Genomic DNA, 141,851 nt, shown 5'->3' with positions numbered 1-141,851 from the left:
CCCGGCTCAGGGATTTTCTCCTCCTCCTGGTATTGTTTTAAAGCGTTGTTACCTTTCACATTCGCTGCTTTCAGATGGATTTTTCTATTTCCATTACATAACAGCATACATGGAAGGTAAACAGAAGGAAACAGCAAAAGCAGATTTTGCTACCAAAGCTCAGCTATTTCCATTCAAAGCTTCTCCCCTCATACACCTCAATGAGCTCTGAATTAGACCTCGGGATGAAGTTTTTCACTGGTGAAGATGTTTTACTTACTTTGAAATAACTTTCCTTTTACTCTGGAGCCACTGAAAGTGGTGGGATCGAACATCTCCCACTCGCCGTGGAGAAACCGGGAGCTCTTGGTCTCAGCTGAGCCCCGTAAGTGGAGTTGGTGAGCACTCGAAGTAATTTTTGCACTTCAGCTGTGTTGGAGAGGTTTCCAAAGAACCCTTTATTAGTGGTGAGAGTGTCCCTGTGCCCTCTTCAGACACCGAGGATGGTGCTTCACACGCCAGCGCCGGCCCTCGGCGCGTGCGGCTCTCTGGAGACGTTCAGGGTGCAGCCTCTTCCTTCCCTGAAGGACAGGAAAAAACCTCAGCACAAAAGAGTAAAGGCCACAACATCTCTTTACTTAGTCTGGCAAAGGTCCTGAGGAGCAGAAATCAGTTTTTATACAAGACAACGGGGCAGGTCTGGATATATTTCTGAAAACAATCTTTTTTTTTGGTGATAAGGTTCATTCTGTCTCCAGCCACTTTTTGTTTCCATATGTGATTTGTGTGTAACTGTATACAGGGCTGAGATTTCAAACCTAAACAGCAAATGTTATAAATAAAGACCTTCACAGAAGAAAGAAATGCAGCAGCAAAGCGCTTTAATTTGTATTTGCCAGTTCTGGGAACAGTTATTGTGGGATGAATGCCTGGCTCTTTCTGTCAGGGAAACTTTGCTATTAATTCCTCAGCCTGAGAACAATTCTCCACTTAGCAAAGAGCTTTGGGGTACTAAAGCTGGGACAGCAGTTCTACAGCAAGCATCCACAAGGACGGACCAGCAGAATTGCTGGATGTTTGCTTGGAGGATGGAAACCCATCCCAGAGCCAAGCCCAGTCACGGCAAACGTGGTAAACGTCACCTGAAATCATTTACATCTTACTGCATGATATTATTTTCATTTTTTACTTTCATTTCGATTTCCCTTGCCCAGCCCTTCTCTCCCCTTTTCCCTTCACATCACCAGCTGCTTCCACCCCAACATTTGGGTCCCACACCAGGTGAGTGTTTGAACCCCTCAGACAAATGGGTTAATTGTGTTTTAATTCCACAGTGACAGCAGACCGCAAAGACAAACTCTAGAAACCATCGAGAGCTCTTGGGATAAAAATGGGGTGGTCCTTATTTTAATGCTAAATTCACTTTCAGAGCAGCAATATGGAGGGGAAGTATTTAATTAAATGACAAGGCTTCTCTAGACATTAAACATTTGGCTTTGAGCAAATTACCTGGATAAACTCAGACCCGGTGTGGGAGAACTGGACTGGCACATAAACCCACCGTGCAGTTTAGGAAACAACCTGGAAAATCAAGAGTTCAATAGTAAATGTACAGGGTTGTCCAGCACTGAAGATTTAAACACAAATCACGTGGAACATTTATGACTGCATGGACCAAGCTCTGGGAGGATTTCTTATCTCTGACTCCGTTTCAGCAGCACTAAATGAGGGAATATTTAGTGATGAATTAAACATTTATAAAAAGGAAGGACTTGAAAATGCTATGCATTAAGAACTTAAGTTGGCCATTCCCTTTTCTTGCCCTCTGACTTATGAGCTCTCTCATTGGAAAAACAGATTTCCATTAATAAAATAAATTTATTTCAATCCGCCTGTTGAGCAAGAAAAAAGCTTTGTGCAACTCCCAGCTGCGGCTTTGAGATACTGCTGCTCCTCGGTGCTTGGCAACTTCTCCCTTATTAACATGCCGATTTTCATACTATTTGTATGATATTTGTATAATGTTTTTATGGTGTCTCAGTGTCACGGTGCACAGGGGGTGCCCTGCAGAGGTTTGGTGAGCACTGTTGCATTCGTAGCTCCTTTTCTCACGTCTTTGATCCCCAGAGCTGCTCGAGGTCATCCCTGAGCACAGAAAACTGAGCTCGGTGCTGAGATTGTTTGCCAGAAATAAATATCAGCAAGAGCTGAAGGGACACCCGTGGATCTCAGGGCTCCAGGGAAAGGGAAGATCTGGTTATTTGCTGTACAGCCCACGGGGGCAAAGGTGGACACACATCAGCCAACCCATGTCCTCGCCAACCCTTCCCTTCCCCAGCTGTCACAGAATCTTTTTCCAGGCAAATCCCAGCAAAAAATATGGAAATTGCTTCTCCTAGCACAGAGCGAGGAAAATGCAAAGCCTGTGTTGTCCCATCCAACTGGTAGTGACAACTTTAGCACCCAAAAATAAGTTGTGAAAAAGGAGGGAAAGGAAGAACCATCTGAGCTGACTTACGTGAGCGCTTTTTTTGGCTTGGAACAGGAACTGTCGCCAACAAACCCCCACACTCTGACAGCCAAGGCCACAACAACCTGCAAAACAAAGCACAGTGACACAGATTGAAGCTGCCTAAAAACATCTGAAGGAAAAAAATCGCGGCACATCCAATGGCCCGGATGGAATTTTGCTCCTGTCCTCTGCCCAGCAGTCAGGTCAGCGTCCCCTCAGAACTGTGAGCACACACTGTGAGAGGCAAAGCCCAATAAAACCGATTTCCCATCTTTATCTGGAGCTCTTTGTGACTCTTTTTGCTGGGTTTGAAAGCAGACACCGAGCTGTGCTTGTCCATCCTCACCACCCTGTCACCTCCACTGTCACATCCAGTCACTCCTGACAGATGTGGGACAGCCACCTCTCCCAGGAATCCTCTCACAAGCAGAGATCAGAAGCACTCCGAGTGGTTGATTTGCCTTTTTGTGGCAGTGCATCGCTGCTTTTCCCCTCCTTTAAACCAGCAGTTTTCTCCCCCCGGTGTCTGTGCTTTGACAGCCGAGCCCCCCTTGCATCCCTGTGATCTGCAACTTAACAATACATATGCAAATGAAATTAGCGCTGGCAAAAATAATTATAGTTGCTCATGGGAGGATTAATAACTGAAGCCTGCCCTGCTTAAGCAGGGTTTAATTCTCTTATAGGCACTGAAAGAAGTTAATTCTGCGTTCAGTGCTGTGTGTGGCAGTTCAGAGGTGTTGAGTGAACGTGGAGGTAATTAGGTGGAGGGGAGGGTGGGAATACATCCCTGAGTTTTGTACAGAGAAAATCACAGAAAGGACTGGATTGGAAGGCACCTTAAAGGCCATCTAGTTCCAACCCCATTCCACGCTCAGGAAATGTTCCACTATATCAGGTAAATCAGAGCCCCATCCAGTATAGAACAACAACAAAAATTGCATATATACACATACATATATAGATAAATATATTAAAATCCGCTAGTGATCATGAGCTGGTGGATGCATGAACATCTCAACCCTTATCTCCTGGACGCACCCCCCTGCCATCCGCCCTCCGAAAGGGAACAGCATTGACTCATTCCTACCAGGTGTAATGATGTTGTGTAAACCGTGCCCTCAGGCTGGGAGCATTTAATAAAAGAACAAGCTCCTTTTCATACAACGTTTGTGGGAACAAATCAAATTTAGAGCGGGCTGTAAATCCCTCCCTCGTTACAGCATCGCTCAGCTCTGGCTGGGGAGAGAGGGACAGCAAGGAGTCACAGAAGAGCAGGAATCCAGCAGCAATGCCAGGGAACACGAAGGACAGGCTGCTGCCCTCCATCCCACGGGAATTCCACTCCTTGGGAAGAGCCGGGGTGGGAAAGCTCTCCCGTCCTTTCTCCCCATGCTCCATCAGCTCCGGGACAGCGAGCAGAGCCGCAGCCCAGCCAGTGGTGCAAATCCCTGCCCAGGTGAGGAGCAGGGAAAGCCCCCGGATTGCAGGGATTAAAAGCACTTTACAGGCTGAAATCCCCTCGCTCTATCTGCCTGTTTACAGCCCTGATGAGCTGGATTAGCCCAGTGCAAGCCGTGCCTACAACAGCTGCTTTTCACCTAGGATTAGCATCAAAATCAATCAGCGCCCCCCTCCCGGAGCCAGCAAACTCAAACTGGGAGAGCTCCAATAAAAACAACAGCCAGGTGGAAAATATGAAAGTTTTATGGAGCCAAAGAACCAGGTTGGACATTACCTGCTGCAGACGTGTGCTCGCATTTGCTTCAAATCCACAGTTTAGGGCTTGTTCCAGGACTGAAATGAGGCAAAGCCGATGTTATTTGATTAATTTGTAACTTGATTTTAAATTGCTGCACGCTTTTAAATGCATTAAGCTTTCCAGTGCTTCACCAGAGATGATATTTACCACACCAAGCTGCTTTTTTGGCTGTGATATCTTCTGGAAAAACACACTTCATTAGTGGTTAGGATGTCTCATTAAAGCCCACAGAGAGGGTCTCAGAAACAGCCTCACAAACACTCTACAGGCAGTTCAGAGTCACTTCAAATCATTGATCTGGGCTTTTCTTTATGGTCAGTATCAGGGTTGAAATAAAGGGAAGAACATCATCAATAATCCAGTAATAACTAAATTTACTGCAATGTAAAGCAGCCACGTGGATGATAACCTACATGAGACATTAATTCCAGTGTCAAAATACTCCTTTCAAAATATCCTATTCTTACATGCAGCCAGACAATATTACAGAATCACCAGGTCTCCAAATGGCCGTGATATCGTCTGAGTGCATTTGTGCTGATTTACTGTAAAGCTGCAGAAATCAGAGCGTTTCCTTTGAGGTGGAGGCAAAACCTGCAGGTGAAGGTCACAAACTCACAGCCAACCTGACACTTCTCCAAAACCGTATCCAACTTCATCCTGCAGAGAGCTCCGAGCCACCCAAGGCTTCAGCTCCCACAGCTTGGGCTCTTGTACTGCCCAAGGTGTATCCTATAAGGCTTTTTAATAAAATCCCATTTTATTCCTTTAACGCTGTCCAGCCTGTGTTCCAGGCCAGGCTCTCACCTTCTGTCCAGGGCTGCTGGCAGGGATGAGCATCCCCTGGTGCTGCCCACACCGCCGAGAGGCTTTGTGCCTGCGAGAGGAAAACGTCCTCAGGGTGGGTGGGGAGCCCCTTCCAGACCTGTGCTGCCCCTGAGAGATGTGCCTCACACCACGGGGATGCCAGCAGCGAGCAGGGAAACCTCTTCCCATCTCCCACTTCTGTCAGCCCCGTCCTCGGATTTCCTGAGAACGGCTTCCCAGTGCCAGAGGGCAGGGCTGGATGGGAGACGGGGCAGGAATTGTTCCCTGGGAGGGTGGGCAGCCCTGGCACAGGGTGCCCAGAGCAGCTGTGGCTGCCCCTGGATCCCTGGCAGTGCCCAGGGCCAGGTTGGACACTGGGGACAGTGGGAGGTGTCCCACCATGGTGGCACTGGATGGAATTTAAGCTCCCTTCTCAGGCAGCCCAGTCTGGGAGCGTTTCCTCCTTTCTCACAGCCAGAGAAACGCCAGCCTCCTCCCCTGGGGCCAGCAGACAGTCACAATTCCCTCTCACCTCCCTCACTCAGCCCGGGCCCTTCCAGGCGGAGCAGAGGCTCTGCCAGGTCGCTCTGCCAGCGGGACCGTGCCCAACTCCCAAGGCAGGAGGCCAGTCCCTGCCTTTGGAGTCGCTCCCCTCCGAGCCACTTCATCCTGCCAGCGCAGGAGACTCCTCTCATAGCTAATTGAGCTGGAGGCGCTTCATTTACTCTGCCTTTAGCAGTGATAGAAAACTGCTGCAGGTTTTGCCAATATCCATTAATGAGCGTAACTTCAGAGCTCGTTTTTGTCTCAGCTATCCAGATTGATTCCTGAACACAAACCCACCAGCTATCTGACAGCACTTAATAGCTCTCGCTTCTTCCTTTTCCTCCCCGCCACCAATATAAAAAAAATATTTTCCTCACTTTATTTTAAAGCTGGAACTTTAAGGAATCTCAGAGCATTTCAAGATCATTTCACTGTCCACCATCAGTAGCTACTACATTCCGTTTATTTATTCATCACCTCCCCATCAAACAAATGCACCTTCACAATTTCCTGCATTTATGAGGACAAACTTAAAATTATTTCCTCAGTTTTCCACGTGGCTTTTCTCATGGTTAATTTGTTCAGACTTTCAGACACAAACACCTGCATTTATCTCCTCTGGCCAGGTGGAAGGTACTTATCCAACTATGAATAAAATAAACAAACATACCCATCGCTGCCTGAGGAAAAAAAATGTTCTTTATAACACAGCTTCCAAATTGCTGAAGATGCTTGAAAAAAGTGCCATCTCCAGGCATTCCTTGGACACCCCCAGTTTGGGAGACACTTGCTCCACACCACCCTCATCCTGAATTTCCTCCTTCCCCTGGATAAATCCAGGTGTCAGAGGTGCTGAACACAGAGCAGTGTGTCCCTGTCACTGCACTTCTCACTGGGAGAGGGGGTAAAACCAAAATTCCCCGATGATTTAATGTCGCCATGTAATTGCATTAAGATCATTGCTCAGAACCTTAACAAAATAGATTGAATACAGACGTTAAATCAAACTGCAGCAGGGATGTAATTGAGGGCTGTTACCCAGAGAAGCTTCAGCAGCACAGGGTTATGGTGGGTTTTAGTGCCTTATTAAAACAGCACAGATATGAACATTTTCAGGGACATCTTGTCACATAAATAATTGGACCATTACTTTCATACACTGTACACTACATAAAATGTTAATAAACCTTCTAAAACAGCTCGACGTTACAGAAACGTATTTTATATTCCATAAAATATTTGGAAGGTCAGGGGAAGCACCTGGGGACCAGGGATGCTGCTGGAGCCAGGAGAGGACATCACAGCTGGGAGCAGCTTCAGCTCCATAAAGCAAATCAAAACATGACCCTACAGAGAGCAGGGGCTCAGGGTGGGCTCAGCCCAGAGTTTTCAGCCATTATTGAATCAGAACATCATTTCTCACCAGATAATATCTCTCAGATAAGATACAAGAGCCCCAGACAGGTCCAAGACACGTGCTGTGGTTTTCTGGAGCAGCCAAAGAGCAAAACAATTCCAAGTTTGGGCTGTTTCTTGTTTGACTCAGCATGTGAAAGTCATTGGCCTCACTGTGCTCTCCTGAGCAGGGCCATAAATCAGGGATAAAAACCCACAGCCAGAGTTTGCTCCCAGTGCTGCTGTAATTCACAGAACCCTTGCAAGGCTGTGAGAGTGGCTGGGGTTTGATTTAAGAGCTCCCATAACCTGTTGGAGCCACAGAAAAACTCGGTGTGAACTCAGCCCTGTCTGCAAGAAGCCCTTCCACACCGTCTCAAATCCAGCTGGGGATTCCAACACCACCGGCAGCAAAACCCAAAAACCATTGAATTCACCAGAGGCTTTCTCATGGGATCAAAGGATGAGTATTTGAGGTTGGGCAGCCGCCAAAACCCCACACTGCTCCAGCCAGGAGTTACTGGGCATTCCTCTGTCAGCCAGGGCACCTCCTGAAGGCCAGCACTGATGTGCCAAGGGCTTGGCAACCACCCAGGGACTGGGCAGAAAGATCAAACCACGCACAGCTGGGAATTGGTACTGCAGCTCACTGGGGTTTGTATCGGTCTCCCTTGACGGGCAGGGACCAATATAAATATAACAACACTCACATTTCCTGTGGACCAGCAATCCCTGCTCCCACCCCTCTGGAGAAGCAGGATCTGCTCCGACGTGAAATCACCACGCAAAGGAACGGTTTGGAAAGGCACAAAATCCACGGGTTGGGTTTTTCCCCCCTTGAAAACTGAAGATTGACACAGCCAACCCCAAGCCAAGAAAGGGGAGGGATTTCTTGTTTTAAATTCTCCTGTTCTCTACCTGTAAAAGAATAAATATTTATATTAATTAATTAGGCAAAACCAGGAGGACAACAGCGCTCTCTACTCTGATTTGTGAAGCACCATCTCAGCAAAACCCTCTCTCTCAGTGGCTGAAACAAAGGTCAGGCTTTAAGGGGAGAAGAGCACCAGGACCAAGCCCAAATGTTGCTCCAAAAAGAGGAAAGTTCTTTTCATTAGTTTTGAGCACATTTCTTTTCCAGCAAACATCTGATGGAGACAATTGTTCATGGCTGATGTCAGTGGATTTAAGCTGCAAGTGCTTGGGTGTCCTGTGTAGGGCCAGGAGTGGGAATTGGATGATCCCTGTGGGTCCCTTCCAACTCAGGATATTCCATGATATTTAAATATGATATTTAAATCCCTGGATTGCCCAGCTGGGTGCAGAACTCAGGCATTTCACTCCTGCTTGCCCCAGCCAGGAACCCTCAGCAGAGCTGGAGGAATTTGTATTCCATAGAGACAGCGAACTCTTCACTCCCACTTTCAGAACGCCTAAAGGAGTTTTGTATTTTCTTTAAAATAATAACAAAAAAATATTTAAAAATCCTTTTTCCGACTTCCCTTTTTATGGTGTTTAAAGCTCTCCATCAGCCCCACAGACACACCGAGCACGGATCCAGGAGCACACCCAGGGGACAGGCAGGGATGTAATTCCTGCTGCTGTTATGGACTCGCTGACTCACTGGTGCAAGTTGCTGGGGAAGGTAATAAACACCAAACAGATAATGGCTGCACTGTAGAGAAAATGTTCAGCAATTAAATTAAAATGGGAGATCTTTTGTATGTGCCACATTTGCATCTTCTCACCAGGCAACTCAAAAAAAAAAAAAAAAAAAAAAAACAAACAAACAAACAAAAAAAAAAACAAAAAAACAAAACAACATAAAGAACTAAAGAAAAATATTTAAAGTTTACTTCACAAAGCACTGAGAAAAGACCCCTCCACTTTTTCTGTTTAACAGGGAAAAGTCACCAGCTCTCAGTGAGACAGAAAAGACAACAAAATCCAAATCCACGCCTCCATCAGCTTCAGACCATTCCCCTTTGTCCTGTCTCTACAGGACCTTGTGAAAAGGCACATCACATATATACACATAAATATCTATATCGCAAAAGTGTCTTTTTCATAACACAGAAATTCCCAAGTGCCCAGAAGCCAGCTCATAAAACAAGGACATCATTCATTTGTAATATCCTGGAATTTAACGTGATTAGAACATTCCTCTCTTCACTGTGGGCGTTGCTCAGAAGCGGGGCTGGGCAGTGGACACCCCAGCCCTGAGCCCTGTCCTCCCCTCGGGAAGTGCTCAGGGGATTTTATTGAGCAGACCTTGGAAACCCCAGAGCTCTGTGACCCAGCACAGCCCCCAGCCCTCCCAGCAGGGTTTGCCAGGGAAATGGAGCAGACAGGATTACAGGACAGGCGGTGAGGCTGAGCCCCTCAAGCCGCTCCTTCAGCCAGGGCACTGCTGAGGAATCCCTGACCTGATCCTTGGGAATGGGCAGCAGCTCCCCAGGAATCACTCAGCACAGAGGGGCCCAAGAGTTTTGGAACACAGACTCTGAACCGACAGCTACACACGCGAGTACGGCACTGTGAAGTGCAACTAGAGTTTGCCTCTGCAATTCCAAACGGAGTGTGCCTCATGTGAAGGCTACACATAAATTTTTAACAACTGTGGCAATGGGTATATTTTCTTTTTCAAAGGGATTTGTGCAGTGCTGGGAGAAATTCCATGTGATTCCACAGGCACTTGGGCAGTGTTGGAGCTCTGCTGTTGAATCATCATTGATCTCAGCCCTGCACCGTGACATAAAACCTGATCTTGGACGTGAATAGCTCTGAGAAATAACAGCAGATCTGAGATTGTGCACATTATATTTAATATTAAATAAAGCTCAACATTTCCCTCTTTCTTCCTCCGCAGCTTTATAGATCCAATAACCTTTATCTGCGTTCCAGATGTCGGGAGAAGAGGAACCGATGTTTGCAAAGCATTTGCAAATGAAAAACGTTATATAAATGTAAGGTAAGCTATTATTCCTATAGTTCCTTGAAGCTGATAATACCATTACACCCCCAGGGATGCTGGGCAGCCTCTCACAATGAAGTATAATTCAGCTCAGTGAATAACAGAATTATGCAGAAGCAACAGTTTCCTCTTCTCCTTGGACTAACTGCACTCAAAGAGGGTTTCACTGTTCTCCTCAGACACCCGTGCTGCTTCCAGTGGGACATTGTGTTCTGGGAAAACAAGCGCTCCCACAAATACTCAAAATGCAAATGGAAAACCTTTGCTGCTTTAGTTTATGCTTTGAAACATGGCAACAGAAAGGAAAAAAAAAATAAAAGAAAAAAAGATAAAAGAAAAGGGGCTTATTGCTTGAAACTGAAAGAGAGTAAGTTTAGATTGGATTCTATGAACGAATTGTGCCCAGTAAGGGTGGGCAGCCCTGGCACAGGGTGCCCAGAGCAGCTGTGGCTGCCCCTGGATCCCTGGCAGTGCCCAAGGCCAGGCTGGAGCAGCCTGGGACAGTGGGAGGTGTCCCATGGCAGGGGATAGAAGGAACTTTAATGTCCCTTCCCACCCAAAGCAGCGGGAGGCTCTGGCAGTATTTGTGGTGAGCTGTCCCCAGCCATCAGCGCAGGGCTGACACCCAGAGCCTGTGTCAGCCACAGGCACACCGGGGTGCTGCCGACAGCTTCTGAAACATAAATTAATAAGGGGAAATAAATAAGAATCCACGAGAAACCAAAACCACTGGATTGCAACTAAAGAGCATCAGTCTGATCTAAATATCCTCGAAGCCAAGCAAACTTGGCCAAGTCTTCCAGCTGATTTTGGGAACCACCAGCTGCATATAAAGAACAGCCCCCGAGGGCCCATCAGTAACATGAAAATTTAATGAGCTGGCTTTGGGCATTCCTGGAATCACCTTCTGGAAGGAGAACTGCAAACTTCTGCTTCCAGATTACCTCTGTCCAAGTGGCTTCTCCCTAGAAACCGTCTAAGCTAAGAGTACTTAACAGAGGTTGATGAGAACTCAAGTGCTGCAGCTCTGGCAGCTGCCCCGGGCCCAGGCAGGCTGAGGAGAGCCCAGCGGCTGGACAGCCTCGGCACCCCCAGCTACTCTGAACGACGCTGCCTTGGGCTGGGAGGACGGACAAGGGCTTCACACAGCTCTCAGAGACCGCCACAGGCCTCACCCTGCTGAGGAAGGGATCAGGGGAACACCGGGATCAGGATTCATCCCCACGCACACAGTCCTGGCTCTGCTCGAGGACACTGCTGGGACAGACCTGTGCCGACGCTGAGTTACAGCAGGTAAAACCTCTGAACTCAGCCTCCTGCCGATCCACAGAGCAGCCTCAAAGGCAGTGCTGGGATGTGTTTTTCTCCCCAGGGCTGTCACCAGGTGTTGCCCTGAGATTTTCAGCCTTCTGAACATTTGCATTTTTGTAGTGGAGTTTCTCACGGACTGTAACACAAAGTGACTGTTTTCGGATTCCTTTCCTGAGGAGGGACAATCGATGGACTTCCAGTGTGACCAGTGGGGTCAGAGAGGCGGAAACCTCATTCCCCAATCCCTGGTCATTGTCCAGAATCCATATACATCGAGGTCGAGAAAGAAACGTTCTTTTTACACTGGTAACTTGACTGTGCGAGTATAGTTCTTCTCACGTCCATCTAGCAGCAACCAGGGATATTCCAGCTGCGATGAAAATGTTCCATCCTGTGCTTTGACTCCTGAACCAGAGGTGCTCAGGTGCGGCTCACCTGCAGCAGACAGGACCTGCCCTCACTTCCCCGGAGCATCACGGCTGCCAGGTTTCCCTTTCCACATCCCAGCAGACCCCAGTGGTGCCGAGCAGCGTTTCCCCACCAGAGCCGGCGGCGATGAGAAATTCGAGCGGAGGCGCCGTGATGAATTCCCAGCCGCGGCAGGTGAGTCCCTCTGCTCCCCGCTGTCGCTCCCACTGATGCCCTGCATCCGCTCCCACACGGCCCTGCTGCGCCTCTCCCCAGCTGCAGGGAAGGGATTTTCGGATTTAGGGCGCCTCTGCAGAGATTTAGGGCCGCTCTTCCCCACGGGGCTCAGCCAGGCGCGCTCCACGCGCAGAGCGGCGCTGGCACGGGCGAGGGACGGCGACAAGGATTTCACAGCGCCAGGTGATGCCTCCAGGAGACACAAATTAGACATTTAGGAGCCTAAATCTCTAATTTTGGGCCATATTTCTGTCAGGCCATCCCTCTGGCCAGCCTTCCAAGGGACAAGGACACGATTTAGCATCTCTGGCTCCAGACAGAGGAGCACAAGGGCTGAGTTATTTCTTTTCGGAGCATCCTCGCTGTGAGGAGAGGCTGAGGTTGATTTGTTTTTCCATTTTACTTCTGCTTACGCAACCTGTATTTAACTTTGCCCTAAACAAACATTGCAAGGGACAAAAACTTTCCCTCAGTGCCCTGAGAGCTAAAAAGGAAAAAAAAGGAAGCCAAGCATGCCTGTAAAGATATTTGTGTCAGGCACACAAGTTTTCCAACAACATGAAATTTTGGACTTTTTAAATAGTGCCAAGCTCAGAGGCAGAAGGTTACATAGGATTAAAACCACCAGTAAATTCTTTTCCTACCTTAAGGTCATTGAAACTTGTGCCTGTAGATACATTTCTCAAGGATTTCTGTAGTAAATGCTCCACTACCTTTGTCTCTAACTTGTTTTTCTTTTAGTGCATGAAATAATTTTCAAATCATTAGATACAATAAATTCTTCTAGATGTTTACCACATCCTTGGAGGTCTGCATCCCTATCTTCCTCTACAATTTTCAATCTGAAATCTAAATCATAAAAATAATAACCAGGAAAGGACATTAAAATCTCATTGTATTCTCTGCAAAATCCATGATATTTAACTCAGTTCTCTGTGACCACCTGCTGCTGTACATTTTCCCCGCAGAGAAATGACTAGAAGTTATTTTATGAGGATTTTTGGTTTCATAAGAGAAGAACTGCAGAGTAAAAGATCTCTAGGAAGCATTTCCCCCCAAGATCAGCCCAGGCCCTGCAGCAGCTCAGCTCTGAGTTGTGCCATCGTTGTACCTGCCCTGCTCCTCCCAGAAACACAGGGTGGGAATTGTCCCCACATGGACACGGTGCCACGGTGGCTTTCAGCATGGCAAACCTCAGCGAAAACAGCCACAAGATTCAGAGCTCCCCTGTACAAAATATATTTCTAAAACCTACGATGTTACCTCGAGGGAGTAAAAGTTAAACTGGATTTTCAGCCATCGCAGAGAGCAGATTCCTGATCATTTACCTCACAGAATAAAACACCAAGGGTGGCAGGAAGGAAAACACAAAGGAATTCTTTTACAACTCACCAAGCCAGTTTGAGAGCAGGGCAGTGAGCACCTGGCACGTGTGGCCAGCAGCAGCCCCTGGTGCAGGGTCCAGCAGGGAGGATCAAGGATCACCCCGTCCTTGGGCAGCCCAGGGAGCACAGAGCTGTTTCTCTCAGCGTTTTGCTCAGCTGAGATTGAGAGCCATGGAAAAGAGGAGCTGCCTGGCTTGGGCAGCCTCCTGACACTCCTCCGTGATGAGGGGCAAAGCATTCACTGCCAACAGCCATAAACCACAGCTCTCCAAAGCGCCCAGGCACACAAAGCGCTGGGCCCCCTCTGTACATCTCGGGGTATCCTCCCAAGGGGCACGCACACAAGGACAGAACGGAAAGGGCTGCGGCAAGAAGAGAGATTTCAGATACATTAAAGAATACCTGAAAAACCCTGAATATGACACCTGTCCACAGCTGTTATAATTGATAGGCAATGCCAATTAGGATTTAAATTATGAGAAGTTAAAACCAGACATCACCAGCCCTAGTCTTTACTGAGGTCAGTGTCCATTGGCCTCCATGCACCCATGGCTGCAGCAAACAGGAATTTGGGCTATAAAGGAGTGCATTCTGTTTTTTCAACATGAGTTTCCCATTCCATGACCGTTCTGTTCTCTGTTACAGAATTATTCCCACAACCACAGAGATCTACCACATCTGAAAGCACAGCATGCAATCAAATTAATTTTTGAATGTGGAGGAAATCAGGGACTCTTCACCGCAAATTTCAGAGCCGAGCTCGGTTCTGAGGTGCATAATAAGATTCACAGCACTCCTCTAACAGCACAGATCAAACATTTACTGCAGATGCTCTGGAGGCCACGAAGAGACCCAACTGCAGCAGCACCACGTGCCCCTGCACTCCCTCCTCCCTCCAGCACCTTCCCATTTCACTGCTGCTGGAGAAAGAGACCTCGTTTATCTGAAATATGTTTACTCTCCCTTGCTGCAGGCCAGCTCCCTTCAGGATTTCCTTTCTCCTCGTGGCACCCTGGCTGGATTTTAGAGGTGACCTCTCCAAACTCCCCTCTCCGGATGCTGCGCAGGAGCTCAGCACAGCTCTCCCGTGCCAGCGTTACAGATGTCACCTGCCAGCGGAACACACTGTGCCAGCCCCTCCCGCTGCTTGCAGATGTTCTGTAGGAGCTCACCAGTGATGAGAACCTGGAAAAATCCAGCAGCAACTTCTTGGGCTAACGGGTGGCTGCGGTTTGCAAACTGCCATCCAAGGTGGATAATGGACTTGGCAAAGCACGGGCTGGAAGGGAGAACAGTCTTCACACAAAACAGACTGGAGGCCGCTCAACCATCCAAAAAATGCTGGCATTGGCATCCAACCTCCTCTGCAGCCAGACAGCCCCAGGGGAGCATCACACGGGCACCTTGAAGGACAAGTTCACAGCTTCGAGTGAGACCAACTCCAGCTCTAAAGGTTTTAACAGCAGCTCGTGGCTTAGTGCAGAGCTGGGGAGAAGGCCAGCACTCAGCTCCCCCAGGGGCAGCAGCACAGCCTGGCACAGCACCCAACAGGGCTGGGGATCCAACTCCAGCTGCACTCCACCGAGGGCATCTCCCATCCTGTCTGTCCCACTCACAGCACCACAGTCTGACCATCACAGGAGCAATCCTGCATCACCCCTCTGCTGCTCCACTGCAGCTGCCCCCACTGCTCAGACAGGTTCGTGCTAACTTAGGAACGTGGAATCACACACTGGCTTGGGTTGGAAGGGACCTTAAATCCCACCCAGTGCCACCCCAGCCATGGCAGGGACACCTCCCACTGTCCCAGGCTGCTCCAACCTCTCCTTGGACACTGCCAGGGATCCAGGGGCCTCCGCACCCTCCCAGGGAAGAAATTCTTCCCAATATCCCATCTAAATCTACCCTCATTCAGCTCAAAGCCATTATTTGTTAATTCATAAGAAACTTTTTCTACGCAAACACCTCCTTCCCATTCTGCCTCAGTGCAGGGAGTCACAGCGCTGTGGTCACCCCTGGAACAGCCATTCCTTCGCCTTGCTCCAGCCTCTCCTGCAAAGCAATTTTTCTATCTCTGTTATTTAGCACTTACAGCACCAGATATTGTTTTCCAACACAGAAGAAGAAGAAAACCAGTGAAACAGGAAGGAGAGGCAGAAAGAGAATTCCAGGTCTGGATTATTACATGCCAAATTTTCTACCCAGAATAAATTTTCACAATGGATCACATTGCAAATGCTGACAGACTCTTAATTGGAGTTCCACAGAGCTCACGCACAGCTACAGAGCAACCATTTGGAAATGTCTTGTTTAAAATACATTGAGGTTATTCAAAGCAGATATTGATATTCTCGTGTAGTACGAGATGCCAACAACGCCTCGCAGGCATCTCGGAGCAGCAGAATCCTTTCCAGCAGCAGGTGGGATGAAATGCTGACAAATGGGGTGGAAGCAGCACGCAGGAATAAACTCTATAATATCCTATTTGTTTCCCCAGCCTGGCTGCTCGTGTTGTTATTTTTCAGGAGCTGGCAGCTGAGAGCAGCCGGGGCACAGCCCATTCCCGCAGCTCCGTCCCACGGGAGCACGGCTGCAATTTGGGCTCTCCCCAGGAAAGCACAAAGTGTCCCTGGGGACGTGGAGCTGCCTGGGGCAGTAACTGTGATGAACAGAGCTCTGCTCTTCCTCCGGAGAGGGTTTGCAGAGCTTTATTATCAACAGCCCCACTGCCACCCCCGAGAGGGAAAAGCTGCCAGCTCCCACCCCACCGCTCCTGGAGCTCGAGGGACAAAGAGCTCCTGACGTGCCCAGCCTCACAGGGCAGCAAAATTCCTCCTCTAGGGACCGCTTCAGACTGTACCGGGTGCACTGACGTCTAGGAAGATCCGAGATGTAAAACCCTTACTGGAGCAGAATGAAGTAACAAAGGAAAACAAAAAATCGACAGCAGGTTCTCAAAGCCTGTAAATTGCAAGAAAATAGTTATTTTGTTCTACAAATCTTGTTCGGGACCCATGCAGGGAGGACTTAAAACACCTCTTGAAGAGAACAAGCTCTTTGCAGAGCTCTGATTCTGCACAGTTCGGGCTCAGTGGGAGCCGTGCCAGGTCCTAGGCTCGGCCGGATTTTGGCCGGGCACCACGGCAGGTCTGCTCATCGTTTATCATTATGCTGTCTCGGCTCGTGTTGCCTTGGCCATGAAATGAGACAATAAATATTTGCCTCCCTCCCGCAGCCGGGGGGAGGTTTAATAAGCTGAAGCCTGCTCGCTGTCTGTGGGAATGCCAAGTGTGGAATTGCCTCGGAGGGGAGGAGCAGCACAGCAGCGAATGCAAAGGTCGGGTAAACCGTGCTCCAAATGACCTCTGAGAGCTCCCCTAATCCATGGCTGTTAAATCATGGAAAAGGGCTTCTGTGTCGTCCTCACACAGAGGAAACAAAGGTGAATTTTCCAAGGACACACTGCCCTGAGTGCCAAACGTCCTTTAATGGAAGCTAAGCTCTGTATTGGGATTTCTTTTTCATTTAGAAATCACAGCATCCCACAATTATTGAGGCTGGAAAAGCCCTCCAAGATCAGCGAGTCCCAGCTGTGCCCATCCCCACCCTGTCCCCAGCCCAGAGCTCTGAGTGCCACCTCCAGGAATTCCTGGGACACCTCCAGGGATGGGCACTCCAAACCTCCCTGGGCACTCCCAATCCCTGACCACCCTTTCCATGAAGAGGTTCTTCCTGATGTCCAACCTGAGTCTCCCCTGAAGCCATTTTCTCTTGCTCCTGGTGGCAGGAATGCTGCTCCCTGCCAACACAGGAAGGTTAAATCAGATCAGAATCCTTATAAACAGCATTCTGCCTTCTTGAATAAAATATCTTCCGTTTTTTCTCTAACCTGACCATCTAAGCCTTCCAGGCACCCCATTTCTCCACTGCAGCACTTCCTCACAACTGCTGTCCATGGACAGAAACCTGGATTTGCTCAGTCTGAGTTAACAAACAGCATTTATCACAGATCCCAGAGGGAATGTTTCTCCTCCCAGGTTTGGGGAGGGGTGGGAGCGACAGGACACAGTGGACATTGAGCACCCTCACTCTTCCCAGACATACAGCAAAATAAATTAAGCTGAGGAGAAAACAAAGCAATTTTTGGTGAATTTCCAGAAGGGAGTTATGAATAATGCCCTTTGAATTCCAGGATGAATAGTGACTGAGCACAAGAATCAGGATTCTTCTGTCAAGCTGTTTCTTTCAGGAAAGGAAGCAGAGACCATTCATCCTCTCTGTGCTGGATGCCCTGAAAAACTCATCTTTAGGGAAAACATGGGTACATTTTCACCTTGGCAGAGAAATATTGAAGAGAAAATGCTCTCACTGTCCTCTGTAGTCCTCAAAACCCATGAGCTGCCACAGCTCAGAAAATCTGCCAGGTACCCACAGGTTCTGCCCTCCTGGGACCACTTCACTCTCAAGTGCTTCTCCATCATTTCCACAGCAATTAAATTGAGATTCCTGGCTCAAACATCCAGAAAAAGCTGTTTCACAAGTGATTTAAACCCAGGTTTAAGCACAAACATTCAGAACATTCCCAGAGCCCTTGTATTGAGCGAGACACAGTCTAACCAACACAAAACCCAGAACAGTGCAGTCAAATCCATTTAATGGATTGAGATTCTCCCTTTGTGGGTTGAAGGGTTAAAATGTCTTCAGCCTTTGCTTTACTCAAGCACAGAATTTTAATGCTGCCTCAGAGCAAACATCACTTTCCTTGTCTTTTGCTATTGCAGTTTTTAAGTCTCACAATCATTTGATTACATTACAAGATGTGCATTTAATGCTCAGTATTACCTGTGGGTTCCTGAAACAAAATCACATTTTATGCGTTTTTACATCTATAAATTGCTCCTTTTTTTTGTTGCTGTGGTAGAAATCCTTCTCACTCAGAAGCAGTTTGCCTTTGAGGGGAGCAAGGACAGATCATTCCCCAATGCTGGTGTGCCCTTGCACTGAATTCAGCCCAAAAGTTGCCCAGATATTCGGGGTCAGCTTCAGAGAATTGTTTTCTACTTTGCAGGATAATAAAGTCCTTAACAGTAACAACCATGGGACTAAGTGACAAATACAACTTAATCAAGGGAAAATCTATTTCAAACAGAAGGCAAATTGCCTCAGGCCTTGGTAATTATCTCTCCGGGATTAATAATCAACCCTAATTTAATAATTGGCTTAATATTTTCTTTTTGAAAACTTCAATAATTAACCTGCAGTCTCTCAAAAACAAGATTCCCAGGCACTTCACAGGATCGTGTTATTTGATGAAAACAAAGCTCGATAAGCCGTCACTAGATTAAAAAACCAAAGGGTAAACGAAAATCCTTCCAAGGCTTCCACAACACACAGACCTGCAGGGAGCAGGTACCAGGAGTGCTGGATTCCACGAGGAGGTGCTGGAATGCCCAAAGCCAGGCTTTAGAAGAACGGCAGATGAACCCCCAGGAGCAGGGAGGGGAAGGAGCAGTGCCACACCCCAAACCCCACAAAGCGCAGCCCCAGCACGTCCTGCACGTATTTTTGGAAGTTTGTTTTCCATGAGAGTCCACTCAGGGTTCTCTCCTGGCCAGCTAAGGCAGCACATTATGAAAAGCTGAATCTATAAAATGTTCTCGTACCAGAGCAATGCAGGGGCTGGCAAAGGTTAGGAAATAATCAGATGATGCTGGAAAGTGCTGGTCTGTCTGCAGCGGGGTCTGGCCACTTTAAATACATCTGTGGTTGAACTGCTGAAGGTCGTCCCTGGATACTTCAGTATTTTCTCTTCTTATACAGGAGCTTCAAGCCACACAATATCCTCTACGTGGAACAAAATTTGATAAAGCATTTAAAGCTCCTTAGCTCAAGGCACAGCCTGAGCAGAGGCAGTCGGGGCACAGACCCTCAGCCTGTGGGGACTGATTGACTGCAAGGCCTGGGGGTTTTCTCCAGCACTTTCTGCACCTGCCTGATGGCTCCTGACTCTTGTGGAGGTGCCCATCTGAAGGGCCTTTAGAAACAGCTTTGACATCTGCTGGGGTTCACTAGAAAATCTCATTCTGAGAGCAAATTGCAACGCAGAACTTCACCGTGGCTTTTCTGGTGTCACACATTAGCTCTAATTCTGCTGAGAAACAGGTTTTCCTTTCATAAAACACCAATCCTCTCCACCAGCACCACATGAAGGGCTCTGATTTCATGATTTCACGTGGCTCTGCCAAAGCCTTCCATTCCTGGAGCAGGGAGAGCTGCACGCTGCTCTGAGGAGATGGGGAGCTGCAGCTGAGCATCCCGGGTGTGGCACAGGGGCACAGAAGAGTCAGGGGCTGCTCACTTGCAATAAATGTGCCTCCCACACTGGCAGCAAGTAATCACAAATCTGAAAAGCTGAGGCAGAAATAACAGGCTGAAACCACGCCGAGATCTCTGACCAAGCTCACCCCCAGGATGGAATTATTCCCTCCTCCGGCTTTGTGAAATCAGCCCAGATGAGGTGTTCTGGATGAGATTGGCTGGATCCTGTTAGCTTTGTGCCATGGCTTATTTCAGGGAAGTTGGGTCTCAAGTCGGCCTAAATTTGGAACCTTGGCAGTACCTGCAAAATTGAAATGCACTGGGCAGAGAAAGTCTGTTCATTTATTTTCTAATATCATTAAGAATCCAGAAATCAGATACCACCAGTTTTATAAACAGAGAAAAGTAACAAAAGTAATTTTAAAATCAGTCTGCTAGCCTCTCAGGATTTCTAGGCATCTTTTAAACCCGTTTTCTTTTCACAATCCTCTATCACCAAAACACAGCACTTCCTTTGAAGGAAGCAGAGCGGGAGCTGCTCTCACACTGCTCCAAAGTCACCTTGCTCCTTCTTTTTGCCTGTTTACTACTTTATTACTCTTCTTCCTCAAAGTTTCCTCCTTTGTTATTACTGATTTCAAACAGAGCTAATCCAGAGCTGCAAAATCTGATTCAGCTGACGTGGGGGCAGCTGCACCAATTCCTTAAAAATCACACACCCATCCCAGTGACCACCTTACCCGGTCCCACAACAGAAGGGTCCATCCAGGAGCCGCCTCTGTCCTCCCCACCACCAGAGGACACCACAGACTCGTTCCCTGGAGTGTTTCCTAGCACAGCCTTGCTTTTATTTCCCTTTTTCAGCCACTTTGCTTTCCTCCAGCGTTAACGTTTCCTTCCCCTTCTGTTTAAGGATGGGGAGCACAGCGTGTAACCTCCCTCAGCCGCTCCTTTGAACCTCCCAGCCCCACACACCAGCTCTGTCCCCATTCTCCTTGCTGTGACTCACCAGCCTCCCCTCGGGTTTCTCCAGGTCACCCCCACTCTGATTTAGGAGAGACAAGAGCGGAGAGCAAATCCATTGCCCAGGTTAAGGGAAGAGTTTCTGGGGGAAGGACACATGAGCAGCTCAAACCTGAAGGAGGATCCCTGCTGGGATGGTCCTGGGAGCTGGATAAACCTCAGATCCCCTGTCCTGGCAGCAGCAGGAAAGGTTTGCTTTGGTCTTTTTCATGGAGCCACATCTCCTGTGCAGCTCTGGGGTTTAAATTCCCACTTCTACACATCCCTACAGCAGCCCCTGGCACCCCACAGAAACCAGCCCAGTTTTTCCCAGTGTATACATCCCAGCACACAAGAATCAAGGAAAGGGAAGATTTCAACCCATTACTAACCCAAATAACTCCTGTGTCCATCAGTCATTGCTTCATCTGCTTTAAACTCCACTTCCCCTCTGAGCTGTTCCTATCACACCGTGCTGCCTTTGCCCAAACAGAGCTGGTATTTCAGGATTCCTCACAGAAATAAGTTGTTTTTCCTTTTTTTTTTTTTTTTTTTACATGTTAATGTAAATGAACAGGTAAAATGTTAATTTTCCCCTTCACATGCATTTGCAGCCTCTGAAGGGAAAAAGCAGGCAGAAGAAAGGTGAAAATGTTTTTAAGACCTCTGGCAATCAATAAAGGCAAGGCTCCAGAAGGCAGAGTGCTCCCTCCTGCACTGCCTGTCCTGGAAATATTGATAGTGTTGTGGGAGAGCTTTTTTTCCCTTCCTGTTGCCTTTTGAAAACACTGATAATATGAATGTTCCCATTAGCAAGAAATATGTCACATCAGAATTAATGGTATTCATCCAGTAACAATGCGACTCTGGCTGTCAAGCTAACTCAATTGCAGGGCAGCAGAGCAATTCCACCACCCAAACCTTCTCCAGAGACAGAGATGAATGCAGCTGATTCTCCCTGCAGGCTGCAGAGCCTCGAGGAGAGTGCCCGAGATCCCAGAGATTAACTGGAGCCTTCCACAGAACCCTTTTGTCCCAGCCCTGATCCCAAGCCGGCAGCAGCTGCAGGGGAAAGGAGGGAAATGGGAATGCTGTTACCTCCTCACTGGTTAGCAAGGGTCAGGATCTGCTCTGGGGGTTTTTCCTGTCTTGCTTCACTCAGTTTTAGGTCTCAAAAGCAGACCAGTGTCCTCCACATAAGATCTGACTCCTTTTGATTGAAATATGCAGCAGCAAGTTCAACACTTGTTAAGGCAACCGAGATAAAAGATTCTTTTGCTTGCCTCTCTTACTAACAAAGATAAAAATGTGTTAACAGCTTAGCTAAACTGCAGCAAGACCCAGGCTGGAGGTATCTGCTACAGCCGCCGAGACTGACATGAAATCTTTATTCTAAAAAAGGTTATGGGCAGATCAATGCTCCTGGGTGATTAAGTGACTAAATCATTTCATATGAGCAGCAGATGTTCCACTGGCGGGCAGTGGACAAAGGGAATCCGAAATGAGGCTGCAAACTGAGGTGCCCACAACGACACTGACACAAACCTTAAATATTCTGGGTCCAACAGCAATGTGACACTGTGACAAATCAGCAATGCCAGCAGCTCCTGTGGTATGAATTCAATATTAATGACCGTGAAAACGCAGCTATCCATGCTCCAGACACTTGAAATGTTTCCTGAAATTTCCAGCAGTATTTTGAGAAGTGCCCAAGCATTTATCCTGTTAATATGATTAGATAAACTTTCCAAAAAATATATTTGGTGCCTTTAAGAAATGCTGGAGCTGGTTTGATTAATGCAGTAACTTTTAGTTCAGTTTAAATCTCCTCCCAGACTAAACTGCTCCTCACCAGGACTAACCTGGTTTCAATACTACAGTTTAAATTCAGAATTTATATCTGGAAAAAAAAAAAAAAAAAATCCTCGGTGCTCAGGTTCTCTTCTAGCTCCAACTCTTGTGGCATCCCAGCCCAACTGTGGCCAGAGCTTCCCACTGATCTCACTGCACTGGGAATTGTTGAGGATTTCCCCTAAATTTCCATCAGCAACGTTAGGTACAGACTGGGCCGTGTCAGAACAGATGTTTTCTGAGTCTCACTCCCAGCGACCACCAGTGGTTCCCATTCTCCACCCAGGCAGAATTCCCAGCCAAACACAGCAGTTCAAACCCCAGGGAGGCACAGCAAACGTGGCTAAAATCACGTCTGGCTGAAGATTATTGGAGCTTTGGTGGGTGTCAGTCAGGAACCCCTGAGTGTCATTTGGAGGGGACGGAGCGCTGACCCCCCCAAACCGACAGCAAACACAACAGGAGCCGCTTCAGGATCCATCACCTCCCAATAAACACCTTGCACCCGCCTTCCCAGAAAGATCCTGTTATTCATAAGTAATAGAACGAATCAATAAAACGAAACCTGAGAGCAATGGCTTCAAAGCCAAGGCTGAGCATCTCCTTGATGTTCTGTGAGCCTGCTCCCCCCGGGAGAGCTCCGGGTGCCAGATCCCTCCCCAGGAGCTGAGCCCAGCCAGCAGAGCTCGCTCCGGAGATCAAACCCTCCCCTGGAGCTCTCCTTCCCTTGGACACGCACCTCAGTCCCACCGTTCTGGAAGGGAAAATTGCTCCCCTGAGCCCTGCGAGTCAGACTGGAAATACGGGGAAAACAAACAGTAAATTGTTATGAGGAAAACACAGAATTAGATGTAAAATTGCTGTGGACTCGCTGCACTTTCAAAAACCTATTTGGCTGCTACCACTAGAGAGTGATCTTCCAATATTTCCCTTGCTTTAGAACAAGCAGAGTTGTTTTGCAGTATTTCTGCAAAAAGAAAATTACTCCTGATTATACTCTCTGCAGGAATCTATTTTTGAATCCATTTCTTCTTCCCCCCCTTGACTCTTTTTTTTTGAAGTTCAGATATGCTCTTTTCAGGCTGACAGTAAAATCAGGAACTGACTGGAGCCGTTCTGAATAACAAAATCATCTCAGAAGGCAAGAGAACATGAGAGGTCTGAATGTAAACTAAAGAACTCCTAGTTTTACACCTGTAGTACAGCACAAAACGTCCAAAAGAATCAAAGTATAATTTAGTTCTTGTGTGATCAGTGAATATATTTATTTTTATACCAAGTGTTTGCAGTTTTTTGAGCCACATTTGTTTCATGAGCCATAAAGAATAACTGTTTTCTGAGAACCTAGATTAAAACAACCAGATATTTAATTGTTATATTTAACCATGAGTATTTCTTGAGTAATTGTTCACTATTTAGGATCTGCTTGATTGCCCTTTGACCCTACACTCAGATATAAATTAACTTCATTCACAGATGCCACTGGGGGTGTTAGAACTGACTGAAGGGATCAGGGCAATGCTTTGGAAGTTGTCCTAAATCATGGAATTATTAAGATTGGAAAAGACCTTTAAGATGATGAGTTCAACCGTCTCCAGAACAATGGAGTAGGCACTAAAACAACATCAAAGTTGTAATATGGAAGAACTAACTGCTGCTGTTGCTTCATGAATATTTGATGGCAATATTAAAATATTATAATCACCTCCTCTAGACCCAGCTCTGCTGAAATGCCAATGAGATCAAGGTGATTAAAGACACCACAATATTCATTAAGGCTCAAATACCAGCACCAAAATGATTTCTTTTCCATCACAATTACACTGAATTATTCAAATATATTTTCCATATGTTGTACATTAAAGTTTTACCTGCAGAGACTTCGCTGGCATAAAAACACAGATTTTAATTTTGGTTAGGGGTGCAGCTCTGAGCTCACACTCGGGGTCACTCAGCTCTCTGCACACAGCAGCCACACAAAACAAATCCTGCTCCTGCTGCACACCAAGGACAACTTTCAGCACCAAAGCACAAACAAGGGTGGCTGGAGGGAGGAACAAGAAGGATGGGAGCTCACAGCCTGCAGCTGGAATGGGACAATTCAACCCCAAAATGTGCAAATGGACCAAAACTGATCCAAGTGTGAGACCTCGTGACCCTTGGTCCATTTTGGGACCATTTTGGTTCCACCTTGGGTGTAGCCCTGGCCAGGCTCTTGTCCCGCCCAAGGTGAATCCTGGAGGCCTTTCAATAAATCTCTCCTTTATTCTCCAGCTCTGCCCAGTCTCTGCTCCAGCTCAGCCTCTCGAGGCATCAGTGGCATTGGCTCACCCTCCCCAGGTGTCCCAGGACACGGAGGTGAGTGGGCTGGAGGGAAGGGGTGCATCCAGAGGGATCTGGGCAGCCTGGGCTCACTGCCTGCTTTGTCTGCTTGGAAATAACTCGGCAGAGACAGAGATATCCTGGCTGGATTGTCACACACACCGACGTGCCACAACCCCACCCATTCCCACCGGGATCGCTCTTCCTCCTGCTCCTCTGTTGAACTCTAAGGTAGAAAAAGTGAAGGCCATTCATAATTCAGAGCTGCAGAAACAAAAACATCCCGAGGGCTGCAAAGTCTAGACAGACAACAAACCAAGTTTGGGCAGATCATCTTTTCTCAGGGCTCTCTTTAAGGGACTCAAACATCCCGCTTTTCCACAAAAATCCTTTTGACCTTAGTTTTGTACGTCTTTAGCTCCGTTTCTGGAGACTTTTCTACAACTGTGTCTTTCTCAGGAACAAGACAAGTCCCAGAATTGTGCTGGGATGGGCCTGGAGAAATTTTAAGTGGAAAAATTCAAAGGGAGAAGTGTGGTCAGTCTAAGGAGCAGCAGGGCTGAACATTCCAAAGGGCCTTGGGGACTTCAGACCTGACAGACAGGAAAATCAGCCAATTACACCCCTAGATCAGAAAAAACCCAGGCACAGCTAAAAAAAAAATAACTTTAACCTGCACTGTGGGCACTCACATAGAATTTTAGGGTGTCCTTTTTTAATTGCCTTTAGAAACATCCCCCAAAACCCGACCCCTAAAATGAGCTTTTTACTCCAAGAAAGTTGCCAGAGAATGGGGTATTTCTATAACTGCATCAGCTGCAACTTGCGTTTTAAGGCAAAAATACTTTCTGAACAAAAAAATCAAGAGTTTAGTGCAGTACATAAATGGGTGAAATACAGCAGCTATTACGGGAATGGAAAGAGGACTACAATGCCTACATAAATTGATAGATCCATTTCTCAGTGAGATACACAAGCTGGTAAAATAAACCATGTATTACAGTAATGGCAGAGCAGAGGAGCACCTGGAGAGGTCTCTCTGCATAGCAAATGCGTCTGAACATGTCTCTGCCACTTCCCAACACACAATCACTGATGCACCGTGGAGTTTCCAGAGACACCCTCACAGGTGGGGAAGGCTCCGCTGTTCATTCAGTTTTTATTTGTTCCCGACGCTGGGAAGGGCTCAGCTCCTCCCTCAAACCCAGGGCTGGCAGCAAACCCTGAGCAGCTCCTGCTCCTCTCACGCAGGTAATCATCGTTACCGTGGCCAGCTACCAAAGGAGAACATTGCCCTCCAATGTGCTGGGCCATCCATTAAATGGACACGTTTCACACTCTCCTCTCCTCGGGCTCTTTTCCCCTCACACAGTTTTTATTTTTTTTCAAATAGCATTAGCTACACAAGGTAAAAATGGGATAATTAACACATCAGCCAGTGCTTTCCCTGCAGAAAGCAGCCAGCTGCACTGACAGGCCTCTAGCTCATTTCCCTGCTCGTTCCTGACTCAAACCCACCCGTGGGCCGGCGCATTTGGGAACTGGCAGCATCCCTCACCCGCGGCTCGGCACACAGAGCTCACCAGCCAGCCTGGCAATGAGGACCTGCTCCTGCACTGTTCAGGAACCCGAACTGGGACCAGGGAGCTGCCTCAGCTCCCATTGTAACCCAGAGCAGCTGCACTGCTGGGCGATTGGGTACGGACCATTTACAGCGCAAAATGCGAGGGGACGGGGACGGAGGGCATGGCTGGGGCAGCCTGCGAGGGCCAGCCCTCACCCTGCCTGGCCAGAGCCCTTTGGGCAGCACGGGAAGGGACCAGGAGCTCTGCAAGGCTCCGCTGCCCTGACCTTTGAGCTAATGCTGGCTGGGGCAGAGCCCAGCTGAGCCCCGGGTCAGGGACGTGGCACCACTCTGGAGGTGTGTAGGTCACTCAGTGGAGGTGAGGGTCACTCAGCAGGGCGTGACCCCCACCAGCCCTGCAGCACAGCTCCTCACTCCCAAAAACCCCGCCACAGCACTCCCAAAACCCCCGCCACAGCACGGAAACGGGACCAGCCCCGAGTGTGTGAGGACAGATTCGGATCTGTTCCCACACCAGAGCTGGGAACATCAGGTTTGACTCACCCTGGGCTGGGCTGCCCAGCAGGACCAAGGCTGTGCCTCTCAATCCCGCCCATCCTGCCGGATCCAGCTCGGTTTGATCGTCCCCAGGTCCCCGAGGGTTTGGCAGGAACGGGGCCAGTTCTTGTTCCATCCAAGCTGATTTACCCTGCAAAAACACGGGGAGAACTGCAATGAGGCAAGGCACAGGGCGTTCCATCGTGCAGGAGTACATAGAAAGGTGAATTCCTGGGGTTTTCCTTTTGCTCCGTTAAAAATGAATGTGAAAACCACAAACAGTTCTATTTGAATACAATATTTTTTAAATTTGAGCGTTGTTTTCTCTCTACCCCCAAGAGCCTGCTGTTCTGCAGGATATTTTCATGGCTCCAGACTATTTCTGTAGAAATGGTCTGCGTTTCTTGGCAGTGAGGAGCAGAGCTCCACAGGACAGAAAGGCAGCAGCACAGAGGCTCTGCTGGCTCCGGCAGATCTACCAGCAACCACAGGCAGACCTGCTCCCATCAGCTGCTGAATTGTGTCCCCAGGGCTCAGCACATCCCCCAGCACAGCTTCACCCCGGGTTTGCCCCTCTCAGGTGTGCCAGGGACAAGGAGCTGGCCTGGCTGAAGGAAAACAAGGGAGGCTCAATCTCCTCAGGGTCCCCAGCACGAATTTGGGTAAATAACCACGCACAGTCCTTGGGGTCTGTCCTTTTTTCAGCCAGCTTTGCTGCTGTTCAGGATGTTCCAATGAGTCAGAAGTGGCTGGAAGCACAGGAAAATTAAGCTGGAGCCTGCCACGGGAGTGGAGTGCCAAATCCCTGCCTGTCAGGAGACAGTGGTGGGCTGGGAGCCAGCCCTGCACACTCCAGCAGGGACAGGAACACCTGGGACAGGGCTGTGTCCCCCTCCCCAGGGGAGAGGGAAAGGTGCAGCAGCCCTTGGAGTGCAGCAGAGGGGCAGAACCACCTCCCTCCATCTATGCGTATGTAAAAAATGAAGATATTTAGAGACAGCTGGTTTTGAACGTCTCATGAAGCCGTTTAGATATTTCTATTCAGGACACACTTTTAACCTCAGGTCTGAGTGGTTCCATGCCTTCCTTCCACACCCTAAACCGAGCCCAGCTCCAGCCCCAGCATCCCACACAACCACACACTTCATCTTCTGCACCAGGTGCTCCCAAATGTGCAGGAAAAGAGGGAAGACAACAAAAAAAGTGACCTGAGGGGGCACTTCAGACAGTGACAAGGAAGCCCAAGTCCCATAATCATTTGTTTCTGAGACAAAAACTGAAGCAGGAGAGGAAGAAAGCAGCAAATGGGCTTCTTAAAATATAAACTTCTTAAAATAAAATATAATCCTGTCAACTGTTGTCTCACTGTGAACTCAAGTGCTATGCTAAAGCTGCAAGGTATATTAAGAGTTGAGGAACCCATAAACTCGACCATAACTCTCTTTAATTTATGGCAGCCTGACAGTTTCCTTCTCCTGAGCCATTTACTTGATGTATACCTGACGTCACCCCCGGCGCACATTGAAATAGAAATACAATGGGATGGGATAAACAAGTTTGCTTGGGAGACTTTCCAAAGCTGGCCTGGAAAACACACCTGGCTGAGGAACCTTCTCACTCCTCCCCATCCACACATGGCCCTTCCCACATGCCAGAGCCCGGGCCAAAATGCAAATTCTGGATCTCCCCTGCTGTCACCCTCTTCAATAGTGCCATAAATTCTAAATATACATTTGTTTGTTTCCCTGCCAGGGAAGATTTGAGAGATTTTCAGCCAGGTGCTCTTTGAAAGCTGATAAAAGCCACTTAAAAAGGTGCTGGGAACAGGGAACCTTCTCCCCATCGAGGGCCCTTTGCCTCAGTCCAGCTGAGCACTGCAGCACACAGATAATTTCCAGCACACAAACAACGCCACTGTAAACAGTGCTCAAAAGCAGTTTATGAGATCAAGGCTAGAGCATCCACAAACCTTTCCTTCTGAAGCCTCAGAAATTACAAGGGAGCCTATTAAAGCAGCTCCCAAATAGAACATCTCCCTGAAGAGCTGATCCTGACCCTTCTCCTGCTGCAGAACAAATGTTTATCGAAATATTCAACAATTAGCCCTGGCAAGGAGGAAAATCTAAGTCACACCACGCTACAGAGAGAAAGAAAGCCCTCGTGGTAACGAGCTGCTACTCAACACTCCCGAAATGTTCTGCCTTGTAATTACCCTGCCCAAGGCTCCTCAGCTCCAGCCCAGCGGGGAGGTTGGATTTATTTCGGCAGCATTTCCTGCTCCTCAGCGCCCTGGGAAGGATGCACCTATAAAGCAGTCCGTGTCCAGGCAGGAGCAGTGACAAAGGCAATTCCTAACGCTGCCACTGCAAAGTCCTTGTCACCGAGAGCGCAGCAGCCCATTATTAGCTTGTCAGGAATCTTTGATTTAAAGGCCATAAATGCCCTATTTTTCCTGGATTTTTGCTATACCAAGGAGTTTCTAGCCCGTAGGATGAAATTGCTTAAGAGTGAGAGATCTCCAGTCCTACCTGCTGCTCTTGGCACGTGGCTCCAGGGGCTGTGCAATCCCAGGATGAGGGAATGAGGTGCGCATCCTGAAGGGAACGGGAGCAGCTCTGGGTCACACCGGGGGCCACCGGCACAGCCCAGGGACAGGAGTGAGGCACAGCCACCCACCCTGAGAGACAGGACTTGCTGCTGCACTAGGGACAGGGTCTGCAGCCTGTCTGCTACAAGATTTGGGGATATTTAGTGTGACTGGGATAGGCAAAGCAATCACACGAGAGACAAAAGATTTCGCAGGGCAGAGAGTTCCTCCGAGAGAGCTCAAGGCTGAGCCAAGGCAGAGAACAAGGTGGAGAGCCCTCTGCCTGTTTATTTCTTACTTTTTATACATTTGTGGGTCTGGCTGAAGGTTGGCTTTTGGAGTTTTCACCTCTCAAGCCAACTGGCCAGACCAGCCGTCAATTACAATTGTTTTTAGGTTAGAAATATGCAAACAAAGGATGGAGAATGAAAAACAAAGGATTTGTTTATGTTACGTGTGTGAGAAAAAGGTAGAAACTGCTCCTAATATTGCACAGTAGCTAAAAAGTCTGACTCCATTTTATGAACAATCAAAAGGCTTTAAAAAACTCAGAAAAACCAGGATGACAATTTAAGGGGAAAAAAACCCCACAAATCACCTCACCTAGAATCGGTGCAGCGCTTTACACTTTCCTGTAGGAGATTACTAATGGAGGGAGAGCTGGAAAAGGTTTGGAATCACAGAATGTCCTGAGCTGGAAGGGATGCACAGGGATCATCCAGTCCAAGCCCTGGCCCTGCACAGACACCCCAACAATCCCAATTGTCCAAAGGCTCCTGGAGCTCTGGCAGCCTCGGGGTTGTGCCCATGCCCTGGGCAGTGCCCAGCTCCCTCTAAATTCCACCTCAGGAATGTGGCTCAGAAGATGGTGATCTCTGAGGATCCAGAGGCACAAAGAGAAGCTGAAATGCTTCATTTCAAAGCACCTCTCACCCAGACCCTCCTCCTGCCTACACACTCCCTCCAGCCCAAGACAAGGTACTCCAAGAAGCCCCTGAAGGCAGACAACACATTTCCTGTAAGTTCTGAAAATGGGATTAAAGGTGTCTGTCCCTTGTCATGGGCAGTTTTTCCCGATGAGCTGTTTGTAGCAGATTTTGCAATACTGCTTTCCCATAACGTGCAGGCATCTGCATCCTGTTCTCACTTTAAAATCCAACACCAGAACTCTCATTTTCCGTGTGGTGCGAGAATGACTGCCCAGCTTCTCTTCCAGGAGAGCAGAGATGTCTGGGAGGGAAGGAATCTCACCAATTTGGACAGTGCTGCTTCCACCAGGGAAGAAAAGGGTTATTTCCCTTCTGTCAAAACAACCTGTCCTGAAATGTGCTTCAATTTTCTCACAAAATGGACCAGAAGGGGATGGAAAAAAAAACAAAACCACCTACCTAAAAAGCCCCAGCATATCAGAAAGACTGCTGAAAAAGAGAAAAATGTTCTCTGCTGAAGAATGCTGATATAAGGCAGAAATATTGGGAAATGTTTCAGGGAAAGGAGAGGCCTTGGGGAGCTGCCTGGCACAGGTACAACCTTGGAGAACTTTGAATCGTAGGACAGAAGCTTAAAGCTCACCCAGTGCCATGGCAGGGACACCTCCCACTGTCCCCCATGTCCAGCCTGGCCTTGGGCACTGCCAGGGATCCAGGGGCAGCCACAGCTGCTCTGGGCACCCTGTGCCAGGGCCTCACATAACACAAAACACCCCGAGCTGACCAGTAATTCCCCTGAACCCAAATTTCCTTGTTGGAAACCGCCAAAATTGTTCCTGGAACCAAGACTGATCAACAGGAGGAAACATTCCTTGCTCCTGTTTGCTTGGCAGCGCTGGGTCCCTATGGGTGACAGCCCTGGGGTGTCCCTCAGGGTGCTGGCAAATCCCGAGCGCTCCACGCTGAGTTCTCACATCGGCAAGGTCAAAGGCAGAGGTGCTGCACTCCTGTGAGAGCTGAAACCACCCAGGGGAAGGGCCAGGCGGTTCTGGGGAGCGCTGCAGCCTGGCAGGAGCAGCCGTGACCCCAAGGAGCTCCCAGAACAGCCCGGAGAGGCGTGAAAGATCCTCCCAGGTACAAACATGTGCTGCTTGTGCTCTCAGTCAGGCTCTTTTAAAAATTCATGAGGCCTTGAGCACCGCAAAGATCCAGCCAGTGTTGAGCTATTAAAAAAAAATAACAGTACATAAAGTACTTGGGTTTTTTCCTCCATAAAAAAAACAGTGCAATCAAGTGGAAAAAAACTGGGATATGAGCTGCTGCCTTATAGAGGTTCCTGCAGAGCCTGAACCATCCGTGCTCCTTCCATCCATGTCCTCCTTCCCCTCTGCAGGACGGGTTCTTCCATGCCCTGGACCTTGACCTGCCCTCTGGCTTGGATGCCTTGGAAGATGCTGGAGTTTGTCCCAGGGAGCACCCAGAGACTGGAACGAGGCACTGAGACAAACAGATTTAAAATCCCATTAAGCTGTGAGTCAGCAGAGACAAATCAAACTATTTGAACAAACATTTCTGGTTGGAAAGGCAGAGCGATGGCATCCAAGGCTGGGCAGGAGGGGATAGCCCCCTGCCCCCAGAGCTCTGTTTGTGTGGAAGCTCAGGAGTTCCACCAAATGCTTTGAGATACCGAGTGAATTTCCTGCAGAAGAGTGAGGAATTTTCGTAAATATAGATAGGAACTCAGCACATTTGGGACACCATTTGATTTGCCATCTGTCCCTCTGGGGGGCTCCTGGGAGCAGCCCCCACATCCTGCCCCCTTTTTTCCCCCCCATCCCTCTTCCCTGTCCCCATGCCCAGCCCTGGAATGCACTGAGGAGGAATTCCCAGAGGGGGAATGGAAGAGCCTCGTCTGTCTGAGGCAGCAGCTCCTGCTCACCACACTCAGCTGGAGCTTTGCATTTCTTATGGGCAGGACAGTCCCACCGTTCTTTACGTGCTTGGTGAATATTTCCCTGACAGAAATCCACTGAAAACACCTTAAAAAGACATATAAAATCAACAAGAGCACACTGAGCAAAACAAGGAGAGCGGAGCTGGAAAAGCTGAACAGCACTGCTGCAATGCTCTCTGCTGGAAGGAGAGGAGAAATCCTGGAGACACCAGGCGAGGTGATGCCAGGGGAGCAACTCCTCCTCACCTGAGCCACAGGCAGCACCAGGAGCCCTGCTGGGGCAGCAAAGCTCCTCATCCTTTCAGCTCCAAGCGCTGCCTGCCTCAAGCACTCACCTAAAACCTGGAGCAGGACACACCTTAACCAACACACAGAGAGGGGCAGGAGCTGACCAAACACCTCCTGAGTGATAAAAACCAGAAAAGAGGCGCAAAAGGACAAAAAAAAAAAAAAAGCTTCATCCCCTCCGCATTTCAGCTTCCTCCTCCCTCCGGCAGCCTTTAAAAGCCATTTCTTCCCTGCAGGACCAGGGACAGCTCCGGGAGCTCACACGCGGTTCCGGGCCACGCCGAGCCTTCAGCAGCTCTCCGGAATCCAAGGGGCAACTCTCCGACCTCCCAGCAGTGGCTCGGAGGAAATTCCCAGGAAATTCCACTCCCCAGAAGTTCCCGGGGTCGAAGTCAGGCTTCTCTCCCGGCTTGCAGCTCAGTAACCTCTGGGTGTCTTTGCAGGACAGTCATGCAGGCACCGAGGGAAAGTGGGACAGCGTCAACATCCCGGAACTGCTGCTGGAAATGGGGATGATGAGCATGACCAAAGCACCGGAACAGCCATTAATAAATAATAGTGATGATAATGGGGGAATAATAACTTATTAACAGCCAGGAATAAAGAAAATTTCCATGCTCTAGGGTGCTACTCAATATGAGGAGCCACTCCAGACAGCAGCTCATTAACAAATTGTCTCAGTTGCTCCCTGAAATGATTTGGAGGACGTGTTTTGGGTTTGAAAACGCTGCACTCTAGGTGATGACAATCACAAACCTCAGTTATGTCTCCAGGAGGAATGAGCAAGTTTAAAACAAAAGAGAGAAAACCTTCAGGGGTTTTCACATCAGTAAATGAATCCAACATTTGGGATTTTTGGAGGGGCTCCCCACTGCCCATGGCAACGGCATAAGGCCCTTTCACTCCAGAGAAGGGACATCTGAATAAACCATAAATAAGATGAAACATGGGAATAGAAGCAAGAAATGTCTCCAAACTCCACAAACAAGGAGCTCTGTTTCTCAAATAAACTGTTTCCTGGTCATTACGGCTAATAATTATTTTGCCAAATTTAGGAATTTTCAACCTGCCCATAAGAAAAAACACATTTTTACCTGATATATCCACACTATTTATATTACATTGACACTCACTATAAAAAAAAAATCAACCCCTTTGGTGGCTGGGCATGCTTATTTGCTGCTTAATAAATAGCATTTATATTTGTCACTATTTTTCTTCTAAATATTAAATCACCGGCTGATTTTGTTAAATATACAGTGTGATGAAAAATTATATGCAATACTTAATCAGATCAAAATAAATTCAAGCTAGCACTGACATCTCCACGAGATAGAAGCGTTCTTTTATTTTTATTTTCCAGTTCATTTGAGCTCTATTTATGTCTGTGGAGTAAATACCAGTAAAATTAGGCACTATTTATAATTTCAAATTATAGCTGTGCATATACAGCAGGATAATATTTGCGTTCCCAACAGCTGCTGGGAAGGAGGGGAAAACTGTGAGGATGAGGTTTGCTTTGCCCTTATTTCCATGTAAAACAACCCCATAATCCCAGATCCTGTGGGATGTGATGTTCTGCAGGAAGAAAAACCAAATTATTCTAAAATCTCCACTTATCCAGACTCCCACATAGGAACCTTTCCTTCAAACCCTGGCTCGAGTTGCTTTGAACCCATGGCTGGAGTTACTTCCAACTGGAAATGAGCTTTAGCTAGGGTTTTCAGGCAAGTGTTCCCCAAGTAATCCTCCCTGGGCACTGGAAAAGATTGAAGGAACTAATATGGCTCTCCCCTCTGGAACTCCAAACGTGTATCTATTAACAGGACGTAATAAATCATCAGAGTCTGGCACAGCCGGAGACAACGGGATGAGTTGGAAAGCAAGGATTAAATAAAGTTTAATAAAAAAGTATTATGAAGCAGTGATAAATGGGAAGCAATACTTATTGTGTAATTCTACCATATTTCTTTGACATGAAATACCCCAAAATGTCCAAGCTACTCGCAGTATTATCTGGTTTTCAGCTCAGAAAGCATTCCAGGGAGAGGCAGAGACTCTTACTGGGGATCCCAGTAAATGCTGGTTATTAAATAACTGGGAAGGGACAGGTCATCCCTCAGCTTGTCTGGGAATGGCTGCAGCAGCCTCTGGAGAAATTGTATTTACTGCAATCGAGAGCAAAGCAGCAGACGGATTCTCAGGGAATAAAACAGCCGGGAAAGAGGATCCCATCCCAGGGGAAGGTACCTGGGGGAACCACGGTCACTCACAGGAGGCCTTCAGGTCAACATCCCTCCTTGGGCACCTCCAGGGCTGCTCCTCAGCTCCTCTCCCAAGGCTCTGTTCCCAGGGAAAGCAGAAGGATCTGTTTAAAGGCTTAAACCTGGAATTTGACACAGCTGACATTCTTCTTTCTCCACCGGCTCCAGTCTAATGAGAGAGAACACAATATATTAAACACAATCCATTAAAATTCAAACACAAAATATTTTGGGCAATTCTTGTTCGGCTTAAAGGTCTTTCCTAACATAAATTATTTCAAGTGCTGCCAGGAGGTCCCATACACTGAGTTCCCACTGGAAAACCAGCAGCTCTTAATTTCAGAGAAGATAAACAAATAGGAATCTGTTAATTTAGAGGAGATAAACAGGGGAGGAGTCCATGTAACTGCTGGTAGCACCTCCCAGTTTTACAGCTCCATCCTGCTGGAAAAGCAAAGGCAGTGGCCTGGGTTTATTCCCTGCACATGGACGTGGCAGACTGGGAATGAGCAGGAGGAGAATTGAGAAGAACACGCTTTTGAGGAGTGTTTTGTTGGGATGGATGGCTCGTGTTTAAAGCTTAATAGAGCTCAGGCAATTTCACCTCGCTGCCCGTCCAGATGAGGAAGAGCTCATAAATGGGTGAACTCCGAGACAAAATGAGACCTTTTCCTCCATCCAGGGAGATTGCTGCACCTCAAGTGTGGGAGCCAGGGATATTTCCTGTTTGCGAGGAGCTATTCCCAGTGATCACCGCTGCATTCCGGAGAAAAATGCCTTCAATTTCCACGGCCAGAATGCACCAAGTGATTTTGCCAGCTCAGATCCTTCTTTGTTAAACATTCCATTGCTCTTGCTGTTGGCAGAGCAGCGAGAGCCAGGCCTGCTGCTCCCTGGAACCGTGACCGCCTGGATTTGGGCACAGGTGAGATTTCCCCTTGGGAATGACCCCGGAGAGGCAGGTCGGTGCAGAGCCCCAGCAGCACCACAATTGTTTCCCCCCTGCTCTGAGACCAAGCACAAGGGGATGAGCCCGTTCCCATTCATCCCACGCTGCCACACTCCCTCTGCAGCTCTGCTGCTCCCCAGAGCCGTGACTGCCTGGATTCAGGTGAGATTTCCCCTTGGGAATGACCCAGGTGAGTGCAGACCCCCAGCAGCATCACAATTTCTTCCCCCTGACCTGATGCTGAACACCAGAGGAGCCCATTCCTGTGGCAACTGAGGCAGCTGTGACGGATAGTAGCTTAGCCCAGGCAGCCTATGCAGAAACCATAAACCTGAGACCATGGGATATGAAATCAGATGCTGGTGGCACCATTCCAGAAGAGGACATGTCTTCAGCTCTGGCTCTCTGTTGGCTCAGGACCTATGACATATAAAGTCATGTCCCTATCCCCTGTTTGGGACTGGACCCCTGCCCCCAGATAACCTTAAATATTGTTAATTTATCCATGCCCCTGGGTCTTTGGACGGCCTCCCAAACCATGTGGTCACCACATTTGTGATCACACCACCATTATAGCTCCATTTTCGGGCACTCCAGCCTTCCCATCCCGTTTATTTTGCCACACTCCACCCGGCCGGACCTGGAATCTCAGAGTGCCGGCTGTGAGACATTCCCACCCCCATTCCCCATCCCTCCACACCACATTCCCAACTCCAGCTCCACCTCTCCTCCCCCAGAAAAGCCATTAAAGCTCCCCCATGGAGCCTGATGTCTCTCCAAGGGTTGGCTGGCCAGCCCAAGCATGTAGTGGGGATAACTCAGCCTTCCTCTGCTCACGGCAGATTAGAGACTGTGGTCAGTGAGTCTGAACAGAAGAAATGCACAACTCATCTGCATTAATGCCTTCAATTTGCTCGGAATGTTTTCTCTTTTAATTATTAGCCCACAGTAAACTACTTATCAATTAATTGCTAGAAAATGGAAGTGAGCGTGCGTTATTGCTTAAATCTCTAATTGGCTAGACTGTTGCTTTCTTGTTAAGTGCTAATTAAAGTTTTGAAACAGGCAAACATTACTTAACTTTAAATGGCTTAACGAGATCCACCATAAACATTTACATTACACATTGTTTTAATGCCAGATCATGGGAAACCCAAAGCAAATATGACAAGGGTTGTTTTTCACTAATAAATTCCACAATTTATATGGATTTTAATTAAATTAAAAAGGTCTTTTTCTTAATCTCATTTGTCAATTATCCAGTAAATACTGCAAATAACACTTTTCCCATCAGTGTTTAGATATATTTTTTTCTTCTCAGAACCACAGAATGGCTTGGGATGGAAGGGACCCTAAAGAGCCTCTGGTTCCACACTCGACCCTGGTGACCTCATTGCCGTGAGGAGAAATTGGGGTTTATGGCCAAGTTTATCATATCACCATAATCACCTCAGCAAGAACTTCATTTATGATTTCCACACACTTTGTAGACCTATGGAACAACTGAAAAACATCAAACGAGACACTGACGTTAAATTAAGTTTGTGGAACTCGGCCAAAGTTAAAACTACAGGCAAGAGAAGAGCTGTAGCAGCCCCAAATGATATTCTTAGCGTGGCATTTCAAGGCTCAGATTGAGTTCAGCTACTGGAGCCAGAAATGTGAGAGATTAAAGCTCAGCCACTCCTCCAGGCACTGCTCTCTCTGAAAAAGGTTCAGTCAAAAAAGGAAAGTCTCACACGGGCAACGTCATCTCCTCAGAGCAGTTTCTGACCAAAGAGGGAAGGTGTTGGCAGAAAAAAATGAGATGCAAACACAAGCAGTTTACAGCAAGCACGAACACTGGGACTTCTTCTAACACTTCTAATATTTGGAAGTAATAAATGATTTCATTATAGCCCCAGATGTCAATGAAAATATATCAAGTATTCACTGTTCAGTTCAAGCATATCTACAATCTCTGTATTTAATTAGACATCGGGCGAGGCAGGCAAACACGCTGATTTATTCAGATGCTGGAAATCAAAGAGGGAACTGAGGCCTTGACAAAGAGGGATGAGAGAATAATACAAAGCTTCATCTCTACTCTCTAGGTTCTTATCAAGTGTTTTAAAAAAGGAATTTAACCCACGCAAAGGTGTGCCCTAAGCAGAGCCGCCAGAACCCTCCTCACCTTTGAGGGAGCAGAGTTAAAAAGGCCCAGGTAAAAGTGAGGAGCTGTAAAACCCAGACAGGCACCGAGTACTTCTGAAAATGAGGGAGTCATTTAGAGCCCTGAAGAGGGGATTTCTGAGGGTGTTTCAGTCATTAGAAGTGTAAAATCCCATTGATTTTCAGTGGGACTTGATCTCCCGGGGCAGGTGAAAATCCCACTCTGAATGCCAAATAAAGAGGCCAACAAGGAGCAATTCTCGGCTCACATTTAAATGCCACAATTACACCTGGCTGTGCCCTCCAGCACCTGCAGGGCCTTTAACCATCCAAGCTCCTGGAGTAATTCAAACCTGCTCTCTGAAGCAGGGATCTCTGCCAGTGGGGTTTATTAACCTGAGAAGGGATAACCAAGGAGCTGCTCCAGAGTAATCCCAGCCTGTGTTCCACACCCAGACAGGTCAGAAAGCAAACACTGCCTGCTTACAGCCAATTATTGTCATTGCTGAGCACATTCTGCCTTTTCTGAAACCAGCAGAAATAGAAAACGCCTCTTTCTTTTTAATCCCAAACTGCTCTGCAGACTGACTGTGCCATTAACAGGTCCTGGATATCCCTCTCCCTGCCTGATAACGAGCATTTTTCCCGGGTTCGTTTCAAAAGTCAGCCCTGGAGGCTCAGTTTTCCAGGAATTCGGGCACTGTGCGAGAACAGCTCCTCCCGAAGCAGCTGGAGCTGCACTCACTCACTGTGGGGGACGCCAGGGAATTCAGGTTCATTTAGAACTGCTTTCATTAACCTGATACACGGTAACAAATTAAAACTTCAATTACCTGCGAGTCAAAATGGAGAAGCTGCAGAGACCGAAAAGATACCGAAAAGCATTTAGTCTGCTAAAGTGATAGCTCTTTTTTTTCTCCCAGCTTTAATTGATTTCCTAATTTCTGGCTGTTTCCATGGCAGCCACACAGTGGCCTTGTCCCTGTGCCCACCAGCCTGTTCTGGGGATGCACCAGCACCTTTGGATCAGGAGGAGCAGACTGATGGAACGGGCAGGGATGCGGGATAAAACTCAAATCTCGGGCAAAAATCACACCCTGCTTTTGAGACTGAACTTCAGCTGGCCGTGGTAAAGCTGCACAGGTACAAAGCACAGGTTTGGAGACCTCTGGGAGGTGGAAAGGCTTTGCACCTCCAGGATACCCAGGAGAGGCAGCAGGGGCAGAGCTGCTGCAGGCTGAGCTACAGGATGGGTTCAAATTCCTCCTCTGGCACAGCTGCTCCCCCAGCTCCCCATTTAACATCACTGTAAAAAAAAAAAACAAAACACCTCTCCAGGTTTAAGGTCCTGCAGGGAGAAAGAAAGTTTATGAGAAAACTGCCTGATAAGAGGTGAGAGAAAAAAAACCCCAAAGATTTAAGAAAAAGCTGCCATCCAGGGATATTAGACTGAGCTTGAGAATAGATTGTATCTGATCAAAAGCTGGTTCCACCACAGCCTCTCCTGGAATTTTAATAAGTCTGAGGCTTGTCTGGCTCTTTTGCATGCCCACTAGCACACCTTTCCCTGGCAGAGGGGAGCTGGGGCTCTCAGCTCCTGGCTGGGGAGAGAGAAAGGCAAATCTGGAGCCCAGGTTCCTTGGGGAGGGAGCCCCTGCTGCTGCTCAACAGCAAATAACCATCCATGAAACAAACTGCTGCTGAAGGGGAAGAAAAAAAACCTCCTGGAGGCTCTTTTCAGCTGCACTTTGTGCTGGGCAGTGATGACAAAAGCTCTGAGAGGAGAGGACAGCTCCTCAGAGGGACGTGTCCTGCTGGAGGCCACACTGGGGTTGGGGTCCAGCCCCCAGCAAAGCCCATTTGTCACCCCCGTGCAGCCACACCAAGAGGAGGAGCTGGAGAAGCTGCCAGGAGATGTTTGAGGAGGATAATGTGAGACAGGAGAACAGGAATTTCTCACACTTCAGCTGGTTAAGACGCAGCTCAAGGCTACCAGTCTCCTCAAATACAGAGCGACAAACAAAGCAAGCAAATAAATAAGTTATTGCTATTGAAAATAAGCTCCCCAGTACATTTTGGGACAAGCACCCACACCTCCAGCAATATCCCCCTCGAATGCAATTGCCAAAAAGAGCCACTTGTGAGCTGACAACGTTTGTTGGCATTGTTGTATCAATGTAAATCTGCCCAGGAAATAAGTCCTCGACAGCAGAACAATTCTTTTTCTCCTCATGGCACAAGCAAACACGGAAACCAAGTGTCCCACACAGCTGCTTGTTTATAAAATACAACACAAGTAGCTCTGGTCACACCTTAAAAGCTCCCAGGAGAACTGTTTGGGAAGATAACTGTTCACATCCAGATGTTTTGGGTCACTGTTCTGTCACTGAGGCTGAGGAAAGTAAATATACCTGCTAAAAAGCAGGAACCCACAGAGATTATTCCAGCAAGGTAGACTATAAGCAAATGGAATTTTGCTGAGATGCTGTTAACAGAACAATTCTTTCAGCCTGCATTACTTCTTATAAAAAAATAATTCCATTGCTTGCTTTGCTCTCTAATTCCTCCAGCAGTGCTGATTCCAAAGGAAGCACTCCTAGTACTGCCAGCGTGAGAGCTCCAGCTCTGATGCCAACATCTGCAACCCCTTAGGGATTGCTGGGCATCCTCTGCACCACGCTCCCAGCCAGAAAGCACCTACAGCATCACTGCCGTCATTCCAGGGGATGTTTCGGGAACAGGAACATAATTGTGGATGGCTGCTGGACAAATCCCACCCCAGGCAGCCCTGTTTGCATTCCCCAGCTTCACCCAGATGTGTGGACTCCACCACACAGCAACATCCCAGCTCCCTGCCTCCGGCCAAGCCCAGTTCCTGCCCGGCCAGGAGCACACAAAGGCCTCAGGGGCTTTGAAGCATTTCATTCCCCACTCGTGGAGCCCAGCAGAGGGTGAGGGGTTTAGTGACTGCCAGGATCCCCCTGCACTCCTGACACCCAGCAAAGGGGAGGCAGGAGGAGAGGGGACCCATGGCCCAGCCCTGTCTGGGGAGGAGAGATGGCACCTGAGAGGAAGGCTGACAATTCCCCACCTGCCTGAAGAGGTGAAAAACTGAGCTGGAGCAGAGATTGTTCATTTGATTTGATGTCAGTGGACTGTTAAAAACCGGCCCTGTCATTGGTAAAAATAATATTTCACTATTAACTTTGTTATTTAGATGAAGTGTCTGTAACAGCGTTACCCTCACAACTGTATGGGTGATACATGGATGCACTACACATGCTGGCTGAAGGAAAAAAAATAGTTACGATATTTTTAATAAAAACCTCATTTTCCTGTTCATTTCTGTACACAGCAAACAGATTTCACCGTAGGTGGTTGGATCTAATTCATTAGCTCCATCATGCACTGCTATCACAGAATAATCTCCCCATCAGCCCAGCTGCCTCCTTGCAGCTCTCCTGAAGGTGCTTGGGAATCCAATTTCCACGCTGAATATCAATCAGTCACTTCTGACTCGGCCAGTGATGCACAAAAAGGAATTTTGGAACATCTCCCTGTGCCCCAGGCTGGGAGGGGACAAACCCCATGGTGCTCCCTCTCCTGTGGGCTGGGGCATCCTTGGCTCTGCCCTGGCCTCCAAAAAACAAACCCTGGGAAACAAAACTGCCACAGCCCTGAGCGGGATTGCTCCTGGCCATGGAATGACCACGGAGGCTGGAAAAGCCCTCCAAGGCCAGGAGAACAGGAATTTCTCCGAGTTCAGCTGGTTACAAGGCAGCTCAGGGGTAACAATCTCCTGAAATAGAGTGATAAGCAGACTAAAGTGCATAAATAAGATATTATTAAAAACAAGCTCCCCATCAATTCCAGCCAGCCCCAGCACCGCCCATGTCCCCTCATCCACAAGGATTTTCACCCTCTGCAGAGGAATCCTGCAGGAGACCCTACAGGGATCATTGTTGTCTGTTCAACATCAGCCACCTCAGGTTTTGCTCTCCTGATTCTCCAGCGTGCAGACATCAGCATCTAAACAAACTCCCAGATCCAAGGATTTGCAGGGAGCAGGCAGAGGGGTCCTTACCCCACCTGCCCCCTTCTCCTGGAGGAATACCTCACCAGGGCACCTGGGTCTCTGTCCTTTCACCTCACTCTTAAATAATTTAAATGGGGGAAAAGAACTCAACAAGAACACAACTTCTACAAGTGTATCCTCAGCCAAAAAAAAAAAAAAAAATCTTTCATAACCTTGAGGAGATTAACTTCCCCTAGCAGTGATTTCAATGCATATTGCTACAATCAAAAGACAATTTTGTTCTCTGACAGTTATGATATTTCTCAGTGAAAATACGGCCTATCGCTTCCATTGCCGCTGATTCATAAATCAGATGGTTGTGTTTTGCAACTCTTTCCAAAACATTTTCATGCACTTTGGCTCTACCCTGAGGACCCTTCCAGAAGGGCCTCTCAGCACCCGTGGCACCATCATGTTGTACACAACACTGTGGTAGGGATTCTTCAGCAGAGGGAGTTCAAAGGTTTCATTTTTAAGGATGTTTGGCCTCAGCCCACTCTTCCCACCAGTGTAACCCACCCACCCTGGCACTGATCCACTCTGAACGCTCTTAACCTCACAAAAACCAGGTCTGGTCAGTAGAAAGGTCATTAAACAATAACAGGAGCTTCACCTCTGAGACAAGCGGCACGGGAAAAGGCGAGTCCTGGATCTGGGGAGATGAGCAGGGCACAGAGTTCTCAGAGGAGGAGGAGAAGCCCTGGGGACACAGCAGGGAGAAGGCTGGGCCTGAAGGACTCAAGAGCAAACCAAACCACGTTATTGGAGCCAATGTCCCATGAAAATCTGCTGGCTGATAAAGCATTCCTCCCTGGAATTGCTGCAGCTCACAAGCAAGAACTGAAACAAGGAGAGAGCAACGGCATTTCAAATAAAACAAAAATAAATGTCAGGTTCTAAACCAGTTCAGAAAACAGCAAACACACATCCACGTTATCAGAGTTGAATTAAGGGAATTTCCACCACCAGCCTCATCTGGATGGTGCAAAGTGCCACTGGAACAAGGGTTTGCCAAACGTTTTCCATCACCCTGTTTCAAGGGATGAGCTCCAGTGGTGGATGTGCAGGTCCAGCCCCTGCTGAGCCTCACATTCCAGGGCAGCTTTGTGGGAGGGGATTTATTTGCTATCCAGAGCACCACAATTCCTGAATCCACATGGATCCAGCTTTGGAAGTCACTGAGCTGGAAGTGGTGGGAGGCAGAGGTTGGAGGAGGAGATTTCTTCCTCTGCTCTCTCAGTTCCCACAGTGGCACTGCCACACCAAACCACAGGGCAGGACCCCTGTGGGCACCTCACCTCTTCCACAAGGAACATAATCCATCAACCCCTGGAGCCTCATTCCCTGTGAGCACCTCACAACTGCTACAAGGAACACGATCCAGCTTTCCATCACCCTCTGGAGCCTCATTCCCTGTGAGCACCTCAGAACTTCCATAAGGAACATAATCCATCCTTCCATCACCCCCTGGAGCCTCATTCCCTGTGAGCCCTCTGTGGACACCTCAGAACTTCCATAAGGAACATAATCCATCCTTCCATCACCCCCTGGAGCCTCATTCCCTGTGAGCCCTCTGTGGGCACCTCAGAACTTCCACAAGGAACATAATCCATCACCCCCTGGAGCCTCATTCCCTTTGGGCACCTCGCTACTTCCACAAGGAACATGCTCCATGCTCCCATGACCCGTGAGCTGTCCATGGTGCTCACAGAACGCCACCGAGGGGCTGAGGGCCTGGCTGAGGGGAGCCTGCCAGGCACAAGGCGGGCTCATTAAGAGCTCTGCCGGTGATTTATCTGTGCCTGGGAGAGATCGCAGCTCCATCCCCACGGCGCTGCCTGGCCGCTCCACCTGCCGATTCCTCACCGATGATGGATTATCGCTTCAGGAGGGATTCATTAAGAGATCCCTTCGCACAGACCCCTCCCAAAGAGCGCCGCAGCTCCTTTAATAACACACAAAGAAAAGGTTTTAGCAGCTTGTATCAATATTCCAGCAATGAGCGTAAATTCAGCCCATCTCCACTGTTCAGATGAGCGTGAAGCAGAACAAGGAACGAGGCACTTTGTGCTGTTATTGCCCAATCTGCCAGCACCCGTGGATTGGCTCTATTACGGCCACGGGCTGCTCTGCAATCCGTATTCATTTGGGGAGCTGTGGCAGCAGGATAACGCGTCCTGTGCTTCCCTCTCCTCACCCAGCCCTGCCCAGTGCTCCCAGTAAATGCACTGCACTCCAGAGGAATCGCTTCCAGCCCGCTGCAGAGCGCCTCTAACACAGCCAATCTGTGTTAGAGCTGCTGAACTGAAGAGCAAACAGGGATTTATTTACTCCTGGAGCTCCTGGTATGTACTGCTAATGCCGGAGCTCTGCATCCTTCAGCAGCACAGTCCACGTCACCCCAGCACTCTCCCGACCCAAATATAACTTTTTTTTTCCCAGTTTACACGTTCAGTTGATCTCAAAACCCAATCAAGCGTTGAACATCTCCCGTGTGTGTTCTGCAGGTTAAATGAGCTGCACTCTAAATTACATTATGTACAAAATATAAGTCCAAGAGTACAGAAATAATGCTGAATTTCGGATTTGCCTCTTTGGAGGATTGTTCCTGTTATTTCTGTCCCCATCTAGAAGCGCAATTTAGGATGAAGTTGCTGGTTCAAAGCCGTGTCTGGGGTTTATCCTCAGGAACTGAAGGAAAAGCCTCGATAAAAAGGGTTGGAATCAGCTTCATCCAAGCATTTAAAATGATGAAAAGATGAAGACAGAGGGAGGCAATTTTCTGTCAGTTATCTAATAATGGAACAACGGGACAGAAATAGCAACAACCCCAAACAATCAGCAACGGGCTCCCAATGGCAGAAGAGAGGAATCCGCCTGCGCATGCACAGAGCTGTGTCTGCCTCCTCCCAAAGTTTCAGTCTTTTGTTAGAGTTAGGATTCCTTAGCAACTCTGGATTGTTCTACTTGTGGTTTTACTGCTGGTTTCAGTACAATTTTTATATTAAATAAAACATCTGAATTTAAAACTGCTCTGTCAACTCCAGCCCTGCCAATAACAGTCGTGTACAAACCCTGCTGGTAAAGTTTGGACTTTGGGGTTTCCTTTGCTCCCATGTTGGGAATCCAAGGGTTTGGACTGCTCTCCAATGGCAGCACAGCAGAGTATCAGATGTTATGGACTAAGATAAGGATATAAGAAAGTGTAAGAGAAAATAGTCCCTAAGCAATTTAATACTAAATTAAAAATTGAATCCTAAACCAATTCCCCAGTAATGGACTATTTCTAATTAATTACCTTGTGTGTCTATAAAGATTTTTGTGGACCTCCCAGGCACGGCTCATTTTAGCAGGGCTGTTTTTATAGGAACTCATTTATCTCGGTGAATGAGTCTCAAACCATTTGGAAACCATGCTGAGCTTCACTTCACAGCCACAGGGGCAGGTAAACGTGCTGGAGGAAACTGAGGCACGGGAGGGTTTGGAGGGATTTGTGATCCAGGATTTGGGCTCTCCAGACAGGCAGGACTTTGTGGACTTCTGGGATTTACCATGAATTTATTTACACAGCAAAACTGTGCCTGTCTCTGCAGGGCTGGGATTAAAACCTGCTGTTCAGGAGAGAGGAACTCATCCAAGGCAACAAAACAAGTTCCTAAATTTCAGTTTGACTCCAGCTTACAGACAGAAAAGGCTGGAGAATCTCACGTGTATCAGAGTGACCCTGTGCAGTCAGAAACAGCAGAGATCAAATATCTAAGCACAATTCTGTAGGAATTATTTGTCCATTTTACCACTGCAGAAGGGCAGGGATGCAACAAAGCCTGAAGATCAGCCAAAATCCTGATGAAAGCACCACCAACCCCCAGGAGAGCTCAACCCCGGGCTGTTCGTGTGATAATATCTGTTCAGCAGAAGGGGAAAAGCTCAGCTGGCAGAAATTCTGGCTGGTTGTTCTCTGAACCCATCCCACAGCTCCAGGGATGGGGTCATTCTCACTTCCACCCTTCTAAATTGCTTTGCTAAAAGTCAGCTTGGGCCAGGCTATGAAATCCAGCATCTCAGCACCAGTGTGAGGCATCAAAATCAGAATTTGATTTCTCATCCAGCTGCTCCCAGAGCTGGGCAGGAGTTAATCCAGCACTAAGGGGCTGGTGATGGGACATCTCTGAAATTCCTGAGGGATCCCTTCTGCACTGCTCATTCCACCCATCACATTCCCTGTCACCTCCACCTGGAAAGGGCCCCCATCCCTACATTCTACATCCTTTCTGCTGTATTTCCTTCTGCAGGCCCAGCACACTCCCTCCAGACAGAATTCCTGGGAGATTCTCAGGCCCAGGGAAGCAGCAAGAGCAGTCTGCCCCACTGATAACTTCCTGATGGAAAAAATAAAAAAGTTCTAGGAACTCTTTTGTGAGGCATCTGTTAACCAGTGATGGCAGGGCTCTTTTCTCTCTCCTAATGTGCAGGTTTTTCAGGAAAACACCAAATCACCAGAAATAAATTCCCTGTGATTTCCCTGAAGGGAGAGCAGGTGCTGATCCACCAGCACTCATCCCACTGAACCAGGAGAATTCCCACCCAACTCAGGAATCAGCATAGGATAACTGGGAGTACTGGTGGGTAACAAGAAGAAAATCTGTTTCTAAAAGGACAATTTAAAGGGCTCAAATGTTGTCTCAGTGGGTGAGAGCCTCATCCATCCTGCAGCAAAGCCGATTTGAGCAACGTGAGCAGCATCGAGCTCTACCTTGTAATTAGGGGCAAGCTGAATTTCTAATTGTGTTTGTTTGCCAGCTCCCTGCACATCAGTGCAGAGCTAAATAGCAGGCAGTCATTGTTGATGCTGCTGCTCTTGACCTCTCTCAGCTGCTCCTTCCATGGCTCCATCCAGCTCAGGATATTCCACATTCCACAATCCTTGGCTCAGCTCCACCCCTGGAAGGGCCTGGCTCCCCATTCCCCCCTCCATCCAAGGCACAGGTGACACTGCTTTGTGCAGGGGAACCAGGGAATTAAAGAGTTCCACAACAACAGGAGTGATGTATCCTCAGACTCCTGTAACACAGCAGGGTTTTATGGACATGTGTCTCTGACAGTCCAGGGAGGAAATCCATAAAATGCCAAGTTCAGCTCCACTGACACATCACATAAGGCACAGAGGGGAATAAACAATTCAGAGTAAGCTCCTTTATGATCCTACAGACTCTTCCCTTTCCCTTCAATTACTTTTTCTCTTCTAAAAGATATAACTACAGGGTTTTTTTTTTTTTTTTTTTTGCTTCTGAGGGATTTTCCATTCTTCAACTTATTTACAATTAAAAGGTGTGTGCAATGCCAAGAGATTATTTGCCCTTACACGAGGGATTTAAAGAACCATCACAATAAATCAATGAAAGGTTCACTATAAAGGGAGGGAGAGAAGGATACTGTCAATATGAAACAGCAGTGAACTGTAAAAATAAGAATTAGGGCGTTGAGCTGTTTGTCAAACAGGTGAAAGCACTGCCAAGGAAAGCAGAAATTCTATTTAGAATCATAAATAGCTTAGGTTGGAAGGGAACTTAAAGCCTATCCATCGCCATGGCAGGGACACCTTCCACTGTCCCAGGCTGCTCCAAACCCCATCCAACCTGGCCTGGGACACTGCCAGGGATCCAGGGGCCTCCCCACCTCCCCAGGTTTCATATGTAACCTCAATTTCCTCTTTCAGTTGCTCTCCAGGCAGCCTTGGAGCACAGTCTCTCTCACATCCCAAGTCCCAGAAAATACCTCCCCTACTCGCTTCAAACCAGGCAGCAGCCAGAATTCCTGCTTCCAGAATTCCAACCCGGTGTCCCTGAGGAATCCATCATTTACAGTGGGATCCGAGCTCTGCCGATCCAGCGTTCCCATGAGAGGAGAAATGAGGAGTAACACCCATGGCCTCAGAAGAGTCCCCAGGTTGTGTTTCTGCCAAAGGAGAACATCTCCATCGCCTCAGCCAGCTCACAAATCACACTGGAGCAGATCCCAGCATCTCAAGGCACGAAAATTCACTCAGTGAGCACCAGAACCATTCACCAGAGAGCTTCAGCACTGGAGCCACAATTAACTCCTTCATTAGCCCCTCCTGGAGGGTTTGCTCATCATTCCAATAAAAGCCAACTCTATTCCCTCATTCCCTAAGTCAATCCAGAGGCTGCTGCGCTCCTCTCCTTAGATCTGCTGGCACCGGAGGCTGGAAGAGCTGTAACACTTTATTACTTTGGAACGCCATGCAAATGAGCCCATTCATATGCGCACATCCAGTATTTAAATTATCCTCGCTGCATTTGAACAGGTACCGATTTATCGGGGTTCCTCCCCAAGATTTCAGATCTGTTCTCTGAACAGAGCACTCCTCTCATGTGACAGCAACCCCACATCGGGCTCCTGGCATCCAGCGCCTTCCACACCTGGATAAAAGTGAGAAGTGAGAACGACAGAGGTTCAGAGAAACTGCTGCTGTCAGAAAAGAGTGGTTTTATGGGCACAGAGCCCGCCAGCCCCAAATCCTGGAGATCTAGGGGATGGCAAACGGCTTTGTGCTGTCCCAGCCTCTGCTTGGAATTCCAGCTGGAAGGCACTCAGAAGAAAGAGGAGATTCAGGAAGAGGCTTTATTCAAATTTTGCCTTTTCCAAGGCCCGTAAGACAAATGTGAATCACTCCACACACTCTCACTCCATCCCTCCACAGTTCACAGTTTATCTCAGATGATTTTTTCCACAGTTCTTGAGGGAAAGTGCCACACGCTACTTAAATCTGCACAATTCAACAACAGCTCTGATGCTGAACAGAATCTTTCATTTCATTCTTCATTCATTTCATTCTTCTTCACAATTAGACTCCACACTAATTCCTGTAGCCCTCAATTATGAGCGCAGTTTAACGACGTACCTGACAGAATCTGAGAGACATTTTATCTCCCGATGCAGCCCCTGAAAAAAGGGGCCATAATTGCTTGTCATTTCAAAGAAAATTCAAAATCATTTCGGGAATGATGTGAATGGAATTTGCAATTAACCTCGGGGTTTTTTCCCCTCTCCAGGAGGAGCCCTGTGCCTTGGAGGGCTCCTTAGCAGACAGGGGAAGGACAACAACTGCTCTGGGTGGGAATTTTACCATGCCAAGGATCCCTTACATCAATTTAGCTTTATTTTTTTACCCTCAGATGACCTGTGCCTAATCATGCTGCAATTCCCCCTCCCTTCCATCGAAATGAAGCTGTCAGCTGCTTCTGGAAGCCCCAGCAGCCAATAAAAGGCAGGAATTAACACATGGTAGCCACTCATCCCATCACCTCCCAGCTGCTGGAATCCTCAGAGCACCGAACAACATTTCCCTGATGTCACCGGCACAAAAACCACGGCCAAATTAACTCATCCTGAAGCAGGTGGGTGTTCAGGCACAGCAGGGGATGTTCTCATATTAATAAAAAGAAAACTCAATCCAAACCCCCAGGTTCAGTGCCTGCCTACATTTGTTTTTCCTTTAAAGGTTCAATTGAGAATAAACTATATATTGTTTTCCTATGGAGCATCTGGCCCTGTAAAACCCACAACACATTTCCCTATTGCCCACAAATAACAAGAAAATAGAGGGAGTTTCACACGGAAATATTTTTTTCTAATTGAAGTTTAAGTGGTTAATTTTTTTTAATAAGAGTGTTTGTGTTTTTACTGATTTTAGTACAAGCTCAGGACAAAACCAGCCAGAACATCTCATTTAAGGCCCTCAATAATTGCAGTAATTAGTGACATGGAGTAACTTTGTCTTTCCATCCTCAGTCCCACCTGCCTGTGCATCACCTTCATTTACAAGTCTTTAATTACATCATCAGCCCTTCCCCACGTGTGTCTGCTCCCTGAGCACACTGAGTTCAATCCTTCCTCCTAAATGAGCCTGGATTTAATATTTTGGGGTTGCCTCATTTTTCAGTGTGTGTCTGAGCCTTATCTCCTGCCGACTGTCCAAGCATCGCTCCCAAGAAAGAATTTTTCATTTCCTTTGGGCTTTTCTCGGCTGTTTGTCGCTATCTGAATGCTCCACAACATTAATTAAACTGACAAGGTAAGGCAGCAGAATTATCTCCACTTCACACACAGGGGGCTGAGGCAGAGAGTTCAAGTTAAAACTGAAAATAAACTCCACAGAAATATTGGAGCTGGAACCAGCTCCAAAAGGCAGCGTTGCCTTTCCACGAGGACACAGGAGGAGGACCTGGACAAGCACAGATGTCAGGTGAGTGCAGAAAAAAACAATCCAAAAATTTCCATTTGGTCTTTGGAGTGACAGTTTGAGCCTGAACACTCAGTTTGGTTCAGAGCAGTCCAAACCAGCCACACATCGCCTGTTCCACACTGGGCTTCCTGTACTAACGCGTGGATGGAATTTAAAGGGAAGCAGCCCCAAAAAAGCAACATGAAGGGATCTGAACTAAAGGTTCCAGTGCTGCCAAAGAAGCAAACCTCCCTCTCCAAGTTCAGGTGATTCAGGGATCCATTCAGCACCTGCTGCATCCCTGAGGAGGCTCCATTGCTTTGCTGGGATCATCACTCAGCTTTTTCCCAGATTTTCCATCCCCAGAAGAAAGGAGCTGCTTGAACCTCCCCAGCCCTGGTGCAGTCACGAGGATGGCAGAGGTGCCATCTGACTGACCCCACCGTTACTGGTGAGAATTCTACGTGCAAAGTGCACATTTTCAGGAGCTTGACTCTTTGCCCAGCGTGGGCAAGAGCTGCTCCAAGGATAACCTGGAGGAGCTGGAAAAATGGAGCCAAACATCTCTCCTGAGGTGGGGCTGCACTTCTTTCCATCCCCTGGGTGTCATAACAAATCACCAGATGCGATTCTGTTCCTTCTTCATGCCCTGAGAGCCTGCTCACAGCCAAACCCATTGGAACAAGTGAATTTCATCAGAGCCACCCAAACAAGAGCTAAAAGGAGGTGACAGACAAGGAACAGATAATTCTGGATGCTCCAATGAGTCTGCTCTCCTCCTGGCAAGGCAGAACTTCGTGAAGGCCCCAATGTGTCAGACTCAGTCCCCAAAAATACAGCCCTCAAGGTAATTAACAGACTTCCAAAGCCAATATTTTCAAAAATAAATGACAAATATAGAGACAAAATCATCAAAACCGCTTGCAGAAAGCAAGGGTTTAAACTGCCAAAGAAATGTCACAACATTTTCTCTGAAAATTATTCATAGCCTTCCAATCAGTTCCAGAATCTTCTGTTTCTTTCCCTCCCTACAATCTGCTATTAAATGCAGCAAGGTACTGATTGCAAGGCTTTGCCTCTGCTAAATCCCTTCCCAGCATGTCAAGTGTATCAATATTTGAACAGGCAACGGCAAATTCCACAGCCACACAGATATATTTATTAATTTCAATCATCCAGGCCAGGGAGGTGTGAATGAGGGCACTGTCATTTAGGGCTGTAATTAATCATCCTGGACACCTCCCTGTCAGGGCCCATAAATCAAGAAGCAAAGTGTTTCTCCTCCGGAGTGATACGGAACCAGCATTAACGGGGTGACAAAAATCTAATGCTGTCAGTGAGTGGGAGATATTTTATCTGCCTCTGACACGGGGCTGTTCCACACAGGTGCCCTCCACCTCGGGATTTATTTTCTGCCTGTAGAGCACACGTTTTAAAAATACGAACAGAGCAGAACAACAAGGCTGAAGTACGAAGTTGCCAAATGCCAAGATAGAGAAAAGTTTCTGAAGGAAAGGAAAACAGCCCTGACACATCAATCCAAGGCGGAACCAACAGGTGCTAGAAATAAGAAGGGACAAATCCCTGTTTGCAGGGCAGTGCAAGGCAGTTCCTGGGTTGTAGAACAGCTCTCAACCAGCCCCTGCTCAGCTCCACATCCAACAGCCACAGGGTCATTAAGGAAAACACAAGGAAAAACGAGGCTTAAAGCAGTGATTAAAAAAAGGAAGAAAATATAAAGAACTAAAACTCCTTCTCAAGGAAAAAAAAAAAAAAAGAGAGCCTGAGTCCACAGGACATGTCCATGGTGAAGAGATCGGCAGGCTGCTGCTCCTTAGCTCATGGCAGAATCCTTCCCTGCCATGGCATTGCCTGCTCGTATTTCACAGGAGAAATGTGAAATATGAACCATTAAGCCTTCAAATTTTCACTTCTTTAAAAGGCTGTTTTAAACTGTAGCTATACAGGAGCATTTATTACCTTTAATACTTGGATGGAGCTGCTGCAAGCCAAACCCAAACCAGCCAGGCTTGTGAGAGACCTGCATTTGAAGAGATCCAAGCCCTGCACTAAGGGCTTGTCTGAAATGCATTTAAACACATGAAATACCTTAAAAAAACCTTGTTAGGTTCTGGGAATAACAGTCAGTGTCATTTTATTTGATGTTTCTTCCATCTCCAGCTACCCCACGTGCTCCTGGGATTATTCACAGCATCTCCTAGCAGTCATTCTGACATTTTTCACAACACAAATTACCTACGGGTTGCTCTGATCTCCAGGCAGGAGCTGGAGCAGTTTTAGGGCTGTTTGCTGGTACCTAAAGCACCTGAGAGGGATCTCAGGCAGCTGCCATGAGTAACACTGAATTTTCTGGAAGGGTCAAGCTGAGCAGAGCCCAGCTCTGAGATGATGGAACACAGCCATGAACACACCTCATCACCTGGCACTAAACACAGTTCAAGGCTTCCCTTGAGACCTTTCATCTTTAAATATTTGAGATCTCAGCACTCCAATTCTGCCAGTAACAATTCAACCTGCAACTTCTTATCCCGCTTATTCGCGGGCTACAAATTTTATAGCCAAAAATCAAACCTAAATATACCGATTGCAATCTACTATGGGAAAAGAAATCATAAAACTTCTTATTTAATCACACAATTCTATCACCAATCTGCTGAAAAACAGATGCACAAGTGTATTACTGCCTGTGCTCTAAGTGCTAAGGTGGAATTCTGCCCACAGGCAATAACTATAAAGCCAGGTCTGAGATAATCCAGTTGTAAAACACTAAGCATAAACCACATGCTTTTAGCCCCTGATGGAAGCATTCTTCTCCAAAGCACAATTTACATTTAAATTGATATTGTAGGGAATCAAATACTCAAAATAAGTGTCAAGGTTTTCCTCTTCACCAAGTTGTTTCCTAATTGGATTCAAGTGTTTTGCCGAACCATTTCATAGTCTTATTTTGTTCTGGAAATTAAAAATAAAATCTTTCATTATTCATGATCCCCAACTTCTGGGAAGTGCCTCGAATTGTTTTTGTTAAGAAAATAAGAACAGGCTGTTTACATTTAACTGCTGAGAGCCAGCAAACAAAAGGGAAGCGATTCCCCCTGGTGCAGCAACAGCAGAGAGTTTGGACAGAAGCCAGCAAAAATATTCACATCCCAAATCCCACTCCTGCCCTTGCCACTCCAGAGGGAACAGAGCACCCGGGACCCTCCTCACTGGGAATTCCTCATGGGAATGTGATGCTGGAGTCATCCAGACATTTCTTGCCTTTCCCTGGGTCTGCTTCTCTTCAACACCAACCCAAATATTTCAAGCGAATTGCAAACCCAGACTCTGGATTCCCTACAGAAGGACATCTACAATACTTTAAAGATCTCTGGCCATCTAAACAAACAAATGCCTTTTCAGCAATAAAGCAGCACGTCCCTAATGGAGAACTTTCTAAATGAACTCTACAACTAACGAAGCTGAAGAACATCCATAACCGGGGTAAATCTGGTGGCTGCAAAGAGCAGCGAAGTGCCCATCACACTTTGCATTTCTGGCATAGGTGGTAGGGAACAGAATCTATCCAATTCTTCCTTTCCTGCTACAAGGACAAAACACAGGCGCTGCCATGGGTTGTTAGACACAAATAAAATTCATCAAGTGGTAAAAGAACCCCATTGAGTGCTTCCCTACCAAGTTTTGTTGTGTTTTTTTGTTGTTGCTGTTGTTCTGGCAAAAGACATTGTGAGAACAAAGTTCAGTGAGAAACTTCTCAGCAGATAATATAGAAAAAACAATCAAGCGTAGAGGCCTGTGGGCTCACTAGGGGATTTCTTGGAAGAACGTCCCCTAGACCTTAACCTCCCATGTGCACCCCAGGGTAACTGCCAGGCTGTCAATCAACCCCAGCACCACACCCCCAGCTGGCCCATTGGCTGTTACACCCCCTTATATGGGCAGGTTTCTAGCAGTTTCTCTGGTCTTTGTAACCCCATTGGTTCGCACACCTGTCCGTTTACCCTCCTGTTTTTCTATTGGTCATTGTACACATTTCTCCCACCCCACTGCTCAATGATTGGTTGTTAGTTAGCTCCACCCTCTTCTAACCTATATAAGCCTGGGCCCTCGGCACGTTGGTGCTTTTTGCCTTTGGACCCCTTCAGTGCAGACGTGATAAAAACCCGCTGGATTGCTACACAAAGGCACTTCCCATCCTCAGCTGTCAGTGAGGTACCTGTGGGGTGTGATTGCTGTGCGCCTGCCCAAACCCCTTCCTCTGGGAAACGCTTTCACTTTTGGGAGGTTGCAGCGAGTCACCTCTGACCCACACTGCAACAATCGAGTACCAAACAAGGCCCCTGATGGCGGCACTTGCAAATTGTTTGAGTTAAAAAAAACCACTTCACATGTCCTAAATTCCAATTTCTGTCCCGAGTGCCGCAAAAAGCATCACAGACATTTCCAAACTATTCCACAGCTAGATGTGCTAAGATCTCCCAGACTGAGAGGGTTCATTTTTAATTCACAAAATCTCTTCCTGCACCTGGTTTTTCTATTCTGCTTCTACAAGAACTTCAGGCTGAACTTCTGCCAGTTTCCTCTGCCAAGTGCTGCTTCCAGCCGATAACATCACACAGGGAAATTTCACTCAACATCTCTCCTTGGAGCTAAATGTGCTGCTAATTTGTGAAATATTTCACCTGACCCATCAAATCAACTGAACACTTCCATGTCCTTTCTTTTCTTAGCGTGATAACCGATTCAAAGCCATTTATTCCACTTCATTAAAATCAAAACTTGATCTGAAAAACAACAGCTGGCCTTGAATCAAGCTACACATCATCAAGGCAGCAGGACAACAGCAAAAAAATCAGAATACTGATTATCTCTAAATAATCCTCACCTTCACAGGGATTTATTTTTTGCACAGATCTTTTGCTGGTTTATACTGGGTTTAAAATGCCCATCTCAGCAGCCCAGGGCAATGGCAGCAGTGTCCCCAAGCAGGGGAGGGAACATCCCATCCCATGGAGCAGAGAAGCAGCCCCATCTCCAGGGTCCCCAGATGGGAATGGATAAATGGGGTCAAATTTAGCCCACCCTAAAAGCAACCAGACATTGCACAACCTCATTCAGCCACTCCAGGCCAAAAGCACAAAGCTTTCTTCCCAAAAATTCCAACTCTCCCAAAGAAAAAGGAACAATGAACTAACGACTTCAAGAGAACTCAACAAACTGCTAAATACAGTTTCTAAATTAAGGAGAGTAAAGGTGAAAGGAATGAAGAGAATTTACTTTTGTTGGCACAAGAAAAACTTTCCCCCTAACCAAAAGGCAGTGGCTGGGTGTAGTTCAGGTTTTTAAACACGTTTATTAAAACTTTCATTTAGGAGACACCAATATTTTCAGCCCAAATGCCCACCTAATAAATTTGTATCAGATTGTTAAAATGCCATCAAGAAAGAAGAACGTTTTCAGACCTCTTTCCTTAGAAGGTGCCCCACACCAGAGAGCTGCTCGCAGGGTGGCAGAGCAGGAAAACCTGAGGCTATAAAAATGGATTTAGAGAGCACAGAAATTAAACATTGTTCAGTTTGGGCTAAATAAATCCACCCCGGGCACTTGGCTTGGCTCACACAACCCAAGACCTAGAAAATTACCTCTGGAAGAAGCTAGGCGAGGTCCTTGGCTGGAGGGAAGGAGCAGAAAGGTCCCAGTTCAGAGAAGATAACAGTGGGAGGAAATTGGGAGCCTTAAATTGGCTCTGCCCCCGCCCCGGGGAGGGACCATCCCATGAGGACCATCCCATGGGCAACACCTGGGAGTGCTTGGGATGTCCCGTAGGATCTGCCAGAGGCCAGGCAGGAACTTTTCCCCATTTCCAGCTCCTTCAGAGCCTGTCGTTAACCTGCCTTCACCTCGCCCTCATTAGCGTTAATGATGCTTGATTAGCAAGCCCTGCCTCTCTCTTTTTGGAGGTGTGGAATTCCACTGGCCCTGGAGCAAAATGTTCTGTTTCAGCTGCCTGGAAGTGCAATAAGTGCCACAAATGGGTAAAGATTTTTCTTTGATCAGGTGATACAGATTTATTTCCTTTCAAGTGGAAGCTCCTTACATTATTCCTCTGGGAAGCGTAAAGTCAGAGAGACCCCAGACAGTACTAAATTACTCTGCAGTGGTTAAGATTTACCAAATGTTACTATGTGTCAGTTAAAGGAGAGGCCACCATCATAATAAAAACCGCACAGCATGCACGCATCGCAAAGATTTTTATTCCATTTTATTGGAAATCACAGTCACACCTCTCAAACGTTGAAGTGACAGATTTCTCTGCCAGCACTGTCTCAGAGACTGTGCAGAAACCTCTGCTGTTGTTCATCAACTTGTGCAAAATAATTGGCACTATAATTTTATACCTGTCAGAAATGCAATGTGCAGCATTGACTAATTGCTATTTTGTGTGCTCAGAAAGGTATAAAATCAATGGAACCACTCTGGGAATCAACAAATCCTTTTGTGAAGCTGCAGAACACTACACATAATTATGTTTACTACCCCCAGTCTTTGGGGACACCAGATTTGCTTCTATCACACATAATCTACTAACAACTTTGAGAGCAATCTTGTAAAGCACTTAAACCACCCTCCCACCGGTGAGAGGCCTCAAAACCTGTCAGATCCTCCATGAGTTTATGGTTTGCATGACTGTGGAAATAATGGAAGCTCTCTAATCCCCAGTGATTCACTTTTTCCTCTCCCGGCCTTTGTAACTTTGCCTAAATCAATGAACATCAAAAAATCTGTGAAGCTTTTTAGGTTTTGAATGTGTGAGTACGTGGCGAAGCTCATGAGTTGTAAAAATCCTGCAAAATGCGTCCTGTTTCTTGTGCCTGACATGAGAGAGCTTCACCCATTGCCTGTGAGTGAAATAATGTTATTCTCTTCTTGCTGCGCCCCCTGCTCCCACTGAAACGAGCAACAGAACTTCTCCTCCAAAAGCCTTTTCCGTGAATGCCTCTTCTACCAGACCCTGGAAAGAGCTTAATGAAGCTGGAAGTGCTGCCATCAAATTTCATGTCTGTGTGTTTCAGAAAACAATGCCTGTGTCCCAGTTTTACAGCATGTTTGGGCAGAGCGTTCTCTTCTGTGCAAACAACCTTTCAGTCCTACCAACAGGGGTTTATTGGCAGCTGCGCTGGATCCTTGCAGATGCAATAAAGGCAGAGGGAAAAAAAAAAAAAAAAAAGCCGAAATAAAAGGGTTTTAGCAACAGGTAACTGCAGAGAAAGGTTGTGCCAACACCGATTTCCTCAGCTTGCAATAATTGATGCGCAATAAAAGAAACAAGCAGAGGCTCTAATGAGCAGATGGCTGAGGAGGAGAAATGCTATATGCAGTCTTAAATAAATGTCTTTAGTTTTAAATGCATTTGTTCATTCCTGCACAGGTTTGTTTAACATTGGTGAGGTCCCACATGTCCTGCAGGAGTTTGGGTTGGAGGGCAATAGCCCAAATGGTTAATAACCCAAATAACCCCCCAAACCCAGCCAGATCATCGGGTCCACGTCCCCAAGTGCCACATCCACGTGGCTTTTAAATCCCTCCAGGGATGGGAACTTGGATGCAAGGGCATAAAAGCATGGAGGCCAACTAACACAAAATAAAATTGCTTTTGCCCAGACCCCCGTCAGGCGTGGCCCTGCTTTTTAGCAGCCATCACCTCTTCCAGCAGGAAACCACAAACTTCTGCTAAAACCCACCGCGATCTCTTCTCTTTGCATTTGCTGTCTTAATGCATTCAATTAATCCATAACATGACGGAGGCAGCACGAGAACAGACTGGAGGCTTAGCTTTAATGAGCATTAATGCACTTAGGCTGGGTTTGGCACAGCAGCCCCCTCCTAATTTCTTCTCTTCCCAGATTACGGCCCTGGAAATGAATGAGCTGTCACTGGACTTGCCTGGCTTCTAATGAAATAGTTAGTCAAGTACAAGTAAAGTCAGGTGGAGGAAGCTGCCTGTTCCCGTTTGTATTAAAGCCTTCCCCCCTCTTTGGCTAACAAATTAAATTAGTTGAGAGGAAATATTTAATTACTGTCATGCACCATCTTCGTATTTGTGATGAAAGAAGTGCCTCTCTGTGAGCTTTGCAGCCTCCTGCTCTGCTGAAATGGGGGAGGAGGAAGAGAAGCTTGGCTGAGTATCAGGGTAGATTTAGAATTCTTGTTTTCTCCAAGAAAAAAAAAAAAAATCTTGGGGGGAAAAAAGAGTTTTATTTCTTTCATTTAAATAAAAAAGTTTCTTTGAGCAGTGTGAGAGCAGCGCTGCTGTCATGTCTAAATGAGAGGAACACGATTTTATCTCATGTCCTGTCCTTGAGCCAAACAGGGACAAACCCCTTCCACCTCCTGCTTCTAAAGATAGCTTCTTGTTTAATGACAGAAATACAAATGTTCTAAACTTCTCACCAGCTCTGCTACCCTCTTACACAATTCCAGACTGCATGTGGCTGGCACTCCAGGGTAACATGATCACATCAGAAAGTCAGAATTGTCTGAATGTGCTCCATTACTGCACCTTAAAACACATTTTCCTTTTCTTCATAAGAAAGCCAGGATTTTGCACTCTTTTGTGCCGTTTTCTTTGCAAGCTCTCATTAAAATAAAGCCCAAGCATTTCTAAACCCTTCAATTTCTTGGCCTGTAATCCTGTGGCAATATTTCCCTTAAATCTGATTTTCACTCATATCTCCTGTACGGTCCCTGAGATCTCAGTCAAGACTTGTTCCCTGCTCTGTCAGGATGTGGATGTAACACAAATGTTCCTGTGCCTCGAAGAGCTCGGGGTTTAAGCAGGTGTGATGGTTTATTCTTGCCTTCCCTGCAAGTGAAATGGGAGCTGCTGGGCTGTGCTGGAGCTCAGAGCGGCCACAAATCCGCTCCTCCCTCCTGGTCACCTCTGGGTGATGACACAGAGCAATTATCCCAGGTGATCCAGGAGCCAGGAGGTTTCCTGGAAAATGTCAGCCCTGAGCCTCAGGGCCATGCTGAGCTAAACTGACACCCTTCAAATCCTTGGGACACCCCTCAAATCCTTGGGACACCCCTCAAATCTTCGTGGCCACTCTTGTCCCAGACCAGGTGACAAATTCAGCTTGGCTGATTTTGATAAACAGTTTTTCCGTCAATAACATGGCAGCAGATCTTCCCAGCAAATCTTCCCAGATGCTGCCAATGCTTTGCTGTAAATGAGCACAAATTGCAGGGAAAGCAGGGAAACTCAAAGGGTCGTTGCATGGCAGCGCTGACAGCTGATCCTGGGGCTGCCAGGGTGCCACACCTCAATCCAGTCCGTGGGTTTGCCTCCTCTGGCCATCAGCAGGAGCTCTCCAGCCCCGTGGCGCAGGGAGGATGCCGAGTTGGGGTCACAGCCAGCCGGGTGACGGGGGGGGGTCAGCAGAGTCCTGCAGAGCTCCCCCAGCCCCAGAGGGAGGATGGCCTGAGCAGCGCAGCTCCAAGCCTGGGAACAAAACCTCCAACACACCCAGGGATCCCGTCACAGCCCCCTCCTGCAACTTCCCAACTCCCATGAGGGTTAAACTCCTCCCGAATTATTGGGCTGTGCTCTACTGCCCTGGAAATCTGTCCGTGCTGCTCCCAGTCACATCATACATCAAATAAATCCCCAGGGACAATCCAAACCCCATCAACCACCAGGAAGCTCTCTTCTTTTTTTCATCTGTAAGCTGGGAGAAGTTAGGCAGTTCTGGGCACTTTCCCCTGCTCTGCTGTTAACGATTTCTCTCTCTTTTTTCCCCAGAACTGATGTTCTGCATCCCTCAGCCCCTCTCTGCAGGAGGAGGAGCTGCTTTGTCTGGCAGAGCAGAACTAAAGTACAGCAGAGTAAAGAGACACTTGCAGTGTCCTCTGCTGAAGCCTGAAATTTTATTTCTTTGATCCCTTCTTTGTTGGTACTGGCAGTGGAGAGGGTGGGCTGGGGTTTGTGGGCTCCTCGTGTCACCAAATCACCTCTGTGTGCCCTGCTCATTAAAACAAACAGGGGGGGCTTTGCCCTCCTCTTCCCTTGGAAAGGGATTTTTCCTCAAACCACGGATATTTCCAATCCTTTGCTATAACTGAGTTAACAAAGGACCTTTTTGTTCCTAATCTCACAGGTGGATTTACCTCTGGAAAACTCCTAAACGCTCAGGGTAGGGGATGCACAGCAGCAGCAGAGCTCCGAGGGTTCTGCTGCCAGCTCTGGTCAGTCAAACGCTGAGTTTTGGGCACTAAACTTTCAAATGAGCTCTTTCCTCCTGGGCTGCAGCCTGGGCAACGCTGCTGCTGGTTCCACCTGTGGTGCTCATCTCTCCTGGAGCCTGGAAATCAAAGGCAGCCGAGGCAGAGGAGCCAAGTCCTGCTGCAGAGCTTTCCTCGTGTTCTGGCCGTGCTCTGAATGAGGAATTTCCCTGTGGGCCTTTTTCTGTGGCATCAATCAGGGCGTTACCTGCGTGCTTCATCTGCCTTTACTGCAGTTACCTGCACACCCACCCTCTGTGCTAAGGCAGTATTATTCTCCCCAGCAAAGCCCGGGATAAAAGATCAAAAATCCCCCCAAAGCTGGCTGTTGTGTCTGAGGTGTGAGCGTATTTCCAGAGTGTTTCTCGTTCTCTAGAGCCCCACAAGCAGAGTGCAGCAGGCAGGAGTTGCAGCTGAGGCAGGGGAGCTGGAGAGGACAGAGGTAAATGCAGACTCTCAGCATCTCCTTAGAGCCAGCAGCAAAAATTACAGAGAGCAATTCTAAATGAGCTTCCATTCCTCCAGTTCCTGGGGGAGACAAACAGTCCAAATCCATCTGTTTTCTAAAAACACCTCTCCCACCTTAAACAAACACCAGTTAATCCCAACAGCACAACAAACACTCGGTGTTTACACAGCGGCAGAAGTGAAGCAGTGGGGAAAAAATGGAATTTGTAATATGCTCCTCTATCTCCAGCAGCAAGAGCACAGCAGTGTATTTTTCAAACCTGCTTCTTTGTGAATATGCATGAAACACGTGTAGTGGTGTGGAACAGGCTCTTCTTTCAACGGGCAACTCATTTTTCACACACAAAAGGGAAAAAAAAAAAAAAAAAAAAGAGCTTTCTATTTTTTTTGGAGTAGCCACAGAGCCTGGTGCTTTTCTTTTAAATTCAGGCAGAGCACAGTGCCAGACAGGAAACCCTGAAATCCTAAAATTCTGAGAGCCTTAGGAAAGCTCACGGAATTCCAGAGTGGGTCAGGCTGGAAGGGGCCACAGGGGGTCACCTAGTGCCACCCCCTGCTCATCCCAGGGCACAGGACTGTGCTCTGCAATATTCCCGGTGAGGAGCAGCGGTGGGATATTCCCCAGCTGCCCTGGGCAGTGGTCAGGCTCAGTCACTGCTCAGGGAACTCCCCACTCACCCTCCGCCCCCTGTGCATGGCTTGGCTCCCCAGAGCCTCGCAGCAAGGCAGGAACCCAGTCCAGAGCTGAGAAGGGCAGAAAATGCTCAGCTTGGGGAGCCTGGCTGCACTTTTGCTCCAGAACCTCCATCTTCAGGTCTCCCTCACGCCCTCCCGCTGCAGCCCATGGGGGCAGGCTCTGGATCCCTCACTCCTGAGGAATGGGAGCCCAGCCAAAGCGCTGGGAGGGAGAAGCCAGCTCCAGTCACCCCTCCCCTGTCCTGGTGGGCGCTCAGGAGGTCACAGGTTAGGGGATGGAATTTGCTGGGTGAGGTCATAGGGTTCCTTAACTTTTTGGTGTCTGTGACAGGGACGTGCAGCTGCTCCAAGGTGTCCTAAACGCCGCCCTGCAGGAGCTGTCACCGTGTCACCAGGTGAGTGACAATGGGAGCAGCCCCTGTTCCTCCAGGGGATCTGCTCCATTAGCTGGAAGCATCAGCAGCTCTGTCCCAGGCTGGCTGTGCGGTGAGAGCCTTCACCCTGTGATTTATGGCAGTCATTACAGCTAAAGCAAACACTTGCCTGGATACATGCACAAAAAAAATCCCATATCCATCGCAGTTCAATCATCTCCTTTGCCTAAAGCCTCTTCCCTTCTGGTATTTTTCTTGCCCCTTCTCAGGACTCCTCCATTTAGAATTCCACAAATTGCTTATTCCTTGTCCACTGTCATCCTGAACCAAACCTGGGCTTGTCCTTTCTCTTGTTCCTGCTGCTGCAAAATACCAGCTTGGGGTTTTTTGTAAGTTAAAACAGAAGTTCACAATAAATTGCAGGCTAGCGTAACTCAGAAACTCAGACCTGAAACCTTTCACCTGTCACAGCGCTGGACTCCACAAAACTTCCTCCCTCCCCTGCATCTGGGATTCCAAACCAAACCTAACCCCAAAGGCTCCCAAATCCTCACCCCTGAAGTCTCGTGGCATCCTAAGTTTTAGTGTCTTTAACTTTGGCTTTTTAAGCCCCAAAGAAATCCCACAGCTGTGCCACAGAGCAGTTCCAACCATCCAGAACTTCCTGGCTTCCTTCCAGGGTCCTCCCTCCTCACCCTCACCATCATCACCCCCGACTACAAGGAGGACAGCTCCCCAAAAGATAAAGGATTTCTCCTTATCACAGGAATTCGAGGGCTTAAGAGAACAAATACTGATCCCATGAGTGGAGGAGCTGCTTTCCTGAAAACGCCTTCATTTTGCCACGTGCCTGAGAGAACACAAAGAAAACCAAACAAGCAGGGCAGGAGTTTCAATGACCATGCCTTGAAACATTCTCATTTCAAGCAGGTGGTTTAGCAGGAACTTGCACAGTGGAAAGTTTAAATATTTCACTTCCCATTCCTCCATGGGAGTGCACGGCCCTGATTTTCAGCTGGAGTCAGACTAATGAGGGCAATGAATGGTGGCTCTCCAGAAATCCTCACAGAAACTCTGGGAAATTCCTTCCTGGGAACAATTTAACATTGTATTTTATCATATGAGGGGCCATCCGTGGTTTTGGACTCCATTTCATTTAACCAGTAGCCACTGAGAGATGACAAATCCCTCCCAGATCGCAGAATCCCAGAATGGTTTGGGTTGGAAGGGACCTTCAAGACATCTCATCCCAGACCCCTGCCATGGGGAGAACCTTCCACACCTGCAGAAATCAAACCAGCCCTTTGGGCTCCCAAGAACCAGATCCTCAGCAGGAAAACTAAACGCTAAAGCGCTGAACGACAGCCATTAGCCAGGCAAAGGGAAAATTTCCAAAAGGGTATTTTGACACTGTTGTTTAAACTGAATTATTCACTTGTTAAGGAAGATGTTCCGTGGCTTTGTGTTTTGTGGGGAGCAAATATTCCACGGCGGCTTCTGTTCCTCAGCTGGGGAAGTGACACGTGGCAGTGGTAAGGATTAATTTGTGCTACGTGGCACCGCTGCTGGCTGCTCCTCGGGGAGCAGGGATGGGGGGGAAACATCCTGAAACATTCCAGTAAATTAATTAACAACGGAATGCTCCAATCTAATTAAGAAGCCATCGGCTCGTTAGTGCTGCGGCGCACACGGAGCGTGTGGAGAGATCTCCAGCGAGGGGTGGCTGCGGGATCACACCGGGAGTGTCCTCAGGTTTTTGGGATGCCCAGCCTCCAGGCTCAGCGGGGGTGGGTGCAGGAAAAGCAGGGATGAGGTGCAGGAAAAATAAAACTTAATTCTTGTTGAGCTGGGGCGGGATAATTCTCAGGCTGAGATGATTCTGAGGCCGTTCTCAGAGCGCAGCCAAGCTTTTGGGGAGATTTGCAGCAGAATCAGGAACAGGAGCGAAGTTCAGGGATACACATTCCAACCGGGCTCTGGAGGGATTCAAGGAACAGGCACCCGCTTTAGCCAGGCTCAGCAAATCCACAAAACCCCGTGCAAAGCCACAGAAAAGCCTTTCCCTGCCTCCTCCGCCTCCCGGAGCTGCTCTGCATCCCTCCCTCAGCTCCGGGACTTCCCATCCCGCTTTCCCCTGGATCATCCCGCTCCCTTGCTAAACACAGACAGATTGTTGAGAATGGGCATTAAATTTCCACAAGTGCCTCTCTGCTATCAAAAATCTCTGCCTGAGCACCGCAGACAACGCTTTAAAAAATCCTCCTCGGTAAATCTTCAATCTCATCAGAGCAGGCAGAAGTATTTACTGCCTCCGGTGGCAGCCCCAACCCTCCCGAGTCTTTCCAGTCTCATTCCCTCCTTTCCAAGCCTCGTAATTCCTCGTGTTCACATCCTCTCTCCGTGTTCCGGGGCTGGGGGAGGAAAGGAGCTGGTTCTGCCGCAGCTGGGGTCAGGTGCTCCGGAGGTTTCTCTGGAATATCTTTGGAGGGTCACTCCTCACCTCTGGAGGGTCGGTCCCTGGCAGGAGATTCGCTGCTGCTTGGTGGATGAGGCTTCTCTTAGGGAATCATGGAATTCCAGAATGATCTGGGTGGGAATGGGCTTTAAAGATCGTCCCATCCCACCCCTGCATGGATGGCATTCCACTGTCCCAGGCTGCTCCGAGCCCCTGTGTCCAGCCTGGCCTTGGGGCAGCTCTGGGAATCTGCCAGAGCCACCAACACGGCTGAGGTCATCCATGGACCCGAGTAAAAGGAAATATTATCAGGGGAACTTTCTTCTTCAAGGGACAGAGAAGTTGATTTACGCCCGTAAGCAGCAATACTTGTGACATGTAAGGCAACCTTAAGGACGTGTTCCCGTCCCCAGCTTTTTCCCAGCAGATAAACTGACAAAATGCTGCTGGACTGGGCTCAGATCAGTGCAGGTTCCACGGAAATGCACAAAATGAGCATCAGATTTAAAGCACGTTGGAACTGGGTGCACAAATTGTACCGGCAGCACCACAGCAAGGCACACAAACTGGCAGCTTGTCCTCAAGAAAGGCTCAAAACGTGGATGTGAATTGAGGGAAATACCAATTCCCACCTCCACGCCCCTGCTGGGAATGGATGGAGGTGCTGGAGGCACTCCTTGATGCCCCGCTTCAACTCCGTGACCTCTGCAGCAATCTCTGGATGCGCACTGAGCCACAGCAATTAAGGAGATGAAATTTAAAAGTCGCTTTCTCCCCATCAGAAGCCACGGTTAGTTAGGAACTGTTCTTTTCACTTCAACAGGAATTACATGGCTTTTAATTGAAATATTCCTGCCTAAGTGGTCAAATGTTAATGTTTTAGTGATCTTTACATATTTTCCTACTTCCTCTGCGCTTTTTCAAATCCACATTACCATCCATTGGGCCTCTTATTTTTCCTATTACTTCTCCTAAACACAAGTTGTTCTGAAAGATCGCCAGTAATTTCCATAAAATATAGAGCTGTTACTTTTCTTTTCTTAAAGGAAGCAGAATAATTGCAAGCTGCAACTACTGGAGCTGAAAATAACTCTCCAGACAGTTGCACATGCAGAATTAGATTAAAATGAGCTCATTTTTTTTAAATGACCTGATAATTTGTGAGGGAAAAAAAAAAACAAAACCAAAAAAACCAACACCCCACAAACCCTATCAAAGTATTTTCATCAGTAGAGAATGTTACAGCCCTTAAACCAAGGAGGAGGTGCCTCCCTGCATGCAGATGAGGCCAACACGACCTAGAGAGGCCAAATTAACAGAAGCAGAGTTTTGTAGACTGTGTTGAAATAACCATCACTCCCTTCTTCTGGAAAATACAGCAGGGGCAGGTGTGGGACATCCTCTGGCACCTGGGGAAGAAATTCCATCGAAAACCCGAGACAGAACGTTGGGAGGATCGGTGCTGGAGGTTGAAAGCCGAGCTCAGTCTTGTGTTCTCTCTGTTCTGGCCTTGGGGACACCACAGCAGCTCCTTCCTGGCAGGAGCAGAGCAAGGAGGTCACGGAACCCTGGAATGGTTTGGGTTGGAGGGACCTCAAAGCTCGTCCTGTTTCCATGGCAGGGACACGTCCCACTGCCCCAGGCTGCTCCCAGCCCTGTCCAGCCTGGCCCTGGGCACTGCCAGGGATGCAGGGGCAGCTGCTCTGGGAATCCCAGCCCAGCCCCTCCCCACGCTCACAGGGAAATGTTTTCAGATCAATGGTTTTTCCCAGACCAGGAGGGCAAATATGGCCGATGTTTGGATTTGTTGGCCAGTTTCATCGAATTTTCCCAACTTTGCTCAGCCAGGAAGCACTTCCTAATTTCTGGGAGACAATTCGGAAACAGAGAACGAGGATGTCTGTTAAACCCTCCGTTTGCAGGGGTTACTACAAGGAATTACCAGGTACAACTCCTTGCAACAATAAATTCTGACTGGTTTTATGGTTAACCTCTAGTATTGTCAATATTACTAAAACCCCCTTGAGTGGGCTTTGCAGGTTTATAAATACATCCAATTAACATGTTTTTGATGAGATTTCATTTAAATCTAGCAAAAAATATTCCCGAGTGAATCATCTATTATTCATAACTGAAGATGAATTCAGCCTCCCTATCACAACTTTTCCTCCTCCTCCTTTTTCAGACCCATTGCTTCGGCATAAATTAAATCCTTCACTACGTGCATCCCAGTCAGATTTCCTTTTAGAAAGCCATATTTTAGAGAAAGCAATTACATTTGGTCATTGATGTATCACCCAGGCTTTCAGAGCCCCCCAAAATAGAAGAGGGGGTTGAGATGTTAATCTGAACAAATTTTACACTTTGATAATAACTCAGAGGAGGAAACAGGAATCATCATCCCATGGAATGTCATCCACTCCAGAAGCAGCCCTGGGAGGTTTGGGGACGGGATGGGGCTGGGCTGGAGATGCCATGGCCACTGTGCACCAGGACTGGGAGCGATGGTGACAATCTCTGCCAGGAAATCTCCCTGTTCACCAGGGATGGGAGCAATGGTGACAATCTCTGCCAGGAAATCTCACCAGGACTGGGAGCGATGGTGACAATCTCTGCCAGGAAATCTCACCAGGACTGGGAGGAGTGGTGACAATCTCTGCCAGGAAATCTCACCAGGACTGGGAGCAATGGTGACAATCTCTGCCAGGAAATCTCACCAGGACTGGGAGCGATGGTGACAATCTCTGCCAGGAAATCTCACCAGGACTGGGAGCGATGGTGACAATCTCTGCCAGGAAATCTCACCAGGACTGGGAGCGATGGTGACAATCTCTGCCAGGAAATCTCACCAGGACTGGGAGTGATGGTGACAATCTCTGCCAGGAAATCTCACCAGGACTGTGAGGAGTGGTGACAATCTCTGCCAGGAAATCTCACCAGGACTGGGAGCGATGGTGACAATCTCTGCCAGGAAATCTCACCAGGACTGGGAGGGATGGTGACAATCTCTGCCAGGAAATCTCCCTGCACTCAGGCTGGGGCAGCAGGGCTGGGGGAGCCCAGCAGAACCATCCTCACCATGGAGCTGAGGGGAAAGGAGCAAGAAAAGCCTTTGCTTGGAGTTAAATCCCACAAAACCCCCACCTTCCTCCTCAGAGCTTTCCCCCCTCATTTGCTGGTGCTTTGTACATTAATCTGTGATTTTGCTGGTCCTGTGCCTGCCCTGCAGCCCTGCTCAAGCCCGGACTGTGGCTTCTCTTGTCTGAAGATCTCTCCTGGCTGGAGCAGGAGCCCAGAGCAAGTTAATTAACCCCAGTGCAAGTTAATTAACGCCAATGCCCCCAGTCTGGCTGTGGGACAATGCTCAGCTAAGCTGTGGAAGACGGGAGGGTTGAGAGGATTTTTAAGAATTATTATCATTACCATTATTATTATTATTATTACTACCATAATTATCATTACTATTATCACTATTAATTAAACAGTGCCACGAATGCCTGACCCTGGAAGGAAGGATTCCCTGTTGCACTCCTGAATTTTATGCAGACACGAGGGGGAGGAAAGGCAAAGGGAGGCAGAGAGCAGCCCCTCGTGCCCCTCAGGTCAGCAGTGGTGGGGCTGAGGGCAACAATTCAGCCCTGGGAGATGGGGGAACACCTTGCTTTGAACTTCCATGACATTCCTGTCTTACAGGAAAACCACATTTCGTGGACTCATGGAATCATTAAGGCTGGAAAACACCTCCAAGATCATCGTGTCCAAACTTCAACCATCAAGTCCAACCTTTTAGTGGGACCTTTAGTCCACCCTCACACAGCAGCTCTTCCTTTAGTTGCTAAAGCCAATGCAGGTTCTAAACAGGGGAAGGGATGCAGGGTCTTTCAATTCCCCCTGCGCAGGGATGGGTTTTATTCTGCAGCCTGTGGTGCCCAGACCTCCACGTGCTGCTCCCAGGGATTTGTGTGGGCACCAGCAGCAGCAGAGATACCCAGCCACAGCTGGGCTCCACTGAGATCACCCAGACGAGCTCCATTTTAGCATCGGAGAGCGGGGACGCGTGGGCTTCATTAACGTTAAATCACAAGTCAATTAAATCAAGGCAGCAGCTATGTGCTTTTTGATGATCCTAAATCAGAGGCAGTGATTCATTCTCAGGCCTCTTAAGCGAGGATGTTTGATGACATGGTGGGAAATGAAGCCTTTTTGTAACAGGAGAGGAAACTCCGCTGTCTTCAACAGCACTTACTGAATAATTAACCTGCACCTCTGCCGTTACTTAAGAGTATTTGCCATTAACCCAATTAAAAAAATCATCTGAGGTGTGAATGGGAACAATGCAAATGCACAGCTTAGGCTGCACTACTGGGATAACACCCACACTTCTGACTGAGCCTAACAAAGGATATGCAGTTTAGATCGGTGACCACAAACAGGAAACATTTGTTCACTGCTTATTCCAGCCTCGATCCTGGAGCTGAGCCTGACCCTCTCCTGCCGTGGCCATAAATCATCCCAAAACAGGTGGCTTTCCCCTTTGTTGGAGTTCAGCTCCTTTGTGCCACACTTGACCAGACATGATTATTTCTGTGTTGCTGCCAAGACTGCAACCTTTTCCTGGCGAGGGAAGCGGGAGCTCGGCGCGAATGTCAGTGCTGACAGCTCTGAGAATGGCCCTCGGGAAGCCTCTCCTCAATCCTCAACTCTTCAGCTCTCTGCAGCAAAGGTGCCCTCTTCCCTTTGCCACAGGAGAATGAGTATTTTTAAATTATGGATGGAAGGTCTTTGGCTCATCTGGCCTTTTATCCACAAGGAGTCTCTCTCTCATTGGACTCTCTGTTCTTACTCACCTGATTAAAAATCTTCGAAGAACTTCGTGTCCCATTCGTGCTTTGCCTCAGTTTCTCACGGTTTCAGGCTAAGAGGTTATTCAGTCCTACAAGAGCATCTGAGCATCCAACAATTGGCAGTGTTTGCAGGCTGAAGTCAGTTATTAGCTGGAAACACGCACCTGATTAACAGACACAAAAATTAACAGATCCCAGGGGTAATTATCCTTCTCCTTCCAAACTGACGCCAGACAGAGCTTGTTGTGTGGCGCCTCTCTGTGCGGGTAAGTGACCTTCAGTGTGGCTGTTTAAGGTGGCCTGATAATGATTTGATTATTATTTCATGCAAATTAAGAGTTACCTCTCCTAAAAGAGCTGATTTTCAATTTCATCCTTATTTGCACACCGCATGAAACCATGACATTTCGGAGCTCTCTGGAGTCTGTCACCCTGCCTGGCACCGTTAGATGCTGTGATCCAGCTCCTTTTTTCTCCTTGATTTATTTCCTAACTCCTTCTTTGTTCTCCCTACAGCTGAATGGGCGCATCCCCCCCAGCGCAGCATTTCCTGGGCCAGCAGCAGGGCTGGGGCGGTTCCTGGCCATGGAACCTGCAGCTCCACAAAAGATCCATCAATTCGTTCCACCAACCCCCAGTGCACACCTTGAGCAGCCAAAGCACTCAAACACATCAACATCTGCTAATGGAAAAGCAAACCTTTCTTCTCCCAAAATAATAATACTTTTTATTCTTAAAATAATAATAAAAAGGAGGAAGAGAGAAGCTGGGGGGTCTCTGACAACCCAGAACCTGGCTTCTCTCTCCAAGGTCTCCAAATTCTGTGTTCTGCTGGCTGAGCTACATTTTTTTCTCTCTAGGTGTCTTTTCAGTATTTGCATTTGAACAAGAATCCAAAACAAAGCAAAATCTTCAAGGTCAACAATCTTTTTATAGAAGCAAAATCCCAAGAGAGAAATTTAAGCAATTATTCTTAGCCAAAGGAGCAGCCAGTTCAAATAAATGTATCAAAGCCTCCAAATTATCAGCAATAAAATCTTATGTCATCTAATAACCACAATGATGACAATAATTACTGGGACAATGATTTAAAGCTCAGCATTTTTATAGTGCCTAATTTAACAAGTACAGGTTGCTTGTTTGTGCCTTTCCAGACTGAAAAAGCATTTGTCTGGCTTTGTTTATTGTCTAAGAATAGACTTGGGGAAGACAAAAAAGCTTCCAGAAATTTACCCAAGTTCCTGCAGAAGGAGATGCTGATGGAGGCACAGTTTTCATAGGCAGAAAGTTTGCAGATGTCAGTCTGCATTTACCAAGAAAAGGGAGGAAATGGGAGCAGAGGAATAGCAAACTTGTGGAAAACCAAGTCAGAATTCAGAAACCACCTCAGCAACCATCCAAGAAACCATCCCCGGCCTCTCCCTGTGCCTCGAAGGCAGCTGAGGGATGTTTGCATGTCAGGAATGCTGAAAAACATTTCCTGCATCAGAAAGGATGGATGGAACAGCCCTGCTGTGGCTGTGAGGGAAAATCCCTCCGGGACAGCAGCAAGAATTGTGGCTGGGAACAGCCCGGCTCTCCTGGGTGGAACAGCCCGGCTCTCCTGGATGGGAACAGCCCGGCTCTCCTGGATGGGAACAGCCCGGCTCTCCTGGATAGAACAGCCCGGCTCTCCTGGGTGGAACAGCCCGGCTCTCCTGGCTGGGAACAGCCCGGCTCTCCTGGCTGGGAACAGCCCGGCTCTCCTGGCTGGGAACAGCCCGGCTCTCCTGGGTGGAACAGCCCGGCTCTCCTGGCTGGGAACAGCCCGGCTCTCCTGGCTGGGAACAGCCCGGCTCTCCTGGCTGGGAACAGCCCGGCTCTCCTGGATAGAACAGCCCAGCTCTCCTGGGTGGGAACAGCCCGGCTCTCCTGGGTGGGAACAGCCCGGCTCTCCCGGGTGGGAACAGCCCGGCTCTCCCGGGTGGGAACAGCCCGGCTCTCCTGAGTGGGAGCAGCCCGGCTCTCCTGAGTGGGAGCAGCCCGGCTCTCCTGGATGGGAACAGCCCGGCTCTCCTGGGTGGGAACAGCCCGGCTCTCCTGGGTGGGAACAGCCCGGCTCTCCTGGGTGGGAACAGCCCGGCTCTCCTGGATAGAACAGCCCGGCTCTCCTGGGTGGGAACAGCCCGGCTCTCCTGGGTGGGAACAGCCCGGCTCTCCTGGATAGAACAGCCCGGCTCTCCTGGCTGGGAACAGCCCGGCTCTCCTGGCTGGGAACAGCCCGGCTCTCCTGGCTGGGAACAGCCCGGCTCTCCTGGCTGGGAACAGCCTGTCTGTCCATGCTGGGAACAGCCCGGCTCTCCTGGCTGGGAACAGCCTGTCTGTCCATGCTGGGAACAGCCTGTCTGTCCATGCTGGGAGTGTCCCCGGGGCGAGGACAGGTCCCTGGGCATCTCCAGCACCCAGAACATCAGTGCAGGCAGAGAACCACAACCCCATCTTCTTCCCAGAGCACTGCAGGGCTGGTGAGGTTCCAAAACTCTTCCTTTCCATAGATCATAAAATCATGGAATTGAATTGTTTTGGTTGGAGAAGAGCTTTAAGACCAAACCCAGGCTGCCAAGGCCACCACTGGCCCACGTCCCCAGGTGCCACATCCACAGAGCTTTTAAATCCCCCCACTCTGCAATAGACTCAGAATCCTGCCCACAATGTTTTTGTCTCTGTTTTAATCCCAGTCATTTTTTAAATGCACCTTACTCATCAAACAAGGAGTTCAAAAGGCTTTCTTTCCTTCTTTTTTTTTTTTCTCTTTCTTTATAAGCAGCAGGAATAAAACACCTTAAAAGCTACAGAAATTCCCTCTTACTCTGGATGATGAGAGATCAAAGGCGGAACATTTCTTTGGATGGATCCTGAAAGGTCAGGTTTCTGAAAAATCTGGAAAACGCCGTGTCCTCTTTATTCGTCTGCAACCAGCAAAACTTCTGAGATCACAGAATCCCAGAAGGGTTTGGGTTGGAGGGACCTGAAATCCCACCCAGTGCCACCCCTGCCATGGCAGGGACACCTCCCACTGCCCCAGGCTGTCCCCAGCGTCCAGCCTGGCCTTGGGCACTGCCAGGGATCCAGGAGCTGCTCTGGGCACCCTGTGCCAGGTCCTCAGCACCTTCTGAGTTAAGAATTTCTTCTTAACACCCATCTAAGCCTGCTATTTCAGCTCACAGCCCTTCCCCGTGTCCTGTCCCTCTATCCTTTGTCCCCAGTCCCTCTCCAGCTCTCCCGGAGCCCCTTCAGGTCCTGGAGGGGCTCTGAGCTCTCCCTGGAGGTCCTCTCCAGGTGAACATTCCCAGCTCTCCCAGCCTGGCATGACCCAGTGAGGTGTCACCCACTGCTCTCTGCTGTCAGAGACTCCCACGACATTTCTCAGTGGAATGATGATTTTCCTGATTTCTCGAATTACTCCTCATTAACATGAAAAAGATCATTTCCGTTGGGCAGCATTAGCATGAATAAAACATCCCTGGGATAATAACCTGCTTGGGGCTGGAGGTGCTGACCTTCAGAAATGAGGACAGACCTGGGGCTGGGTGCAGGAGTGAGAAAATCCAGTGACTTCCAACGTTCCTCAGCTTGGAGGAGAGGAGGGAAAAATTTCCATTGCTGAATATTCACATTAGGGGTGTTTTTGAGCTAATACCATTCGGGTTCAGAAATAAATGTCTGTGAGAAGGACAGGTGTGTGTGGATGGGCTGGGACAGGCTGGAGAGCCCTGCTAGGGCAGGGAGACACGAGCTGCCAGCTCCTGGGAGACACCCAGCACCCAGAGAGGCGGTGCAGGAATCTCTGAAGGATGAGGAGGCCAGGGGGTCAGCCAAGCATTTGAGGAGGTCTCACCTTGATTTTTCAAACCACAGAGCTCAATATCCTCTCTAAAATATTTATCCCTTTAGGTTTTCATATCACATCCCTGCAGCCCTTTTTTTTTTTTTTTTTTTTTTGAGCACCAGGACCTCAACGCAGCAGGAAACCGAGCTATTGATCACAGGCTGTTTCTAATTAACGAGGCGTTCTGATCTTGAGCCTGTGATCAGGGTCCTTATTGGAAAAAGGTCAATTCCTTCCCTTTAAATATGGCCTTGGTGGTGCCTCTGCCGGCGTGGATGGCCAGAGGAACGCACACAAAATTCCTTTTTCAGAACAGCACGAGGCACCCGGAGGCTGCCCCTCTGCTCCTGGCCCTGAGCCTCCTTCCCCTCCCGTTAATAACGTTCCGTCTCCAGACAGCCTGGCCGACAATTTGCACCCATCAAACCCCCGCGGAACACAATGTGCCAGCTGTTTAGTGCTGGCGAGTTCATCGCTCGGCCAGAGTCGAGGATCTTGCACCGAGCAATCCTCCCACGTCCCCATCGCCATCGCTTCGCTCGCTCCACGCCATTTGCCAAAAGCTCTCCCTCCCTCGGCCCTCCACCGAGTTCAGACCTGTGCTTTGCGTGTTTAAGCGGTCACAGAAAGCCCAGAATAAATTCATCTCCGAGAGCCAGCTCTGCAGCGTGTCACAGCACGCTCTGGTGTGAGCAATACCTACAAATGGAGAGAAATATTGAACTCGGGCACCCGAGCAGCTGGACACTGTCACGTTAACAACAACATCTCCACGGACGGGGAGGGGAGGGAAGGGGAAGGGATTTCCTTCTGCCTGGGGCCCCGGCCATTTGTCATGCAAGTGATGCAGATGACCAGTGACGAACTGCGGGAAATTCATCATCGTAATGAATGGCCACGAGTGGGATTCCTTTTCATAACGTTATCATTCCAGTAATTACCTGCCTGCTTGTTCAGTTGTGCACCAGAGTTGTTGCACATAATCCATCACAGTTTCCAGTGGTAACAGGCATTAAACACATCCCCAGCCATGAAATTCCATGGCTTTGGCGCAGAGAGAGCTGCTTTGACTCCCCACCACCAGCACAGCCCGTGTTTTGTGTCCCTCACAGGTGCTCCACAAGCCCCACTGCGTGCACAGAGCTGCCCTGGGATGTGGGAGGAGCTGGAGGATTCCCTGCCCTGCATGACCACAAATGCAGCCTAAATATTAAATAACAAATAAAATAATAAACCTTCCCACTGCAATCAAGGGCAAATATGTTTGCTCTGAGGGCTGGCACTTTCCTGTGCTGTATCAATGCAGAGGAATTGCTCCGGGCAATCCCAGCAATTAAACTGCAACGAGGCTCAAATCCCATCCTGAATCTCCTAAATAAAAACTGCAAGGTGTGTGGGCGTGGGCAGCACGGGGCTGTGGGTCAGAACTGCTCCTCTTTGTCCCTGGGGGTCACAGGGCTGGGCAGGTGAGGAGCAGGGGCAGGAGAGTGGCTGTGCACAGCTGTCCCCACACACAGCCCTGGCAGCGTCACCGGGGCCAGGGGACACCCTCAGCTCCATTCCTGCAGCCCCGTGCACAGCTGGGAAAGCACCTGAGAGCTCAGAGAGAGTTTTGTTCCTCCAGATAATGCCTAGAAGCTCAGTGAATTTTATCTCTCTCTGTGCTGTTTTTAAAACTTCTTCAAATCTTGGGATTCCCCGTTTTGCATCCTTCCTGACCAGGGGCACTGGTCATGCTCCAGCTCCCACCTCCTCTGCACCCAGCAGCCTCCAGCTCCTCCTCTGCCCTCATACTGCTTCCATCTCTGAGGGAATTTATTCTGGTGAAGGGATTAACTTGGGAGAGAGGTTTTAAACATCCCAGGCTCCTACACATCTGCTTTATTTTCCACGGTGCTTCACTCCACCTCGATGGGAGGAGTTAAAGCCAAGGAAATCCCCAAGGGAGGGACAATAACAAAGCAGGGATGGGAAAGGTGGTTGTACAAAATCCCCCCCAGAAGAGCTCCAGCATTGCCAGGGATAAGAGGAGGCTTGGTCACTGCAGACAAATAAGATTAGCTCAGCGAGACGCTGGATGATTAAAACACTTGTCCTTATGCAAAATTCAGCAGATATTCCCTGATGTCCGTGGCAGACAAATTGCACCATCTGGTCAGTGAGATAAAGTCTTTAAACAAGAACTTTGCAGGCCGAAGGTTCTCAGCTGTAAAAACAGGTCATGCTGGTGCCCTGTGATTTGCCAAATTGAGGGCAATCCACTCTTCCTCTTCTCTCCCACTTGACTGCAACATTAAAAACCACATATGGTGCGTTCCCAAAGTGACACTGTCCAGAAGAATAAAGGGTCTGATCTCAGCTCTCTCTTTTTTACAGTGATAATTCCCTATTTTGTCTGATTCCAGACGCCAACATTCCTGCTAAAACAGCACCTTTCCTCTTAGGAAGCAATCTAATTAATAAATATATTTTTATATAAGCTAATTAATAAATATAACCCATCTTAATACATTTACCACTTATTCAGCAGGGTCTGAAGTCCTTTGAGCAGTACCTGTGTGACCACACAGGAATGATGTCTGCGAAACGAGCCCAGGAGCCACAGGGAGTCCCAAAAAACCAATAAATGAGCACTCCAGGCAAAGGCAGGGGCAGTCCCTTCATTTATCTCAGCTGGAGCAGCCCTCGATGAGAGAAGCCACATCAAACATCCCTAAATTTGCCATCATTTCAGCTGTGCAGACTCCCAAAACTCGGGTGGTTAGCGCCCAGCACGGAGCCTTTCCCGAGGCTGGCGAGGCCAGGGCACCTGGAGCCTGCTCTGAAGCGGTCAAAGCTGCTCAATCCCCTCTGAGGAGAGATGAAGTGACACTGCAGACTCATCTCGGTGCCTGGACGCCAGCAGCACTGCCAGGAGAGGCAGCAGGGGGAAGATCTGCCGTGTCAGCGTGAGCTCAGAACTCTCACAGCCTCAATTACTTAATTGCTATTTTATACATGGTGCTAATTTCCTTGACTGTGCTGTGAAATCAAACCACGTAATGAAGACCTTTCCCCCCCTCCCCTAATAAAAGCTGTCAAAGTAAATAAATATTCATCCCCATCTGCCCCTCTGGATGAAAGGGAGAATTAATTGATGATTTTCTGAGCTCCGTAACCTCCTGCCCGGTGCTCAGGGCGTTGTGTGGAGTCTGCCTTCCCGAACCCCTGTTCACGCAGGTTTAAAAGGCAGACAGGCACGGTGCACTCAGCCAAATGTGGTTTCTAGGCTGCATCACACGGCAGAACACCCATCTGCTCCCGGGCAGCCGGGTGCAGGCGGGCGTTCCACGCTCCCAGCAGCGGGCTGCTCTCAGGGAACCGCCAGGACACCTGCACAGAGCCGGAATTCTCTGCTCGCAGCTGGTTATTACGGGTTGGAGCCCAGCCCTGAGCACCACACTGGATTTGTTGCGCTGTTGGGGGATGCGGGGGAGCGCAGATGGGCTGGGAGATGTGCCTCGCATCCCGCGAGTGGCCTTTTCCTGCTGCTCCTGAGGATTTAGGGTGCGCAGCGGTGATGCTCGGGGAGGCGTCTGAGCAGGGAGCAGAGGCTGCAGGTGCTGCTGGTGTTTCCAGGGCACGGCCGCTCCTGGAGAGGCTCCGGGAGGATGCGAGGACATTTTAAAACTCATTTGCAGTGCAAATCGAACTCCTCTTTGTCACACAGGATCCCGTAATGGAAACGTGCGCCCCGCGCCGGGGAGGAGAGGGGATAATCACAAAGGTAAATGCCACTCGAGGGGGTTTATCTTCTCCTGACATTTGCAGTAGCTCGTTCTTCCTCCCGTCAGGGCAGCCCTGCCTGGGTGTTCTGCATATCCAAAGTGCTAAAGGCTTCCAGGAATTGCGGGGGAACGGAGATGGGGGGGGCACTGCAGATGAGCAAACAGTAACGAAGCCCAGGACGAAGCCCACGGGAGGAGGAGGAGGAGGTGCAGGTTCCCAGGGAAGCCGGTTCCACGTTTCCACAGGTGTCAGACGTGCCAGGAACACATCCCTGCCAGAGCCTGCTGTAAAGCGGGGCTGCAGCAGCTCTGGGGCTGGGGGGACTGCAGCCAGCACTGACAGGATAATCCACGCAAAGCCCAGGAGCACAAACTCCATCTCGAGCCCAACTTCGCAGCCAGACACACTGGGAAAAGTCAGGAGTGTCAGGCTCATGAAAGCTGTGGCGTGGGGGATGGATATAGATATTTTATATCTACATATTCCCACTCCTATAGATCTCCAGAAAAGGAAAATCCATCTCGTTCAGAACCAGGTGCCGGACATAAATTTATTAAGATGAATGAAGCCACTTCATTCCCCTTTAGTGCCTGGAGGCTGAAAACTCAGGCAATATTGCCTCTCCCTGGCATCAGAGCACTCCATTTCTCCCTGAAGTTCTCAGCAATAATTCATGTCTCTGTATGGCATTGATCAGCCAGGCTTTGAGATCCTGTTCTTTTGTCTACATCTTCTCTTGCACTCAGCTCCCAAGACCACGGGGAAGAAAGGTTTCTGGCAGGAAAGATAAAAACTATTTATTGTACTGACCTTTTTGATTAATGGGTGGAGTTGGGCGCGAAATCATTTTTATCAGGTGAACATAATGACTTGCAGGACAACAAAAAGGGCATTTCAATTTTTTATCAAAACCTTCAGTGAGAGCACAATCCCCCAAGGTGAACTCTGGGGACAGCCCAAGTAGCCAGGAGTGAATAAATATCTTATAACTTTAGTATTAGCTGAGAATTGGCTCATGAATCAGCAGGGACCGTTTGAAGGAGCCGGGCACTCCTTCTCCCTGCCTACAGAGAGTGATTTCATGGAGCTGTGCTGTCAGGAGGTGGAGGCAGGCAAACCCAGACACTCCGGATTTTCTAAATAGCTGTTATCAACCCTACCTCCACTGGGCTTCGTGGCCTGAAATCATCCACTTGAGCCTAATTAAGTGGACATTAATGAGACCAGAGTGTCTGGCTGTGTATTAGTCTCTCAAAATACGATGGAGCCGTTCCATTTTTCGCCACAGTGCTGCAGGAAACCCGTCTGCCCAATGTTTACCAGCAGCACAAAGTCCCAGCAAAATCGTGGAACTGCTTCCTGGGGCCCTGTGACCCCGATCCCGGACTCAGGATATTCTGTGATTCCATGGAAACCAATTTCAACCTGTACACACACCGTTATGACAATACACATGAAGGCTTGCAGACATTAAAAAATACATTTTGGATAGCTGCTTGAGTTAATGAGCCCTTAAAACTTGTTCAAAATTAACCCCTCACCCGATGGGGTCTGAGCTGCTTTCACCCAGGCACTGGATTCTCCCAAACCCTGGAAAACTCTGCCTGACACTGAATCACCTCCCATGTCCTTGCCTCCTGATTATACCAGCCGAAACACACAGGCCTGGATGGCTGAGGCTATAAAAGTGAAAACGTTTCAGGGTAAAATATCCTTTTAATAACCCTGCAGAAGCGCGGCGTGGCTGAGCTTCCAGGCTGCAGTACCGAAGCGAGGATGTTTTTTGGTGGAGGGCTGTAAAGGGCACTCTGTCACACAGAGTTCTGTTTTCTCTGTCCCCCCAGCCTTCTCCACTCAGTTGGGATGAAATGGAAAGCTGATAGAAGACAAGGGCTGGTCGGGCGGTCTGCAGAGACGGTGGGGAGCGTCCACGGAGCCTTTGGAGCATCCCTGGGGGTTTGGCTCTCCCCGGGGGCGCAGGGATGGAGCTGCCTCTCTCCCTGCCGCCTCCTGCACCCCGAGCGTTTCCAAGGCTCGCCCACCCAAGGGCATCATTCTGACGACTTTGGAGCTCGTTCCTCTCTGCCCGTCTCCGTGCATAATTTCCAATAAGCCTCCCAGGCAACCAGCAAGGAGAGCTGCACGGAAAGCAGTGGCAGGCTTTGAAGCTGGAGCCTCTGTTCTGTTTCCAGACAGATTTTGATTTAATGATAGATGCCTGCCCCTGCCAGGGAAGAAGTTTCGTAATGAGTCGAGTAATGTGGGTATAAATAGAACCCAGCCGCAGCCGGGAGCCAGGAGAGCAGGAGCAGGGGACGGGCTGGACTTTGGGTCGAGCCCAGCTGGGCTCAAGTCTGGGCTCAGCCAGCCCTCAGGCTTGGCCCTGGGGTAGGAGCCCGATCCAGGCTGCTTTTCTGTGGCTGCAAGGGTGGCAAAGGCAGCAGTAACCCGGGCACGGCTGGGAGCCGAGATACTGGTGAGAGCTGTGACAAACACAGAGCAGTTCCAGGCTGTCCCGGGAGCTGTGACTTCCCCAGGGTTTATTCCTGAACAAGGAATGCCCATCCCACTTATCCGGAGGGTGGGATGCCTACAGCAAATTATTTAAAGGCTTCAGAATCATAGAACGGCTTGGGTTGGAAGGGCCATTCCATACCCAACATAATCTCAAAGATTATGGAGTATTACCTGGGTATTAGAAGTTACTTTTGATCACTGCTTCAGTAACTACAAATTCCAGATGATGACATCAATTATATCAACACAGCAGCCTCAATTTACTCATTAGCATTTAAGCAGCACCCAAACAACTCAGTGAAGATGTAAATACATTTCTTTTCCCAGATAAAACAGAGCTTGGGGTTTTTTGCCTCTCCATGGGCATTCACTGATGTTTTTCATGCCCAGCAAAGCACTCGAGGCTCATTCCCAAAGCAGCAGAGATTCAAAACACACTGAGTGACTCGGGTCAGCAGGGATTTCATCTTCCCAAAGGGATTTTGCAGCTTCCCCTGGACGGATCCCAGCACAAAGGGTTAAAAGGGCCGTGTGGGTGGTGAGTGGCCACTGATGGCTTTCGTTGAGAATTTGGGGTTTGCCCGTGATGAGATCCCATCTATGTTAGAGCCGCCTTTCCCTTCACCTTCTCGGAGACAGTTTATGATGATTGTGTTTTTAAAAGGACAAATGCGAAGGAAACAAAAAATGCTGCTGGAAGCTGCAATGACCAAACCAAGCCAGGTTTCGCCAGGCCACGTTTTTTTCCGTCTGTCATTAATTCTTCCGCTCCTCTCAGCCTCCCCCTGCCCGGGGCAGCATTTGGGATTATCGACTTTCATAAAGGGCTTTAGCCAGGTGACACTGCCAGTCCATTCTGCCTCCGAAGCCAGGTTGGAATTGCAGGGTCTGGAGGCAAAGGGCCACCCCTCTATGGTTAATCCGTCCTTTTACCTTTAATCTAGCTCAAAACAAAGGTACTTTGCCTAGAGGGGGTTTTTTGTTTGTTTTTTTGGTCTGTATTCCTGGCGCCACGCTTTCAGAGCACAGTATCCTCCCGAAAGGATTGGCATTCCCTTTTCCCAGGCACGCAGACATTTCCCCATGCCATAAACACCAGCTCTTGCCCTGTTCAGGGTGGCCAGAGCCCAGGCAGCCCTCTTTGGGACCTTGCCCTGTTTTCCTGCCTGTTCCCATCACAGTGCTGGTTCCTGCAGAAGGACAGACCACACCAGCCTCTCTCACCTTGGTCACCCTGATCAGCCGAGGTTCAGAGACCCTTCAAGGTATTTTGGGGGAAATGAAAATTGCAGGCACCCACCAGCTGCTCCCATCAGCTGCCAGCAACCGGCTGGGAAGGAAACTCCTCTCCCAAGCCCCCGCTCTTCCTCACCCTCGGCTGCGTGCAGCTGTAATTCCACCGGGACCAGTGGAAAACGCTCTCCCTTTCTCTCTCAAGATGCATCTCCCAGCTCATGCGTGTGGTGCTGATATTCATCTTAAATACCAGCACCGAGATGAACCCAGTGTGACTTTCATTTCTCAGCTCCAACATCCTTGTCAGCGCTGCAGAGCTTAAGTGCTCTTCCTTTCACACCTATTAGGTTGGAACAAGCCTTAAAAGCATGAATAACCTTCCCCACCACATAATGAAAGACCTTATTACAGCTTGGGATTAATTTTTTTTCTAATCTGTTTACAAGCAAAAAGGTCGAGCTCAAATTTGACAGTGAGGAAGGGAGGCAGGATTCATTATCTCCAGAAAGACTGGGGGGAATGGATGAGCATAAACAGAAGATAGTTTTGGAGCTTGAATCCATGTCCTAGCCTCTAATTAAAAATTACCCAGCAAGGCACTGCCTGGCAAACACCATTAGCGTCAGGAAAAATTAAATTCCTAATTACTGAGCAAAAAATATTTTGATCTCATTTTTTTTTTTTTTTTAAATTTTAAAAATCCATCTTTACAGTTCCAACCCGTGTTCCGTTCCTTTTCCTTCTCCATGCTTTATCCTTTTATTATCCAAGGACCAGCAGGACATAACCACACATGGAGCACTGATTTTTTATTTATTCTTTTTTTCATTCAGCTGCCCTCACAAACCTCCCCTCGCTGCCCCGGGAATCTCCTCTCATCTCACCTCATCCCCCCTGGCTGCAGCTGTGGGCAAAGAGGCCAAGCTGGGGGGAGGCTGGTCCTTGCTCAGCTCTGCAGAACAACCTTAGGACGGCTGAACTGGTGGAAAAAAGGGAGAAATTCCTACAATTCCAGCGGCTGGTTTGGCTGGACAGGGGGAAACCGTTCAGGATGCTGTGGGATCCCGAAGAGGAAAGAGGGAAGGGATTGCACAGGCACTGCCTTGGGTGAGTACCCGCAACAGGCGCTTTCGGCCACGCAAATCTCATCAGGGGTTTGGGGAAGGGCTCGGCTCTGCCTCGGCGGGCGCTGCTGTTCCTGAGGCTGTGCCTCCCTCTCCAGGCAGCCCAGGAGCTGGCACCGCTGCTGCCTCTCTCATCCAGCCCCATTTCCTCCCGATATCCCATCTCACCCTGCCCCTTGTCGCTTTGAGACCTCTCCCCCTCGTCCTCTCGCTGCCCTTGTAATTACTGGCTCTAATAATTATAACATTTGTGGGGGTTTTGCACTGATGCTCCTTGAGTAGCTGACTGCACTCCCTGGGCATCAGAGGGCTCGGTGGCCGGAGATAATTCGTATCTATCCCACGTGTGAACTGTATTTGTGCGTGTCTATTGCGTTTGAGTGTGCAGCGAATTTATTTATTTAACTCTGCGGAAGGAGTGCCAGGAGGTTTTTCGGTTTGTTTGCATCCTCACCAGCTGAAAACAACCGCAGGCTCGTAGGGGGCCCTGCACAGAGCGCTGCTCCCGCTGGTGCTGGAGCTGCCAGGCCGGGCACCGTCTCACTCCTGCCACAAAAAAAAAAATAAAATCACATGGAATTACGGTGCCTAACAAAGCAAGAGAGCAGTGGGGACGGGGAACAGCACCCAGCGCTCCTGGAGCCAGCCCAAAACACTGCTCTCTGCTATTCCTACTAGGAAAAAAACCAAAAAAATAATTGCAAATGCCGTTATTTTTCTGGGCTATTCCTTAGCAGAGGCAGGCAGAGGGATGTGGGCGCTGGGAGCACGGAGGATGCGCTTTTATCTCGGACTCAGCCGAGTTCTGAGGGCAGCCTGGGGACCCAAATTCGTCTCAACCGCTTGGTTTTTCTGTTCTTTCTAATACAAAGAGAGAAGGTTCCGTGTGCCCGAGCAGCTGCTCTCTGAAGGGGTTCTCAGTCCTTTTGCCCGAGAAGCCAGAAATCCAAGGGCTCCAGCAGCGAGAACTCAGGGAATTCCATCCCTGCCCGAGCACAGCAGATCTCTCATCTCCCCGCTCCTCCTAAAATCCACCTTGGTGCGAACACCGAGCTCTCGGGGCAGCCGAAACCGCCTGGAACAGAGCGAGCTGCAGCCAAACCCCCGAAACATCCATTTTCTAGGAGATGGGCGCTTGTTCCCGGAGAACTCAGGTCCCTGGAGAAAGAGGAGAGGAGTTCAGAGCTTCAGTCCTCTGGCAGAAAGGTTGGAGCTTGTTCTAAATGGCTCTTGAGGTTCCTGAATGCTTAAAGGAAAGAGGATTAAAGGGAAAGGGAGAAAAAGGAAAACCAGGCATCATGAGGAGTTTTAAATCCCAGACTAAGTAAACAGGATTATTGACATCACCTGAACTGAGCAGCTTTCCTGCCCGGGGCAGGGAAAGAAAAGGGAGGTGAAAAAGCTTTCCTGCAGCTCGGGGAGCGGCAGGAATCGGAGCAGATTTTGGGTACGATCTGGATTTTCAGGCGCCGCGCATCCCCGGAGCCCCGCGGCCGGGGATGGGGACGGGGCTGCGGAACCGCGGAGCCAAAGGTCTGGAATTCCTGCAGAAACGGCATTTTTGAAAACCTCATCCCTGCTGCGGGCTTAATCAAGGGATAATTAGGATTTAGTGAAGCCTGCAACCTTTCCGCTCCGCTCTCTCTGAGCCGCTCATGAAAGGGAGAAGATCAGAGCCCGCACAGCTCGCGGCGCCTTTGCCTTTGTTTTTGTTATCACCTCGCGGAGTGTTTGCGGGCTCCCAATCAGGCTCCGGAGGGAGGATCCCTTCCACCTCCTCCCCACGCCCTTCCCAGAGCTCAGGAAAACTCCGCCACATGGCTTCTGATCCTCGTTTTTATTCACGAACGTAATTATGGGCGGATGAGTCTCGGCAACTCTTCGCGAGCGTTTTCAAAAATCGCTTTTAAGTAAGGCTTATAAAGCCCTTTTAGAACGCCTTTCCAAAACCCGGGCATCCGTTTCTGAAAACAAGTCTGGAATAGCCTGTTATCACTATTTATGTCTTCATTTTCTGACACTCGCAGGGTGTTTAAACAATTTGGCTGCGTCCTCTGGATAATTTTAATGAGCTGCAGCCTCCCGAAAACCCCCAGAAAATGTGATTCTGCTCATGCTGACTTAATCTGGCTGCAGCATTCGTCCTCTCCCCTGGGAATGCTTACAAGATGTGGAGGACTCCTTGCCAGAAGAGGGGGGGAAATGGAAAAAAGCAGCCGGGTTGCCGTTGTTCCATCACCTTTGCATCCCCCTGCCTGCCCGGCACCCAGAGCCGGGGGAAAAGCCCCTCCTGTCACCCCGGGCCTGCAGCAGCACATCTGCCATTCACTGCCCGTTAATTCAGCGTAAAGATCCTCTGGGCTTGCCAACACCGGACGGAAAGTGGCTATAAACGTGAATTATTGGAAGTTTAGGAGCCCGAGCTCGCTGTGCACTGCATGGGGCAGGGCTGGATGTGATGTTCCCGGGGTTTGCAGGAGCTCCCTGTGGAGCTGGGCTCGCTCCCACCCAGGGGGGAATTCACCAAACCATCACCCAACTTAGAAATGTCCCAGTGGGGTCTGCTCCTCCCAGGGCAAACTGGACTTGAGGGTTTCCTGAGGGGAGCCGCAAGAACGATGGACAGGGAATTTGGAGAAGGGCCTGGAGCTCCAGGACAAGGGGAATGGATTCAAAGTGACAGAGAGCTGGTTTAGATGGGATTTTGGGCAGGAGCTGTTCCCTGGGAGGGTGTTGAGGCCCTGGCACAGGGTGCCCAGAGCAGCTGTGGCTGCCCCTGGATCCCTGGCAGTGCCCAAGGCCAGGCTGGACACTGGGGACAGCCCAGGACAGTGGGAGGTGTCCCTGCCATGGCAGGGGTGGCACTGAATGAGCTTTGAGGTCCCTCCCAACCCTTCTGGGATTTTCCACAGTGCCATTTGCTCCTAGCCAGGGCCAGGGAAGCGTGGGAGATGTGGGTGCTGCCCAGCATCTCACACTGCAGGACGGCAGTGGGGAATGATTCAGCTGGACAGGACCAAGGAGGAGCTGGGACTGGCAGGAATCCCCAAGGACACATCGGTGCCGCAGGGCTGGTGAGGAACCCAGCCCCTACCGTGGCGGGATTTGGTTTTTCTCATCGTTGTCATTATTACTGTTGTAATTGCAGTTGCTATTTGTATTTTTCCAGGATCACACACCGCCCTGACGGAGCTGGGGGTGAAGATGCGCGGCTCACCGGTGGATTTGGCTGGTGAGGCTCTGCAGAAGCACCATCAGCGCTGCCTGCCCCTCACCCTGGCCAGCTGCAGCGGCTCCCTCACCAGCCCACGATCCATGGAACGTTTGCCCAAACATCTGCGAGGCAGGCAGCAGCAAATTAACTCGCTGTAATTAAGGCTGGTCACGCGGTGATTTGAGCAGGACCTTTGTGAAAAGGGCGCAAAGAGGCTCCCATCACTCATTAGTGTTGATAAAACACTGGAGCTCTTCTCTAAACAGACGCCCATCAGCTCTGCTCTGCCAAATTGCGACACGAGTCGTTTTAATTAGAGCCTTAATACAGGGCAGGTCGTGCTACACGGGGGACGGGCAATGAAGGGAAGTTTGGGGAAAGCTGGCAGGGGTCGTTTCAGATGTTCCAGGTTGTTAAAAGCCACAGCTTTCCCCTCTGGAGCAGCCAGCGAATTCTGAAGGGGTCCATGAGCCTGCTCCAGTTCATTTCTCTCAAGGAGAATTTCTCCAGATAAATATAAGGAAGTTGAAAGCTTTTCATCTTTGCAGCTTGTTAGGAACCTAGATTTTTAAAAAATAAAATTAAAAAAAAAAAAACCCATCCCAGCAGGGTTTGTTCTGAGGCTGGCTCGCTGCAGGAGCACATCTCTGCTTTCCCCTGCTGTCAGCTTGGTGAAACATCTCCTGAATAAAGTTTGTTCGTTATTATTAGGTCTTAAGATGATTTATGGAAGGGGAGTTGTGGGCTTGGCACGGATCTCTGTGTCTGTGGCAGTAACTCTGCCTCCACCCCACGAAGGACAATGGTGCCTCATTCCCATCCTTAGGGAAATGCATCAAGGTTTGATTGCTAAAGGTGGCAAAAAGTGAACCTTTAAAAAAAAAAATGTTGTGGTTTATTTTTTAACTCTTAAAAAAAAATGAAAATAATTTTAAAATATCTGTCCAGACACCTCTGGGCCCATCAATATTGAGCTGAGCCACGGAGAGCCAGGCCTGGGAAGGGATGGAGCTCCCAGCCCCTCACACCCACCAGGATTTTTAAAAAGCTCTCTGCTTTTCAGAACGTGCACCCAAAGAATCCATTCCTGCAGGAAAGATAGGCCTGCATAATTACCTGTCCTCTGCACTGCCAGCCAGTGCATATTGAAATGTTTGAATGGAAAACTCCGCAGTAAGGCCAGGTCTGAATTATTTTTTACCTCCTGGAAAGCATAAAAAATGAGAAGTGAATAGAATCACCAATACAAGATAAAAATTCTCATCTACTTTCTTTCAAATTGAAGCTCACCCCAGTTCCACATACACAGCATTTTTCACTTCAAAAGCGTTTTGTGCTTACACCAAAACCTCCCCAGCGGGGTTTGTTATTGCACTAATTCCAGTTGCAGGAGAAAACCACAGAGGCTCTCATGGTGTGGTTTTCTTTGTCACATTTTCTGTCCAGGAGGCAGAGCAGGGGGAAACCAGCAGCCACCGAGCCCTAGAGGTGATATCCTCATCCTCAGAGCTTTGAGCAGAACGTTTCCTTCCCTGCATCCCACCCTGAGGATCGCAGCTGCTGGAAGGACTGAACACTCCACCAGCCGGGGAGCGAAGGCTTTGGGTGACCTGAGAGCTCACAGGGACTCCTTCCACTGTCCCAGCTCGTTCCAACCCCCTCCAGCCTGGCCTTGGGTGCTCCCAGGGGCAGCCCCAGTCCGTGCCCTGCAGCCCCAGTCCGTGCCCTGTATCCCCAGTCCGTGCCCTGCAGCCCCAGTCCGTGCTCTGTATCCCCAGCCCGTGCCCTATATCCCCAGTCCGTGCCCTGTATCCCCAGTCCGTGCCCTGCAGCCCCAGTCCGTGCCCTGTATCCCCAGCCCGTGCCCTGTATCCCCAGTCCGTGCCCTGTATCCCCAGTCCGTGCCCTGTATCCCCAGCCCGTGCCCTGCAGCCCCAGCCCGTGCCCTGCAGCCCCAGTCCGTGCTCTGTATCCCCAGCCCGAGCCCTGCAGCCCCAGTCAGTGCTCTGTATCCCCAGTCCGTGCCCTGCAGCCCCAGTCCGTGCCCTGCAGCCCCAGTCCGTGCCCTGCAGCCCCAGTCCGTGCCCTGCAGCCCCAGTCTGTGCCCTGTATCCCCAGCCCGTGCCCTGCAGCCCCAGCCCGTGCCCTGCAGCCCCAGTCCGTGCTCTGTATCCCCAGTCCGTGCCCTGTATCCCCAGCCCGTGCCCTGCAGCCCCAGCCCGTGCCCTGCAGCCCCAGTCAGTGCCCTGCAGCCCCAGTCCGTGCCCTGTAGCCCCAGTCCGTGCCCTGTATCCCCAGTCCGTGCCCTGCAGCCCCAGTCCGTGCCCTGTATCCCCAGTCCGTGCCCTGCAGCCCCAGTCCGTGCCCTGCAGCCCCAGTCCGTGCCCTGTAGCCCCAGTCTGTGCCCTGTATCCCCAGTCAGTGCCCTGTATCCCCAGTCTGTGCCCTGTATCCCCAGTCCATGCCCTGCAGCCCCAGTCCGTGCCCTGTATCCCCAGCCCGTGCCCTGTAGCCCCAGTCCGTGCCCTGCAGCCCCAGTCCGTGCCCTGCAGCCCCAGTCCGTGCCCTGTAGCCCCAGTCTGTGCCCTGTATCCCCAGTCAGTGCCCTGTATCCCCAGTCTGTGCCCTGTATCCCCAGTCCGTGCCCTGCAGCCCCAGTCCGTGCCCTGTATCCCCAGCCCGTGCCCTGTAGCCCCAGTCCGTGCCCTGCAGCCCCAGTCCGTGCCCTGCAGCCCCAGTCCGTGCCCTGTATCCCCAGCCCGTGCCCTGCAGCCCCAGTCCGTGCCCTGCAGCCCCAGTCCGTGCCCTGCAGCCCCAGTCCGTGCCCTGCAGCCCAGGGGAGCAGCAAACCTGTCCCCACGGGGACACAGAGAGATGCTGGGTGTGAAAAGTGCATATTACACAGCTCTACACAAGATATTTACTATATGGATTATGTTGTATTGATTGTTAATGTTGTATTAATATTTTGATAGTATGGTAAATGTAGTTTTGTGGTTAAAATGTGGTTTTTATGTACCAACCACAGGAAAACGTAAAACTTTCAGAGAAAAAGAATTTACTACTTCCTTATCAGAAGAGACCAACTCCTCCTGCCTCGCTCAGCCCTGTGGACGCCATAGAGATTAAAGGAAAAAAGTGATACTAACCAGAGACAATTCTTTGTTTGAATGGAATCTATGCATCATGTATGAAATGTATGAATATTCAACAGGCTATTGCTTTTAAGAGATAATCCTTTGTTAACGGGGGTCCTTCTTCAGAGCTTTTTTTGCTCGGGGAGGCACCCAGACCTCTGTAACTTTGTTTTTTATTGTCTCATATTGTCCTAACCTTAATTGTCCATTTTTTTTAACTCTAATTCTATTTTTATAACCATCTTATTTACTATTAAACTTTCAAAATTTTAAAAACAAGTGATTGGCGTTTCTCACACAGGGGATGCCAGAGCCCTGCTGCAATCCCACATCCGAGGGAGGAGAGCACACCTCTGCAGCTGTTCAGTGCCTGCACTGAGCTCTCTTTGGAGCGGATGCTTTGATTCTGGCACAGTGGTGTAAATGCATTAAAAAGAACAGAACGGAACCGACGCACAGCAGAATTCAGCGTGGGTAACTCAGCACGGCTCAGCTGCGTGCAGTGGCTCCTCCTGCACCTGCCAGGGCTGTGGGGGAGCTCACAGTGACCACGGAATGAGCTTTACCCACCTGCTCAGCCCCTCTCTCCAGCAGGCTGCCAAAAATCCCCGAGGGAATGAAGAGCCGAGGTTCCCTGAGCCTCGGCTCCCCCTTTGGGACCCAATCAGGGATCCCCAGTACTGGATCACCAAAGAGGAGCTTCTGGTGAGGCACCAGCCTTCGGCTGCCACCCGGGTCAGGTTCCACGTGCCGGCAGTGCAGGATGTGCCCCTGGAAGGGTCCTGCACCTGCACGAGTCCTGCACGGCGCTCCCAGAGCGGGGCTGCTGCTCGTCCCCTCAGTCCTGGACAAATGTTTCCCTTGTCCTTGGGATGTCCCCGTTAAATCCCGCCTTGTCTCCTGCAGAAAGCAAGCCTGCCCTTTCCCACTGAATTAAGAGCCAATTTATTACATATTTTAAATTCATAATGAGATCAAAAGCGATAATGCTCGGATGACCCGGAGATCAGCCCGAGACACGAGAGATAATTGTTTCCTTAATTGCCACGCCTGAATTAAATTACTCGTGCAGCGTTGTGTGCCGAGAGGAGAGGAGAGGGTGTCAGAGCCCTGAGCTCTGCCCTGGAGAAAACTTAATCCCCCAGCCAGCTCCACGTCCTGCTCCCTGTGCCAGGGCCACCAAACCCGGCTGCACCCCAGGCTCCAGCGCTGGGAACGGAGTTTTGTCCAGACTTTGGCCTGGAGAGAGGAACTGGGACACACAGCCCAGGAGAGGAGCTGGGGGAGGCTCCTGCCACCATCCCAGGCTGCCCCAAGCCCCATCCAGCCCGGCCTGGGACACTTCCAGGGATCCAGGGGCAGCCACAGCTGCTCTGGGCACTTGGGGAAGAGTCCATCAGCTCAAAACCCTTTGGGCTGTGAGCTGTGCCAGCCCGTCCCAGGGGGGTGACAGGGACACCAGGCACCCCTCCCTGGCACTGAGGGCAGCAGAGCCTTGGTTCCAGCCAGCCCCAGCTGTGCCCACAGCCCCTGGCGTGAGAGGGTGGCTGGAGACACCGATCCGCTCCTTACACTGCTTTTTATGCATTATTTAGCCGTGGTTAAGGAGCCGGGGCTGCTGCGAACAGCGGCAAATGAGGGTGGCATTAATTTTAAAGAGTCCGTAATAGCTATCAGGTGGTTACAGGATTTATTATAAATAACTCGGGGATTTGCTGAGTCCTCAAACCTGCACCAACAACTGATCACTGAATAAAAACATCCCAGTGAAGTGCAACTGCGAGTTATTAACCTGAATTTGAAAACCCATTTAAAGCTGCTAAGAAGGCGATATTAAAGGCAGAGAAGTCATGGCAGCCTGTTGCTCCAGTTCCAGGATAGGTGATCCAAAGGACTCAAAGATAACATTAAAATGAATAATATATAGAGAACCTTTCCTGTCTGCCAATGCAAGGTGTGAGCACCCCCAGAGCCTTTGCTGCACATCCCCACCCACTCAGAGGAGGAGGAGATTGTGTCTCACAGGCAGCTGGGAACGTGTGCAGGAACAGGGAATAACAGACCTGGAAGCTGAGTACAAAGGAGGATTAATAGCAGGTTAATTGAAGGGTTTGTGCGAGGTTAATCGGGGAAGTAAGAAAAAGCACTCAGATGATTCCCATCAAAAAATCCTCAAAGCCGCTGGCTGGAAGTCCAGCTCCAGGAGAGGGAGATGGAGTCGGAGCAGAAAACAAGACTGGGGTTGTAAAGAGAGCAGAAACCTGCTGTAAATCAGATAAAGATGCTGAGGGGCCCAGGAGATGCTCTGGGGGCGTCCACTGACCACAGAGAGGAAATCGCTGTGGAGGAGGTCGGGGCAGAGCTCCCCAAAACCCCCTGAAGAACAGAAACAGCTGAGGGCTCTCAGAGGGCAGACTCCCTCCCAAATCCCACCCAAGGCTGCCCCTGCCTGGGGGAAGCCAGCCCTGGCCAGACGGGAGCTGCAGGAGCAGCTGCAGGCACACGCATTGGCGGTGACATCGCCTCATCCCGGCCCTTCTGCATTTGCAGTGTCGAGAGGGGGGAAAAACATTATCTTTTCTCAACAGATTTGAGAACTTTTTAGCCCAGAAACTGCCTTGACCCCCAGCTCCTGCCCCGAGGCGTTCCCTTTGAACAAATCCTGGGGCTCCAGGAGGGGCAGCTGCCAGGCACGAGCGCCTTCCTCGCTCTCGCCGCGTTATAAATAATTTCCATAGAAACTGGAAACGTTCCCTAAACCAACAGAGGCTCCCTTATTCCCAGCAATTATCTTAAGGTCTGATTTGCATTTTAAATGTCGCCTGTATAAATTAAAACTGTTTACTGTCATTATTCTGAGTCATCTGGCAATAGCCGGCTACAGACTTCCTCTGCATCCCCTGCAACCCTCTCTGGGGCTGCCTCCTCTGACACAGGTGCCTGGCTCCTTCTGCAGGCTGGGAAACATTCCCCTTTTCCCTGAACTGCCTCGCTGTGGCAATGAAACTCTTCCAGAGCATCGCTTGGGGTCCATTTTCCAGCTGCTGCTGCAGATTGCGCAGCTGTTCTCTCCTGAAGGGATCCCAGGGAGCAGCAGCTTCCCTCATTTTCCAGCTCTGCTTTGCATTCCCCTGCATTCATTTTTTAAAACTTGCAGTCATTTTTAGGTTATAAATGAGCTTTTTTTTTTTTTTGCTTTTTTTTTTTCCTCCCTTACACTGAACTTCAAGGACAAACAGAACAACTCCACGTTTGAGGAGTTTGAAAAGCACTTTGATAATCCAGGTAACCAACAGGCTGTGCTCTCAGTGGCTCACTGGCAAACTGGGGGGCTCCCAGTTCAGACTGGGAGCCCTCTCCTGACCCTCAGGGCACAGGGGTGAGGCTGAGTTCCAGTCCTTGTCCTTGAGAGGATCTGCTCCCTGGGTCACACCCGCCAGGTCTGGCTGATGGATGCCACCGCTGCCCATTTCCCTTGGGAATCCCTTCCAGGACCGCCAGTGCAGCCTTTGACCGATCCCCGCCTTCCCAAACCGTTTTCCCCACCTCCTCCCCAGCATTTCAAACACTCCAGCCAGTACAAGGCTCTCAAATCCGCCCTGCTCAGAGCAATATTCCCAAATTGTAGGTGGGGAAAACCAGACTCCAGCCAACTCTACCTGGATCAGACGGATGGGACCAGCAGCAGTGACGAGGGGCAGTTTTACAACGTTTCACCCCAAAAAAGGCTTCATAAAATGTCCCTCAAAGCCAGGAGGAGCTGGAAGGGCAGGTCCTGCCCACCTTCTGATAATTACTTGTTAATCACAGTCCCCTGGTGCTCGTTATTTCGTTGTAACAATTCCCAATTTTTTCTTCAATTATTATCCCAATTTTTTCCATCCTTCAGACAAACTCTGGCAGTGAGACCCGGATACGCTTGGGATTAGAAGCTGAAGAGGAGCTGCTCAAATCACAGCTCCTGCCTGGAGATTAAAAACTGAGAGAAGAAAGACACTTCCCTTTAAATATTCCCCAACCAAACTTTTAATTATTAAAAAAAAGCACAAAGCAAGAAAGCAGAAACATTGAAAATCCAGGAAACCTTCCCCCAGGTCCGAGCCTCAGCATGGGAGACAAAACTTTCCCACTCTTTTCTCTCCAAACCAGCAGCTCCATTTTCCATCTTTCTCCCCGGGTGAAGCACACGTGGATATCAGAGCCCCAGAAGGGTGATGTCCTTCAGCACAATCATCCGGGAGAATCGTTATTCTCAGGAAGTTTATGAAATTATTATTGTGTCCGACTTTCCAGTTCAGCTTAGGGATCAGGCTGGGTGAACTAATTCCATCTCCCTAATGATTAAATGCTTCATATTAATGCAACCCTGAGCAGGCAGGTTCAAGCAGCCTGCCTTGCTTCCATTCCCTGCAATAATTAGATCTTGAGGATCATTCTCTGCCTCCTTGGCTTTCTCTAAACTTGTTGTTTCTTAAAAAAAAAAAAAAGCTTTCCTGCACTTTCTGTCCTAATGGGCAAAGCGTGGCTTTGCCTCTGCCTTGGAAAACCGTGGATTTATAGATTTAAATCAGCTGGAGGAGCCAGGCAGGGGAGCAGCTGGAGTGAATCCCTCAGGACACAGCCAGGAATCACGGAATTACGGCTCCTTCCATGCCAGCACCAGAAATGCTTTGCCACAGAGGGCGAAGCACCAAAAGAGAACCTCTGTGCTCTCCCAGCGTGAAAACCTCCAAGCTGCTCCTGCCGGGAATTCCCTGAGCTTTTACCAGAGTGAATCCCAGGGAAAGCCCTGGGCAGGAGGGAGGGAAGGCGAGAGCAGAAGGCGAAGCAGGAGCCTGGTTTGTCCTGGAGATCTGAGCCTTTTTCCACCCCCTCCCTCCTGGAACTCACCCACCCGCTGCTCACAGCCCGCCGGGACCAGCGCGACGACGGAGCCCGAAATCCAGGGGCACGGAGGGGATGGATGCGGCCAGAGCAAATCCCTCACAAGGGTCTTTTCCTGCAGCCCCTGTGGGATTGTGTCCCACCGGGGCCGCCCCAGGCCCCCCAGCCCAGGGGTGCGGCCAGCCCTTCATCTCCAGAAGTTTATTTTCACATGGAAAAGGGCGCGGGGTGTGTGAGACCGGAGCTCTTTTAATCACGGCACCGCCGCAAAGCGCCCGGAACAAAGGGGCTGTGCTGCTGCTGTGCTCCGTGCGCAGGCAGAGCTGCCCCTGATTGATTAGAGCTGCCCCTGATTGATTAGAGCTGCCCCTGATTGATTAGAGCTGCCCCTGATTGATTAGAGCTGCCCCTGATTGATTAGAGCTGCCCCTGATTAGCTAACAGGAGATTTCGTGGCTCACACCCAGAATAAAGAGCCTCCTTATGGACGGGACAGAGCACACAAAGCAGCGCAGCGGAGTTTAATAAAGCAGAGAAGCGGCAAAGGGAGAAAGGTTTTAATTCTTAATAAGGAGATCCATGGGTTTCATTAACCAGCGTTCAAAGGGGGGGTTTTTTAGGGTTGCTTTTATTACCTAATTAATTAAAGCCTGGCCAATAAGACAGATTAGTCCGATGGAATTGCATCTTGTATTAATAGCGATACTAATTAATCACCCAGCTGAAGCGTTCCTCTGCGCTGAGGAGAAATCATTGCAGGGTAGGTTTGGAGAGGAAGCTGGGAAGGATGGGCGTGATTTTCTCCCCCAAATCGTGATTTTGATGATCAGACAAAAAAAGTGCAGGAATAACCATAAAGTAATGAGTCAAACATTTTTCATGGCATTTCCGAGGTTTTAAATGTATTTTCTGAGCCCTTTCCACAGAGCCATCCTTGCTGTGCCCCGTGGTCCGTCTCCACATTCCCAGGATGAGGAGGCCGTGGATAAACCAGGGCTGAGACACAGGGCATTATCCCAAAATCTCCCGAAATCTCTGTGACCTCCACTCACACACAAAGAGCCTGAATTCCAGGGAGTCTCGGATGGGACATCTCAACTCCTCCCCTTCTCCTTATCACACATTCTCAGCCAGGGAAAAAAAAAGGGGGAAATAGAAACAGAATGGGGAAAACAAAGAGGAAAAAGAGAGGGAAAGGAAGAAACTAAAGCAAAGAAAAAAGAAGGAAAAACAAACAAACAAACAAACCTGCCCCCCCCAAAAAAAACCAAACAACCAAACAATATATGTTGAATATCTGAATTTTCTGCCACCAAATTACAGATAATTCTCCTTCCTACTCTCCAGCAGCTCCCCCAGATCCCGGCTCGGCCGTGGTGCATCCGTGCACTCGGCTGCAGGCAGGGGAGCAAAAGCAAAGGAGAGGGAATCATTTGTACATAAATACTAAAAAAAGAGAATCTGTAGCTCCCACGTAATTTGTTTTCTCATTAAGCAGCGTCTGTGAGCACGGGGATATTTGATCTGTTAAAAATGCTTATTTAAATACTCCTTCTAGAGTTAATTTTTCCTCCTGAAGGCTGCTGTAAAAAAAAAAAAAAAAAAAAAAAATCCATCTCCAGTGGAACAGGGGAGGGGGAAAGCGGCGTTTATTTCAGGCCGGAGTTCGGCGTTCCATGTGAAGTTCTGTGACAGAACCACACTGCTGCCACAGCACGAGGATGATGATTCATGGAGCTTTCCAAGAGCCGTGCATGCTAGCAATGACTTAGCCCAAATGAACGCGATCAATAATTAACAGTGTGCGGATTGCCATTATTGGAAAGCCCCTGGGCCTTACCCAGCGAGAAATTTCAATTATTCAAAAGTATTAATAAACTGAAATATTATTTTCTTTTTTCTTCTTTTTTTTAAAATTTGTCTGGGTTTTGTTGTTGTTGTTGTTGTTTTGGTTTTTTTGTATTTTAGAGCACCCGCCTCGAGTGTGGAAAAGCCCTGTGATCTTCCAATGCCAAGGGAATTCTCCCCACAATCTCCAAATTCCAGGGAGTGTTTCCCATGATCTGCAGATTCCAGGGAATTCTCCCCACAATCTCCAAATTCCAGGGAGTTCCCCCCACGATCTCCCAGTTCCAGGGAGCTCTCCCCACGATCTCCCAGTTCCAGCGAGTTCCAGCCACGATATCCCAGTTCCACGGAGTTCTCCCCACGATCTCCCAGTTCCAGGGAGTTCTCCCCGTGATCTCCCAGTTGCAGGGAGCTCTCCCCACGATCTCCCCTCTCCCCAGGGCAGGGGGCACTGGGGCACTCCCAGTCACGCCAGTTGCTCCCCATGGAGACTGGAACTCCTTCCTGGACCCAGTAAATCCCATCCTGATCACCGAGGCTGGGCTGGGGCTGCTCCCAGTTCACCCAGTTCCCCCAGTTCCCGTCTGTGGCTCATGCAGGAGGTCAGAGCATCCTCCCCACTCGAGTACTGGGCCATAGCGGTGCCTTTCCCTCTCTTCCCAGCGTTACCTAAATAAAAAATCCCTTCCCAGGGCTGCTCTTTGAAGAGCCAACCGTGCTGCTTCCCCCTGGAAAATGGGAGTGACCAACTCTGGGTAAGGCGGCAAAAATCACAGATCCCTGGGGGGAAAAAAAGTGCTTTTCAGTAAAATGATTCCAAAGCAATGCCTCTCCCCAGTGTGGGGACAAACGAGGCACAAAGCAGCTCCCAGAGAACATTTCTTGGCGTCCTTTGGGTGGACAAACCTTACCAGAGGTGATCAGTGACACAAAATCCCTCCCTAAAAGCAGCTCCAAGCCCGGATAAAGCGACCGTCCCTAGGAATGAGCAGTGCCACGTCCCTTTCCCAGGCGGGGATGCTTTGCAGCTCCCCGGGCGGTGATAATCCCGCATTCTCCCCGGATCTGTAAAAGCGCCCCGGAGCCCCGAGGTCCCAGCGGCACAGGCAGAGGCTGGGACCGCGGCACAAGGGAGGGCTCTGCTGGAAGCAAACCGGAGCTACAGCATCACACACCTCCGGCCCGCTCCGAACCCAGCTGGAAACGTGCGGTTTACTCTAAAAAAAGGGAGTCTTCAATCACACGTTTGGGTTTTAAATCTCTTATCACAAGCGATCTTACTGCGCTCCAATCTCCCGGGAAAGCAACAATGGCAGAGAGGGTTTTTTTGGAGATAATTTCTTAAAAGTGGGATGGAAAAGCTGCAATCAATGCGCTCAGTCCCGACCCGGAGCTGCTCCAGCCTCTGGGGGCAGATAAGGCAGCGAGACAAGATAAGGAATGACAGCAAACAGCGGCTCAGGGCAGTGAGGAAATGTGCAGCCACAGGGAAAACATCAGAGCTGGGGTGCCTGCCCCAAAATCAGCATTCCAGCCCCTTTACACTCACTTTGGGATTGACACTTAGGAGTTCTGAATGCAGCAAATTATAGAAAGGCAAGGATCTCATTATCCAGACCCCCAGAGGAGCTTTAAAACCACTGCAAAATTCCCATCTCTGACGTTCAGCAGAGATTTCCCGGGAAGCTGGAATTTGATGCAGACACAGCAAAAGCCCTGCCAGCTCCCACAGCCTTCGCACCAGGACTGCAGAGCAGGAAACAACACAAGAGAAAACAAACCCGGGAGGGGAAGTGGCAAAAGAGACCCAATAAATCCAAGTGATGCTCAGGCAGCTCATTTGCACCTTCCTGTTCCCAAACCTGCACAAGCTGTCTCCCAGGCTGGTTATCCATGGGCTGCAGAGGGCCCAGCAAGGGTGCAGGACCTGCTCTGAGAGCAGGAACGGCCACTTCACTTAGCCCACATCAATCCCTGCTCCCAGCTGCCCCCAAATCCTCATGGAGAGAGGGAACAGCAGGAGAAGAGCAGGCCCTGTTGTTTCGGGGTGGGTTTATTCCCCTGCAGGAAGAATAAAAGGGATTCTCCCAGCTCTAACCAGAGGGAATCCCGGTGTACAGAAGGTGCAGGGAGACCCCCTACGAGGCAAACACACATCAGAGTAGTCAAACACGGTACTTTTTAATGCAGATTTGCAAAACGCAAGCCAAGTGTTGAAAATTCAGGACATTTCATGAAAGCACATTTGGTCCTCTTCCAAGTTTCCCGTCCCCAGTTAAATACTTCATGGATAAATAACAATTAAGCATACATGGCACTTTCAGTTAGGAAAACCTGATATTGCACATGATACCAAGAAATACAAGAGTGTGTTTCAGCAGGAGATTCCAGCACTGTTACCAGTTCCATTTGGATGCCACTGACGTGTACAAAAGCTCTCGTTTTAGTGCAGAGCAGGTGCCCTGTCCTTACAGAGTAAAAACCTATCCAAGCCATTTGCAGAACAAAGAGGAAGAAAAATTGGCTCCTGAAAGAACACAGAGTCTTTTACCACCAGCCTCGGTGAGGATAAAGAGCATTTCTATGGGAAGATGATTGTCACTGCACCGGGCAACAGAAATTCCAAAGCAATTCCCAAGGGAAGCTGACCGTGTGCGGCTGGAAGGCTGCAATTCCTGTCTGGGCTGCTCCCGTTCTCAGCCACCTTCCACTACTCCTGGCAATCACAAGGAAAACACAATGGCAAAACAATTGAGCAACTTCCTCTCAGTCGTGGAATTCTCTCTGGAAAGCTCTGGAACAGATTCTACGCACAATCCTGGGCTGGGACCCTCCCCTGGGTTCAGGAGTTCAGAGGGCACAGACACAGAGAGCAGGCAGTGTCACATTCAGGGAGCTGAACTGGGAGTCAGGGACAAACCCGGACCAGGAGGAGCCACCAGCACACTTAGGGTGCGTCTGTCCTGGAGTCCTGTCAATTCCAGAATCCTGTCCATAACAGAATCCTGTCCCTCCTGGAATCCTGTCCACAGAATCCTGTCCATCCTGGAATTCTTACCACAGAATCCTATCCATAACAGAATCCTGTCCTTCCTGGAATCCTGCCCACAGAATCCTGTCCATCCTGGAATTCTTACCACACAGAATCCTATCCATAACAGAATCCTGTCCTTCCTGGAATCCTGCCCACAGAATCCTGTCCATCCTGGAATTCTTACCACAGAATCCTGTCCTTCCTGGAATCCTGCCCACAGAATCCTGTCCATCCTGGAATTCTTACCACAGAATCCTGTCCTTCCTGGAATCCCGTCCTTCCTGGAATCCTGCCCACAGAATCCTGCCCACCCTGGCACTGCCACTCCTGAGTTCACACAGCCAGTGTGGGACGCAGTGCTGGGCTCCCACCCCACCATTTCCCATTCCAGACCTCCCTCCCTGGCTGGGGGTGGCAGAATTGTCCCCCTCTGCCACCTCCTGCCCTTCTCACCCTGCAGGGGCTGGAAGCACAGCCTGGACCTCTCCCAACACCTTGAATTCCTGCTCTCCTTCGAAACAGACAGCTCAGACATTCCAATAATACCTCTGGCAAAGCCAATCCTACAGCAGCTGGAATCAGCAGCTGCCTCAAACACCAAGGCAACCCGTTCTACTGCAATAATTTGGGAAACTTGAACCTATTTCCCTCTCCCCCCTCCAACCCTTCACCCCTTCAAACACACATAATAAGACTAAGAAGACTTGATGATTTTTTTTTTTTTTTCCTGAATACAAGATTCAACTGCCATGGAATAGAAGATTCTACAACAAAGTCCCTGAGATGCATCTCTACATTAAAAGATTCCAACAATAACCTCTCCAGCACAAACTTCGTATTTATTAGAAATGTTTTGAGTTGCAACACGTGGTTGATGAAAACCAATGTTGTTGCAAGAAGGTGAAAATACAGCAGATCAAGATGCCCTTGTATTTACGCCTCAATTTAAAAGTCATTAACCCAAAAATAACATTCTGCTACTTCAACTGTAGTCAAGTTAGAAGTATGCAAGCAACGGGGAACCACTGGAAAAACACCCCAACTTGTTCTGTTTAAAATCGTTTTGGCCTCAGTTTGTTGTCATCCCTCAAGCCCTTAACTGCTTTCTTCCTCGAAGTTCATAGATATTCTTCCAGCATCTTATAAAAACAAACATCTCTTTTTAAGTGACTTTGGGTTCCACTGTATTTTGCAACCAGCTCGTCAAAAATACTTTTCCATCTTCCCAAGGAAGCTCAGTTTTCCCTGCTAGTGAAGAGAACTTAAGGCACTAACACGTGAATCCTGTCAGGAATGTGAAATAGTTTGTTCTTCATGTACTGTGACACAGGTTCTTAGCAGCATCTCTCCCGAAAAGGCACTAAAACTTGGCAAACAAGGAAACTTTGGGAACTTCTGCCCGAGTGGCTTTGCAATCCCCCCTTCCCTCCCCACAGTCCCTTCCAAAAAGGCACCTGGACTGGTTTGATCTCTGGTTTCTGCAGCTACAGGCTCTCACAACCCTGCAGGTTCTGTCAGCTGTGAGTATCAGGGATGTCAGGCTCCACCAACAGCTCTAACACCGCCAGGAGTTCTCTTCCCAAGAGTACATAGAGCAGTCTTGTTTCAGCAAACCCAGTGGGTTCCTACCTGAGTAGACCTTAAGGTTGTGTATTGCTAGTCAGAAAAATTCAGTAATTCAACCTGGTGTAAAAAAAAATTGCACTTCCCCACTCCTCCCCCAAGCCCCGAGATCGTCTCAAATGAAATCCCAGACCCTGCTCCAGAGGGACATTTGTAACACAGCTACAAAGAGGTAGCTAAGTGGCACAGGCCAATCTGCCTTCTTTCTCTTTTGAAATATCTCCAGCCTTCATTTGCAACAACATATTTCACAGGAAGTCTCGAAACAAGAGCTGTCTGTTCAGGTGGCACGGGAGGTTAGCCCAGCTCGGGGGACTGAGCTCCATCTCCTTTGTGTCCAGGGGACTGCTGGGGGGCTCAGCCTGTGCAGGAGCAGCTGCAGGGGGAGGAATGTCTGCAGAGGAATCCCAGGCTCCTCTGGAGTTTCCCTGCAGAGCCCCTCAGATCAGTCCCACCATTCTGTCGATCTGCCTCATGTAGTTGCTCTTCAGGGGCAGCAGGTACCTCCTCTCATCAGGGACTCTGTTGCACTGGGGAGAAAATTTAGATCTTTTTGAAAACTCAAATCCAAACCCAGGCAAGCCCATCCCCTCTGCAAGCCTTTCAGATCCTCCCAGCACAGAAAACTGTACCAAACAACGCTTTTTACTCCAACTTCCCCTCGTTCTTTGCAGCACGAATCCCATAAATGAGCAGCAAGCGTTTCCTCGGTGCAGGCTGCAGCTTCCAAACACACAGCACAGCTTGTTGTGCAACCGAGATTTCCCTCACTATGACAACTGTGAATGTTTGAAATAATGCTCTTTTTCTGGAGCTTCATGGGGAGGAGGGAAGGAACCACCCCAGAATCTACCAGCAGAGATTTTAAAAAATTGTCCTTCACTGCCCTAGTTAAGGTGTCCCTGCCCATGGGGGTGCAATGAGGTGTCTTTAAGGTCCTCTCAACTCGAACCATTCTGTGATTAAAGCCAGATCTGTTCTGGTTGGTGATGGGCACTGGAGCAACTGTCCGGGGCTCAGCTGAGGCCTTGCTAAGGAGCGTCCCCTTTACACCCCCCAAAACCACAGTGAGGAAGACAAAGCTGGGTTTAGGTGACCCTCTCCTTCTCCCTTTGCCCCTGACAGCAACACTGGAGGGGCTGAAGGGCAAAGGAAAGGGGAAGGAAAAAATAATTGGAAGCAAATTAACAAAGAACAACAACAAAAAAAACCACCACCAAAAAAAAACAAAACAAAAAAGAAAAAATGGCTGCAAAATACTTGAGAGGGAGCAGGTTTCACCTTCACCAGAATCCCTCACAGGATCCCATGGATGCTGCTGCAGAAAGTTCTTTTCACTGGAGCTTCTGGGTGTTTGACATTTCTAAGGGAAACACTCTCCAGCAGCACTTCCAAAGGGTTCTGTTTGTCCTGCCTGCCCCTCTCCCCCCCTGCAGGAGCAGCCCCTGCTTTCCTTACGTTGGAGCTGAAGTTGGCTGCCTTGAGCTCGGCGGGTTTGGTTTTGTGGGCGCTGTCCTCCTCTCCAGGGAGGATGTCCTCCCACAGCGAGTTCCGGAAACGCTCGTCCACAGACACGATGTGGCCCTCAGTAGTAAACATGAACTTGTTCCCAGATTTATGCACTGGATTCTCTTCATCGAACAACTGAAGGAGAGAGGGGAGAGACAGTCGCTGGAGGCGTGCCACATCCCTCATCTCCCGGTAACAAGGAGCTGGAAACGGGTACTCACGCTCCCAAGGATCACACAAAAATACCTTCTAGTGCTAAATAATGCTGGAGCAAAGGGAAATAAAGAGTCTTAATGCAAGGGATGGATCTGAGCAGTTAGAAGAGCAGAGCAGAAGAAAAACTTCTCACACAACTTAAAGTGCCCTTATTTTTCTAAGCTGCTCTGTGAGGCATTTCCAGGCTGGCATCCACTCAGTCACAGATTTATTTGGCTTTCTGCACTAAAGGAGATTGAGAACAGGGGCTTAGGCAATGTCAGCCCAATTGCTTTCTCCTGTGAGTGCCAAAGCCCAGCGGGGAGAAAGCAGAGGCTGCTCCAGGCAGGAGGGCTGCAAGCAGCAATCAGCCCGGAGCTGAGCAGCAGCTGCCTCCAGTCCTGCTGCCTCTCCTTTCCAGCCTCCTCCCAAAGATGTGCAGCCCTCCAGGCTCAGGAACCACTCCTGGGCAGCTGCCTCACCTCAGAGACTGGGGTGAGGTCAAAGGAGGGGAGCTCAGCCTGAATCACCCCCACCCACAAACCCCAGAGCCCAGCAGGTTGTCATTAATGATGCTCCGCCCCAAACCCAACTCAGTTTCCAATTAATAATTAATAATTCATAACCTCCTGCCCCCTCCTCTGCCATTTTTGTGCACAGTGTCTTGGCAATGAGGACCACTGACGTACCAGGTACAAGTATTTACAGGTTTCACTGAGGAAAAAGCTCTCCATCCGATCCTCCTTGGTCTTCTCCACCACATGGTGCAACGTGGCATAGCCACACCTGCAACATTGGACATTGGTCTGGGGTCAATTCCAGCTGAACTGCCCTCAAAGTGCTCCCCAGACATTCCTTCAGAGCATTCCAACTGCCAGGGGTGAAGTTCAAATAACAACTGTGCTGTACAAGCACTCACTGGGTACTGCTTCTGGGGTGCTGAGGGCTCTGTGATCACCTGAGCCCCGCTCAACAGCAAGGTCTGGCCTGGCTCATCATGACACATTTGTCTAGAAAATGAGTCAATTCATTATAAGGAATAAAAATTCATTGTCTTCCCCCTGAGCCTTGCAAGAAGTTCAGCTACTCAGTATTAAAGTCAGGATTCAGTGCTGCTGTCTTGAGCTGGAAGCTGATATCCGACAGCATCTGGCTTAGGGGCCACCCCTCGGTTCAGCTAAACACCATGAGGTGAGAAATAATCCTGCAGGATCCCGAGGAAAAATCCCAACCGCTATTTTCAGCAGCTTTTAGCAGCTGATCATCAACAATGCATTTTGAAAGGCAGTGATAAAATTCCTAAGGTAGAAAGTTGCCGCTGGACTATAATTTCATTTTCAGATGGGAAAGAAAGAAGTGCTCAATAAAAAAATCATCACTTGTGTCTTTCAAGGAGGGCTGGCTTTTCTGGTTTACCTACATGTGGCAGACTGGATTCTATATAATATTTGTATAATAAAATGTAGGTATATAGCACTGAGAGAAGAAAAGAACATTGAAGACTGACTTTGCTTTTGTATATTTTTCCAAACTCTGCAGAATATCCATTCCCACATGAAGGTAAAACGGGTTCTTTGTGGCCTAAATAAGGAAGACAGACAAGAGTTAGAGTCAGCAATTTTGAAATCTTGTAAAAATAACACAACAAAGGCCTATTGGTACCAGAGTCTTGTGTATCACAGCAAACTTATCTTTATAGGAGCATGACTTGGATTAGCCAGTGCAAGCTTCTCACATTTGCTTTAGTGCAAATCCTAGAAAACCTGCAGTAAATCCAAACTCTCTGATCCCTTCCTTGTGGGCAGACAGGTATTTTGGTTTACTGTGCCTGTGCCTGGACAGTACCGCAAGGAAAGCTGCTACATTTACTTCCAACAATTTTGGCTGAGCAGTCACGCGTCCCTGCCTTGTAAAAACCTGCCAGCAGCTTTTAGAAAAGGTTGCTTAGCGTTGTTCTTGTCTTATAAAAAAGGCTATTTCTGAAGCAAACAGCAGAGCTGCAACATTGCACAACAGTGCAGCGCCTGCCCAGAGAGCTCCACGTGACAACGGGCAGCTCCAGGGCTGCCAAACTCCACTGGCCAGAGGTCGTGGGGGGAAAAGGGACTGTGGGGGGAAAAGGGACTTCCTGAACAACAGCACTTTGGCCAAGCCACGGTGTGCAACTCAAGAGAAGTCCAATACCTGATAAAGAAGATACGTGGACTCCACCAGCTCCGGCCTCAGCGGGTAGAAGGGAACATCTGGGGCCTGCAGCTGCCAGTTGTACCTCTCTGGGAGAGCTCCATAGCGTTTCCATATGGCATAATAGAAGGCATGGAGACAAATGGCATCTTCCACATCTCCTATCAACACCTGGGCACGAGAGACACGCACACTGAGCGCTGCAAGCCGGCAAAGAGGAGAACACGGCATCCAATACAACTCATCACAGAAAATCAGCCCCAGGAAGTAGCAATGTATTCATTCTTTGCAGTAAAAGCTTTAGCAAAGCTCACAGCACAGAATACAAATGCTGAGGTTACAAGAGGGAAGCTGAAAGTCTCTCAGACCCAGCAGAGAGCAGGCCAGGCCTCCCCACGTTGTTGTGTAAATGCAGAGCTGAGCTGAACTTTTATCAGAGCAGCCAGATGCAAACCCACAGGTGGGAGCTCAGCTCAGAGCTCAGACTCATTCCCAGTCCAGGATTAGGATGGGCCTTTCTACTTGGCCCTCAGCAGATGGAAAGCTTACCTGCAGTCCAGGGAAAAAGGCCTGCAGAGAGTCAATCCAGGTGTTCATCAGCTGGCCCGTGTACATGTTCACGTTGACGTACAGGGGAGGGTCACCTTCTCCTTCATTGCAGGCCTCCCGACTGCCAGGGAACAAAGCAGCATGGAAACGCCTCTGCTTGAGGAGAGCTCAGCACACTGCCTCCAGCAGAGGCAAGCAGCCACCCCTTGCTGTGCCGGGCTCCTTGTGAAACACCAAACATCAGTCATGCTCTCACAGAAGTTAATTCATTAGGGGATGTATCCTATCGCAGAGCTCTGCCAGCGGAACCTCTTACCAAAAAGTCATGCTAGGCAAGATCAGGCTCTCAGAAGAACAAAGCAGCCAATTTAATACATTTCTTTTGCAGTGCCAGACTTTTCTCAGCTTTAACATTTATAAATGGGACAGGAACCAGTCTGGCTTCTCTGCACCCCATCAGCTGCTGAGGAATGAGGAGACTAGCATGGAAATGAGATTTTGCTTCTTACGGCAACAAGGAGAACAGAATCTCTAGAGCATGGCACAAAGCACTGTAACAGCTGTGGAGGATTCACTGCTGCCATGAATCACATACCCTCTCCTCAGGTGGCTCTGAATGTTCTGGTAAGCAGCGTTGAACATCTCCAGGTCCTCCTTTTCCCCAAAGAGGATGTAGGACTTCAGCAGGTACTCATAGAACGAATCTGACCCTGCTCCCAGTCCACTCTGCTTCCCGACCCAGTGACCAGTCTGGATGTTCACAACATTTCCTACCAGAACAAACAAAAAGTTTAGTCTGAGGTTGCTGAGTATATCAGAGAAAAACAATCCAGCCAAGACTAGGGAATACTACACGTTCAGAAATTCCCAAGGAGGAAGGATCAAAGATTAACAGCAGATGAAGCGTTTCAATGGTGGATTCATCTGAGGAACACCCACACACATGCAGTCATTTTAAGTACTTTTAGTCATCTGCCAATCTGAATTACATCAATGGGCACATAAATCAGGGCCTTCAGTTCCATTCCCCAGTTTTGTGACAAATGCAATTTGAAAACCTGTGCCCTAAGGAGTCTTCCAGAGACTCCATTTTCCTCAGAAAACCCCCAAGTGCCACTTGTTCCCCACAAGTCCTGGGTACACAAGGAGAACGTGCCTGAACAGCTGCAGAGGGAGCAGAAGGACAGAGGTGAGGACACAAGAGGGAAGCGTGCCCTGATGGCACAGCCTGAGGCAGGCTAGCACAGCAGCACCCAGACATTACCCAGCAGTCCAGTGTTATTGCTCCTGAGGCTCCACAGTGCCTTCACAGCTCTCCTGGCCACCCACTCGAAGGTGGAATCACCAAGCAGCCTGCTGAGGATCCCAAACTCCACCAGCAAGGATCCAGCTCCTGCCGTGCAGGTCTCATTGTGGCTGTCTGGAGGAACCCCCTTCTTCAGGTTCACCTGTGAACAGGGACAGGCAGGCTGCACTCAGCCAGCTGTGCTCACAGCTGCACCCTCACCCTGAGGAACGAGCCTTTTTGGTAGCTTCTGCACGACGTGCAGCACGGAATGTGCACACGGACACAAAACCAGCACACTGCTGCTTGGAAAGCCTTCCTGGAGAATTCCTGACATTCCTCTTCCAGCTTTAGACTCATGTTTCTCTTATACCTGCTAACCCTTGCAGTCTTCACTCCAGTTTTTCATGCTCTCCACTAAACATTCAGGCATTTCCCTCTTTGCTGCTCCTCAGTTTGTGCTGTTGAAACCAAGAGTTTCCTCGGTGGATGCTCCTCCCCTTCCCCATGGAACGCAACGCTGAAGGGAAGTTACACCACCCTCATCCGCTTTACCAGGCCCTGAACAGAAGTGAAAATTCACATTTCTACAGCCTGGCATGTCTGGAGGAAAAGCAGTGCTGCTGTCTCCAGAAACTAAGAGCAGCCAGGCGAGTGCTAATTATAGTTTTGCAGTTTAGGATTGTTCCAGTAGTAGTGACACCCTTCTCCTTGCCAATGCATCTGCTTAAAACAAGAGGCTGCATCATCCAAGAATCCCAGGGTATCGAGTACCCAATAAGCAGTCTTCAGGAAAACTATAAATTCTAAGTCCAGGATGATAAATATTTCAGAAGAGTTTTATTCTGATATAATTGCTTTAGTAGCAAGTCACCAATGGAGTCGCTTTCCTCAGCTATTTGCCTTTACAGTATTCCTTGTTAATGACAGTATTGTTTGCTGCTGTGTGACACAGGGCAGGGAATGCTCCAGCCAAACAGCACAGAAACAAATGACTCCTGACCCACAGGGAAGATAAACACAGTGAAAAAACAGCCCAGGGAGAACATTCACTGGACAGGAGGAGCAACCTGTATTACCCACATCACCAAACCTTAGGGCAGTGTCCCCTGCGTAACTCAGAGCAGGCTCAGTACCCCAAGTGCACAGAGACGGGCACAAAGTGTAAGTTTAGGACTGTGAACCACTGCTTTGAGCCTGTTTGCCCCAGAGCTGCTGTGCCCACTCACCCGAGGGTAGGGAATGCCAGTTTTGGTGTTCTCAAAGGCTGGGAGCAGCCTCACTGCCAGGTCATGAGCCAAGTGCAGCAGCTCGTTGTCATAATCCTTAATGGTCATGTCGCCAAAGGGCTGCTTGGTGTCTGTAATTATGATGTGGGCAGACAGCAGGCTTCCCAAAACCCTGTGGGAAAAGGAAAATCTGGGTTTTCAGTCTGTTCTGAACCTCGTTCTTCACCTAAACACCTTACTGGTGTCAGAATGTGCTGACAGGCACTACACAGAATGATCTGGTTTTCCCTCACCAGTAGTGAACACATGTAGAAGTCATGCTGTTGTCAGCCACAGTATCCCAAAACCTGGTTCTGCAAAATTTACCTAACCCAGGAGCTCTTTTAACAAGTTTGCTCTGGAGTGAAGACCTCCTTGTCCCTGCAAATGGCAGGAAGGCTGTTACATAAACTTTGTACTCAGAAAAAAGGAAGCCTAGCCAAGTGAAGCAGGAATAAACACTGCTTGAGACACCCAGAAAATGAAACCCTTTAAAATCAGACAGTATCTAAATCCATTTCCAAGACAGAAGAGTGTTTTTCACTAAAATGAAAGTGAAAGAGAGCAGAAGTCCGTGAAACAGGAACAAACTGGAGAAAAGCTGTCCCAGGGTTGTTTGCTGGGCACAGATCTGAGTCTCTGCTGCAAGACTGACAACAGAAAATCAGAGTCTGCAAGCACGGAGCCAACCAGTGTCTCACTGCTCCAGGTCACACGGGACTGATTAAAATTGTTTCCAATATGAAAGGATGGAGTATTTTCACAGAAGATTAAGAAACAGCTTACTTGAGGAACAATTTAGGGAATAAAGCCTGCCAAAGACCTCCTAATCAATGATTTCACTTTGAATTGCACACACCAAGTCTTTGACCTTGTTACTGCTCTAAAGACAGAAACTCAGCACCACATACCTGATTGTCGCCTCGAACACTTGGACTGTGGAGTCTTTGTCAAATGAAACCGTGTCAATCACCAACTTCACTGCCTTCTGGAATTCTGAGGAGTTTCCCATTACCTTTCACAGAAAAACAAAGCTAGTTTGCACAACTGTTGCTTCAGAGGAGGGTTGGGGAAGAGAATGGCAAGGTCACATCTTAGCCCAGCAGTCAGATTTAGCACACTGAGTGTTCAAGCTGCCTGAACTACCAGTTCAAGGGTTTAGTTTAGCTTAAAGCATAACACAGCTTGCAGAACAATGAAGTTTGGTTTAATGTTTATTTAACCAATAGCCAGTCCAACCTTTCAGGTTCCTGACCCAACACTGCACATCCAGAGCTCCCATGTGCCTGCTTCCTACAGGTCTAACCTAGAAAGTGAATCCACTGCATCCAGAGACAGATGTAAACTCAGCCTGAGCTTTAGAGGAGCAGGAATGTGGAAGGAAAACACAGGTTCCTGCTTGCCTGAGCTCATGAAAAGGCTGGGACATACCTAAATTTTTAACCAAAGCAGCAGGTGCCAGCTGTCCCCTTTACCCAGACCCAGTGGGGAAGCAGCACGTGTTTGATCTGAGCAATGAGGAGCAGAACAGGCTTCCCCCATGCAGCAGCTTCTGAAACACAAGAGACTTTAGCAACCAGAACCTTTACACTTCAGAAAAGAAGTTAAGTCTGCCCTGCTGGTGATGGAGGACAGGAAGGCACCGTTACCAGCCACACAGCACAGATCTCAAACTTCTGTCAATAAAACCCAACACTTCCCTCACTTCTGCTTTCAGTTCTGCTCAGAGCTGCCCTGCTCCTCACCACTGCTGCAGCACCAGGATAGAATGGGAAGGGTTTTCTATCCCAAAGAGCCCAAACCACCTTCTGCACCAGAGGAGATCCATATCCCCCGTGGCTCCACACATCAGTGAGCTCTGACACTCCAGAAGGCACAAAACCTGCCCTGGCTGCACAGATGAGGATAATGAAACCTGCTGGGGTCTCTGCAAATGCCCAAGCAGGGAGCTCTTCCTCACGAGCCTGCCCCTAATACAAAAATGAGCTGTTTGCTCCTCACATTACCTTCCAGTTTTATCAGAAATGCAGGTGAGGAGCAGCTTTGTGGGTTTTCCCTGCCTTCTTTTCAGCAGTCTTCACACAGATCCCTGTGTCAGTCATGCCCTCTCTGCCAAGTGAAACACCCAGAGCTCTTCCAGCTATTGTGCACACACTGAACCCTCCTCCTGATGGACCTTTCAGCAACTCACAGCAGCTCCAGCTCAAATCCACCCATCCTGAGCACCAGAGTGATGGCACAGCCCAAAGAGATCACATCCGAACCTTGGGGAGGAGCTCCAAAATTTCCGGTCTCTTCTGGAAATCTCTGCTGGCAACCCCAACATTCTGTTACCCCCATGTGACACTGCTGGTTTGTGATCCAGCTGTTAGCTGGTGATCCAGCTGTTTGCACCACCTGGGCAGGCCTTGGGGAGCACCCCCAGCCAGGGCAGTGTCCCCACGCCAAGGACTCACCGCCAGCGTGTCCAGCGCGTCGATCAGTGTCAGGGAGTAGTTCCCCAGCACATCATTGATGTTCAGATTGGAGCTGGAAGAGCAGAATCACAGACTTGTTAAGGTTGGAAGAGATCTGTGCAGATCATCCAGTCCAATCCCCTGTCCAGGCAGGGTCACCTGGAGCAGGTGACACAGGAACGTGTCCAGGTAGGTTTGGAATGCCTCCAAAGGGGGAGGCTCCACAACTCCTTGGGCAGCTGTTCCACAGCTCTGCCCCACTATGGAAAGAAGCTCATTCCAATACCTGAAGGGTGACTACAAGAAATATGGAGAGCAACTGGAGTGACAAGACAAGAAGAAATGGCTTCAAACTTAAGGGGAATAGGTTTACATTGGATATTAAAAACAAATTCCTCCCTGGGAGGGTGGACAGGCCCTGGCACAGGGTGCCCAGAACAGCTATGGCTGCCCAAGGATCCCTGGCAGTGCCCAAGGCCAGGTTGGCGCAGCCTGGGACAGTGGGAGGCGTCCCTGCCATGGCAGGGGTGGCGCTGGGTGGGCTGTAAGCTCCCTGCCAACCCAACCCAACCCATTCCACGACGCATACAGAAGTGGAACTCGTTATATTTTAGCTTATGGCCTTTGCCAGCTGTGCCGTGGCTGGGCAGCACCGAAGGGAGGCTGGGGCCGGCCTGACCCCCACGGAGACACACCGGCACCGACGCCGGCCCCGCTCCCGTGCCCCCCCCAGCAGCCGTTCCCCCGGCCGCACTCACGGGTCGCGGCGGTCGGGCCCGCGGCCTCGGCAGTGCAGCGGGTCGAGCTCGTCGCGGGGGAAGGCGTGCTCCATGTAGCTGTCGTAGCCGAACACGAACATGCCCCGGGCCGCGTCCCGCAGCCGCGCCCGCAGCTGCGGGGGGAAGGCGCCGCTGTAGCGCCGCTCGTACTCATCGCCGCCCGCCGCCGCGCCCCACAGCCGGGCCCCGCGCCCCGCAGCGCCCGCGGGCGGGCCGGGCAGCGCGGGCGGCCGCGGGCCGGGGCAGGGCAGGCGCGGGTGCAGGCACAGCCCGCGGGCCAGCGCGGGCAGCAGCGCCAGCAGCGCCTGCAGCCCGAGCCGCAGCAGCAGCAGCCCCAGCACCACCGACCGCCATCGCATGGCCGCCCGCGCATAGCGCAGCGGCGCCGCCCGAGCCGCGCCGCGGCCCCTTTAAGAGCGGAAGGGAAAGGCGGGTGGGGCGCGGCGCGAGGCCCGCCCCTGGCGCGCTGCTATTGGTGGAGCCGGCGCGGCGGCGGCAGCGGCCGCCGGCCATAGGACGGGCCGTGTGTCACTCAAGGGCAGCGCCCGGCCGCCTTAAAGGGGCGGCGCGGCGCGGGGCGGTCGTGGCACGGCCCGCGGCCGCGGCTCCGCCCGGGAACGGGCTCGGGGCGGGGCCGGAGAGCGGCGAGGCCTCCCCGGACAGAGCCGGGCGATGATGGGCCCTGCCCCGGTGCCAGGCCCTGCCCCGCGGTCACAGCCGCCCCCGGAGCGCCCCGGGCCGCGCAGAGCGGCTGCGGAGCTGGGAAAGGCCCGGGGGTGCCGGTGACAGCGGTTGGACAGCAGCAGGAATTCCTCCATGGAAAGGGTGCTCAGGCCTTGGAACTGCACAGGGAGGTTTGGAGTGCCCAGGGAAGGGCCGGAGGTGGCACTCAGTGCTCTGGGCATCGGGCACAGCTGGGACTCGGTGATCCTGGAGGGCCTTTCCAGCCTCAGTGATCCGGGGTTCCGCTCCTGCAGCGCAGCCCGGGCCCCTCGGGCCTGCCCTGGAGCCACGGAACACGGCCAGGGCAGGAGCTCCAGCGTTCCCCGGGCTGCAGGGAACTGCGGGGGGAGGAAGCCAAGCCCTGCTCGAGGGCCAGGATCGTGGGGGAGATGGACACGGGGATTTGGGATGGACAACAGCTGGCGAACACGGCATCAGGTGTGAGCGCAGCGCTGGTGAGCCCGTGGGACCGGCTCGGGGAATGCAGGGCTGCTCCGGGTGCCCGGAGCTGCAGAAATAGAAGAGCTGACAAATGCCAGGTGTGCATGTGAAAGAGAACACGCTCCGGCAGTACCGGTAAAACCAAACCTCTTGAAGATAAGCAAAAGAACAGAAAGAAACCACAGCTGGGGACAGGTCACTTGTCACTGAGCTGAGCTGCCCTTTCACACTGGAGTTGCATTTTTACCAAAGTGCCTGATTTGTTACAAGGAAATGGGACAGAATATGAAAAATGCCTTCACAGGAAAAAAAATAAAGGACTTACTATACACAGACAGACAACCAGACAATAACGATCTGTCTTCAGCCTGTATTTCAGAGTAGTTCAGATGTCAGAGCTTTGTTTTTCCAGTTACTGTAACAGAAACAGTAGAATGAATAAATCCAAACCAAGTATCACAACTCACTGGTCCATCCAGACATCAGGATGCTGACTTTGGACAAAATCCTCTAGCCTTGCCAATCGTTCAGTTCCCTTCCTCAGTCTGCAGAATTCATGGATCTTTTCAATGTTACTCAGACTAAGAAGGGAATTCTTTATTGATTCTAAAGAGAGGAAAATGCCTCCTTATTGCACAGACTGAAGTATCCACACCCCAAGCTAACACAATTACACAACAGCACCTTAACAGTTTACTTACTCTTGAGACTCTTGTGAGAATCAAGTTTAGCTTTAAATTTCACACACAACTTTTTCTTCCTCTAGTGACATATTTGCTCTGTTTATTGAGTAATATGTTTCAAGAACTTCAACCCAATGGGTCTTTTCAGAAACACAAATGAGACCAAACAGTGCTTCCAGTACCAGAACAAAAATAATCAGAAATGGGAATTTCACAGCCTGGCCTCTCAAAGTTGCCTGCATTCAGCACAACATTGACAGTCACTCTCCAGATGAAGTTATGTAGTTTGAGATACCCAAATGTTAATGTTTCCCAGAATTGGTTAATGAGGGTTCTTAGATATTCCTAACAATAGTAAAAGCAGCTGTCCTACTACAGATGAATATGCAAAAAAGTGGTTTTCAACAACACTTTATTGAAGCACTTCAAAATTATCACAATGATAGATGTTGCCTTTAACAGAACAAAACCTGTCATGTCATAATTAAAAGGCACTAATCCTGGCACAAAGGTCTACTTGCCCACCTTTCACTGGGAGGGAAATAAAGACATCAATTATTTCACTTCTCCTTTTAAAGAGTATGTGCAAAGCCCCTCTGAGTGCCATTCCGCGTTTGCCATTGGAGTGACACGTCAGAGAAAACCCCTGTGTTCCACCAGGACACACCAGAACATCCAGCATCTGCAGCCCTAAAGCAGCAGAGCACTCTCTGAAGGGTCATGGGCTGGTGAGACAAGTTGTTCTGCACTCACTTTTTGGGAGCTAAAGCCCTGAAGCTCAGGCACTCACACGTTACTTCTCCTTTAACACGATTCACTGTCCGTGTCAGCTCAGAAACACAGCTCAATATCCTGCTTTCCTTTTTGGGGTGCACACTCATCAGGTCAGTGCAGGAGCGAGGCAGGGGAGTGGTGCTGGGCATGCAGGGGGAGCACAGATCCTGCACAAAGCGAACCAGGACGTGCCAATCCACAGCCACGGCAACGACAAAGGAAACCTCAGGGAAGCCAAAAGCTTGATAATCCTGCTAAGCCATGCCTCAGGTTATTCCAGATCCCTGCACAACATTCCTAGATTCAACAGACAGACTGGTTAAGGCATTTTCTTTGGCCTTTACTTCTACCAGAAAGTGAAGATTATGCAGTTTGATGCATCAGCAACCAAAATCTTTCCAACTTGTTTCCATCAAGGTGCAAAGAGAGAACGTAAATCATTGAGAAAATGGATTATTGGTTCCATGATCATGGAACAGCTCCACATTTGTGCATCTTTCCTGCAGCCAACTGGTGGGACAGAGCTGCTGTGTGCAGCTGCTCAGCCCCTCAGCTGTCCCTGGGTGATGGGAACTCCCCTGCTCTGGAACTGCACTTGAAGGAACCACCATCCAATCCACACTGAAGCTGGGAGGACTGGGACACTCCAAGGGAAACTCTCGCACAGCCAGAGCTGTGGGGACAAGCACAACCATTCCTCATCTCCTCACTGCTGCTCCAGGACCACCTGCACTGAACAGAGCCCCCAGCAAGGGCTGAGAGCTGATTTAAACCTCAGGACAGCACACAGTGCCCACACCCCACCAGGGCACAGGCAGGACCGTCCAACTTCAGGTATTCACCACCACGAGTTCTCTCTGGCTCAGGGTCTGCCTTTGCACAAGAGCTGCTCTTCTTAACATGCCAACAAGTGTCGAGACCTGCAGCAGAGGAGTTTCAGGACTATGGCTACTGATGTCAAATGCAGTCATTTATGAAACTAAAATGCATCCCCAAAAGCAGCTTCTGGGAAGAGAAAGGAATTTAATCAGCCTCTTTTTACTGTCCATGCTCACTACAGAGCCTGAGACAAGTAATGATGGTGAGATTACATTTCTAGAACACAGCTACAGCATCTAAGTTCATCAAACACCACTGCTAGTGCCTGAACTCCACACTTCCATTAGGCCAGAAAAGATTTAACCTCAAACATAAAGTGCCAGATGAGTATTGTTTTCAGCCCAAGGCTGAAAGGTGTCAAGAAGGAAACACTTCTACACTTCCCCTTTCAAATGAAAGGTCCCTGGCAAGTTACTCAAGCCCAGAACCAGAACAAGTGCACTGGAATCAAACACCACTCTGAGGTCTCCTTCCTGCTACTGGAGTAACCAAGGGCATCTGGCAGAGCAGCACCAGAACAGCTGTGAAACCCAGCTGGGGACATTTTGGGGACTATTGCAAATGTACCCTTCAGAGCACACACATTATAGGGGCCCCTGTGTCTCTCCCTGCTATTTACACCTAGAAACAGAAACTGGGACTGAAACAGCACATTGAACAAAGAGCTGTGGGCCAGTTCATATCCCAGCTGATTTACTGAATGATTGGTACTGGTACCTGGTACCACACCACCCAGCCTGACAAGGCTCCGATTTTCAGATTTGTATCTAGAGACATTTGACTATGAACTGCAGGGAGCTTGTTCTGCATGCAGGGAACTCCCAAAGGAATATGCCCAGGATCTTGAACGGGTCACTAGTCCTTCCCACCAGCTGAGTTACACGCAAAGGATGCTCAAAGACCTGCACTCAGGACTAAAAACTAACCTGATAAAGCTCAGCAAGTTTGAAAGCTTACAGGGAGACAAGCCTGAATGAAGACATCCAATTTCTTACCAGTAACTGGAAGACACTGACAGAAAATCCTATAAATTAATCCGTGTCCTAAGAGAAACTAATACAACAAAAACCTTTGGGAAGAACAGTCAGTGAAACTTCGGATTAAAATCACAGCAAAGTTTTTGTTCAAGACCTCAGTCAAGAAGAGCCTCACTTTTCACTGAGATAAGAATCTATCTGCTTTAATTGGCAGCGAATGATCAGGCGCTGCAAGATCTGAACACTTGTGCTAGAAAAACCAAGGTTTTACTCTAGGCTTGACACAAGACCAATGCAGACACCTGCATTTCTCTCCTGAAAACACAGCTCCCCTGAAGAAGGCTGCCCCTGCTTCAGACCCTGCAGCTGGCCAGTGCTTTCCACACTCAGAAAGCTCTGAAATCTGCTCAGACTGACCATCTGAGCTTGCTCAGGTAAGGTGAGCAAGCCCCAGGCCTCAAAGGTGGTTTTGTGAGCATTTCATTGGAATAGCTGAACCACAGAATATAAATCAGCTCAGGTATTTACCGACCCTTCTTCCCCCACTGTAATCTTTGGCAGAGGAGACACACATCCCATTGTGTTTTTCCATGAGTTCAGCCACATCGACTCAAGTCAGGCAGTTAAGTGTCAATACAACCCTCAAAACATAAGTTTATTGAATAAAGCTGAAGAGCAGTAAACCAACATATGCATCCACCTAAATAAAAAAATTCACGTATTTACAAAGTTCAGTAATTGTATAAGTTGTTCACATGCAGAGAGTAATGCACAGGTTAACAATTGGTAGTGTTTGGATGCCATAAATGCTGAAAGCAGTGAAGTAGATAAACACCAAACACATCGAGTTTAGCTACAGGCCAGTTAACTAAACAGTGACCTGGTCCCCCACAAAGATTCACACATTCTAGTTTAGTTTCCTTATTATAGGCACAAGCAAATTTGCTAAATAAAAGTAACTGTAGCAGTTCTGGTGAACTCAGGACTACAGTAGCAAGTTAATACACCCTCTCCTCTACAGCACCAGAGTATGGATTAATTGCAATCATGCTTCAGAGAACTGAAAGGGGACAAAAAGTTCCAATGCAACTCGAGAGCGAGTGTAGTGTCTGTGCAGCAGTGCCAGAGCTGGGACACGACGGCAAGGCCATGGCAGCCTGCATGAACACTGGCTCAGAACGGAGGGCACTGAACGCTGCTCCCAGCCCGAGGCTCCCACGGGATGCAAACCACACGGAGGTGAGGAATCACACACAGTGTGAGGCAACACAAGCAGCTGCACCATGGATCTGCGCACACGAGGAGCTACACTGACACTGCTGGATGAACAAACCAGGCTTAACAAGGCTGTCCCTTTAAATAGGCTGAAGTCACTGGGAAAGTAAAGCTACAGAAACATTACAATCTTGAGCTTGTACACACTTCCCTAAGCTGCAGTATTAGTCAAGAGACAGGATCGATTCATTGGCTCTCTTGTGCTTTGACACAGCAAAACGTTTCGTTGCATCTGACAGGCTTTGCACAGGGTTACATGGAGAAAGCAGGCGGGTCTAGAGTTGTCACAATAGCCCAGGTACTCCATAGCACCAGGTGGAACTGTGCCCAGCCATTCCAGGAGCAGGACAGACACTGACAGTTACACACAGATTGTGCTAAAGGTCAACAACTGCCTCGATACAAGAGCGTCTCAGTAATTTGGGTGTCATGCAGCTGCTCAGAATGCGTGTTCTGGTTTCAGAGAGAGATCACGAGTATCTGGAGATAGAAAATGTATTTGAACAAAGCCTGATGTTCCTAGCGGTTTGTTTTCATGCTGGAATACTCCAATTTTTGAAAGTTTGACAGAACAGTCCATTCCCGTCCCCCACATAAATGCTAAACAGAAGCAACAGAATGATTTTAAACAGATGACTTTCCTAATTCACCAAGAGTTTTCTTTTTCAAGTGACAGGATCTCAGCTGGAGATTAGTGATGCTGATCTATGCCTTGTGCTCCCCTCTGCACACAGTTTCCGTTTCTCTGCTTACGTACACACATCACATGCATTTGTGAGATCAATCAGTATCCCACAACTCACGCTTAAATGTTTTCTAACTACTGTATGTGGCATCTTACAGAATCTTAATGCTGTCAAGCATCAGCATCTTCAAGCCACTAAACACTAGAAATAAAACACTTGCTGAAAATCATATAAAAACCTGGCCCTGAAAAACCAGAACAGAGTGTACCATCGTAGTTAACATGGTAGAGATATTTTTTTTAAAAAGCCCCCCCCACAACCCTCCCACCACAGATGGTTGTAAAATAAATATTTGTGCTGACTTTATCATGACAACTCTAGTTGTTTTGTGACAGAATAGGAATACAAGTGTTCAGCAGTGCACATGAGAAATGAACCGTGAAAAGGCAGATTCTTGATACAGGATTTTTGGGTAGTATCTCATTATGGAGGGAAGTGGACAATTGAGATTATGGCCAACTGGTACTGGAGATTCCAGGAAGACTTCAGCTTCTTCTAGATTTTGAATGCTGAATAAGCCACTGAAGCGTGATATCTACAGAGAGAGAGAAGAGAACTTTCACATTCAAGTGTCTGTATTGGTGTAAGTGGCAAGGCTTTGGTATTCCAGCATCCCAAACACAGGACAGGAATACCCAAGCCCTTCTCTAGAGGATGGCCCAGGGCAGAAGAACAGAATGATTTTTTTAGGATGCTTGCTGTCCATGCTTTGCTCCTGTAACTGCCCAGCATGCTTTAGGTAGCAATGACAGGCACTGCCCCACACATCCTGGTTCTTCAGTCCTGTCCATCTCTGGGAAAAAGATATTCCTTCATGGGACACCATGGCTCCAATAATCAGTTTTAGATCAGCACTGCTCCATTCAGCCAGTCTGCAGCTCCTCCCCTGATGAGAACAAAGCTGGTTTGGCCCTGGGGGACAAGGCATCATGCTCCTCCCTGCCTGGAAGAGGCTCTCCTAAGGAAGGGAAAGGCCCTGGCTCCCCTCCAGCACTGCTTCCCCAGAGCCTCAGTGATGCTGAGCCTTGTGTGGATCTCCAGAGAAGGGAGTCTCTGCTTCCATCCATCATGTCTGAGCCTTTAACTGATGCTGAGGTGATAGGGGCTTCTTGGAAGCCACAATTGTTCCACAGACTATTCAGTTTTCCTAGAAAGAAGCCTTTTTTCCCCTATCAAAAACCATCCTGGTCTCCTTTAGAGCTTCTCCTGGGAGCATCACCCTGAAGTTTCCTCATCAGCAAACTCCTGGCAATGTCACCCTGGCAATGCACTGGTGTTAATCCCATGGCAGCCATGGAAGGCATCAAGAAAAGGATGAAAAGTGTTAAATTCTGTTTCCACTGAGCTCAGATGACTCAGTTTACTCACAAAGCTTATGGCAAACACCAGAGATTACACAGGACATGGTTCCTGCTTTGAACTCCTCAAGTTCTAAAGCATTTGATGTCTGTGCCAGAAAGAGGCACTGTTTGGCTGCAGGGAACGGGGACTGGCAGATGCCACGACACAAACTGCTCTGATAACACACCAAGGGAAGGTGATTGTTCCAAGGGAATGACTTGAGGAAAAACTTGCTGCCAAGTACTTGGCATCCTCACCGAGTGAGGCAGAGGTGAGAGCACCTGACAGAAGTATAAAATCACTTAGGCCAAGCTAATGGACTAGTCAGCTCTTTCCTGCAAAATGACTGAAGAAAAGAGCAGATTTCACAGGGACTGACATTTTTTGGTGACTACAGCCCCTAAAACTTTAACACCAGTCAGGCTTCCTCACTGCCATCAGGGGTTATGCTGACTTTAAGCAGTGCACTCACACACTGCTTTGATTTGTTCCTGGTTTCCTGAAGACAGGAAGTCTGTGTTTAAGAAGATACAATCCCCCCAGTCTGACAGCACTTCATGATTCTCAGTGTTTTGGGTTAATACTTACCTATATTATCTTTCTCTTTGCAAGAAATTGAGTAGCAGCAGATTTCTCTGTCCTGAATAGCAGCAAGGTTCCTGGGAAAGAGAGAACATTTCAGTACACATTTCACTGACACAAGGACTCTTACTGACAATCTGAACTGTTCCTCTTCCCTTCCCCACACGACTTGTTCTGTACAATATCCAGTTCCCTGCTCTTGTTGGGTTTTCCACTCATAAATGCAAGCTTCCTGATCTAATAACAACCCTATGTACATGAATTTATTGAGTAAGAGAAATGTTTCTTAGCAAGGGTAAGACTTACATCTTTTCAATTAGCTGTTTCTCATCCAAAGCATTAGGAAGGTCTCTCTTATTTCCAAGTACTAGCACCTGAAATCCAGAGGAGGAAATGGTTGTGGCTTTGCTTAAAAAACCCCAAACCAACAGACAAAAACCCCAACCAAAACCAGAAAACACGAAACAATTACAAAGGTGATGTTACTTACAGGGATTCCTTGTAACTGGGGCTTATCTAGAAGATTGTGCAGCTCATTTCGAGAGGCTTCTATTTTGTCACGATCTGCAGCATCTACCATGTAGCTTTAAAGAGAATTTCAGGTTAGGTCAGTTGCACTGAGCTCCTGCAGAAACATCACTCTTTCCTTTACACTGCCAGGTTTGAGCACATTCAACAGGGCTCTCAACAAAGCTAGGACTTCTGAGCAAAGAATGTAGCTCTTTTTTTAAAAAAACTCTCTTAAGAGCAGAGTAGAAGGAATACGCTTTGAGTTAGCACTGCCACCCAGTTCAGACAGGGAGGAGTTAGTATTCCAGATGAGACACTGATAAAATAACCCATCCTGAGCCCTGAACTTAAGGGTTAAAAAGGTCAGTGTGGCTGCAGTGCAGGTTCAGAATCACAAGAACTACAAAGTCAGGCATGCAGTGTTAGGAAGAGAAGAGAAGCACATGTGAAGGAAGCAGGGCCGAAGGAAGGACACTTACACAATAGCATTAACTCCTCTGCAATATCGCTCCCACATGCTTCGGAATCGGGGCTGCCCTCCTATATCCCAAATCTTAAGGCAAGGGGAGAAAGACAATTTAGCCATGCATTGTGTTTAAACATGTCAGGCAAAGATAAGACAAGAAATCACAACAGTTTTTCCTTTCTCTTTAAAGCAGCTGCTTGACCTCTCCCAAGTTAAAATGGGAATAATCCCTTGTACAGCTGCTCAGAGCTTAGGGCCCTACAGCAGGAGATGCAAACTGGAGCACCCTGCACCAGATACAAGAACATCCTGTCTATGTTGGTTACACACTGAGGTACACAAGAAAATAAAATGTATTCACTTAAAGCTTTGCTTTTGATGTAAACCTTCCCTTAAGCAAACTGATGAGCAGGAAGGCAGCATCTCTGGGCCTCAAAGAGTCAGATCTAAGCCAGACACCATTATCACAACTGTGCTTTAACTAGTCCATGAACCTGGGAATCACACAGAGATTCTCATTTCAGAAGCCCCATAAATAAACATAAATGTCTTCTTAAGCTACTTGACAGATTTAGCTGAGCCTCTTCAGTTTCCTATATTTGCCTCAAGGCTGGAAGCAAAACAGAGCAAACATGTAAATTTCAAACTAGAAGCTAAAGAAACAGTCAACAATGGCAACGTACCTTTATTGTAACATTACCCTTTGTAACTTTCCTCATGTTGAAGCCCACAGTAGGAATCATATCTTCACTGAATTGACCTGACTGGAAAAAAGAAAAAAAGAGAAAGTTCAATTTCATGCTTATCTAATACTACTGGTTTACACAGGAAAATATAACAAGCTTTTTCTGACCATTTGCCTTCCAGATGAAGGTTTTACAGCCAAGAAGTCAGGGATGTTAAATCCATGAGTACGGGAGCTCATGTGAAGTCAGACAACTCATTTCTTACAAGCACTGAAATAATTTTTCAAGTCTTGAGACAACCAGGGGAGCAAAGTCACCATGGAAAGTGCTTTGCACAGCCTAACAGATGGACAGCCAGGGCAGGGGCAGGAAAAGAGCCATTCACCTACTTCTGCTGGAGCCAAGGCCTGCATGTCGGGATCTCCCAGTTACCTGGGAGCTAGAAATATCCAGAAGGGCTCCCTCTGATGCAAGCTGCTCTCTGGCCAGCATTTGCAGTAATAAATCACTCCTGTGGAGGAAGCCTCCAACCCACAGGTCTTGGGTGACTCCCTGCGGAGTGTTAAAGGCTGCCAAGTGGAAGGACCTGCCGGGTCAGCTTCCTGCCTGGCTGCGGTGTCCAACGTCTCCAGCAGTGGCAAATGCAGCTCCAGAGCCTCTGAGCAGACATTCAGCATCACTCCCAACTGCTGCAAACAGCACTGCACTGGAGAGCCTCTCCAGTGGCAGATGTTTTACTGTCTGTAACACTTCCATCTGACAGCCAAGTTCCCAACCAGCTCCTGCAGCCACAACAAAGAGTTTTCAACACTACTACAGATTTCTCCCTTGGCTGTTTGGCAGAAGGTGAATCAGCCACAGTGGCCATTACGAAGCTCACTACATCCATTATGTGTAACAGAACCAGACAGTCAAGCACATTTGGAAAAATTAGGGTTGATCCCAAAGCACTCACTTGTTTAATTAGGGTTTGGTATCACAGCAGCAAAGTCTGCATCTCCCCTCTGACACTGCCCAGAGAAGTTCCCTGGGGTTCAGAGCCTTTTGGGATCTCTGAAGCAGACACACCACCCCAGAGTTAGGGCCTGACTGCTCACAAGCTGCCAGGAGCAACTGGCCATGAAGGGCAACAGCTCCTGGCCTGTGTGAGGAGCAGTGCGGCCAGCAGGACCAGGGCTGCACGAGGAGCTCGGGTCACACCCTGCAGCACCGCTTCAGAAGCCGCTCTGCCTTTCCTAAGGTAGCAGGGTGGGTGCCCAATGGGAATGCCAGCCCAGGAGCTGCCCATTCCTGCCCGAGATGCCAGGGCCTGAGCTGCCCATTGCAGCCAGAGTGGTCAGCACGGCTCAGAGCCGACGGTCAGCCGTGCTGCCACGGCTGGGGCGGCTCAGTTCGGCTCCTCAAACCAATCTTGCCTCTGAAGGGTCACTTGCCACAGTTGATCAAGCACCACAGCATTCCTGCCTCCACATTCCTGCCTCCACAGTCACACCCCACACCCACAGCTCCTATCCCAGCGTCTCCCAAGCACTCCCTGAGCCTCCATCTCTGCGCTGCTGAGCCTTACCCCAGATGCTGCCAATTATTCCCACTCAGATCCTTCCAGATCCTTCTCTCGAGAGCTGTCCTTATCAATAGGAACGCACATTCCAGGAACCTCCTGGACTCACCACCTCCCTGCTGGGTTTATTTCCAGCAGACATGTAGGAAGCTGAGGTCTCCTATGAGAACAAGGCCTAGCCACAGTGAGACTTCTCCCAGCAGCTCAAGGAGGATTTTGGTGCCTCTTCATCCTGGGCTGGGTGGTCTAGAAGAGACTCCCACCAGGATATCTGCCTTGCTGGCCTTCCCCCTGATTCCTACCCATAAAGAACCTTATCATGACCCTCATCAAGCTCTAGGCTGTCCAAACACTCCCTGCCCATCCCTGTGAGGAGTTTACAGCCCTCCCTTGCAGCACTCACTGTGCCAGTCATCCCACTAATTGCAGCGCGCTCAGTACCAATTTCATGCTCTCCCACTGCTCTTTCAGGATACAGATTCCTGCAGATTGGAGCAGCCCTTCATTTGCCACATCTTTAATGTAATGTTGAAATTACTGTGACCCACCACAGGGAAACTTTGACAGAATCTTCAGGAAAGCTGCTGCATCTTATTCCTCCCAAGTGCTCTCTGCCCACGCTGCACATCCCCAAACTTGTTTTGACTTGCTTAAAACCTCAAAACCTCAAAACTGCAGTCGCTCAGTTGAGTTTCAGCTGCCTGTTCTCTGCTTTGCAGGGGGACAATCCAGAGCTGACATGAACATACGGGTCAGCTCAGGTCTTCATTTGAATGACCTTCCCCTGGTGTGAGTGTGGGTGTTCCTCTGCTCACAGGCAGTGGGCCCAAGGAAAGCTACTGGCAGTCACTTTCACTTTTAAGACAGGTCAAAAATTGGTTAAAACGATTGTAAAGGATTTTAGCAGCAGACAGTGATCTCCTTTGATGGATTCTGCTACCACATTCAACTGTCTTGGCCCAGAAACAGTTCTCTAAACTCAGAATTTAGAGGGCTTTTGTTTACTACCTCCTCGGAGGAAAAAAGCCATGAATTCAGCTTCAACTTAAGAGTATTCAAATGCAAAAGCTACTCGAAGAGGAGAACGAAAGGAACATACTTTTACTAGCAGTAACTTCGGGAATCAGCCTTCCCTCCCAGAGCAGAGGCTGCTATCAATGTGCTCACAGTAAGATGCTTGCTCCTTCTTAAACACCAGCTCTAAAACAAGTGGGATACGCACAGCAATATTTTCCATTCCCCACGGGAAAGCCTTTGGCTGTTGTCACACACAGCAGCGCTGCTCAAACGCTCATCAAGGACAGCAGGAGTAGCTGCTGACAAATCCGGCAATGCCGTGTTTTCAGCGCTGCTGCCCACCCTGCCAGGCAGACCCTGAACGCCCTGCAGGGCTCCTGGAAGGGCAGGAGCTCTCCCTGCAGGGATTCTCATGGAAGCCTCAGCCCCGAGGTCTCGCAGACCACACAGCACCTGCACAAACCGAAGGTCACCAAACAAAGTTAGCTCCAACCCGTGTGGGAGATAAGGGACAGGGAGACTAAACAGAGCCAATTCCAGAGGCCACACGCACACAGAACCCACAGGACTAATCCTTCAGCCCCCCTCTTCTAGAGATGCTCCCTTCAAAGCTCCTGGAGAGCCCAAACATGAGATTTTAGTGCAGCATGAGCCCATTTACCCCGATGAGTACTTAGGCTGGATAAGGATCATTCAGAGCAGCAAAACTGCATCCAGATTGAACAAAGGGACTTAGTTCCATGGATCACTTCGGGTTCACCTCACCTCGTATCAGTAGCAGCAGTAAATCACAGATTGCAGCGTTTCTGAACAAGCCAGCTACAGGTACAGCTCATTTCCCAAAGGAAAACTTTGGGCAAGTGTTTAACTTGCCATTCCTTGACATTCCAGAAGCGTACAAAGGATGCGAGTTTAGCCTCTTACAATTTAATTAATATTACAACAACCTTATTAAACCTGCCATTTCCAGCTGTCTTGAGTCAAAAAAACATAAACCAAACTAAACCACATTCGGGTTTCTTCATCTGCCTCTCTAAACCATATAAGCTACAGCCAGAAAGTCAAATTCCATAAAGTCATGGAATGGTAGAGTGGTTTCAATTGGGAGGAACCTCAAAGACCATCCATTTGCACTCCCTGCCATGGGCAGGGGCACCTTCCACTACACAGATTGCTCCAAGCCCTGTCCAGCCTGGTCTTGGACAGCTCTTAGCAGACTGTCAGCCCCCTAAGCAGCTTGATTTGGATTCCACAGCCTGCACAAGGGCGTTCTTTGTATCGTCAGAGAAGGTCAGAGCAGCCTTTGGTTTGTATCTCATAAAGCTGACATGAGTCACTACTGTTATAGGACCAATCTCTTCACACAGACTTTGTTATTACACAGCAAAGATTGTTTTATCTTTAATCATATATACTTTTCATCCAGCTAGATGAGATCACAAACAAGCTTAACCAACTAGGAGGCAACACCACTGGAGTATGGAATCCAGCCAGGACACTCCCAATCCACCTGAACCAGAGTATTACATCAAACCCTGCTGCTCATCCCTAAAAATTTCTTTCTTTTTGCACTAAGAAAAAACGCTGCATGTCTCCAAAACATCTACTTGAAAAAAATTATTTAAAAAGCAGTGCAATTTTAGCATTATATCAAGCTACCCCTACACTAAGCCTCCTCTGCAACACTCATAGCCTCAACCAAGCAGTGCATCATAAATGGACAAATCAACTTTCTATAGTCCAGCTTCCTTCTTTAGGAAATCCTTCAGTGTTCCAGCGACTTGTGACCTTGATCAGAAGCCTGAACTGCAGATTAGAAGCTTCCATTGCTGAAAGGCTTCCCAAAAGCACTTCCAGGAATGATTCCTGCAGAAACCAAAACAGTGGTATGTGACAAGGAAAGGCATTTTTATTTCCCCAGCCCTGACTTTAACTGAATATTTAAAAGGACATGGACTGCTTAGCAAATATCTACCATAAAGAAAGTCTATGTCTGTCTAGAAGTCAGTCATGTAAGAGCTCAGGACATTTCGTATTTCTGATAGTCAAGAAGGTGTCCTTATCCAGACATTACCACTGAAAACTCTGCCACTGCTTACAAAGGAATGGGAACCAGGAACTCAGGACCAAGATGGAAAAAGGAGATCCTGATTTCAGTTACCTGTTTAAGCCCACTAAGGGTACAGCAAGCAGGACCTCAAAGAAAGGGTCTGAGTCACCTCCTAGGAGCTTTATTAGCTAATGAAGTGATGCAATACATTTCAAGAGACATCTGCCATCAAGAAACGTTTCAAATTTGATCACCTTCTCCCTTAGCCACAGTGTGTATGAAGTGACAACCCATGGGATTTATGGCCTGCCTGGGTGGTTCAAAAGGCATTAAAACAGCAGTGGAGCCCTTTAGAGCAATATTTTTCTGCACTTCTCTGGTGTGGCTTTGTCAAGTCAATGTAGTTATAACAGTTGTGAGAACAGAAGGAAGTTGCAGCTCCCAGCTGGCCAAACGAATCTTTTGTTGAGAGGCACTTCAGGAATTGCCTCTCTCTAGAAACCACAGTCTCATTCCAACACTTCCAGATATTCCAAAGTTAAAAAAAACCACCACACTAATTCAGGCTCTGACACAAATCCTAGAAAGGGACCTGATTTACCCTGTCACCACAAACAGGTTGAGTTTAGCTCTTGAACCTGGTAACTGCATCAGAAACGTCCAAGTTCCTCCCACTCCTCCCGATCTCTGCTTGCTGACTATCAGGCTAATGAGCCTCGGTGTTCCAGTGCCAAACACCTGGATCAAGGATCAACCTACCAGGGGTCAACCCAAACGTCTACAGAAAGCCCAGGATGTGCCACTCTTCCACGGGACGCTGTGGAGGCTGCAGGAGCGCCCCGGGGCCGGGAGCAGGCTCAGCTTACTTGAGTCGTGCTTCAGTTGTGTCACTGGGCCGGAGCAGCCCCCTCGCCTCTGGTGCTCCCCACAGCAGCACGGCCACGGCTCCAGCTCCAGCCGAGGCTGAGGGGAGGCTGGGAACGAGCTGCAAACACCCCAAGATCCTGCAGAGCCTGTGAACAGTGGGCATTTCCAGGGCTCGGCTCGGGAGCCGACAATTCCAGATGTGAGCGCGGGATGACACGCAGTTTCTCTGAATAAGAGCCACAGGCCATCCACATTAGGGAAATTAGGACCAGGAAGAAATGATATCCTCCCTTGTGAGCAAGTTTACTCACGCACATGGAAAACTTATGCTTAATATCTAATTAGAGACAGTGACTAATGCAGAGCCTTAGAAAAGCAGAAGCTGCATTAGCTGAATCCAGCTCTAACGAGATTTCGCTGCTAACATCGGGTTTTAAACCTTCTAATCAAACTGATCACAGGAGGGTTTGGGTCGGAAGGGACATTCAAGACCATCCAGTGCCACCCCCTGTCATGGGCAGGGACACCTTCCTCTATGCCAGGGTGCTCCAAGCCACCCTTGGACACTTCCAGGGATGGGGCAGCCACAGCTTCTCTGGGAACCTGAGCCAGGGCCTCACCACCCCCAGAGGCAAGGATTTATCCCTAATATCTAATCTAACCTCTCCATCTCTCAGTTCAAAGCCATTCCCTCTTGTCCTGTCTCTCCAGGCCTTTGTTTGGTCAGATTACAAATCAAGTGTTTGTTTACACTGGAGGAATAAACGTGCTCAAAACCCGCTACCAATCTAGAAAAGGATCATTCTAGAACTGGACTGTCTGCCTCTTGTGGCCTGTCCACTTCAGCAGCAGTCAGGCCTCGTACCCAGCTTCCCTGTGTAATTGGTTGAGTTTTCCCTCCAGTTCCATACGCCTGATTTGATGGGCAGAGCTTACATTAGAGATTTATACTGGATTAAACTCACTGTTGTCAAGAGTGGCGACAGCACACAACCTTCTAGGGCACACCGAGGTCCTGGTGTGCACTCCAGCTTTTAGAGCTATCCGACAGGACATCTTGCTGTGTCATTCCTTTCAATTCAGGTTTAAGGAATCCCAACAGCCTCATCCACCCAAACCATTTACTGGCCTGCAGAGAGCAGTTGTTCTTTTCCTGCACTCATTCCCAAATGCAGACTCTGAACCAAAGTCAGTCAAGGAAGCAAATGAGAAACCAGCTCTGCATGCCACAAACCGTACTTCTCTAAAAAGTGATTTTGCACTGGTAGCTGAAGTTTATGCTATTATTTTGTTTAAACCAACAATACAAACCCGAGCAAACCCCTCCCCTCTGTTCTTCTGTATAAGGACTCACCAGATTTCCTACTTAAAAACTTCAGAAACGTGACCTGATGCTTCCAAACTAAACTAGCTAAGGAGGCTGTGTCAGCATGCTCAACAGCTTCCTCCTTCCCCGGGGTTTTGCAAGGCTCTTTGGATGGCACTCACTCAGATAAATGCCTGGGTGTGATCCTAACATGTGGTTGAAACCTTGCAAGATTCAACCCCCGCAGAGGAGGCTGCAAACAGACTCCAGCTTTACTCAGGGAAACTTCTCCCACTGGAGACAACTTAGATGGGCTCAACTGATGTGCAGCTACTGCAGCGCTGGCTGCTGCACACAGCTGCAGTGAGTTTCACAGGTAACTGCCCAAACACGTGCTGCTGCCACTATACAGAAGCAAAGCATTTTTTGTCAAGTGCCATCCCCAGCGGACTCCAGAGGATGAAAAGACTTCAGAGAGCCCCCAGCTGCAGAAACACTCCAAGCAGTATCAGCTCAGCAGCCACAGATCGAGGCTGTTCAACAATTTCAGAGCTCCGTTTCTACGAATCCAAGCCCAGATGTATTGGTAGAGGGTGAAAGGAAAGGCTCCTGGCATTCCTGGGTTACTCCAGCAACTGTCAGCTAACAGCTAGTCAGAGAAAAGTTACCTTTCATGAAGTGACCCATTTTCCACGATTATCACGAAGCCCACTGAGTGCTCACCCCGAGCTCCACAAGGGCTTGGTTACGTTTTGCCAGGGTGTTTGTCAGCGTGCAAGGATGATGCATAACTGCAAGAGAATGAAAAGTCCTTTTCCCAGCTAGCAACTCATTCAACTGGCAGTTAAATAAATACTTTCTTACAAGTATTCCACGGCGTGAAGGACACAGCCTCAAAAACCAAAAGAGAAGCTGAAGGTGTGCTCGCTCTAAAGCTGGAGACATCAGCTTTCCCATTCTAGGGGCACTGCACTCAGGTCACTCACACTCCCTGAAAAGCCAAAAGATACCCAGGCTGCCCATTCAGGAGCTCCCAAAGTCCAGCTCGTCTCCTGGAATGTTTTCCATCACATCCATCAGCAGAGCAGAACACCGATGAAGCTGAATGGCTTCGCCATTTAGGCAGAGCCTCTCTTTATCTCTTTCAACAATGGAAAAGCTTCGTGTGGGAGTATTCCCACACCCTTCCTTCACCTGCTCCAGGCACATCACCAGATCAGCAGGCCCGAGTGTGGCAGTTTGCTGCTGATGGGCTTGTGCTTGTGAGTTGTACTTCTCAGCTAAGTTGTACCTTAAGAGAAAGGAGATTATTTGATGTGGGTTTCAGCAATCGATATGCAAATATTTGAGAGGAGAACCGAGAGTGGATGCTGACACTCAAATGATTTAGGACTACTGAAAAACAGTCAAAGGGAGGCGGCAGCTGAAGACACACAATGTTATCTCTGCTAACACGAGCCCCGCCACACCGATACCCTGACCGAAAGGCGCCTTCAGAGCCCGCTGCGGGGCCGTGCCCCGCTGTGCGATCAGGGTCCCCAGGGTCCCATTAGCACACAAAGCTTTACGGAGGCACGGCAACCCCCAGGGCTCAGCCATCCCCCCCCAGCGAGGGCTCGCACGCTGCTCCCCACGGCCCGGCCCGGCCCGGCCCGGCTCCATCCCCGCGGCCCGGGCCGGGCTCGGCCCCCGCCCGCCGCCCCGCTCACCGCGATGACGTTGACGAAGGTGGTCTTGCCCGAGTACTGCAGCCCCACCAGCGTCAGCTCCATCTCTTCCTTCCAGAAGAGCGAGCGGAACCAGTCGAGCAGCCGGGACAGCAGCGCCAGCATGGTGGCGGCGGGCGGGCGGGCCGGGGGCGCTGCGGGCCGGGCCGGGGGCGCTGCGGGTTGGGCCGGGCGATGGCTCCGGCGGGCCGGGACGCTGCGGGCCGGGCTGTTCCGGGCTCTGCCGGCCTGTGCCGGGCTGTGCCGTGCCGGGCGCTGCTCTCGGCCGCTCCGGGACACCCGCGCTCGTCCGGGCCCGGCTCCCCCCCGCCGCCGTCACGTGACGCCGCGGTCACCCGGCCCGGCCGGCCCCGCCCCGCCCCGCGGCGCCCCCCGGCGGCTGGAGGATCCGCGGCGGGACAGGGCGGGGCGGGACCGGGCCGCCATGTTGGGTGTGGTGGTGAGGGGTGTGTCCCGCTGAGCCGCCATGTTGGGTGTGGTGGTGAGGGGTGTGTCCCGCTGAGCCGCCATGTTGGGTGTGGTGGTGAGGGGTGTGTCCCGCTGAGCCGCCATGTTGGGTGTGGTGAAGGGTCACCCACAAATCCCATCCCAGTTTGCAGAGGAATAAGGATTAAAAAATCCTGTAATATTTCCCGTTAGCCCAAGTACGTTTTAAGCGAGTGAAATACAAAACCTTGTGTGTGCTCACAGAACTTCCAAAACCCAAGGGACAGCCCCTTCACCTCGTTATTCCCAGTTATCCTCACGTAACCAGATGTTCTCCAGAAGTTCCTCCCTTCTGCATGGCCTTTGATAAACTGACTTTTGGCTTGAGCCAAATAACCTATAAGTAGTTAACACTGACCGAAATGCTCCATTAGGTGCATTTATCACAACTTAGTTGGGGTCACTTTTGTTTCCAGCAGGAAGCACTTCCAAGTGGAGTTGAAGGAGTATCATGCATTTTGCATGGACTTCTTGGGTGATTTACCAGGGTTCTTGTCACTGTAACTGGGGTTATTTTAATTCCCAGTCAAAGTTAGCCCAAATTCTCAAATTTTGCCGCTCCAGCACTCTGGGGAGTTACACAGTGGCCCGTGCACCGCGAGGCCAGGTGGGAGCAAATGGAGATGTAGCAGAAAAAAAATCACAAGGAAACTACAGGATGCCTGAGAAATATTTTTTTTCTCCTGAAGCACAATCTTTTTCCTCCTTCTCCACTGCTGGCAGAAGGAAAAGTTCTAAATCACACAGAAAATAACAATAACAATAACTATTATTACTACTACTACTACTACTATTATTATTATTATTATTATTATTATTATTATTATTATTATTTCTTCTGAGCCAGAAAAAAAATGTGTGTCACAAATCTCTTCAGAACAGTGTAAAACAGGTGTAAAAAACCAATTAGAATGGGATCAGTATGAAAACACCAAACTGTGCACTGCCACGCTGAAATCAGAAATTCCCAGCTCCCCGGCGGCAGGGAAAGCGTTTGTGCGTGTGCTTTTCCACCCCAAAACACGGCTTTCCTTTGTATCCATTAAAAAAACTCTTGAATATATTCCTTCCAATTAAGCTGAGATATGAAGTGCACTTTGAAAGTTCTGCTTCATTAACTCAGAAGATTTCGTCCCCATGGTTAGCCCTAGCAGAGAGCACGGAATGCCCGGCACCAATTAGTTCTAACACCGAGCTAAGTTTGTGCACGGATTTTCGGAGCTTGTCGTTACTATGAGAAAACAGGAGAGCTCCTCTCAGAACAGAATATCTAACTGGACTTTCCTCTCGTTTTTCTTTGGCTAACGACTCCTCCCGCAGACAAAGGAACTAATTGATTAATTGGTTTGATGAGGTGCAGAGCCTGCTGTGCGGCACCTCCCCTGCCAGCCAGAAGCCAGCGACAGGATTGCTCCGAGATTCTGCTTTCCTGCTTCTTCACGATCCGTGCTCTAAGGAGGAAAACACACGCGCCCTCTTAGTGCCCTCCGTTCGCTTGGATGATGATTTTCTTCCAGGGATTCGGCTGGGTATTGGGAAATATACATTGGTAAATGTATTGGTAAATATGTTGGTAAATATATTGGTAAAATTGGGATTCGGCTGAGTATTGGTAAAATAAATATTGGTAAATATATTGGTGAAATTGGGATTCAGTGGGCACTGGTCTTAGAGACTGTGGGTGCCTCGCAGTCAGGATCCTCCCTGGTGGAGGGAGGGAGAAGCTCTTGGATCTGGGGAATCCAAGGACAAACAGGAGCCTTGCTCTCAGTGCCAGCAGGCAGCCGGGGGCTCTTTGCACCTCAGCTCTTTCAAGGCCCACTTAAAATAATATCAAAGGAAACCGAGGCAGATGATAGCAGACACGAGATACGTGTCTTCTTATGTTACAGACTCTTAAAGGAAAGGGTAAGATTAGTGGTCACCTCCAAAGAGATGGACATTAAATAACTGCTTCCGAAACCTGCCACGGCCTGGAACAGTCTTCCTGTCATTTCAGACAGCATTTTTTCATACTGCCACAGTATAAATAGTCATTAAATAACCCGAGGAGGCAAAGGAAGGGTTTCTCTGTGTCTTCCTCACTTCTTTCCTGAAAAAAAGAAACATGTCAGTTACTGCTTAAGCTAAACCAGAAGTATTCCTTCGCCATGGAGAGGGAGACACACCACGAAAATCAAACCGTAACTTATTTCCTCAGAGGCGATTTCATGCTGCCAGGCTGCCATAAAATCCTGCCTCTTTCTGCGGCCGGGGAAAGCAGGGCGTGGGGAGGAGAAGGGGAGGAGGGCAGGGGGTGAGGGCAGCACAGCCCTGCTTCCCCAGGGAGCCGGGGCAGGCAGCAGCGTGACTCCTGCGTGAAACCTGACGTGAGCAGCGGGATCTCATTTCCCGGAGTCACGGGATCGCAGGGTGACGGGATGCTTTGGGGGCAGGTCAGAGGGGTGCACTCTTGGGCGCTGAGCTTTCCAGCTCTCTGAGAGGAGCTGCCTGCGGGTGAGCCCAGGTGAGAACCCTCATCTCAAGGTGACCCGGTGCCGGGTTCATCGGGAGGCATCGCTTTTCCCACACCTCCTTCACCTCGGAGCAGCCTCCGAGCCTGGGAACGTGGCAGCTTGGCGGCTGGCAAGCTGTGTGACTGTCTGTCACTGCCAGGGAAAATAGAAATGATGGCAGTCGCTTCAGCATTTCGATTTCGTAGGTGCTGGCAAACACTCCCCAGCATGAGCTGCTGCATGCAAGTGATGACCTTTAGGAATGCTGGCATCTCCCAGCGCAGAAGAAGCAGGAGCATGAATCAGCAGAAGGGAGCAGGGGAAAAAAAAAAAAAAAGAAAAAAAAGTTAAAAAGGAGCCTGCTGTTAGCAGTAAGTTCAATAAAATTCTCCTGGTCCTGCAGTCAGATTTATTAGCAGTGACCTTGGCACTCGCAGAGCCCCCTGCACAAGAGCCAGGCCCACGCTTGCAGATTTAGTGCACAGTCAGGGCCTTGGCCACCCCAGTCACCGCATTTCACCCTTTCTGTAATTTAGATTTTAAATCTACAAGGAAACAACCCCGTTCTTCCAGTCTAAGCACAAACAGCCTCCAAGCGAGGCTCTGAAAGGCGAGCACAGAGCCCTGGGCCCCAGCTCTGCACAGCCCCTGTACGAGCAGATTGAGTGGAGCAGCACCTTGGGACGGCCACAGCAGGGACTCCTCGGAGGTCCTTGGTTAACCTGAGCCGAGAGCTGCCCACCCAGGGAGCTCTCACACGGTGCCAGGCCAGGGGAGGCAATTTCTCCAACCTCTGTTTTGGAGTAGAGCTCCCTCCCAGCTGCCGGGCAATATCCGAACTGCTGCAGCCCTTCCCCACCAAACCCCGGAGCCACAGCCCAGGCTGCCACGGGTATTTCAGTCCCACCAAGTGTTCTGCAGCCCGTGCCCATCAGCCGTGGTCCCTGGGCACACCCTGGGCCCTGCAGCAGCTGTGAGCCCAGCAGCACAGCGCTGAGCCTGTCTGTGCGATCCTCTTTGGTTCCAGCCACGATTCTGTGCCTGCTGTGACATTGCCACAGAACCAGGACCGGTGTGAGCCACGGCACCGGGGGCTGCCCCTGCCTCACTTATCCTTTCCCGTACTGGGAAGCGGGATTGTGCCTGGCACCAGTGTGATGTGTCCCACTTTCTGCAGAGGGTTGTCCTCTCTCATTGTGACGGGCGTGGGATGAGCCCCAGCAGAGCCCAGGCTGGATGCTGCCATGCCCCGGGCCTCACTTGTACTCTTTTGCACACCGATTTCCCCTTTTCCCCTCCGGTTTTGCCCTTGGCCAGCGGCTGTGCTGCCTTTGCTGGCATTTTCCAGCAGAGGGGGATGCAGCCTCACCAAAGCCGCCCTGCTTCTCGCCGCGTCCCCACTTCCATCCCCAGGCTGTCGCTGCCCTGGGCTGTGCTCCCTGCGGGCACAGCCCCCTGCCCGGGCACTGCCAGCCCCCACAGCCACAGCCGGCCCTCCCCTGGCACACGGGCTCCCCCAAACCTTCCTCTCCGTTCTTCGGAACAAACCCGACGCGAGGGGTGTTACAGCAGTGAGCTGCTCACAGGGGATGGGCGCCAGGAGCCAAGCAAAGCCCCGTGTGTCCCGAGCTGTCCCCAGTGCTGTCAGAGGTGCCCCAGTGCTGCCCACGCTCTCAGCTGGTGGTGAAGGAGCACCAGGATCCCTCCGGCTCTGAGGGGCAACTCCCAGGTGATGCCTTTGCCTTTCGTGGGGGAAGGAGCAGCACATCTGCGGGTACAGAGAGCCTCTGGTGAGCCCAGTCAGCTGAGCCGTGCTGATTTACACCAGCCAAGCACACAAACTGAGGCCTCAGCACCCGGTGAGGGTCCTGAACTGGGCAGGGGGAGCTTCATGCACATCAGTGCTGAAATCAGGAGCAGAAGGGAGCACCCAGCCCACCCTGCACTCTCTCTACCTTGGATTTTGGCTGCTCTGCTTGTCTGTATTGTCCTTTGCCATCTCCGCTGGATGTCACCTTCCCTGTTGGCATTTCACGGGGCAGGGCCATCCCAGGGAGCTGGGCACCCCATGCCATGGTGGCAGAGCTGTGCTTCAAGGTTATTTCCTATCAAATGCTCCCTCTTCCAGTCATCCAGTTATTTTCTCCTTGGCTAAATCATCTGAAAATAGTCCGCAGCCATCCTAGCTCTTCCTGCTTTGTATGCATGAGCAGGAAGGGGAATTTAGGGTTTTGCTGTAATGCCATACACAAAAGCCTGCTGGAGAGCATCACTTTGATTAGCTCTTATTGTACACCCAAGAAAACAGAAAAGAATAAGAATAAGGGAGAGCCCAGCATGTGGCTGACGTGCCTTGCTGCTTCAAGGCTGCTCAGAAAATCTGCCTGGCTGCTCAGGGCCCTCATCAGGAGGATATTTGTGCGTATCCCAGAAAAGGCTTGGGTTTTATCCTCTCAGTAATACGGGAAAGAAGAGCAGGAGCTGTCGTGATTTGCTCCCTGGCACACCCCAAAACTCGGGCTCTGGCAATAAAGCAGCCTGACCCCGAGGGCTCACCTGCAGGCAGGTGAACCTTTCCAACCCCCCCACACCACGCCGGGCACAGCAGAGCTCCCCAACTGCACACGAGGCATCCCAGCTCCTGGAAGTCCCAGACGGAAAACTTGATTTAGATCTGGGAATTGAATTAGCAAAAGGGATGAAAAAGAAGAAAAATATCTCACATCCAGGCATGCATCTCTGGCAGAATTTAGGATCGGAAAAGAAGTATTGGGATGTGAATTTTGCAGACAGCTCTGATGAGCGATGGAATGGACCGAGCTCTAAACTCCCTGAACTTTGAGGATTTCATGCAGATTCAGATTTCAAATTTCCACTGGGGCCTTTCTCATTAAAACCAGAAGCAGAAGGATCTTGTTTGCCTGCAGAGGCTGTACCAGACGCTAACCTGCCCCTTCTCCCCCTGTGTCCTGGCCACCCCCTCTTTATCCTTTCTCAGTTCACGTGAGTCTTTGTCACAAGGTGCTGGCAAACCCAGCGCTCCTGGTTCTCCCAAGGCACAGGGCACCGCAGCTCTGGAAAACAGAACAGAATTCAGTGCAGACATCTGCATATGGATTTTTATTTTTTTTTAAATAAACTAATCCCCAATAAAGCTCACCCAGAGCTGTGGGCACTCAAATCATGTTTAAAAACACGAGAACACAGAATGCCATCCATGCTTCCCACCCAGCCAGGCGAGCACCAGTCATGAGACTCACACAGCTTAAATCCCACTGTTACACTTTCCCACCAGACAAATCCTGCTTTATTAAACCAAAGTGCAAGGGAATTAGCAAAACCGCCCCTTTCCTTCATACTACAGCATGTATAAGCAACCTAATCCATGTGCCAAAGCTCCCACCGCTCCCGAAACCTCTCGGCTGGGAATTCCCGTCGCAGGCTCCCTCCTGTCAGCTCGGGATTTACCTTTCCCAAACAGGGCACGGGAAGGAGAGAAACACCTCATTGCCAAACTCATCGCTGCGGCCGCCCTTGCGCCGTGACCCCGCCGAAGGAGAACCGCGGGGATGGGGCGAGGGGCTGCACCGGGCTAATTAGCGCTCGGCTTTGCTCATTAAAGCGCCTCCTTTGGCCCGCCTGACCAAATCCTCCCCGTCGTCTCCCTCAACCCCACGGCTGCCGGGTCTGGTCGGCGGCGCGGGGAGGGATTGATGCTCCGGGGAGGGATCCCCACGCCCTGCCCCTCACCCCGCCGGGCACGGGGGGCTCTGCCGGGAGAGAAAGGAGGTGCGAGTCAGCGAGGCCGGAGTTTCCTTTCCGTGAGATAAGCGCCTCGGTGCAGCGACAGAAATCAGGGGTAATTGGCGGGGCTGGGAGGACGGAGCCCTTTTTGTTACACGAGGCTTAATGGGCCTCTTCGGAGGGAGCAGGAACCAGCGCGGGCTGCAGCCTGGAATAGCGATGTGCTACATCCCATTTCTCAGGAGGGAGGAAGGAAGGAAGGACACGTGAAAAGAAAATAGCAGTAAATGATCCCACTTCGTAATTTTTCTTCCTGTAACCCTCCTGGCCTTACCGACAGGAACTTCTTGGTTTTGAACTAAAAATAAAGCCCGATGCCTGTGTGGCAGTTGGGATGGGTGTTTCCAAGCGCGCCGCCGGGGCTCAGCCCTGCTCTATAAGCAGCCTGGGCCGGGCACCCCAGGAAAGTGCCCGGCTTTGCATTTGCTATATTTACATATCCTCAGTTATCAGGAGAACAGGATGTCCCGGGGGATCTGAAATAGGATACAGCTCGCTCCATCTCCTGGTCCGTTCAGCCGCGGGCCGGGCCCGTGTGACTGATCCCGTTTGCCCGTCTGCCCCGGGGCTGCCGGTGTCACCCACCCCAGCCCGGCTGGCACGCAGGCCAGGCTGCTGTGGCATCCCCAGCCTTCCTCCAGACACGTGTGGTCGCAGCTGAGAGGAGCCAGGGGGGGTGGAAAGATCCTATTTCTCTTTCTGCCACACCATCTTTCATCCTGAAGGCAGAGGAGATCGATTCTGCCCTCCAGAAAAATCAGGTCTGCATTCTCCTCCAGGCATTGTTTTTTATGCTAAAGGCCCAGCAGCCATGGGGAGCGTTCCAGTACAGGGCGATGGAGCCTCTCTCAGGGGGAGCAGAACCCCTGGCACAGCTTCCTGCAGGCCCACGGGGTGCCACGGGCTCCCTGGGGTGCAAAGCATGGAGCCAGAGAGGGCAAGTGGGCAGAGGCAGGGGTGGCACCCGGTGCCCCGGCACCGCAGGCCCCGTCGGAAGCACGGGGGATGCCCTGCCTGCCTCACCACCCTGGAGCGAAACGCCTTTCTCACACGCTGGGCGTAGCTGCCAAGTATTGTGCCTTGGGTACATCGCTCCACCTTGATTTCAAACCACTTCAGCTTGTGTTTGGGAGTGGTTTCCAAGCATTCAGCTCGCCCATATCTTATCCGCGCTGGTTTCCTTTATGAGCTGCACCCACGACAGGTCCGGAGCTTTAAATGCAAACCCAAACAAATATGTGGTAGCGCTTCCCATTCCCACTGGACTGGCCTGGAGTGGGAGTGCAATGAGTCAGGAGCACCATAAAGGAAAGTGAAATAGATCCACCCTGAGCAGATGATAGGATCAGGGCAGATTAGTAGCCTTGGATCAGATTCAAGGGTCAGCATAAATCTTTAATCTTTGCAAAGTCCTCGAGCCTCCCTCCCCTCGCTGTCTCACATGCACACACACCAGGCATGACTAAACAGCTCTCTGCGGGGATGGCAGACGCTTCAGAAACTCCCGGCTGGTTTTGGTTTGCAAAATACAACAATAAAGCTGCTCTCTGTTCTGCGAACGTGAGAACTTCCCTACGCAGGCACCTCGCCCCTGGACGCCGTGGGGTGCTGCCAGGGCCGGTGTCACACCACAGACACTGCTCCCGGCGGCCCCTCTGCCTTGCTGTGACCCCACAGCCAGGCTGCACCCACCAAACACCGGGTGAGGGCCGAGGACAGTCCCCACCTTGTGCCCTAGTGGGCCCCGACACGCTCTGCCAGCACGTCGTTACTCATTATTCCTCCGTATTTGCTTCCCACTGACGCTGCGCTCCGTGCACATAATCTGGATGGTTCCCAGGTTTCACGTGGAGCTGCAAGTGCCTGGCTCAGGGCTGGTGGAAATGCCAGGCTGCCCTGGGGAGGGGCTGTGTGGGAGCAGAGGGGCTGGAGGAGAGGTGTGTGCCAGCTTTGCACCCGGCTGATGCACTAAGGGGAAAAAAAAAATAAAAAGGAAAAAAAAAAAAAAAAACCCTATCAAAAAGCCCTGGCCTAGTTTTTGCTAGTTTTTGTTTCACTGTGCCGGGCCCAGGCTCGAAGGATGTGGTTTGGTGGTCAGCGCATAAGACAGCAAATGAAAAAAAAAAAAAAAAAATTCCTTTGATTAAATCCAGATCGGGTCTGTGCAAGCTCTTCCTGCGGCCATCGGGAAATCACACGAGGGAAAACCCTGCCCACGCTGCCTGCGGCCGGGCACCGAGGGACGTGACGCAGCCCTGTTCTGCTCGCCGGGGCACTTTGTCCCACGGAGCGAGGTGTCCCCTCCCGGCCCCTGGAGGGCTCCGAGACGCCCCTCTCACCGCGCTGAAGGCTCCATCTCAAGCTCTCTCCCTAGATTTACAACAATCCCAGTCACTGCCGCCACCACTACGCACACAAAGGGCCGGGCAAGTTCTGTATAAGCGAATATTTATATATTCCCATAAACATTTTTAAATGGGAAATTGCCTAATGTGCCTTATTAAAGGGAAAGCACGAACAGCTGGCCGAGGGCGCCTGGCAGAGCCGCTGACGGTGGATGCGCTGCTGCTGCTGCACCTCACGGCTCTAATTGTTTCAGGAATCCTTTGACTCATCCTGCGAGCGGCTCCAGGATCTGAGCACAGATCTCTGCCTTGCCGGTCTCCTTCAGAACGCCCTTGCCTGGCTGCTGGGTTCAAACAGCTCCCGCTGCAGATGCCTCATGACCTCGGGTGCCCAGGTGCTCTCCGGAGCCCGGAAAACCCCTCTGTGCTCGCTGCCTCAGCCGCACACAGCAGCCGGGCTCCTGCTTCTCGCCCGTGCGGCGCAGCCCGGCCGGGGACAGGGCACGGGGGACAAGGAGCCCCACCCGCCCCTTCCGCCCTCCTGGACGGAACAACAACTCTCGGCTTTCCCGCAGAGGCACAGTAAAGCCGGACACGCTCCGAAGAGCGGGGAAGCTGTGCCCGGGCTCCTGCACACGCCGAGGAGCCGGGACGCGCACGGCGCCGCTCCTCCCTGGGGACAGGGATGTCACCGAGCGCCGCAGTGCCAGCCCGCTCCGTTACTATGGGGACAAGCACCGCAGGAACAAATGCATCAAAAGCCCCAGCAGCGTCTCCCCCAAGGTGGCAGCGGGACCGCCAGGATGCCACAACCTGCCGTCCCTCCCTGGCTCGGCGGCCTCGCAGCCCGTGCGACACGCAGCCCGTCGCTATCCTCGCCCAGCCTGCCGGGCCGACAGCTCAGGGCTTACACAGGGCTGTGGTTACGCTGGGGCCGTGCGCCCGCTGTCCTGCCCTCTGCCCCGCCCGCAGCATCCCCGGGCACCGCACGGGCTTTCCGCGGCCGGGCAGCACGGGATGCGGGCAGGGAGCACAGCGGGTCAGGCGTCACTCGCTCACCCCCTCCCTCCCTCCTTATTCGCCCGGCCGCGGCTGAATTCCCCGTGACCTTTGGACACTCATTTCAGCCGTGGAAAGGGTGACGGGCAGCCAGAGGGAAGGGAAAACAGGCAAAGGGCCCGGAGGGATGGCAGCGGGCGCTGTCCCCAGGCGGAGAGGTGGCATCACCGCGGAGCTTCCAGCACCCGGCTGGGCTGCAGCCCCTGGGACACGGGTGTGCCGGCGGTCCCGTACCTGGGGAAGGCGCTGCTCCCGTGGGAACGGCTCCGAGGAGGGGCTGTGCTGCCGGGAGGGAGCTCCGCGCACCGTGACAGCTCTCCCGAGGGCATCGCCTTAGAAAGCGGCTCTTGGGAGGCCCGGTGATTCAAGGGGAAATCTCTGCAACACTCATTCTGGGAAGTTTCCATTTGAATTGCTGCAAAGAGCAGTTTTTCCATGATAAACAGATTGCTTCAGTTCCCCAGCAGCACTGGGGGGGGGTCACTGCCACCCCCTCCCTCCCTCCACGGGGCCCTGAGTCATCCTCCACCCAAAGGCGCAGCCAGGGGCCGGTGTGCTGGGCTGGGCTGTGAGAGGTGCTCCAGCAGCCTCCCATGCCACGGGGGAATTCAGCCCTGGAGCGACTGGCGCCTCTTTGAGGTCAAACCTTTGCCTGAAATCAAGAACCTGAGAAAGCCCCTCCCCAGCCACATGGTGTGCAGAGCCGGGGCCGCTCTGGGCTCTTCATCCCTGACCCAGGACTCCAGCACCGGTGAGTCAAACACCCGTGCAGGCAGTGCTGATGAGAACGCTGCCTCCTGTGTCCCCACGGCACCAGGAGCTCTGGATCACAGGGGGCTGCACGGCCCCTCGCGTCTTCCTTCACGTTTCACCCTGACCTTTGGGAGCCAGCACCACTCATCTCCTCCTTGGGCTGACACCAAAGCCAGGCCGGGCGCTCCACGCCCCAGCCAGCTCCAAGGCAAACATGCGAGCAGAGAGCAGAGAGCAAGGAATCCCACTCCCCATGTAATCCCGTGGAATAATGCATCCCGTGGAGTGCGGTCTGGATCCAGTCCAGCACGCACGGAAGGCAATGACAGACCTCCCACTGCTTCCAACAGGAGCAGAGCGAGCTGGGCTTTAATCAGCGCGGTGCCAGCAGCAGCGGCTCGTCAGCCCCGGCATTTCTGAATACATTAGCACACGTTGCCTATGCCCATAGGTCACATTTCATCTCCAATCTCTCCGATTTCACAATACACGCACTAATACCACGAGATAATCATCAGTGACTGCTGCCACTCGCGATGGAGCTTTACCCCGATCAATAGCTGCAGTCAAACCCCACCAGCAGGTCCCCACAGCAGGAGGAGGGCGCTGGGAAAGGCCCCCAGCGTGGCCACAGCCTCATTAATGATTCGGTGTCAAGAATAGAAATAAGAGTTAAATCTTCCCTAAGCTGCTCAGCTGCTCTGGTGGTGTACACATCCTCAGGCAGCAGCACAAACACGAGCTCCGTGCACACCCCGTGACGCGGATAAGCAATATTTCAGCCCTAATAGTTTGCATATTCATCAGTTCTTTCAAAGCAGAATAGATCCCGGCCCTTCCTCTCGGTGCCACAGCACGGAGGCGACCGGAGAGCAGCACGGAGGAGGGAATGCTGCTGTACTCCCAGCAGCATCATGGGCTGAAGGAAGGACAAAGCTGTGTGGCAGAGAGAAACTAATTATTCCTCTCGTGTGACAGCTCTGGCAGCCACACACCGTGGCCACCGCTCCTTGGGCTGAGCTGGTGCTCAGAAAACAGCAATGTGGGAGCCCATGCTGGGCATGGGAATAAAGAGCAGAGGTCAGGGAGCAGGTGAAATGGAGCACCGGGGGCAAGTCCAAGGCTGCAATGCCAGCTCAGCCCGTTCCCATCAGTGCTGCCACCGCAGAGGGTCACTTGTGGCCATGGGCAGGGCTGAGGTGACCGAGGGTCCATCGCACAGCACGCACCCACCTGCTTCAGCCAGGCCTGCCTCCGTGTAGGTGCGAAGAGTTGGACACCAGGAGCAGCCAGGACAGGCCCCAGGCACCTCCCACCATCCCAAGGACAGCGTCATCAAGCACGAGAGGAGCTGGGGGAGCTGCCTTTTATTGCCAGGCATTCCCGTTTCCATCAGCTGTGTGGTATTTCCCAGCCAGCTCCGTTTGCAGTTTTAACAAGGCACATGTGGTGAAGAACCCCTTCCCGGGCAGAGCTTTCCTGTTTGGCCATTTCCAAGGGCGCCGGGTGTGATGGCAATAACTGCCCTCCGTGGGGTGGAGTGCCTGGGGCAGGAACACACCTGGGAGACAGACACACGGCTGGGAAATAAATTATTCCAAATAGCAGAAATATTATCCCGCATTTCTCACAGCCCAGCACAGGGAGGGAGGGCAGGAGGGCACAGGCACCCCTGAGGTGCCTTGCCCGGGGCCGGCAATGCTCACTGCAATTAGCAGCTCTCCCTGGCATCACCCAGGGGCACCGGGAGAGTTCTGCAGCGCCGGGAGAAGGGCGGTGGGAAAGGTCTGGAACACCAGGGAGCGGCGGGAGGTGCATCTCCTGGCTCCAGCAGCACGCCAGGGTTACAAAACACGGACACCCCGTGTCACATAGCGAGGGTCGGTGTCACCGGCCCCGCGGGCTACGGTTACAGGGGCTGAGGCCGGCAGAGTCATTCTGCCTGCAGCCCTGGGGAGATCACCCCGCCTCTGCCCCCCGCCGCCCGGGCATCCCCAACCCTCTCCTTCCATCCCGAGCATCACAGGAAATGTCTAAAGGGGAAAAAATAAAATAAAAAAAAAAAGCCTTGCTCAAGACCTGCTGCTTTTTCCACGCTGAAGCAGAAACAGCAATTATCTGGTTCAGTCTGGTGCTGCTGGCCTGGAACATGCCATGACAACGTGTTTCTCGTTTGAAAGCCTCTTTTGTACTAGGACACAGTTCAAGGGATCTTGCAATGCCTGCATTTGTAAACACGCCGCACTTGCAGCTACACGCTCTGCAGATGAAAGCCGAGGCGGAGCACAAGGGCACTTCTCCCTCGGTG

General features: G+C 49.7%; 2 protein-coding genes and 4 long non-coding RNA genes across 10 annotated transcripts; all 6 read right to left on the bottom strand.

Moving 5' to 3' along the window:
• Positions 1-31,649: 31,649 nt before the first annotated feature.
• LOC131378633 (uncharacterized) lies at positions 31,650-56,093 on the bottom strand. Of its 5 annotated transcripts, none has more exons than XR_009208263.1 (5): positions 56,037-56,093; positions 37,352-37,405; positions 36,137-36,322; positions 34,940-35,122; positions 31,650-33,189 (listed from the first exon to the last, which is right to left on the bottom strand). It is a non-coding gene; the product is annotated as an uncharacterized LOC131378633 (long non-coding RNA). The 5 variants fall into 5 exon arrangements; XR_009208262.1 differs by having other exon boundaries at positions 31,650-33,186; XR_009208260.1 differs by having other exon boundaries at positions 34,963-35,122.
• A 26,100-nt stretch (positions 56,094-82,193) lies between these two features.
• LOC120758311 (uncharacterized) lies at positions 82,194-83,706 on the bottom strand. The gene is made up of 3 exons (XR_005702854.1): positions 83,652-83,706; positions 83,373-83,569; positions 82,194-83,183 (listed from the first exon to the last, which is right to left on the bottom strand). It is a non-coding gene; the product is annotated as an uncharacterized LOC120758311 (long non-coding RNA).
• Positions 83,707-85,301: 1,595 nt separating this feature from the next.
• LOC120758418 (uncharacterized) lies at positions 85,302-92,119 on the bottom strand. The gene is made up of 3 exons (XR_005702883.2): positions 92,036-92,119; positions 86,356-86,443; positions 85,302-85,799 (listed from the first exon to the last, which is right to left on the bottom strand). It is a non-coding gene; the product is annotated as an uncharacterized LOC120758418 (long non-coding RNA).
• A 5,162-nt stretch (positions 92,120-97,281) lies between these two features.
• EDEM1 (ER degradation enhancing alpha-mannosidase like protein 1) lies at positions 97,282-110,349 on the bottom strand. Its single transcript, XM_040076411.2, has 12 exons — positions 109,970-110,349; positions 109,212-109,284; positions 107,667-107,770; positions 106,717-106,888; positions 105,467-105,650; positions 104,798-104,972; positions 104,203-104,323; positions 103,654-103,824; positions 102,977-103,050; positions 102,159-102,255; positions 101,224-101,409; positions 97,282-100,295 (listed from the first exon to the last, which is right to left on the bottom strand). Exons 1-12 carry the CDS (start codon positions 110,347-110,349, stop codon positions 100,206-100,208), a joined length of 1,827 nt encoding a protein of 608 aa, XP_039932345.1. The 3' UTR covers positions 97,282-100,205.
• Positions 110,350-112,232: 1,883 nt separating this feature from the next.
• Positions 112,233-128,740, bottom strand: ARL8B (ADP ribosylation factor like GTPase 8B). The gene is made up of 7 exons (XM_040075947.2): positions 128,584-128,740; positions 120,071-120,151; positions 119,401-119,474; positions 118,902-118,995; positions 118,718-118,785; positions 118,418-118,488; positions 112,233-117,023 (listed from the first exon to the last, which is right to left on the bottom strand). The coding sequence occupies exons 1-7, from the start codon at positions 128,704-128,706 to the stop codon at positions 116,974-116,976; spliced, it is 561 nt and encodes a 186-aa protein (XP_039931881.1). The 5' UTR covers positions 128,707-128,740; the 3' UTR covers positions 112,233-116,973.
• A 5,508-nt stretch (positions 128,741-134,248) lies between these two features.
• Positions 134,249-140,878, bottom strand: LOC120758295 (uncharacterized). Its single transcript, XR_005702844.2, has 3 exons — positions 140,777-140,878; positions 135,051-136,656; positions 134,249-134,656 (listed from the first exon to the last, which is right to left on the bottom strand). It is a non-coding gene; the product is annotated as an uncharacterized LOC120758295 (long non-coding RNA).
• Between the last annotated feature and the right edge of the window lie 973 nt (positions 140,879-141,851).

The sequence above is a fragment of the Hirundo rustica genome, chromosome 12, assembly GCF_015227805.2.
Source record: "Hirundo rustica isolate bHirRus1 chromosome 12, bHirRus1.pri.v3, whole genome shotgun sequence".
In the NCBI taxonomy this organism is placed as follows: Eukaryota; Metazoa; Chordata; class Aves; order Passeriformes; family Hirundinidae; genus Hirundo; species Hirundo rustica.
This window is presented reverse-complemented; position numbering and strand designations above follow the sequence as displayed.

Bases quoted from the DNA above. Each gene is read 5' to 3' on its own strand.
- EDEM1 (XM_040076411.2), bottom strand. From the start codon at position 110,349: ATGCGATGGCGGTCGGTGGTGCTGGGGCTGCTGCTGCTGCGGCTCGGG. The intron at 106,889-107,666 runs GTATGTGGTGCT...CTTTTCCCACAG, and splicing joins GTGTTCGAGGCGACAATCAG to GGTTTTGGGAAGCCTGCTGT. The intron at 102,256-102,976 runs GTCAGTCTTCAA...CCAATGTTGCAG, and splicing joins GAAAAATATACAAAAGCAAA to GTGTGGCTATGCCACGTTGC.
- ARL8B (XM_040075947.2), bottom strand. From the start codon at position 128,706: ATGCTGGCGCTGCTGTCCCGGCTGCTCGACTGGTTCCGCTCGCTCTTC. The intron at 120,152-128,583 runs GTGAGCGGGGCG...TCTTTTTTCCAG, and splicing joins CCTTCGTCAACGTCATCGCG to TCAGGTCAATTCAGTGAAGA. The intron at 118,786-118,901 runs GTAAGTAACATC...TCTGGATTTCAG, and splicing joins CCCAGTTACAAGGAATCCCT to GTGCTAGTACTTGGAAATAA.